Raw genomic sequence first — 144,179 nt, 5'->3', positions numbered from 1 at the left:
AAATCCAGTGACGAAGTCCATTTCAACATGGTCCCATTTCCATTCAGGAATAGAGATAGGTTGCAGAGTTCCAGCAGGCCTTTGATGCTCTGCTTTGATTCGGCGACAAATGTCACACTCAGCAACATAACGAGCAATGTCCTGCTTCATATTAGACCACCAGAATCTTTGACGAATATCCTGGTACATCTTTGTACTACCAGGATGGATGGACAGAGGCGTATCATGGGCTTCTTGCATAACCCTTTTAGTCTTATCCAGGTTTTTCTTCGAACATGGTACCACTAAGCGGCCTTTGAAATACAAGGCACCATCGTCGGCGATCGTGAAGAATGAGGGCTTCCCCCTTTTGAGGTCGCGCTTAATCTTGAGGACTTCATCGTCACACTTCTGTATCCATTTGATGGTGTCCACAAGATCTGGTTTCGCAACCAGGGTATTGAGAGAACCCTTGGAAACAACATGGAGGTTCTGTTTGGGGAAACCTTCGGGAGGGGGAGCGAGTGATCCCGGGGGAACAATATGGAGGTTCAGCCCTCTAAATTCTTCGACAAGCGAGGGCTGAACTTTGTGGACCTGGAGGTGGTTGCAGTAAGACTTGCGGCTCAGGGCATCAGCCATTACATTAGCCTTGCCGGGGGTATATGATATATCCACGTCAAAGTCTGCAACAGTTTCCATCCATCTTTGCTGGCGTAGGTTCAAATCTGGCTGAGTAAACAGATACTTCAGACTTTGATGGTCGGTGAAGATCTCGCAACGATTACCGAGAAGGTAATGTCGCCACTGCTTCAGTGCATGAATGACAGCAGCAAGCTCGAGGTCGTGAACTGGGTAGTTTTCTTCGTGAGGGCGCAGTTGACGAGAGGCATAAGCAATCACTCTGCGCTCCTGCATTAGGACACAGCCTAATCCTTGACGGGAAGCGTCGCAGTAAATGACGAAGTCCTTCTTAGTATCAGGTGGAGCAAGTACGGGGGCAGAAGTCAACTTGTCTTTGAGCGCCTGGAAACTTTCCTGACACTTGTCTGTCCAGTCAAACTTGACACCCTTATGCAACAGATTAGTCAGGGGCCTGGCAATCTTGGAGAAGTTCTCGACGAATCGACGGCAATAGCTGGCGAGACCGAGGAAACTTCGGACTTGCTTCACATTCTTCGGAGGAGTCCAATCGAGAATAGCCTGAACTCGTTCAGGGTTGACGGCAATACCATTCTTGGAGATGACATGCCCAAGATAGGTTACTTCGGGGAGCCAGAATTCACACTTGGAATACTTAGCATACAGCTGATGTTCTCGAAGCTTCTCTAGCACAAGACGCAGATGTCCAGTATGTTCTTCCTCATTCTTGGAAAATACAAGGATATCGTCCAGATAAACCACGACGAACTTGTCGAGGTAATCCATGAATATATAATTCATCAGACGAGAGAAGGTGGCGGGAGCATTCGTTAAGCCGAATGACATGACTGTGTACTCATATGATCCATACCGAGTCACGAAGGCGGTTTTTGGGATGTCCTCTTCACGAACACGGATCTGGTGGTAACCCAACCTCAAGTCGAGTTTGGAGAACACTGATGAACCAGCCAGTTGATCATAAAGATCATTGATCCGAGGAAGAGGGTATTTATTCTGAATGGTAGCTTGGTTTATAGGACGGTAGTCTTGGACCAATCGGTTTGTTCCATCCTTCTTCCTAACAAAGAGAGAAGGTGCTCCCCAAGGAGAGCAACTTGGGCGAATGAAACCTTTGACAAGAGATTTGTCGATTTCCTCCTTAAGCTCAAGGAGTTCATGCGGCGGCATCTTATAGGGTCGTTTGGCTATAGGGGTGGTGCCGGGTTTCAAGTCGATGATGAATTCGACAGCTCTAGCAGGGGGAATCCCTGGAAGTTCTTCTGGGAATACATCTTGGAATTCACGAACGACGAGAACGTTTTCAATGCCCTCGAGTGGTGCAGCGTTCAACGCATTCAAGGCATAAAGTCGTGCCTCGGCGTTCTGAACTAGACGAGCTTGATAAGCTATTATTTCATCAGAAGGGTGTAGCAAATGGACGACCTTAGTGGCGCAAACTATAGAAGCAGTATGCGCTTTTAACCAATTCATTCCCAGAATGAGATCAATGCTACAGGACTTCAGTACGATGGGAGAGACAAGGAATTCCAGTCCTTCGATTTCTACAGGGACGTCGTTGCAAATCATGGAGGTTCGACATTGGCCCGCAGGGGTGTGTACTAATAGTGAAGCATCCATGTTCTCACATTTAATGTCGTGCAAGCATGCAAAACCTTCTGACATGAATGAATGCGATGCACCTGTATCAAATAAAACGGATGCTGGTACTGAATTTACGAGGAGGGTACCCATCACAGTAGCAGGCTGGTCTTGAGCTTCGCTCAGATCAACGTGGTTGGCATGAACACGACCATAAGACTTGGCATTGTTGCTGCGGAGCTGGTTGCTTCCACGGCCAGTTGCTGGAAGGGCCAGTTGATTCGGGTTCTGGTTGCATTCCCTAGCACGATGCCCTGGTTGTCCACACCTGAAGCACAATCCATTATTGGGAGTGGGAACAGGAGCTTGTGGTGGTGGAGCTGGGAGTCTTGGCCGCCTAGTCGGAGGAGTAGGCAGACGAGGTGCAGCGTAGGTCTGCCTTGGGGTAGGTGCATCCGGCTGGTACAAGCTATTGGGAATCCATATCTTGCGCTTCTGCGAGGACGGGCCCGAAGATGAGCCCGTGTCACGGTTGCGCCTGTGAGAGCTCTGGTATTCCTGCAGACCAGTTTCGACATTGATGGCTTTGTTCACCAGAGTGGCGAAATCAGCAAAATCATGCACTAGAAGTGCGAGTTTGATGTCAGCTTGAAGGCCATCCCGGAACTTCTCCTGTCTGCGTGCATCAGTTGCAATGTCCTCTTCAGCATAGCGGGACAAGTCCAGAAACTCCCGCTGATAAGCTTCCACAGTCTTGTTGCCTTGGGTGAGGTTGCGGAACTCACGCTTCTTCCGGTCCATAACTCCCTGAGGAATGAAGCGAGCACGGAAGGCAGCTTGGAAGTCTGGCCAGGTGATGATTGTTCCAGCTGGCAGTGTACGCCTGTGGCTGTCCCACCATTGAGCTGCGGGTCCCTTCAGGAAGAAGGAAGCAAAGGTGACATAGCTGGCAGGGGCTACATCAGCAGACTCCATCTCATAGTTGATGTCACGGAGCCAGTCATCAGCATCCAGAGGCTGAGTTGAGCTGCGGTACACAGTTGGGTTCAGGCGCATGAAATCCTGCAGAGTTACTGGGGTTGGCTGCTGGTTCATATTGGGGCGAGGAAACTGAGCCATCATATTCTCCATGAACTGGCGATTCATCTCAAGCTGTTGGATCATACCAGCCATGTACTCAGGCGGTGGTGGGGCGTTGCCACCACGACCACGACCACCTGGTCTAACCATCCTGCTAATATTTAACAGGGGTAGTTCAGCATTGAGGAATTGTAAAAACAAGAATCATTCATGATGAAACATGCACAACGAAAGCAGCACGATAGATACCACATAGTAGTCGGCATATCTTACAAAAGAGATCATGCATAGAGTTCGTTACACAGTGTTCAGTACATAGACTAAGACATCATAGGCGGCACGCAGGCTCGCGGCGAATGCATCTAACACTAATAAGCAAGTCTACGTCAGTCCCATGCGGTACTGCGGAGGTAGGTGTAGCCCGACAGCTGGTAGTGACGCGAAGGGAAGACCTCCACGCGAGTAGCCTGGGGTCCACGGATACTCTGGTGCGGAACCCGTTGCGCAGGTGGCAGGAGAGGGCCCAATGCAGGAGAGCAGCCTCCCACATCTGGCCAGCCGACGCCCTGGGGCATCACGGTCCTGGCTGGGTAGATAGCAGAACGCGACAGCTCCCCAGATCCGACGAAGGGGTGCAACATCGTCAGAGCACGGTAGAGGTGCTGACGGGTGGTGTACAACTCGTGGCGAAGAGCTCGGTTAGCCCGATCCAGCCCATCAGCATGCAGAACCAGGTTCTGATGGTAGAATGGCTCTCGGGTGACAGTGGAGTAGGCAGCAGTGTAGTAACCCTCCGCACCAACATCGGATGCGATAGCAATGTGCCTGAAGGGGGAGGTGTCCAACTCCTGATACTCTCCACGAAGACGTGTCAGAGCAGCATAAGCAGCATCGTGGACCGCCATATCGATAGTCACTCCAACACCATGAGCAGTGTGCAGCACGGTAGTGGAGTCATACTCCCGAGAGTAGAGGTGGACGATGGCACGGTACTACTCCTGGTTGAAGTCCTGATACTCCTCATAGACGGTGTACTCAGGGTGCCAGCGATAACCCAGATAGGTCATCATCTCAGCCAACACAGCAGGTGATCCTGGGGCACCAATGGCCGTCGTGTGGCGCACGACCTGCCTCGTGGGTTCCATCTGAAAACACAGATGTTTTCACTGGAGTCAAATGACAATGTGGATAATGTTCAAATACATTCTTAAAGAATAACTAGGGCTTATCCAACTTTGGGGTGAATGTCGTAACGGGATCCTAGTGTCAGAGTTAGTAAATTCGTTTAACCCAAGTAGAAGAGAGTTCAGAGTCCCAGAGTAAAGGTCGAGGAGTAAAAGATACTAGTACCACCCGATGGCGACGTGTGCCCGTAAGGCACACAGCCAAGTTAGTAAAAGTTTATACAATGTCTAGACTCGACTTCGGCCAAGGAGTGTGGAAGGGGGATTCCTACAGGCAGTCGGCTCTGATACCAACTTGTGACGAACCCGATTTGACCGTACACTATTCATGCACGCAAATGTGTACGATCAAGATCAAGGACTCACGGGAAGATATCACAACACAACTCTACAATTAAAATAAGTCATACAAGCATCATATTACAAGCCAGGGGCCTCGAGGGCTCGAATACAAGAGCTCGATCATAGACGAGTCAGCGGAAGCAACAATATCTGAGTACAGACATAAGTTAAACAAGGTTGCCTTAAGAAGGCTAGCACAAACTGGGATACAGATCGAAAGAGGTGCAGGCCTCCTGCCTGGGATCCTCCTAACTACTCCTGGTCGTCGTCAGCGGGCACCACGTAGTAGTAGGCACCTCCGGTGTAGTAGGAGTCGTCGTCGACGGTGGCGTCTGGCTCCTGGGCTCCAACATCTGGTTGCGACAACCAGGAAGAAAGGAAAGGGGGAAAAAGGGGGAGAAAGCAACCGTGAGTACTCATCCAAAGTACTCGCAAGCAAGGAGCTACACTACATATGTATGCATTGGTATCAACTGGAATAAGGCTATTATATGTGGGCTGGACTGCAGAAAGCCGGAATAAGAGGGGGATAGCTAGTCCTTTCGAAGACTACGCTTCTGGCAGCCTCCGTCTTGCAGCATGTAGAAGAGAGTAGACTGAAGTCCTCCAAGCAGCATCGTATAGCATAAACCTAACCGATGATCCTCCCCTCGTCGCCCTGTGAGAGAGCGACCACCGGTTGTATCTGGCACTTGGAAGGGTGTGTTTTATTAAGTATCCGGTTCTAGTTGTCATAAGGTCAAGGTACAACTCCAAGTCGTCCTGTTACCGAAGATCACGGCTATTCGAATAGATTAACTTCCCTGCAGGGGTGCACCACATACCCCAACACGCTCGATCCCATTTGGCCGGACACACTTTCCTGGGTCATGCCCGGCCTCGGAAGATCAACACGTCGCAGCCCCACCTAGACCAACAGAGAGGTCAGCACGCCGGTCTAAACCTAAGCGCCCAGGGGTCTGGGCCCATCGCCCTTAGCACACCTGCTCGTTGCGTGGGCGGCCGGAAGCAGACCTAGCCTAGTGGCGTTCCAGTCCAATCCAGCGCGCGCCGCTCCGTCGCTGACGTCAAGAAGGCTTCGGCTGATACCACGACGCCGGGATACCCATAACTACTCCCGCGTAGATGGTTAGTGCGTATAGACCAAATGGCCAGACTCAGATCAAATACCCAGATCTCGTTAAGCGTGTTAAGTATCCGCGAACGCCGACCAGGGCCAGGCCCACCTCTCTCCTAGGTGGTCGGAACCTGCCCTGTCGCTCCGCCTCAAAGATCCACACAGAGGGCCGTTGGGACAAAGGTCCTTTCAGCCCCCAATCCGTGAATCACTCGCGGGTGCTCCACAAGCCGACCCGTCTTTAGTCACCACATGTATCATGTATAAAGCATATAGTATATACCCGTGATCAACTCCCGAGTGATCACGGCCCGATAGTATAGCATGGCAGACGGACAAGGATGTAGGGCCACTGATGAAAATACTAGCATCCTATGCTAAGCATTAGGATTGCAGGTAAAGGTAACAACAGTAGTAGCAAGGACAGGCTATGCATCAGTATAGGATTAACGGGAAGCAGTAACATGCTACACTACTCTAATGCAAGCAGTATAGAGAAGAGTAGGCGATATCTGGTGATCAAAGGGGGGGGGCTTGCCTGGTTGCTCTGGCAAGAGAGAGGGGTCGTCAACTCCGTAGTCGTACGGGGTAGCAGCGGCGTCGGTCTCGGTGTCTAGAGAGAGAAGAGGGGGAAGAAACAATAAATACAATGCAAGCATATGCATAGTGATGCATGACAAGACAAGTTACGGCGTTAGAGGTGCCCTAACGCGGTAGTAGGTGATACCGGTGAAGGGGGATAACATCCGGGAAAATATCCCCGGTGTTTCGCGTTTTCGGACAGAGGAGCCGGAGGGGGAAAGTTGCGAGTTCGATAGGTTAGAGGGGTGTGGCGGACGAACGGGTTGCGTATCCGGATTCGTCTCGTCGTTCTGAGCAACTTTCATGTTGAAAATATTTTAATCCGAGTTACGGATTAAAAGATATGATTTTCTAAAGATTTTATTAATTTCTGGAAATTTAATTAATTAATTATTTAATTCGAAAAATGAATTTATGACGTCAGCATGATGTCATGCTGACGTCAGCAGTCCACAGGGTTGACTTGGTCAACCTGACAGGTGGGTCCAGTGGGACCCACCTGTCATTCTCTGTTTAGTTTAATTACAGATTAGTTAATCTAATTAGTAATTAGGTTAATCTAATCAGAATTAATTAACTTAATTAATCACTTAATTAATTAATTAATTAACACTTTAATTATTATCTATTTATTTTTAATTTAATTTAATTTTTTTATTATTATTATCATTTTTTTAAATCATTTTGGGCGTGGGCCCCGTTCGTCATTGGCCCAGGGGGCTTATCGGGCGCGGGTTAACGGGGATGGAGCGGAGCAGAGCCACAGGGCTCGCGGGCGGACCCGGCGAAACGGGGCGGAGCCCCGCTGTGCGGGCATAACCCGCCCAGACAACGCGCCAGAGCTGGCCGCGGGCGCCGGCGGCCAAGGGCACACGAGCGCCGGCCGGAACAGGGCAGCGGGACGGAGGGGACCGGAGCCATGGGCGCGCGTGTGTCGGCGAGCGACAGCGCGGCGTAGGCGGACGGGCGAGGCGCGGTGGCCGCACGCGCAGGCGGCGACGGACGTAGCGGAACGGCGGGGCAGGGCGAGGTGCGTCGGTGCGGGGCGACGGGCGCGGCCAGGGAGCGGCCCGACCGCGGTGAGCGGGGCGACGCGGTGCGCGGTGACTGGGCCAGGAGAAGGGGAGCTCACAGGGGGGGCGTAGGGATCTGGCAGTGGCTCGGGGAGGAGTTGAGGTCGCGTCGGAGAGGACGGCGGGGCAGCTCCGGCGAGGTGTCGAGGAGGTGGCCGTGGCGGTGGTGGGCAGCAGTGTCGAGGGTGCCGGCGTCGGGTGGTGGCGGCGTCCAGGCGGCAGGGCGCGGATCGATCCGGCGGCCTCGGGGTTGGTGGCGGGGCGAGGCGACGGCGGCGATGCGAGGCGGCGCCGAGGACGCGCGCCAGCGTCGAGGAGTGGGGGGGGGCGCGGTCGCCGGGGAGAGGCGGCGGGGTCGGCGATGGTGGTCGACGCGGGCGTCGGGGTCGAGGGGTGAGCGCCCCCGATCCAGGACGTGGGGAGGGAGTGGGAAACGGGGGAAGTGGGGGTGGGATCGGGCTAGGGTTCCGGTGAGGGGGATAAGGGGAGTGGGGTGGGCCGGCGTCGGTGGGCCGGCTGGGCCGGCGTGGTCGGCTGAGCCAACTGGGCCAAGGGGCCCAGTGGTGGGGGGGGGCTTGTGGCCTGCTGGGCCGAAGCCCAGGGGGCAAGGGGGGGGTTCTCCTTTTCCCTTTATTTTTTGTCTTGTTTTCTGTTTTCCTTTTATTTATTTTCTTTTCTGTTTTTATTTATTTATAAACACTTAGGCATTTTATAAAATTGTGAACCTTACACCATAATTATCTTTGTAATATTTGGCAACCACCGAACATTTTTGTTTTAAATTTTTTTTTCTTTTTTTTTTGAAAACTTTTATTGTTTTCTTTTATTTAAATTTTGAATTTGTTTCGGTTCTGATCTATCGAGAGTTTATCACAGTAACTGTGGTGACGTGGCATCATTAGCGGGGAATCACTGTAGCTTAATTATCCGGGCGTCACACATAAGATTGGCGAGACGACAACGATGCTACGATGGTGATCAAGGTGTCGCGCCGGTGACGATGGTGATCACGACGGTGCTTCGAAGATGGAGATCACAAGCACAAGATGATGATGGCCATATCATATCACTTATATTGATTGCATGTGATGTTTATCTTTTATGCATCTTATCTTGCTTTAATTGACGGTAGCATTTTAAGATGATCTCTCACTAATTATCAAGAAGTGTTCTCCCTGAGTATGCACCGTTGCGAAAGTTCTTCGTGCTGAGACACCACGTGATGATCGGGTGTGATAGGCTCTACGTTCAAATACAACGGGTGCAAAACAGTTCCACACGCAGAATACTCAGGTTATACTTGACGAGCCAAGCATATACAGATATGGCCTCGGAACACGTAGACCGAAAGGTCGAGTGTGAATCATATAGTAGATATGATCAACATAGTGATGTTCACCAATCAAGCTACTCCATCTCACGTGATGATCGGACATGGTTTAGTTGATTTGGATCACGTGATCACTTAGATGACTAGAGAGATGTCTGTCTAAGTGGGAGTTCTTAAGTAATATGATTAATTGAACTTAAATTTATCATGTACTTAGTCCTGGTAGTATTTCGAAAATCATGTTGTAGATCAATAGCTCGCGTTGTTGCTTCCCTGTGTTTATTTTGATATGTTCCTAGAGAAAATTGTGTTGAAAGATGTTAGTAGAAATGATGCGGATTGGATCCATGATCTGCGGTTTATCCTCATTGCTGCACAGAAGAATTATGTCCTTGATGCACCGCTAGGTGACAGACGTATTGCAGGAGCAGATGCAAACGTTATGAACGTTTGGCTAGCTAAATATGATGACTACTTGATAGTTTAGTGCACCATGCTTAACGGCTTAGAATCGGGACTTCAAAGACGTTTTGAACGTCATGGACCATATGAGATGTTCCAGGAGTTGAAGTTAATATTTCAAGCAAATACCCGAGTTGAGAGATATGAAGTCTCCCACAAGTTCTATAGCGAAAAGATGGAGGAGAATCGCTCAACTAGTGAGCATGTGCTCAGATTGTCTAGGTACTACAATCGCTTGAATCAAGTGGGAGTTAATCTTCCAGATAAGATAGTGATTGACAGAATTCTCTAGTCACCATCACCAAGTTAGTAGAACTTCGTGATGAACTATAGTATGCAAGGGATGACGAAAACGACTCCCGAGCTTTTCATGATGATGAAATCGATGAAGGTAGAAATGAAGAAAGAGCATCAAGTGTTGATGGTTGACAAGATCACTAGTTTCAAGAAAAGGGCAAAGGGAAAGAGGGCAACTTCAAGAAAAACAACAAGCAAGTTGCTGCTCAAGTGTAGAAGCCCAAGTCTGGTCCTAAGCCTGAGACTAAGTGCTTCTACTACAAAGGGACTGGTCACTGGAAGCGGAACTACCCCAAGTGATTGGCGGATAAGAAGGATGGTAAAGTGAACATAAGTATATTTGATATACATGTTATTGATGTGTACTTTACTAGTGTTTATAGCAACCCCTCAGTATTAGATACTAGTTCAGTTGCTAAGATAGTAACTCGAAACGGGAGTTGCAGAATAAACAGAGACTAGTTAAGGGTGAAGTGACGATGTGTGTTGGAAGTGGTTCCAAGATTTATATGATCATCATCGCACACTCCCTATACTTTCGGGATTAGTGTTGAACCTAAATAAGTGTTATTTGGTGTTTGCGTTGAGCATGAATATGATTTGATCATGTTTATTGTAATACGATTATTCATTTAAGTAAGAGAATAAATTGTTGTTCTGTTTACATGAATAAAACCTTATATGGTTACACACCCAATGAAAATGGTTCATTGGATCTCGATCGTAGTGATACACATATTATAATATTGAAACCAAAAGATGCAAAGTTAATAATGATAGTGCAACTTATTTGTGGCACTGTCGTTTAGGTCATATTGGTGTAAAGCGCATGAAGAAACTCCATGCTGATGGGCTTTTGGAATCACTTGATTATGAATCAGTTGATGCTTGCGAACCATGCCTCATGGGCAAGATGACTAAGACTCCGTTCTCCGGAACAATGGAGCGAGCAACAGATTTATTGGAAATCATACATACTGATGTATGTGGTCCGATGAATATTGAGGCTCGTGGCAGGTATCATTATTTTCTAATCTTCACAGATGATTTGAGCAGATATGAGTATATCTACTTGATGAAACAAAAGTCTGAAACATTTGAAAAGTTCAAAGAATTTCAGAGTGAAGTGGAGAATCATCGTAACAAAAATAAAAGTTTCTACGATATGATCGCAGAAGTAAAATATTTGAATTACGAGTTTGGCCTTCAGTTAAAAACAATGTGAAATAGTTTCACTAATCACGCCACCTGGAACACCACAGCATAATGGTGTGTCTGAATGTCATAACCGTACTTTATTAGATATGGTGCGATCTATGATGTCTCTTACCGATCTACCACTATCGTTTTGGGGTTATGCATTAGAGACAGCTAAATTCACGTTAAATAGGGCACCATCTAAATCCGTTGAGATGACACCATATGAACTATGGTTTAGCAAGAAACCTAAGCTGTCATTTCTTAAAGTTTGAGGTTGCAATGCTTATGTGAAAAAGTTTCAACTTGATAAGCTCAAACCTAAATCGGAGAAGTACGTCTTCATAGGATATCCAAAGGAATCTATTGGATACACCTTCTATCACAGATCCAAAGGCAACACTTTTGTTGCTAAATTCGGAAACTTTCTAGAGAAGGAGTTTCTCTCGAAAGAAGTGAGTGGGAGGAAAGTAGAACTTGATGAGGTAACTGTACCTGCTCCCTTATTGAAAAGTAGTTCATCACAGAAATCTGTTCCTCTGACTACTACACCAATTAGTGAGGAAGCTAATGATGATGATCATGTAACTTCATATCAAGTTACTACCGAACCTCGTAGGTAAACCAGAGTGAGATCCGCACCAGAGTGGTACGGTAATCCTGTTCTGGAGGTCATGTTACTTGACCATGACGAACCTACGAACTATGAGGAAGCGATGATGAGCCCAGATTCCGCAAAATGGCTTGAGGCCATGAAATCTGAGATGGCATCCATGTATGAGAACAAAGTATGGACTTTGGTTGACTTGCCCGATGATCGGCAAGCCATTGAGATTAAATGGATCTTCAAGAGGAAGACGGATGCTGATAGTAGTGTTACTATCTACAAAGCTAGACTTGTCGAAAAAGGTTTTTGACAAAGTTCAAGGTGTTGACTATGATGAGATTTTCTCACTCGTATCGATGCTTAAAGTCTGTCCGAATCATGTTAGCAATTGCCGCATTTTATGAAATCTGGCAAATGGATAACAAAACTGCAATCCTTAATGGATTTCTTAAAGAAGAGTTGTATATGATGCAACCAGAAGGTTTTGTCAATCCTAAAGGTGTTAACAAAAATATGCAAGCTCTAGCGATCCATCTATGGACTAGTACAAGCATCTCGGAGTTGGAATATACGCTTTGATGAGTTTATCAAAGCATATAGTTTTATACAGACTTGCGGTGAAGCATGTATTTACAGGAAAGTGAGTAGGAGCACTACAACATTTCTGATAAATATATGTGAGTGACATATTGTTGATCGGAAATAATGTATAATTATTCTGCAAAGCATAAATGAGTTTTTGAAAGGAGTTTTTTTTAAAGAACTACCTCGGTGAAGCTGCTTACATATTGAGCATCAAGATCTATAGAGATAGATCAAGACGCTTGATAAGTTTGTTTTCAATGAGTACATACCTTGACAAGATTTTGAAGTAGTTCAAAATGGAACAGTCAAAGAAAGAGTTCTTGCCTGTGTTGCAAGGTGTGAAATTGGGTAAGACTCAAAGCCCGACCACGTCAGAAGATAGAAAGAGAATGAAAGTCATTCCCTATGCCTCAGCCATAGATTCTATAAAGTATGCCATGCTGTGTACCAGATCTGTTGTATACCCTACACTGTGTTAAGCGAGGGAATACAATAGTGATCTAGGAAGTAGATCACTGGACAACGGTCAAAATTATCCTTAGTGAAATAAGGATATGTTTCTCAATTATGGACATAACAAAAAGGTTCATCGTAAAGGGTTACGTCGATACACATTTTTTGACACCGATCTGGATGACTCTAAGTCTCGATCTAGATACATATTGAAAGTGGGAGCAATTAGCTAGAGTAGCTCCGTGCAGAGCATTGTTGACATAGATATTTGCAAAATACTTACGGATCTGAATATAACAGACCCGTTGGCTAAAATTGTCTCACAAGCAAAACATGATCACACCTTAGTACTCTTTGGGTGTTAATCACATAGCGATGTGAACTAGATTACTGACTCTAGTAAACCCTTTGGGTGTTAGTCACATATCGATGTGAACTATGGGTGTTAACACATAAAGATGTGAACTATTGATGTTAGATCACATGGCGATGTGAACTAGATTATTGACTCTAGTGCAAGTGGGAGACTAAAGGAAATATGCCCTAGAGGCAATAATAATGTTATTATTTTATTTCCTTATATCATGATAAATGTTTATTATTCATGCTAGAATTGTATTATCCCGAAACATAATACTTGTGTGAATACATAGACAAACCAAACGTCACTAGTATGCCTCTACTTGACTAGCCCATTAATCAAAGATGGTTATGTTTCCTAACCATAGACATGTGTTGTCATTTGATTAACGGGATCACATTATTAGGAGAATGATGTGATTGACATGACCCATTCCATTAGCTTAGCACCCGATCGTTTAGTATGTTGCTATTGCTTTCTTCATGACTTATGTATGTTCCTATGACTATGAGATTATGCAACTCCCGTTTGCCGGAGGAACACTTTGTGTGCTATCAAACGTCACAAGTAACCGGGTGATTATAAAGGAGCTCTATAGGTGTCTCCAAAGGTACATGTTGGGTTGGCGTATTTCGAGATTAGGATTTGTCACTCCGATTGTCGGAGATGTATCTCTGGGCCCTCTCAGTAATGCACATCACATAAGCCTTGCAAGCATTTCAACTAATGATTTAGTTCGAGATGATGTATTACGAAACGAGTAAAGAGACTTGCCGGTAACGAGATTGAACTAGGTATTGAGATACCGACGATCGAATTTCGGGAAAGTAAAATACCGATGATAAAGGGAAAAACGTATGTTGTTATGCGGTCTGACCGACAAAGATCATCGTAGAATATGTAGGAGCCAATATGAGCATCCAGGTTCCGCTATTGGTTATTGACCGGAGATGTGTCTCGGTCATGTCTACATTGTTCTCGAGCCCGTAGGGTCCGCACGCTTAAGGTTTCGATGACAGTTATATTATGAGCTTATGAGTTTTGATGTACCGAAGTTAGTTCGGAGTCCCGGATGTGATCACGGACATAACGAGGAGTCTCGAAATGGTCGAGACATAAAGATTGATATATTAGACGGCTATATTCGGACACCGGAAGTGTTCCAGGTGCTTTCGGAGTAAACCGGAGAGCCGGAGGGTTACCGGAACCCTACCGGGAGAAGTAATGGGCCATATGGGCCTTAGTGGAGAGAGAGAGAGGGGCAGCCAGGGTGGGCCGCGCGCCTCCTCCCCCCTGGTCCGAATTGGACTAGGAGAGGGGGGGCGGCGCCCCCCCCCCCTTCCTTTTCCCTCCCCACTTCCTTCCCCCTCCTAGTAGGAGTCCTACTCCTACTAGGAGGAGGACTCCTCCTGGCGCGCCAATAGGGGCCGGCCGGCCTCCTCCCCTTGCTCCTTTATATACGGGGGCAGGGGCACCCCTAGACACAAGTTGATCCACGTGATCATATTCTTAGCCGTGTGCGGTGCCCCCTTCCACCATAATCCTCGATAATATTGTAGCGGTGCTTAGGCGAAGCCCTGCGACGGTAGTACATCAAGATCGTCACCACGCCGTCGTGCTGACGGAACTCTACCCCGACACTTTGCTGGATCGGAGTCCGGGGATCGTCATCGAGCTGAACGTGTGCTAAAACTCGGAGGTGCCGTAGTTTCGGTGCTTGATCGGTCCGGCCGTGAAGACGTACGACTACATCAACCGCGTTGTGCTAACGCTTCCACTGTCGGTCTACAAGGGTACGTAGATCACACTCTCCCCTCTCGTTGCTATGCATCACCATGATCTTGCGTGTGCGTAGGAAAGTTTTGAAATTACTACGTTCCCCAACAACAACAGCGTCGAGCCTGGCGTGGGATGAGGAAGACGGTGGTGGGGGTTGGCGGACTTTCTCTCCGGTGGCAAAAAATGCATATATGGGAGGGATGTTGTTGAGAGATGGATTGATGGTTCCAATTTGGATGCACTTCCACCTATATAAGGTGTTTCTATCCCCACTTTCTGACAACAACTCCTATTTTGAGTAAGATGAATATACGAAGTGAGATTCTTCTTGTCATATATACATATGGTGATGAAACACTATAGATTCGCTCCAATTTAATTATTCCAAAGAGAGGGGGAGGCCGACTATGAGGAATTTCAAGGATTAGGAGAAGCAGCAAATGATGTCTTTGTTGGAAAAGGATGTTGTCCAGTTAGAGACATATCTTGTGGTGGAGAATCACAGAGCAACAATAGTGCATCCAACACTTTGAGAAGCTCAGGGAAGAGAGCACGGGGTGGTGGCTAGGTATGTCCACCATCGAGTCTGATTGTACTAAGACTGGAAGGTTAGACCATTCGATAGCCATAGACATTTCAATCTTAATAGCTTGAATTTCCGCCTCGAGAGCATTGTTACAGTAGAATAATAGTTGACATCATGAAAAAGTCCAGAGCCCGGGTTGTCCATTGTCGGGCCTTCCCTTCTCAAATGTCCATTCCACATGAAAATTCTTACCCTGCCAGCTTTTGAGAATTTCATACTGCTGCGACCCATGAATATTTTCTGAAGACTGGCTACTTGTGCATTGTTTCTCCTCTCTCGGCCGATTTGAGTTGGAAAGTTCAGGTCCTCATGCAGTATCTATCTTCTTCATTTTGGAATTGACATATAATTAAAATATAGAATATGATTTAACCAATTTCCACATATATCTCGAGGACTAATGACTGGACTTGGGACAATTTTTTTGTTATGTATCTTTAATTAATGATTAATACATTAGTATGTGCACCAAATAATGGGATACACTAATTCTTGTTCTTCCTTTTCGCGCAATTCCATTTTATCAATCTTTATCAATACTTTTTGTGAAAATCATACATATTTGAATCGATCGCTGAAACTATTGGTGATGTTAATGATGCTCTTAACGGTTGAATATTTTCTTTTCAATCTTTATATTTGTTTTCAAGTCCGCTCATATTATGTTTCGACTGGAAGCTTATTTTTGTCAAAACGAAAATGAACATATAAACATCGGCTCATGATGATCGATGTTTTCACGAGTATGAGAATTCTTTTTCGTGATGCATTTAGATCAGTCATACATATCAATAGATGTACATGTGTCCCTAAAAATGTAAGTGTTGGCCTCCCATATCATCTCATATGTATATGGGTCTGTTTTATATACGCGAGGATCTAGGGGGTCCTTCTTTATGTACGTGAATATTTCAATATGCATCTTCTTTTGGAAATATGTCCATGTCCTAGACACCTTGGTCTGTACCTTCTTCTTTTACCAGGTCACACACTTTTTTTTGAGATAGCTCACCATCCATGCTGAATGGTCCCACACATATTATTTGACCTGATTTCTTGCTTTCTTTTCCCATCCATATTCATGGCGCCTCAATTTAGGTAACACGTTCACGCATATTATTTGACATGATTTGTTGCTTGCTTTTCTCCTTCCATATTTAATTCATGGCGCCTCGATTCTTTCCTTTTAGTTTCAGCCAGTCTCAACTAATTTGGCCCCTCTCTTTCCCCTCAATTCTCAAGATCTCATTTAATATAAGTCAATCCGCCCGTCACTCCTTGCCATATTTTCCTTTGAGATATGGAGACCCCCACTTTAGATCTCTTTTACAACTCTCGAGTTGGCTTGGTGTAGGTAACCTACATAAATATATAAATTGGGGGTATTTCATGTAAAAGTCCAATGTGGTACTATTTAATTAGCTGAAAAAGTTAGCCAATATTTTTAGGTGTTGTGCGGACTGGCCCAGCCGGTCCACGTAAGGGACATAGAAAAGACACTATTTAACAAAAAAGAATTTCATTCTAATGCAACATAGGCTGATCTAGCTCAATTGGTAATCTTGTAAGTAATTGCATATTGGAGGTTGCGGGTTCAAATCATCACACAAGCGATCATTTATGTCTCCTCTTGTTGGGCTTCAGCCGCATAAATGCAGACAGGGCCCACACGGGCTACAAACAATAAATAAAATCAAAACATGCACGCGGCCCATGAGGGTGACGGCCCATGCACATGGAATTTTTTATTGTATATAACACACCATGAGCCCAATAAAATTAACGTGGCCCAATACTAGCACCAAATGTTTATTCGTAGCCCAATACCACAAAACAAAAATTAGTACCACCTCGGATAGTCAAAAAATCTCAGAAAATGGAAATAATAATGTGGGTGAACCGATGAAAAAAGTGGAGAAACGCACCATGCATTATTAATAGTATATATAGATGCAATATATTGTCACCTTTGGATAAATAATTTACCATCTCACATTTCAAGGCGTGTGTATTCCACTTTTATACCACATGTAAATTATTACTTTACTTACTAATTCTAAAGAGTGTGTTTTCTTGACCTTGAAATTTTGTTGTCAGACAAGAACATGTAGTTAAGTAATTTCATTGTTGGAAGTTTGCACGTGTGTTTTTCAGTGATTGTATATAAGTGTCCTCATCCGACAACCTATGTTTAGCAAATAATTACAACCTTCTATGCTACTTAGCATATTTTTAGCCAACACATGCTTACGGATTAGCTTTGCTTTATATATATTTGGAGTATTTGCATGCGCTTTAGTAACACATGACATTTCATATTGTTACATAATATTCCATGTCTATGTTAAACAAAACCCTCAGTTATTACCGTGAAGTATTGTATTACATTGACCAAACATTTCTCACTAAAATTGCTCTTACACATGTTCTTGACTGTGCCCATGGAATGAAGGATGGCCTATGAATGACATCACCAAAAAATATGATTATTCTTTAGAAGACATGATAGATGGTTCCTCTTTAATCCCACGTACATCTAAAGGAAGCGCGTACCCTCCTTCGAACCACAACTCATATCTCTACTCCTAATGTCTCAGTTGGTAGGTCGCATTCCGGGTTTTATTTTCGTCCCACCTCACCCAGCCTTTTTTGGTACTTTTTGGTACTACTTCCCACCTCCCTCTCAACCGCGGAAAACCAAAAAAACCCGCCATGGAGTGCCGCACCCGCACAAACTCCCGTACTTATTATCTCAGATCAACGAAAAAACCCAGACCATAGACCGGCGAAAATTAACCAGCGAAAAAAAAACGGCTCAATTTGCGGACTCGAACGAGTTCTCGTGCCCTCGAGCGAGGTCTCGTGTGGATCTTGCGTGTACCATACGCAGGCAATGCCCTCCTTCGCCCGCCGCCGCCCATCGGTCCTTCGAGGATCTGGCGCGGATCAAAACCGCCGGTCTCCATTGCGCCGGCGCGGATCCCCTTCTGGACCTGACGCTAGACAGGTCCAGGACATGGCGCCAGCGCCGACGGCGGCGTACAAGACCCGCCGCCAGATACACGCCCTCCAGGTATCACAGATCTGAAATTTACATACAGAACTGAAATTTACATCCAGATCTGAAATTTACATCCATACACAAAGATAATGATATGAACCTACATCACAGATCTGAAATTTACATCCATCGCATACACAACACATAAACACACGGCCATCACATACACACTGCCAGCACATACACACAGCCAACGCATACACACATCCATCCAAAATACACACAACCATCGCATACACAATGCAGGTCACGAATCGGAGAGAATAGCTATTGTGTCACCCTACAGATGAGAAGGTGCACAAACCATCAAACTGTTACAATGAGAAAGCACCACAGAACAGCTGCGTTACTACAACAACCAAGATTAAGGTTTGTGCACAACTATAGCTGTTGCCTAGCTGTTGCCTATGTAAACTAATTTGCATCAAAGAGTATGAATAAGTGTTACAGGAATGATCATCACATATTTCTTGAATCACTTATTTGTGAGTGATAGGGTACAGAATCAGAAACATTGTTGGTGCATTTATCTGCTTGATTAAGGTTCACATAAGGATCATCAATTAAAGCAGTTTACATATATAGCATGGATCATTTAATTTGAATTATAGAGGTACATGAATTATAGCTTTTGATTTTCATGATAAGCGTTGGTCTTGGGGACGCAATGTAAGGAAATACCTCAGTTTGTCTTGAATACTTTGTCGTAGCCGGAATCGATATCGTGGCCTGGGTGCAGTGTGAGCACCATGATCCTTACAAGAAAGGTGGAGGGCTGGCCTGACCAAGATGCACTACTAAGAAAATTAAGAAAGGACCAATAAGTAAGAAAACCAGCACCAAACGGTATTGCAAGTAATGAAAATACTGGTCATCATTTTATAACCCTTACACTTCATCCATTAGCTCCCTGACCATGGTGATATCGTACATCTCGAGGCCCTCGAGGAGGGTGATGGCGAATCCACCGGATCCCATCATGCCTCTGCCTACCATCCCTCCGATGAACAGGCAAGTGTACAGATCGTCATGCACGCTTATCTGACATGACCGTTTGTTTATCCCATCATTTCGGGTTATTTTATGTAGGTACCTGAATTTTCAAAGTGTACAGATGGAACATATCTATCAAAGATGTTGGATCATTCGAGCTAAGGTGATGTGGAAGTCCCATATCAGGGTGCATGCAATGGGAAACCCATACTTTCGTTGCATACTTCTGGACCAGGAAGTATGAGATTAGTGATCACTAAATATAGCAACCTTTTTTAATGTATATACACATGTGTTCTAAAGTCTTGTTATCTGAATTTGTAAAAATTTCTAGGGAACAAAGATTGAAGCAATTGCCTTCAGCAACCAAGCTTATCGATTCAACGCCATTCTGCAGACCGGGCTAACATATGACTTCAGTAGCGTCGGGATAAACCCCATGGAAATGCTAGATGGTCACTTCTGGTATCTATGCATGGAGTTTGTCATTGAACTAAATGCTATAACCATGGTTAGGACATCAGTGCATAGTATTGCATCGACAATCTGTCCACCTTTTTTCCCACAACTTGGTGCCATATCCTTGCTACGGGACAAAACCATTACCGGTGCAACATCTTTTAGTTTGTTTTTGCATATTTATCGATTTAACATTTTGTCTCACCCAGACTTAATTTTTTCCAGATGTTCTTGGTATTCTTGTATATGCTGGTAGGATACAACATAGGTGGGATTCAGTATATAGACGGCAGGTCCATTTCATTGAGATAGGCATCATGAATTTTCGGTAAACTCCAAATAGTACTTGGTTTTATATGATTATTAATATTTGATAATTGCCTACCATCAACATATCTTTATCATTGCAGACGGGAGATACTTTTTATACGCCTAAGTCAAGAGCATGCTGGTCGTCACTTGTACCACTTGCAGCGCACTGAAAATTTGTTCGAGAAAATTGCAGTTACGTACATATAGGTAAACCGGAGGGATAAGTGCATGGAGACTATGAGGGAGAGCACATTCTTGTTCTCCCCCGATATTAATGATGATGTTCATCATCTTCAAGGTAAGTTCTATAAACTATTTCGATTTTTATGGCTTTTTGTTCTTTTCTGTATTACGATGTTATTAGTACTAAAAAATTGCTTTTTCGTAGATATCCACGAAGCCTGCTTAATGACACTTGACGAAACACTATCATACGTCAATGCTGCAGTTGTAGCCAGGAAAAAAGGACAGTAGATGACTTTGTTTTTCAACACGGCTCAATAAAAAGCTCGTTTCCCTTGGTCCTTTTATCTACATTTGGAATTATAATGTACACAGAACAATCATTTCCCTTAAAGTGTGTTTTCTTTTTGCTTGTGAACTCTAAGTGTAGCCATTATGGCAGATTGTATTTTTTTACGCGTACTTAATTCGGGATATCTGGTTTTATACAAAGGTTGATTTTTTCCGATTCGTTGAGATTGAACTGTAAATATGGCATGCATTAGGAACAAAATATTCAACTATACAAAAGGAGAAAGATCTGATACGCCCCCGTCACGTTTTTTTATAATTAGAAAGAACGATGTACGTCTTAAAAACGACTTGATATATTTGGCAGGGAATAAAAAGCATTAATAATATATCCGTTTATATATATGCTGGATCGACATCCTAATTGCCAACACACCTCGGTGAATATATATCAGGGCGCAAGATATCATCCGTCCGCAGCTGAAAATATTATATAGTAGGAAATGAATAATATAGACATGCACGGATGGAATGATATGGGCACCTTCCATCTGCCTTAGGTACAATCTGATGCTGAAAATCAGGCGTAATTAAAAGTTTGCTTATTATTTGGCTTTCAACAATGGAAGTTGCCGTATTATTTGGAACGCACATAAGTCTATATGATGCAGCCGCCAAACAGGAACTGATCCCTTCATATAACGTCCGATGATCTCCTGTTTCAACACCCACCCCAGTCTTCACCAATTCTCGATCACTCGCAACTCTCATCAATGGAGGCTGTGCACGAGCCAGTTGATATTCAGCTCGCACCACAAGAGGCTTTGCCCGCCCCTCAGGAGGTTGCGGGCAACGTTAATGCCGTAGAAGATGTCGTTGAATACATTTTTCAATTTATCACTGTTGTCTAGGACGATGAGGCACTAAAGTAAGTTGTATTGCTCTTCATATTACTCTCGTACACATCAGGCTAGATATCAGTTGGGCAACACAGCAGGCTAGACATAATTATCCATGATAGTCCACTATATTATGTTTGGTTGTCTAGGTGTTATATATTTTAGTGTATATATTATTTGCACTGTTACACCGTTGTTAAAAATTTTATGTGTGCCTCTGTATCACACCTTTTTACCTATGGTACATGTGCCCATGTTATTTTTATACATCTATAACATTATTAAAGACAAAATAGCTACCAGGTTATAACATTATTAAGTAACTTTTTTTACTGCTTTATATTATACAAAAGAGTTAGTCTAAATGTGATACAGATATGGATGGATGTTACTTGGTAAAGATTGGTCTGCATTTTTTGGGTAGCACAATTTGGATTAGAAGCGAACGACCATATCAGATTGAAATCAGCCTACGGATGTTCCAGGAAACAATTAGACTTTTTGGAATAATTCATCCTGAGTGCTTCAATCTTGCAGTTTGTAAGCTAGCGAGCGCTGAAGTAGAGAGCACTGCAGGTACAAGAATGCTTGGAAACAAACATTTTTTCGACTTGCAGTTTTATTCTCTGGCACGGGCCCTCAGACACTCTTCGATGGAGCAAGAAACACGCACCGCAGTGCTGATTGACAATGCCATTGTTCGGCCGTTTCCTAAATATGATGTGTTCAACTCTAACATTGTAAGAGACTCATTATTATAATTTAATTTGCTTATTCTATTTTGTACTAACATGTGTCTATTTACGACAGTATCTACTACCATTTGTTTCTGTGGATTCTTCGTACGGACTACTTGTAGTCGGCAAGGAAACTAGGAGGGTTCTCCCAATTGATCCATCAATCGACGTCTATGATGGACCATACAACTTTCATAGCAGTGAAACGAGGAAGGAAATCACAATGTTGAAACAAGAGTTCAACAATGTGTTGCAGATGATGATCCCTGGTTGGAATACCAATCTCATGGACTGGTCAACGCACGACATCTCTTCAAACGGCAGGCGGTAATATAGTAAATCGATCACATGTGTAATAAGCCGACCGTTATAGTTTTAATATAGTTAATTTTGTTTGTAACAGGGAAGACTCCGCTTTCCTTGTCCTACAGGAGATGGCCCACCAGAATGGTACTACTAATTCTGGTAGGAAGACCACTCACGTAAGTACACAATAACGAGGTTTATCATGCGATTTATTTTGCATCAATTTATAAATTACTATTTTTCCATCTTCTCTAGGATTCAATACAACTCAGAAAGAACCTGCTGGTCAAGATGCTGACGATAAAAAACAATGAAGCAGCTGGAAACATATCAGATGAAATTAAAGCGACATTGAGAGTTTTGAACGAATGAATATGGTCCATTGCATTTTCGTATGTCGCAAATAAATGGCTACTACATCTTTGTTAGGGATCGTATTGAGAATTATCTATTTGGCAATACGGATATCTATAAAATGCATTGGATGGTATATATAGGTTTAAATACTTTTTTTGGATATATTAAACATTTGTTTTGCGACGCACCCTATAACTCCCGTGCGTTAACGTCAATTATAACAGTAAAGTCATGAACTACATATTTGGCAATACGAACTATATATAACTAACACGTCAATGCCTACTTATCAACATCAGCGCTAAAATAAAAGCACTTGTCGTAAATCACGACGCTCGGCTCATTTCACTTTAGTAATAAGAGTAATGAGAACATAGTTAAGGCGATAAATGTCAATTGTCCCCACACAGAAACCTTGAATGATTTGACACACCAGCCGATGCAGCTAAGGCCAAAACTTCATGAAGAAGGGAATAGAATACCCATCAGGGCCAAGAGGCTGCCTTCGGGTTGGCAGAGTTAATGACCTCCCAGATCTTCATCAGACAAAGGATTCATTAAGGCCTCATTCTTGGTGTTTGAGATCATGTTACAATTGTCCCATAGAAAGGGATAGATAGAGAGACCACCCTACTGCTTAGTCCTCTGGTCCATGAACCTAACACGATGGTGGGCCCATGGCGCGCATGGAAGGATATTGTTCCAATTGGAAAATATAGCAAACAATACGTGCATTATTTTTCACTTACTAATCTTAGTTTTCGCAATAATAAGAGCATGATAAACTCTTACTTGATCTTTGCATATTTGCGGGAATAAAATGCCAATGTTAGGTGTTTCATGCACTAATATTTTATGACAATACTCGGTAGTGATGTATTTTATTGATAAATCTTGATATTTCTTTCAAGAAGGCGTGAAATGTGTATGTTAGGGGCATAACTAGATGTGTCTTAGTTATTGCACATTTATATGAACCACTCAAACATAAAAATAAAGAAAAAAGCTACCCACATCAATCTTGATGCACAAACAATGACATGTGATTTATATGTGCAATACTACTTAAAGCACAACTATATGTTCGTTACCAAAAACGTATATTATAACTCAAAGTCAAGCTATAGATTATTCCACATGTTAGCAAAAACGTATTTTATAGCTCAAATTCAGGGAGATATACCAACGACCAAAATATGGAACATTACATGTAAAAGCAGTTGGCATTATTTGCATAATTGAAGCTATAGATTATTCCACATGTTATAGGTTATATTATGCGATATAGGTGTTGAACAGCTAAATATATATACCCCGTTGCAACGCACGGGCAGTTGCCTATGGGTTATATATACGTAGGGAATAATCCTTTTGATGGCTGAATATTATGGGATTGGGAAGTTATTATCTAATACTGGGAGAAAGATCTGATCCTAACACGATTGGAAATAATTTGTGCAAGGAAATGAATAACGTATTTAATTATATGACATTCATCATTTGGAAGGCAATATTAACTCTCCAAACAATTAGATGTCACGGTAACAATTTGATAAATTCCACCAGCGTCCTATTTCACCACCCACCCAACTTCACAGATATCCCATCATCAATTTCCGATCAATAACGAATTTTCTAGACCATGGAGGCGATAATTGGGAACGCTGCGCCCGCACCCCAAGAGGGTGCGCCCGCGCACCGGGAGGATGTTCCTGTGCCCCAGGAGGATGTGCCTGCGCCCATGGATATTCTCCCCCCACCAATGCATGTCGTGGAAGATGCACTCCAATACATATTTCACTTTATTATGGGCGTTCGAGACCAAGATACATTAAAGTAAGTTGTCTTATTATACATTCTTTTTCTATATACAAATCATGTAGGAACACTCTGGTACACAGCAAACTAAGATAGGTACATTTATATGTTTTTTAGTTGAATCCTTATACATGAACAATGTCATGCAAATGCCATGAATTAAGGTTCTAGATTTGATACATGTAGATACATCTAGGTGGGGACAATCTGACCTCGTGCAATGTCATGCAATCTAACCATGAATTCGGTTTATAGGTTAGTATAGACTATGAAACGACGATTTTGGTATATGAAGAGACATGGATTTGCTTTCGACCGTGGCGAGATAGGATAGAATTGGGATTATTTCTTGGCCCTTGATTGCCAACACTCTGGGGCTGAATTCTTTAATGAAACTAATGGGAAGGATTGGGATGATGAACTGGATCATTTATTTCTTTCGCTTACTGACCAAGGTAATTAATTCCTTCCAATGGCCAGGCGGGTAAGCAAGGAGACGAGGTTCTCATTAAAAAAAATCCATATATGCCATGGCGAATAAAGTTAAACTAGAAGAGGACAATTGATGTCCTTTGCTAAATGTTGTTGTGCATTTCTTTTGCAGCGCAATATGGATAAGAAGCGCCCGGCCGTACCAGATCGAAATCAGCCTCCGAATGATCCAGGACACCCTTTTTTTCATAAAAAACTTCATCCTGAATGCTTCAACCTTGTTGTTCGTAAGCTTGCTAGCGCTGAAGTAGAGAGGACCGCAGGCACCAACTGGGTTGGAAGCAAACATTATTTCGACTTGCAGTTTCATGCTCAGTCACAGGCCCTAAGGTACTCCTGGATGACGCAAGGAGAGCGCATCATGACGCTGATTAACTACGTTGTGGTCCAGCCTCTTCCTAAATATGATGTGTTCAACTCTATAATTGTAAGAGACGCTTGTTCTTATAGTTAGTTCTACTTATTATAATAGCAATTGACATGTCACGACCTGCCACAGTATCTACTACCATTGAAACTTTCGGATTCCTCGTACGGGTTACTTGTAGTCAACCGGCTGAGGAGGAGGGTTGTCATGATGGATCCATCCTTCAACACGTTTGATCCTGAAGATAGCACTCATAACATATTGATGAGGAAGGAAATCACATTGCTGAAGGAAGATTTCAACAATGTGTTGCAGACTAGGATCCCTGGTTGGAATACCCAAATCATGAATTGGGAACAATAGACAATGTCCTCTGCTGGTCGTGGGTAATCTACTAAATTGATCGCATACATAAGATGCATACTGTTATAATGTTTAATATTTCATTTGTTGTGTCGTAGCAAACACTCTGGCTTATTTGTCCTACAGGAGATGGCCCATCAGATTGGTCGTATGCGTAACATGGGTTGGATGAACACTAGGGTAAGTTCATATATGATTAGTTGATGTGTGCTAAATATTATCCAACCAATTTATTAAATGATTGAGTTTTTGCACCTTTCCTAGGATCTAATACAGCTCAGACACCAAGTTACAGTCCAGATGCTAATGGTGAAAGACAATGAAGCAAGTCCAAACATCCCGGCAGGGATTAGATCGGCCTTGAGGGTTTTGAGCAACTGAAGATGGACTGATGCATGCAGCTATGCCGAAAATATTTTCCTATACTTCAGCTTTGTTAGGGATCGCTTTGATAATAATTTATTTTTGATATGAATAATTTGATAAACACGTATGTTTTAAAAATTTATGATGTTTTGGTATTATCAAACTATCCAAACTTTATGGTGTTTTGGTATTATTGAAGTTTGGTTTTTCTACCATATTTTTGGATTATTAATTGAATTTGTTGGAATGTCACGAACGAATCATTCGTTTGTCTGCCATGAATGAGCAGTGAGCCCCATTTGGGAAGCTGTACATGGCTAATAGGGTTTGACGCAAGATGAGATGAGTCGCCAGGGTTTTAATGTTTTTCCTATACTAGGCAAATGCATGTGCGTGCATAGGATATTTACATCCTTCGGCAGCAGCATTGTTCCACTACCTGTTTCTGTAGCTACTGTCTTTACCTCGAATATGTACAAAGCGGAACATTCATATAAATCCCCTGTCACTTCCTCTACCATTGAATTTTACACACGCTATCATCGTGTATAACATTCATACTTCCTAGCATGGGCCGACACTTGTGTAAGTCCAACCAGGATATGTGAATTTAACCGTGAAGTCATGAATTATATTTGGCAATGCCTACTGATCAATGTCAGCTCTAAAAAAAGCAGATGTGGTAAATACGTCATAGGCTGATGGAAAGTAAATACCTCATGTTCAAGGCTTATGTGTTGCATGCTTGCATGCAAATTAAAGTGGAGCTGGCCCCTATTGCCATCACGTAGTGGACTCAGTAATCAAAATTGAGTGGATTGTGAGAAGGCTTCAATGCAATTGGTCCAAGCTATCAAAAATTCCAAGTGGAGTGCTCTTTAGGGAGATTCATACTTTTTTATTTGTATTTTAGTTCCTTCTAAATTGAACATTGCCCTCTGGCATGTAATAATGTTGCAGCCGCTCTAGCGCTGTTCGGGTCCAATATGGGGCAGGTACCCCATACCTATGGCCGGGTGCTGTCCCTACCTTTGCCCAGGGTTTTGTTGCCCACGGAGCCCAACGCTTGAATCCAGATGGGGAAAGATTTATTAGAGGAAAGCCACCGGGCCACACCGTTGAAAACTAATATTAAAGTCATCAGGACCCACCGGTTAAATTATGGGGGTGTAGCGATCGCTTTCCATGTGGGCATCGAGCGTTGCAGCTAACGCTCGCGAAATACTAAATCCTGTTTCTTTCTATTTTTCGATTGGGAAAGTTCTGGGGAAAGGGAGGCATATATTAGGAAACATTTAATATGTCTCTGATTTATCTGCATAGTGCAATCAAAATAAAGATCTTGCCTTAATTTATGATATTTTTTCTTACGGAAACATGCAAATATGGAACGTTAAGGGGCACGTTCCCTACGGCCATCATCTCTACTCAATATATAATCCTACGGGTCCTAACATAATCGTCGTCCACTGATCCCTCCTCGCTTTTCCGGTGCTACGACCGACGTTTTGCCCCAGTAATGGAAGCAATGCCGATTTTTGGGGGAGTGCGACACATAGTCAACTTCGTATACGATTTCATCACGCTTTCCTCAGACGAAGAACAACTAGAGTAAGTTCTCACAGCCCTAAATATCTAATCTTGTTTGCACTTCATCGTCTAGGTCCACTGCCCTATACATGTATAATTTTTATACAAGTTCTCATATAAATCCATCCCAGTCACTCCCAACAATATTGAACAAGTGATAAGCTACTATGAAATCACTGCAATCTGTTTAATTTATTGCTCGTGCATAATATAAAAATACTAAACTTACGTAGAGATTGCAATTTTTTTAGGTGATTTGATGTGATATGTATTATCGTTAAATTAGTCATATGTTATAGACACCAACACAGTTCGTTTGTTTGAGTTTACGTTTATTTAAACTTATGACTGTTATGAACCTTGTTCTTCCTTTTGACAGCACAATCTGGATTAATAGCCTCCACCCATTCCCTATCGAGATTAGCCTACGGATCATTCGAGACACCATCAGAGGAGATGGAGTTGTCCATCCGTTGTGCTTCAATCTTGCCGTGCGTAAGATTACTACCGACGCAGCGGAGAGGACCGCAGGCACCAGCTCTGTTGGAAAGACACATTTTTTCAATTTGGGATTCCATGAGCAAGCACGGGCTCTAAGGCAGACTTAGTTAAGCCAAGAACAGCGCACCAATGCGCTCATTAACAATGTCGTGCTTGAACCTTTTCCAAGATACGACGTGTTTCACACCCCTACAATTGCAAGTTTTCTCATTGTTGGAAATTATTTTGGTTATTTTGTTTGGCATTTACCTTAGTCTACCAAATGCAGTATATTCTCCCACTGGCACACGTGGATTCGGCATACGGTCTTTTAGCAGTGAAAATGGAAATGGAGAGGACTATCGTTATTGATTATTCAAACCAGGCTTTATTTCATTTTGAGGAGGACTTCCATGACACTGAACTTTAGAGGGAAGCCCTTTTAGTGAAGCAAGAATTGAGCTTTATCTTGCAACAGGAGGCCCCTGATAGGAACAACCAACTTCTGGAATGGCCCAAACAAGAGAATATTCATGTTTCACCTCGGCGGTACTGTTTTAAATTTGTCTTAGATATTAGTGTGTGTTATAATATAGCTATTACAATATTGTTTTTTTTGTGACAGCATGGACTCTGGATTCAAAGTTTTACAGGAGATGGCCCTACTGTATGAAACTATCAGGAATGACATGGTTCATAACATGCCTAGGACTGATGTAAGTGCATTTGTAATGAGGTTACAGCTTTCATATATTTGCTAAATATATCTTCTGACTTTTATATGCTTAATTTGAAGGATCCACAAAGTCTCAGGAAGCGACTAATGGTCCAGATCTTGATGGTCAGGGAGAATGAAGCAAAGGATAACATTCCAGATCAAGTTAGAGCATCGTTGAGATTTATTGGTGGCTAAGGAGGACTGCTGCATCGATAAATACCTAAAAATATTATCATGTTTAGTTGCTTGCTAGGTAATAATATGTTTGAATGCCCGTGCTGATAAGATTATCAGATGACATTTTCTGAAATATTTTTAAAGTTTAAAGAGTGTTTGATGGTGGCATCCACTAGCTATTTTGGTTGTTTATTTATCTTTAATTCTAGACCAGTTTGGACCAGGTTTGGTGCTCCAGGTGAACCGTAGTACTTTTGTGTTGTACCATGGCAGGTTCACAACATACCTAAAGTAGACCAGGTGATGTTTTCAAACATTCCGTGCCTCACATCATATACTACCTCATATAGTATAACTCCATCCATACACGCACTATTACACTATACGAGGTTTTCTTCGTCAGTAATAATCACATTCTAGCTAGAGAGTAGCCAATAAACTAATGACAGTCATACAACATGTACCTTGCATATATTATTTTATTTTGAAGTTGTCCTTGATCTTCCTCTCTCGCTGTTGCCTTCAATTCCAGCTAGCGAATAAGCGCTGATTATATTTTGTGTGTTCCTGAATATAGTAACAAAAATGAGAGAGGAATGGTTTTTCTTATTGATCAGTACGTACAGTAAAAACCAAAACCACTTTAATAGTAGATATGTTACTGTGCACGTCGTGAATTCTCTATTGCGATACAACAAAGCAGCTAGCAGAGCAACCGGCAAAGCAGGAAGCATTGAACAACTGATAACAGCAAGCAATGAACAACTTAACATGAGCATCATCAAGAGCAGAGGATGGTGGGGTAGAAGGGGGGCTGTTTCCCGCCTAAAACTACTTCCCTGCCTGTCTGGCAAGCTCAAAGCGTCCAATCTGGATCAAGGCGCCAACCTGAACGCCTTAGCAACGCTTCTGACGACTTAAAGATTAAGTCGGACGCCTTACTCGGGTACCTAAGGCAAGCTGGACGCCTTGAGCTTGCAGGTCCTTACGGACGCCTTAAAAACAATACGATCCCTAACTATATATTTGCCAATAAGAACTACATATAAGTATCACGTCAATGCCTACTTATCAACATTAGCAATCAAAGAAAAGCAGTTGTCGTAAATCATAGTGTGATGGAACGTATTTACCTCATGTTCAATTATTACTGAAATCCAATGATCATGTTTGCATGCTTTGCCTACAAATTAAAGTGTAACTTAATCCTATTAGAATGATGTAATGGACTCACTTATCAAAATCGAGTTGATTATACTCTTACATGAGAAGGCTTCAAGGCTCCCCCAGATTGTACTTTCACCAAGTTTAGTTGATCAAGGAACACATTTGCACTGAAAACATACATTTGTACAGGGAAATCAAAGAGCCACCACAACACCGAAGTATATTCATAATAATTTTGATTAAAAAAAGACTGATATTCAACAGCCCGTGTGTTTGAACTTATAAATGTGCTTAACGCCATTGGTTTTTTAAAACAATGCGATCATACCATGATTGAGCTTAGCAATATTAATATTTCAAGTGAGGAAACCATCAAGCAATTTAGGGCAAACACTATAATTAGAGAATATAACTTATAAATTTTGGTTGGTTAATTTGATCCTAGCCAACCAAGACGACGATGCATTTTGCTTTGCGCGTCAAAGAGAAATTAACAAATCAAACAGTTAGTTTGTCTTACACAGTTTGTGCAAATATCATCAAGCTAAACATATGTCAGACCACTCACAATATCACAGACCCCCACACATATATAATCCCAGGCTTGCATGTCCGGTGCAGTGATTGTTCGACATAAATAAGAGTGCAGTAACCTACTACTACTAAGCTACCATACTAATCAAGTCAAATTTTGTTCAAGTTGCGTTCGTTTAGTCGTGTAGAGGATGTACCTGGCTGGTCAAAATCGCTGGAGTCTGCTTTGTCTGAGATTGGCTGCGGCAGTTCCACGCCCCCTAGTGACCTACGGCCGCTTGTACCCAGTCGATTTTGATTGTGCATACAACAAAATCAGAAGGCTGTTAATTGCCAACTTTCAGAAACAAAACATTTAAGATTATTTGTTTGTTAACTGAACTTTTATAGTACACATTGAACTAATTAAATACACATAAATTATATAGAAAGTTCATGTTTACCTTTTCAAACTGAACAATAATAAAAATAGAAACATTATTTAAATATACAAATAAGATATTTCATTGTTATATGGCATGCAATCAGTAACTTCTATGCCATGATCAGTTGTTTAGGAAATTAATACAACATTTTAGTATTTTAGTAAGTTCTGATTTCTGACATCTTTTCTAATTTATTATGAGGTGTGTGTCTGGTGAAAAAAGGAAAGATATCTGCACCATACATTAATATATATGGTAGAACTGGAAAGATATCTGCTACCCAGCCTTCCCCTTAATTGCCAACCTATATATGTTAACCTCCTATGCCATCCCTCATCCCCCTCCTTACTCTCCCTTCGCCCATCACATATACCAAAGGATCAAAATACCCAGACTTGGAGGACATATTCCGGAGGAGTACCTTCTGTAATCAAGGAGCACCAAGCAGGCGAGGTCCTCTAGGTATGAAAATTTCTGGATCTTTCTATTCTGTAAAAGGGTAACAGTTATTAGATTAGGATCATGCTTGGTCAGGCATACCATCAAATTCCAAAGAAATAACACCATTGGAGATAGTATCAGCCAATACAATTGATTTTAGATCTAATCAAGCAGTCCTATTGGGTGGGCTGGAACTGAATACAAACAGTTATTGCAGATATTATAGGCTAACAGTCTATTGTGGACATCGCATGTGTGGCATACACCTAACTTTTTAAGTTATGACCATAGTTGACTGCCTAATTTTTTAATGAATTCTCATTAATATATTTGAGCCAGAAAAACAAACAATTAACTTCTTAAGTGTTTCAACATGCCAGATAACAAACAAATATAACCATCTTCTGAAGATATATATCATCAGAGTCATAATTGTAAGTCATTACATTTAATAGAAATTGCATGATGACAAAATGTTTCGATGGAATAGTCTAAAACTATTCACAATGGATATGTAATACTTCAATACCAACTACATTCTCAAGATAGAGCAAGTAATACAATGAATATAACAAAAATATTCTAAACCACCTTCTGCCTGCCAAATGTAACAAATATTTAAACTTTCTATCGGCTCAGAAATCATAGCCTGCAGACCATCATGAATTAGAAACATGTCACCAAGTTTTGCTTGAATTATGAACATGTTCTAAGACACTACTGCTCGTAAGGTAAACAACATAGCTATAAGTCCATGTATAAAATAGTAATAAATAGTTAAATTATATGAACAATATAGTAAAGAAAATCAAAAACTCACTTGCACATGATCTCTTGAACTGGCACCCTTCATAATCCTCCATCAAATCAAACAAGATAGGTATGATTGGCTCTCTAGAAGGCAGGAGCTTGTACTATTCTGTGAGACAATATTGTATGCCACTGGTTTTAAGTTTCTGAAAACAAGAAACTGATATTGCATAAGTATTTACTCGAGATCCAACAATATGGGAGATAGCCTTCGTGTATGGCATGTCATTATTCATTCGCTTATCTGAATGATGAGGAGAAGCACCAGATAGGATGTCAACGAAATGCAAGCTAGCTACAGGATACAAGTCTAAAGTTCAAACCAACATCCTTCATCTAATTCCCGTGTATCGGAAAACAACACAATGGACATGGTAGGAAAGAATAACACAACCTGAATTAGAAGGCATAAAGGATATTGCTGATAGCATACTCCCGATCTAGTGGTTAATTTAGCATAACAAAGCAACACAATGGATGTGGTAGGAAAGAATACAACAACCTAAATTATAAGGCATAAAGGATCTCGCTGGCAGCGTCAAGTGGGCACAATGAAAACTGAATCTTCATAATTAGTGATTAAGGCCAAATCCTTAGAATACATTTGGCAGTGCTACTTACGCAAATAGTGGCAATTTTAATCTACCTGGCCCTGATGCCTACCTGAACTTCAACAAAGTATAATCAAGATTCCTGTTAAACTTAATTACGAACTATACCATATGAAAAGTGTAAGAGGAAGGAGACTAAGATTAATTGCCCATCTTGTAAATCCATGTAAATTTTGTTCAGTGTGTGTGTTCATATTATTTGGAAAAACCAATCAAGTAGATACAAGACAAGTTTAATGTTACAGGTTAATCAAAAGGTTACACATCCATTTTTCGACAAAATGAAGAGAAATTCCAATTGGCCAGCATGAAAACAGATTAAAGCATGCAGTGTTTGACAGCAAAGTACTGCAGAAACTATAGTATTGGAAACTGCGGTATTTTTGTCGATAAGTACTAGAAACCATAATTTTGACATATCAAAGTATTTTGTAGTATCGGGAATACTGTGAGAGTGTTTGGCTGGTGCATGTTTGCAACGATGTAAATTAGCTAGCTAGCCGTTTCATAGCAAAGGTGCAAACATGGACGATCTTAGCTGACCAGTTGTTGCAAACTGAACGGCCATGCATAAACAGACTCGGCCGCATGCTATGCATCAATGATAGAGGGCGCACAACGGCGCCACACAAAAGTGCGCGGTGTCGCTCTGGCTTGGCTGTGACTTGAACGACAGCGGCGAGCACGGTGCGCTGAGGCATGGGACGACGCTCTGGAGCAAGGCATGCACATCAAGCAGCAGCGAGCAAGGTGCGCTGAGGCATTGGACGACGCTCTGGAGCAAGGCATGTACAGCAAGCAGCGGCGAGCAAGGTGCGCTGAGGCATGGGGCGACGCTCTGGAGCAAGGCATGCACAGCAAGCAGCGGCGAGCAAGGCCGTGACATGGCAGCATGGCACACATACGATGTGGCTATGATCCCACACAACGGCTTGCGCAAACACATCCAGCAGTGCGTTGTGAGTTAGTGTTGCAGCCAACAGTGTGCGCGGTCATGTTATGAGCAATCTGGGCATGAGGTGGCCATGGGCCAACATGACGCACGGCGCGTGCGAGGAGAGGAGAACCGCAAGTGCCAGTAGGAAGTACACCATTATTCTTTCCATTGCCTTATCTTGGCTTGTCCCATGGCTGGCAATCTTCAGGGCGGCAGTGACGGCTTGGGAGCGAGGAAGGCGATAACGAACATGCTCGTTTTATTCGCGTGCTCTGTTTTTAAAAAAGAGGTCTGGGGTTCTTTTTTAATGCAGAGAAAATACCACGGTTTTGACAATACCACAGTATAAATACTTTAGTTTTTTGTGGTTGCCAAACAGCTCACGGTAAATTAAACCATGGTATTTTAAAAAATTGCAATATTCTTACAATACTAAGAAAAAACCGTGCTATCAAACGGGGATTAGTTATACCGATGTGGTGGATGATTGCATATGACCAAGACATGTAATAGAAGGGGAAGCGTTCTGTATAGAACACACATAACATTTTTAGTACTCCTATTCTATTACCATGACTTCCATCTAAATGTGCTCTTACATCCCAAATTGCACAATCAATTTGCATTGCACTAATAATAAAAATGTGCTTCAATTGTTTGACATAATATCCCTATTATTTAACCCATAAAAAATTATGACGCTACGGATCAATAGTGTTTCTGCCGTAGCAAGATTGTGATCAATAGTGTCATTTAATGGCAAAAATAGAGTAGCATCTCACAGGGATCCTTGCTCTCCTTACATGAACATGCACATAACCAGGTAAACTACAACACATGTCATGATTCAGAAGCAAATGCATCAGACCAAAAAATGTTTATAACCACTTAGCAAATGAATGGCATCACCTGGATGAATATAGTTTATTTCTTCTGACTTGGTGTTAAATGGACTACTTGCACTGTAAGTTAGACCTAGAGAGCACCATCTGATCATGCAAGGAGAAACCTTGTTGTTATCTGAAAACACGGGATTCACCGATACTTTTGGCAATGAACATGATGATAGTTTGAAGTATAGAGTATACAAGCATAGAACTCGCATGATGTTGTTGGGATTCATGTGAACGGGGGAGCGGGGAGGGGCCGTTTGTCTCACCTTTCCGCCGAAGTGGTGGGGGTTGCGGAAGACGACGGAGTAGTAGGCGATGTAGACCACAGGCTGCACCACCGTGACCCGACCTCTTGGTGGTGATTCTTGCCTGTGATGTAGACCACAGGCTGCACCACCTTGGCCGTGTCTTGGTCGTCGGGGAGCCGTCTTCGCCCTAGCCCTGCCTGTGATTTCATCTCATGGCGCCTCGATACATCAGCGAGCAGGAGATCAGTTCAGGGATGCAACAAAAGGAAAATTAGAGGAGGAAAGGGGTCGGATCTGCGTACCGGAGCTACTGGCGTTGTAGATCGATGCGCCCCGCTTCGGATCCACCGTCGAACTCCCCGGAGACCAACACCGCCGCGGATCCCAACGGAACGCGACCGGATCCAGCACCCGCGCCTGGGCGACGAAGCTCGATGCGTGCGTCCCCATCAGTCGCGCACGGCTCGCCGGAGACTGGTGCGGTGGTCGCGGCAATATGGCGTGGTGGTTGCGGGCTCGGCGACGCGCGCCGTGATGCGGCGGGGGGAGGTGACAGGGCGAGAGGTGGCGAGTGAGAATCATCGTGTGTGGTGAGTCGAGAGGAGAGGAGAGGGACTGATGTGGCGGGCGGAGTCGCGCGGCCGCCAGCTCGTGGACACACGCGGCGATGCGGCGGCGGAGGGGAAAGTGGGAAGATGAAGTGAGTGGAGGGGAGAGGAGCGAGTGGAATGGATAAGGTAAGTGGCGGGGTAGGTGGAAAGGCGACCGCAGGGGGGAGGCGGGTGATGTTTTTTTGATAGTTTTTCATAGTCTACAAAAAAATCTAAATGATTATCAAATGACTACTTACTTATATATATATGAACATTGAGGTTTGTTGTTTTTCCCGGGTTTTCATGGGTAGGACACTTATTTAAACAACATATATTTCTAATAAAAACAAATAGGTTTTCTTTTTTGCATAGCAAAAAGTTGTGTTAGTTTCACTTTTCTTTTTATTATATATTATATATAATAATATGATGCAGTAGGAAATATCATATATATTTCATCATGGTATATTTGTTATTAGCGAACGTCTCAACTTTGTTTTGTAATTATTTTTTTAAATCACAAAACAACATAAATATTTAATTATACATACCTCACAAATTATTCAAATTTGTATAGATATATATATATTAATCATGGTCCATAAAAATAAATATTTGTATGCTTATGACATATACTAAGGGTATCACAAAATAAATCATAGAAAAAACAAATATAATTGGTTAATGTTGGTTTGTTTGTTTTAGTTTTTGTATGGCAATTTTCCATAGCCTATACAATTAATTTAAAATAATTTAAGCAATCTCAGACGCCTACTTACTTATAAATGAACATTATAGTTTGTTGTTTTCCCCGAATTGTTGTGTTAGTAAAATGATTAAAGTGTCTTCTTTTCTAATATAACCAAATGCTTTTTTATTAGCATATTATTATATATCAAATATAATTTTATGATGTAGTAAAAAGTATTAATTATTTTTCAGCATATATATAAATTGATGGGTTCCGACATACTCACTGATGCAACGATGACAAACCACAGTGAAACACCACGAGAAGAGGTGCATATAGCTAACATTCCGCAATTTGTATCTTATATATGATAATACGGAAGGGCTATTTTTATATTTTTGTTTTTCTAGAATAGAGGAGACATGGATATGGACTTTGGAGATGCACGGAAAGAATCCATTGAGGGTTCAGATGCGATGTCGTCGAAAGTGGAAGAAAATTCACAACATAAAAATGTCGAAGAGGTTATATCTCATAACAAACCAAAAAAGAATGCTAATTTACATATTGTCCCACAAGGTATTTTTTAATATTATTATGAATCTTATTTTTGTGATATTGTCTTTTGTATTGAACTAATTTTGCTCATTGTGATTGTTAAGTTGGCTCATATTTTTATGTATTCGACAGACTATGTTTGTACCCCTAGGGATATTACAGTCATCGAATCAATCAAGTCTGCCCCGAAGAATACCCAGTTCATGGACATTGGAGATGCCTTGTTGTCAACCGACGAATTGGAATGCCTTATGAAAGATGATATGTTCTTACATGACGGTGTAAGACCAATTGCACAAACTTTGTAATTAAAACTATGAACAATATATAATATCATAAAATATAAATATAATCTAAATGCTCATTACAGGTGATAAATGCTTACATATATTGCATGCTTGCTCACGACCATCTACAAGACAGGGCGGGTGAGAAGGTACACATTGTTAGCACGTTTGTATCAGGCCAGATAAAAGAAGACGGGGAAAGAGACATAGACCCATCAAAATATCACTGCATCGTGCATCATGTTAATACTTATCTACAACAAGATATGGTTAGTTTTTGTCTCGTTATCCATGCATATAATTATGGTATGTTTTTATTTAATTCATATGTATGATTATTTATTAATATTTATATCTAATTGCTACCGTGACTTGTATGATATTTACATCAGTTATTCATTCCGATTAACATGCCGGGCTACCATTGGTATCTAGCAGTCGCCAATGCACAAAAACGTGAGATTCAAGTATTGGACTCACTTGGTTCTCGGGTCAAACGCAATGACCTTTCTACTACGGTAACTATCTATTTTTTTACTCATCTTAACATATGTTTTCTTTGCCTCGATCGGTAATATTATATGGTGTGATTAATAGTTGCTAGGACTCAAGAAGCGTCTGAAACTTGTAGAGCATAGCCCGGATTTTATCAGAGGTCATAAGTGGCCCGATCTCAATGTTACAAAATGGACGGTTGTAGAGCAGTTTCATAAGGCAATACAAACCGATGGGTAAGCACTTGTTACAATGGTTTGTCTTTTTGATTCATATGTGTGATAATCTAAAGCATTATTTTATAATATTATAGCGTATCATGTGGATTGTTTATGCTAAATTATATGGAATACTGGTCATCACATGGACTGTCAGACCAGTTCACCCAGGTATTTCATTTTTTTACATTATTTCGTTATTTTATTAAGAAATATTATATAAATATATATCTTGTAGGAGGATATGAAACATTTTTGACAAAAAATAGCTGTCATTTTGCTCGATTCAGAGCTGAATAAGCTAAAAGGAGTTCCCATATACCATCAACCTGACGATGAAGAAACTTTATATAATTCTGACGATGAGGGAAATTTAGCTAATTCTGATCTCGAGATCCTGGAGAATCCATCTGACGTTGTCAAAGAGAAACGTCCTACCCCAATCACTACCATACCCACGGAGAAACGTGAATTACTTGCCGGCCTTTGCAGCTACATCATGTCGATCGATGATGCCGGATGTCTGGAGTAAGTATCATGTGTCAATATTTAATGTGCGGATGTATATTATTGTTCTTCTTACCATCCAAATTTGTAGGAAGTTATGGGTCCGGAGCTCGACACCCGATCCAGTGGGCTTAAGTCTTAAGAAACTTCAGTGCATACTAAACATGGAGCAGCCCATGGACAATGAATGCTTCAACACCGCCGTGCGTATGCTGGCATGTGACGAGGGAGTATTGTTCACAGACCCTCCCGTACACTACATGGATCTACGATTTTGTGTAAGTTACCGTAACTATTCAATTTATGTGTCATTATTAACAACATGTTGAACCAATATTTCTTTTTTTGCTTAGTCCATGTTGCTAGAGTCAACACGAGGTCAGAAGTTTTGCGAGAAGGACACTATCCAGACGTTGGCAACATTATTTGATAGTTGGCCTGGGATGGACAACGATATCTCATCATGCAACAAGGTAAGTAAAATTATTTGTCCATTGTTATCATGGTTTATTGTTGTTTCTAATAACTCCACTTGTAAATTTATCTTCCCTATTCATCAATCGGCCGATACATCTTGTACATCATCGATAAAGAGGCACATCGCCTATATATTATGGATCCTATTCAAACATCACAATCGTTAGAGGAAAAAAAGATAAGGCATGCACTGAAATTAAAAAGTTTTGCAAGGGATTTCAAAGAAGCACTCGAAATAAAGCTGCCTAGTTGGAATTATGATATATCTAAATAGCAACGTTTATTTCCATTTGGTGTTCCAACGAGTATAGATGGGTAATGAATCCATACGAAAAACATTTACTTTTATTATCACTATATTCTTTATATTATTAATTTAAAGTTTTGCAGGAATGTGTCTGGATATTTTGTTTTCCATTTTATGCTCTGGTGGAATGGTAAAGAATTGGTCAAGCCGATTTGCTCAGTGAGTATTGTCCGTTACATGTGTTAAGACCTTCGGCATGAAATTTTAATACTAACTACATGTATTGTTTGTGCAGGATGGGTGTGAATTGAGGAAGCAGTTTTTATTATACTTGCTAAAACATCGTGGGAATGAAGCTAAAGAAAGCTTTCCGGATATTGTGAAAGAATTTCTTAAGCGCATCATCTAGATATTAATAGTTTTGTAATAGATATTTAGTTGGAACATCACTCAGTTTGTTACATGGACATGTCGTTACTTTTTCTTTCTGTTATCAATTTACATTGCAAAAATGGACTTCAATTATTAAATAAATTTTTTTGTGTTATATTGTTTGCAAAAAATGGAATTTAACATGTTACATTGTAAACTATTTCAAGAGCGTGTGGCAACGCACGGGCACTCTACTAGTCTTAATAAAGATCAACATATTAGGACTGATACTTCTAGTTGTATGATTTATTTCTAGGGCTCGGGTAGATGGGAGTGAGGTATATATGTACATGTTAGTATATAAAACTTAAATCTATCATTAGTATGCTATTTATTTTTATATTTTTTGAAAGTGATTGTTACATTTTCTGATTTTAATTATTAACTTGTGAACAAGCCAAACCCTTCTAAGTAGAAAAGAATTATTGGTTCACTTATTGTATACTTTAAGTTTGGTTTCACAAACCAGGGTATATGTTGGTTTTTATTATCGACAATCAGTAACACGTGATGTCCCGATCTTTGCAAATAGCAAATACACAAATTTACATGCATATATAGATCACTTCAGCAACAACAAGTGTTACTTTCTATTTCTGAGGAAAAAATTAGTTTTAATTAAACATGTGCCGCGTTTAATATATGAAATTCTTAGAGCATGTATTCAGTAGCATGTAGCATCAAAGTTTTTCTGAATTCAAATTTTGCACGTACCAAATCTTTCAATTCATCCCACATGTTGTCATCAATATCCTTACTATAAAAAAGGCATGCCCATATATTCACACTTGGGAATAGAGAGATGTGTGATATGTGGTAGGAAATGCAACCTCCTGGGTGTGTCTAATGTCACCGGAGGGGAGTTGCACCGAGACAACAGCGTCAAGCCTGGCATGGGATGAGGAAGATGGTGGTGGGGGTTGCCGAACATTGTCTCCGGTGGCAGAAAATGTATATACGGGAATGATGCCATTGAGAGATGGATTGGTGGTTCCAATTTGGATGCACTTCCACCTATATAAGGTATTTCTATCCCCACTTTCTGACATCAACTCCTATTTTGAGAAAGATGAATATATGGAGTAAGATTCTTCTTGTCATATATACATATAGTGATAAAACACTATAGATCCACTACAATTTAAGTATGCCAAAGAGAGGAAGGAAATATACGGGAATGATGCCATTGAGAGATGGATTGGTGGTTCCAATTTGGATGCACTTCCACCTATATAAGGTATTTCTATCCCCACTTTCTGACATCAACTCCTATTTTGAGAAAGATGAATATATGGAGTAAGATTCTTCTTGTCATATATACATATAGTGATAAAACACTATAGATCCACTACAATTTAAGTATGCCAAAGAGAGGAAGGAAGCCGACTGTGTGGAATGTTAAGGATGAGGAGAAGGAGCAAATGATTTCTTTGTTGGAAAATGATGTTGTCTTGTTAGAGAGATATCTTGTGATGGAGAATTACAGAGCAACAATAGTGCATCCAATGCTTTGAGAAGCTCCAGGAAGAGAGCACATGGCAGTGGCTAGGTATGTCTTCATGAAAGAAGATGATCTTAACCATGAGGAGTGTAAGGAGTATTACCAAGAGGTAATTCTGACCAGGCAAGTAATTGCACACTAGTTGCCTTTAGATTTTATGGGACCAAGCTTGAAAATGACACAATCATAATTGTAATTTTCATATCTTGAGCTCTAAGGCTAGGAAGGAATCGGATTATACAATATTCTTACAGAATATAGTGATATTCTTTATGAGTAGGAAGTCTGCTTTTGCTTGTCATTGTCCTTAGATGCTATATATTGTCACCTTTGAATAAATAATTTCCCACCAGACATTTCAAGGTCGTGTGTATTCCACTTTTATACCGCGCGTAAATTATTACTTTACTTACTAATTCTAAAGAGTGTGTTGTCTTGACCTTGTAATTTTGTTGTCAAACAAGAACATGTAGTTTTGCAATTTCAGTGCTCGAAGTTTGCACATATCTTTTTAGTGATTGTATTTAAGTGTCCTTATCTGACAACCTATGTTCAGAAAATAATTACAACCCTTAATGTTGATTAGCATATTTTTAGCCAACACTTGCTTACGTATTAGCTTTGCTTTTTGTATAATCGATGTCTATGTTAAACAAAACCCTCAATTATTACCGTCAAGTATTGTATAACATTCACCAAACATTTTTCACTAAAATTGCTCTGACACATGTTCTTGACTGTGCCCGTGGAATGAAGGATGGCTTATGAATGACATTACCAAAAAATATGATTATTCTTTAGAGGACATGATAGATGGTTCCGTTTTAATCCCATGTGCATCTAAAGGAGTTCTCGTACCCTCGTTCGAACCACAAATCATATATTGATCAAGATCAATATATTAGGACATATACTTCTAGTTGTATGATTCATTTGTAGGGCTCGGGTAGATGGGAGTGAGGTATGTCCATGTTAGTATATAAAACTGAAATCTATTATCAGGATGTTATTTAGTTTTATATTTTTGGAAAGTGATTGTTACATTTTCTGATTTAAATTATTAAGTTGTGAACAAGCCAAACCCTTCTAAGTAGAAAACACTTATTGGCTCACTTATCGTGTACTTTAAGTTTGGTTTTACAAAGAAGGGTATATGTTCGTTTTTATTGTCAACAATCAGCAACACATGATGTCCCGATCTTTGCAATTAGCAAGTACACAAATTTACATGCATATATAGATCACTTCAGCAACAAAAGGTGTTACTTTCTATTTCTAAGGGGAAAAAGGTTTGAATTATAGATGTGCCGCTTTTAATATGTGAAATTATTAGAGCATGTATTTTTGCAAATAAAAAATCTTTTTAATTCATCCCATAAGTTGTCATCAATAACCATGCAATAAAAAAAGCATGGCCATATATTCACACTTGGGAATAGAGAGAGGTGTGAGATGTCGTAGGAAATGCAACCTCCTGGGTGCGTCTAATGTCACCAGAGGCGTGTTGCACCGAGACAACAGCGTCAAGCCTCGCACGGGATGAGGAAGATGGTGGTGGGGGTTGGCGGACGTTGTCTCCGCTAGCACAAAATGTATATACGAGAATGATGTCATTGAGAGATGGATTGGTGGTTCTAATTTGGATGCACTTCCACCTATATAAGGTATTTCTATCCCCACTTTCTGACATCAACTTCTATTTTGAGCCAGATGAATATATGAAGTAAGATTATTCTTGTCCTATATACATATGGTGATGAAACACTATAGATCCACTCCAATTTAAGTATGCCAAAGAGAGGGAGGAGGCCGACTATGAGGAATGTCAAGGATGAGGACAAGCAACGAATGGTTTCTTTGTTGGAAAAGGATGTTGTCTTGTTAGAGAGATATCTTGTAATGGAGAATTACAGAGAAATAATAGTGCATACAATGATTCGAGAATCTCAAGGAAGAGAGAACATGGCGTTGGCTAGGTATGTCTTCATGAAAGAAGATGATCTTAACCATGAGGAGTGTAAGGAGTATTACCAAGAGGTAATTCTGACCAGGCAAGAAATTGCACAATAGTTGCCTTTAGATTTTATGGACCAAGCATGAATAAGACACAATCACATTTGTAATTTTCATATCTTGAGCTCTAAGGCTAGCAAGGAATCGGATTATACAATATGCTTGCAGAATGTAGTGATATTCTTTGTAAGTTGGAAGTCTGCTTTTGCTTGTCATTGTCCTTAGATGCTATATATTGTCACCTTTGCATAATTTATTTCCCATCTGACATTTCAAGGTCGTGTGTATTCCACTTTATGCCGCGTGTAAATTATTACTTTACTTACTAACTAGCAAAGTGGCCCGCCCGATGTGCGGGCAAGAATTTTATATACTTTTATCATGAGAATGTGTTTTTGTCTAAATAGAATTGCAACTAAATATGATCATATTTCACAAGTATGAGCCTTTTGCAAACATAATTTTGTCTTAGATGTGTTTGGTTGTCCCGTTGATATCTAAATATATATGTTATGCAGGAATTATGTTCATGCTTGTTTTGCATCTTTAAATTTGTACTATTATTGTGAGAAGACTATGTCACAAAAATTATAATATACTTCCCTCTATTTTGAACATCATTTCTCTGTTTAAGAAAATATAGAAGAAAACAACATTAAATGATGAACAATATGGAAGGGATCCAAATCAAAACGTGAAAACACATGTAATTCGTTCTGACATAATGCTATGGTAGTCTGGAATCAGTCATAGATCGTTTATTTACAATCCAAATCATTTGTGTTTACCTCTCCTGAGACTAAATACATCTCGGTAGCATCAACACACCACTAAGCATACCATCATGTGTACAGTGAATATCTATGATGAAATTACCTTGCTATAGTGCATGAATTTTTTCTATTTAATTTTTCCATATCCAATTCTCTTTCCATCTACTACATAAGATGAGAGAGACAATGTTAAATAAAATAAAATACCGCTTTAGATATGCAGCATGAAGAACCGGCTACTTGATCTATGAGTATTTTACGATTGTTCTATTAACTTATTAGTAGTCACTTTTGCTTTCTTATATACGCTTGGTTGGACCACTCCATAGGTTCAGTCCTTTTTTTTTTGTAACACATATGTTTAGGAGGTTTAACTTACACGTAGCTGCTACGAACGATACATCATAACCAAACTTGTACTGTTGTATATTGTTAGATTGTATATCTAACCATTTTCATATATGCACACGTGTTGATAGTTATTTGAAATCTCAGCCATATGGCTCACCGTATCTCTTTGTTTAATCTTCATGCGATGTGATAATATTGAGTATCGAGTATAATTCAGCTGCTTTCAAAGATGGATTGTTCAAGTATATGAAGCTTTTACACAATGGAAGTTGCTTGTGATGAATCATTGATGTTTTCTCATATTGAAAATGTGTTGACCTAGTTATACATGATTGAGAGGAACGTACGGGTTGTCGTACACCCGAACCTTATATGGTTTATGATCTGCCGGTCAAGTGGTGCTAGAAGTTCTCCCACTCTCAGAGCCTGTCAAGGCGCTCCTGGTGGCTGCCAAAGATCTCTAATTAATGGATCTGGCAGAGTTTGCCAGCTTGCTCATCATTGCAGATGACCATCGCATCTTCATCTTCTCTCCGAGTAGGTGGTTGAACTATGTCTATGTACAACATGTAATTGATTAAATCTCTATTGAAGAATATAAATTGGCCTAACACACAGGTATATATGCTCATTTTTAGAGAAAAGACATGCAATTGGCAGTGACAAGTTGTGTGGTTGCCTAGGACAATGCTAAGGCTATGAGGAGGTTTACACTGGCTGGTATGTGGGCCTCAATGCTCTTTTCTGGGATTGTGGCAGACGTTTTTAGTTTGGTTACGCCACTTCATGCTTTTACTTCTCTGCCTGGCATGTGGGTCTGCTGGATGTGCTGTGCAGCAACCGCAGCGGAGAGACGATGGAGTACTGAGTGTGCTATCATTTTTGTTGGTCGCTTTGTTGTTTCTGTGGTGGCCCTGCTTTGCTTAAGCGGCGTACCCATGTATCTCAGACTGATGGACACTACTCAGAACAAAAGGCGAATACTATGCATTCCCAACGCCACTCACACACCCACGTGAAACCAACGACACAGCTAACATCCCTTGGAAATACCTGTACACAGTTAACATGTCCTCCAGGAAAAAAAAAAGACAGGACAAACAAATATGCACGACCTAGCCCTACTAAAATCACTTCTGATGGCAGATAAAAAAAATCACATCTAATGGCACGCTATTAGAGGGCGCAGCGGAGCGCGCCATACCATCTAGTACTCCCTCCGTTTTTATTAATTAGTCCGCGTATTAGGTTTGGTCAAAGTCAAGTTTTGTAAACTTTGACCAAGTTTATAAACACAAATATTAACATACATAATAACAAATAAATACATTTAGATTTATTATTGAATGTACTTTCACATCATATAGATTTGTTATGATAAATATTTATATTTTTTTCTATAAACTTGATCAAACTTTACGAAGTTTGACTTCAGTCAACTCTAATATGCAGAGTAAATAAAAACGGAGGGAGTACCTTTTATTCACGACGACCTTGCTCTCAGTGCGGGCGATCTTCTATGCCTTAGAGGTCCCTCGTGGGCTCATAGTCTGCATAGTGCACCAACGGTTTGTTGACGCACACTATAAATCGGTGCACACATTGTGGTCGTTCTTCTTGATGTCTGGATGCAAATCACACAATTCAAGTGATCTATTCCTAGTACGTGTGTGTAACTCTAACTCGGGATCTGAGGCATATGATTCTCCTGCATATGTGATAAGTGCTTTGTTCTGTTAGTAAATCTTGTTGTAGCTTTGCAGGTAGAGATGTTTCTAGAAAATCATCAATCATCACATGCATATACAAGAAATCTTCAGAGAAGAGCAGCCAACTAAGTTTTCATTCATATGTACCGCAGTTAGAGTTACCATTGACCAAGTTATGTTGAGTAGCATACTCAAGAAATTATATTCACTATGCTTCGAACCCTGAACTAAAAGGAGAACTTATTCAATCATATTTACACTCATGCTAATTTTGGGGGCTTAAAAACTCCACGACTCCATTAACAGTCTTAACACTTATAAAAAGAACATGTAGGATATATATGTATATCTAGAAGGTGATTGAAGCCTTTCTTTTGTATTGTTCAGATCTATGTTCATGATCCAAAGGAGGAAGAACATGAATAATTATTTTCTTGATATCGTACTTTTATCCTAGAGAATAATTAGACAGCCTTGGCCTTTTCTCCTTTGCACCTCCACGCCTCCATACAAGTTCTGGCAGAATTTCTCTTCCAATGGCAGTACCTTCTCATTATGTTTGCTGCCCACCAATAGCAAGAATTGTGCTAATCCGTCGAGATTAATTTCTTGAAGTACGTTTTGATGAACACTCGATGCACAATATGGATCTTAGGATGGAGCTGTCCTCAACATGCATGCACGTACATAGCAGGCAATAAAACTAACTTATTCCTCGTGTGAAAAACCTGGCTACGATATCTAATTGATTCACGATCAGCCCCTAACCCACGCCCATATAAAACTTGGCACTCTCGAAATCTTACAGCTTAGACTACATACGTACCCAGCTGCCCATTACTTCTGTCTTCCGGCCAGACGTGCATGCAACAGATGAACCTAGTCATGAATATGTACGCCATTAATCTCAACGGGGCTAATAATTTCAAGGAGCGAGGAAGTAAACAAAAAAATATAGTATGTATAGGTATAAAACTAATCAAGAGCAAGAGCTCGCTGGTCATTCTTTGAGATTAACAGCCAATTAAGCGGCCGTGGGATCTACGATGGCGAGGCACTATTTTTTCCTAGTCAGTTCTAGTAGGTCCTGAAGGAAATTGTGGATGAATGGCGGAGGGTCGGATGATCAGCTGAGGGTTGCCAGATAAACTCAGCGGAGACGGGGCGGAAAAACCGTGGTCACTGAAGTGCAGATGATCAGCTGAGGGCAGCGAGGCAAACTCGGCGGCGGCGGTGTGCACACAAGCTAGGTCATCCGATTTTTTCCTTTTGTTTTCTCTTGACTGTGGAGGCTAACAGACTTTTGTGATGTATAATCTCTTTCTAGCTATACAAATTGAATGGGTAGGGTAAAATTTTGTGTAGGGCATCGGCAGGAGTATGTAGTCCTATTCATTTGCCCCTTTATATTTTCAATTCTAAACTTTGATGAGAGATGTGTAAGCTCCTGATGGATACGTGAGGGAGATTGGTCTTTTTTTACTTGGATGATTGACATGTGAGGGATATTGCCTTCTTTTTTATCTTTCCTGGGTGGATACGTGAGAGGTAGGTTTTCTTTCTTGGGACACGTGAGACGGTGAGAGTTGATGGACTCAAGTAAGGGAAATACTAATCTACGATATGGACCTGTTTTTTTTTTTGTTCTTTGTTTTTACGATGGCATAGATGAATCCTGGAGACGTGTCAAGACATTTTCTACGTAATGGCAATGATGGGTAATTTAGAGATGATTACCTTTAAAGTAAATCCAACGGCTGTGATTCTCATTTACATAATTAAAGGCCGGATATTTCTAATTATTGTGGAATTTTCTAGCCTATATATCTTTTATTTGGTTAGCCTGTAAAGCACTTTTTATATATAATAGATAGATTCTAAAGAGTGTGTTGTCTTGACCTTGTAATTTTGTTGTCAAACAAGAACATGTAGTTTTGCAATTTCACTGTTGGAAGTTTGCACATATGTTTCTCGGTGATTGTATTTATGTGTCCTTATCCGACAACCTATGTTTAGCAAATAATTACAACCTTCAATGCTGCTTAGCATATTTTTAGCCATTAGCTTTGTTTTTTATATGTTTGGAGTATTTGCATGTGCTTTAGTAACACATAACCTTTCATATTGTTGCATAATAATTGATGTCTATCTTAAACAGAACCCTTCGTTAATTATTACCCTGGAGTATTGTATTGTGTTCACCACACATTTACACATGTTCTCAACTGTGCCCGTGGAATGAAGGATGGCCTACGAATGACATTACCAAAAAATATGATTATTCTTTAGAGGACATGATAGATGGTTCCGCTTTGATCCCACGGGCATCTATATAAGGAGTTCTCGTACCATCCTTCGAACCACAACTCATATCTTGATCAAGATCAATATATTAGGACAGATACTTCTAGTTGTATGATTCATTTGTAGGGCTCGGTTAGCTAGGAGTGAGGTGTGTCCATTTATTATTTCAAACTTAATCATATTATTAGGATGTCATTTAGTTTCAGATTTTCGGACAGTGGTTGTTGCATTTTCTGATTTAAATTATTAACTTGTGAAGAAGCCAAACCCTTCTAAGTAGAGAAGACTTATCATAAACTTTGAGTTTGGTTTCATAAATCGCAGGCTATATGTTGGTTTTTATTGTAGAAAAGCAGTAAAACATGATGTCCCGATCTTTGCAATTGGCAAATTCAAAAATTTACACACATATATAGATCACTACAGCAATAACAAGTGCCACTTTCTGTTTCTGAGGAAAGAAATTGGTTCCAATTAAACATGTGTCGCTTTTAATTTAGGAAATTCTTAGAGCATGTATTCAGTGGCATGTAGCCTAAAAGTTTTTTTGAATTTAATTTTTACATCCACCGAATCTTTTAGTTCATCCCACAAGTTGTCAACAATATCCTTCCTATAAAAAAAATGCATGCCTATATATTCACACTTATAATAGAGAGAGGAGTGGGATGCGGTAGGAAATGCAACCTCTTGGGTGCGGCTAATGTCACCGGAGGCGAGTTGCACCGAGACAACAGCATCGAGCCTGACATGGGATGAGGAAGATGGTGGTGGGGTTGGCTGACGTTGTCTCCAATGGCACAAAATGCATATATTGGAGGGATTGCCGTTGAGAGTTGGATTGATGGTTCCAAATTGGATGCACTTCAACCCATATAAGGTGTTTCTATCCCCACTTTCTGATAACAACTCCTATTTTGCGCAAGATGAATAAATAAAGTGAGATTCTTCTTGTCATATATACAAATAGTGATGAAACACTACAGATTTGCTCCAATTTAAGTATTCCAAAGTGAGGGAGGAGGCCGACTGTAAGGAATTTCAAGGATTAGGATAAGCAGCAAATGTTGTCTTTGTTGGAAAAGGATGTTGTCCAGTTAGAGAGATACTGCTCATTAACCTGTGCATCTGCACGGTCTAGCTACATCGTAGACTACTATTTAATTAGTATGTGCAAAATTCATGTATTTAGAACTATAGAAAAACATGATCATTTCGCTTTAAAAAGTTGGAAGGATAATATTGATCTTACACTTTAGAAACATTCATATTAAAACTAAGTAAATGTTGATGTATAGTTGGCTACAACCATGATATCCATCAACAACGCAATGATTTAGATGCATTGAGAAATTGACCATGATGAATCCACGAAATTTGCACATTTTATCAATTTCTAAGGATTCATGTGGATCATGGTATGTTCAAATATTTTAAAACATAGTTAGACGTTTTAACAATATCCAAAACTGTTTGGTAAAAAAAGATCTCTTTAGTCTGCATGTCACTTTGCTTTTCTAAGTACATTAACCATAAGTATTCAGTGCATTTTATTGGTGCTTATAAGATCAATACATACCATATACTATTGCCAACTTTCAGACTTGATGATCATGTCTACCTATGTTGACTGCCCACCGTTCTTTGCCACAAACAAATTCATCATGAAACGTGCATGAGGCATGTGCACATATTTTCCCCCAACTTTAACTTGCATCTCTGGTAGTAAAGAAATTGTTTGCTCCGGTAGGGATTTTATCATGCACCTAGCGAACAAATCAGCAAATATATAGCCTGAGAAACATAGTCTATTAGTTTACATATGCTTCTCAAAAATACTGTATAGGGAAATATTATCTAAGTAAAATTGGACTCTGCAAGATGGAAACGTGGATCACAAATCTAGCAATAGACATATCCGTGACATAGAGATTAAGATACCACAGCGACATGATGTACAAGCAATATGCTTATTAGCTAATCTAAGATCCAGGTGGTACAAAAATATTAATGCGGCCACTCTAAAAGAATCAGCTGAGGAGGTGGGATTTCACCTTGGACTGGTGACTACATGGATCACCACCATGCGATCTTGTCCTGGAGCTTATTAGCCCAGGATCAAGTTGTGTTGCATATTGTTGGATCCAGGAGGAAAAGATAGGCCAGTATATAAGATGATGGCAAGTTGGCAACATAGTTAGGTCAAGGCTTGACTTGACAATGGCGTGGTTGAGGCATAGAGATTGGTGCGAGATGAAGCGAGGATAGGGGGTTGAGGCATGCATGTAACATTGGTCCCAATTTTTATCCATAGCCCACTACAAAGACTATTTCTCACATCCAAACTAAGGAGTAGTTACGTGAGATAGGCGGAGATAGATGAGATATTGACGACCACATCTGTGGACCAAGAAGATACCATCGCCAGAAAACACAATGCTGGTGTTCCTACCGTTTCTCCAGCAAGAGGGCATCGGTGCAGGGCTGCTAGCAACCATATGTGCTTCCATCTATCTTCTCTCCCTTAATTAGATTAACTCCAGCAGTTGATGGCGTCCGATTCCATGCCAGGAAAAGCTGGAGAAGGAGGTCGGATGGGAGTCCTAGTCCCATAGAGATTGGTGCATCAGCCTATGACAGTGACCTGATGTGCCTTGCACATGGCGGTCCTGGCAGAGGCTCGATCAAGTGGTTTATCAATGGAACGCAGCGAAGATCAGAAGACGAAGATCGATCGTGATGTTGTGGAGAGATTGAGAGGATTCCAACTTTTGAGGGAGCTCGTGGACTTCTGGAGAAGTTCAGAGGATTCCCACTTTTGAGGGAGATTGATTACGTTGAAAGGAGCTATCTCAATTGTTCATTTTTTATCCAACGGATGCTTACAGCTTAAACCCGGGGATTAACATGGTAACTCGTATGGTGCCTCCAATTAGTAAATATAAGATCTTGTGGTGGAGAATCACATAGCAACAATAGTGCATCCAATGCTTTGAGAAGCTCAAGGAAGAGAGCACGGGTGGTGGCTAGGTATGTCTTTATGAAAGAAGATGATCTTAACCATGAGGAGTGTAAGGAGTATTACCAAGAGGTAATTCTGGCCAAGCAAGAAATTGCACACTAGTTTCCTCTCGATTCTATGGGACCAAGCATGAAAGAGACATAATCACAATTGTGATTTTCATATCTTGAGCTCTAAGGCTAGCAAGAAATCGGATTATAAAATATCCTTGCCGAATAGTGATATTCTTTATGAGTTGGAAGTCTCCTTTTGCTTGCCATTGTACTTAGATGTGCAAATTTCGTGTGTATTCCACTTTTATACCACATGTAAATTATTACTTTACTTACTAATTCTAAAGAGTGTGTTTTCTTGACCTTATAATTTTGTTGTCAAACAAGAACATGTAGTTAAGCAATTACATTGTTGGAAGTTTGCACATATGTTTTTCAGTGATTGTATATAGGTGTCTGCATCCGACAACCTATGTGTAGCAAATAATTACAACCTTCAATGCTGCTTAGCATATTTTTAGCCAATACATGCTTATGCATTAGCTTTGCTTTATATATGTTTGGAGTATTTGCATGCACTTTAGCAACACAAGACCTTTCATGTTGTTGCATAATAATTGATGTCTATGTTAAATAGAACCATTAGTTAATTATTACCATGAAGTATTGTATTGCATTCACCAAATTTCTCACTAAAATTGCACTGACACATGTTCTTGACTATGCCCGTGGAATGAAGGATGGCCTAATAATGACATTACCAAAAAATATGATTATTCTTTAGAGGACATGATAGATGGTTACGCTTTGATCCCACGTGCATCTATATATGGAGTTGTCGTACCCTCCTTCGAACCACAACTCATATCCTGATCAAGATCAATATATTAGGCAGATAATTCAAGTTGTATGATTCATTTGTAGGGCTCAGGTAGCTGGGAGTGAGGTATGTCCATTTAATATTTCAAACTTAATCCTATTATTAGAATTTTATTTAGTTTCAGATTTTTGGAAAGTGGTTGTTACATTTTCTGATTTAAATTATTAACTTGTGAACAAGCCAAACCCTTCTAAGTAGAGAAGACTTATTGGTTTACTTATTATAAGCCTTGAGTTTGGTTTCATAAATCGCAGGCTATGTGTTGGTTTTTATTGTTGACAAGCAGTAACAATGATGTCCCGATCTTTGCAATTGGCAAATACACAAATTTACACCAATATATAGATCACTTTAGGAACAACAGGTGCCAGTTTCTGTTTCTAAGGAAAGAAATTGGTTCAAATTAAAGATGTGACACTTTTATTTTATGAAATTCTTAGAGCATCTATTCGGTAGCATGTAGCCTCGAAGTTTTTTTGAATTTAATTTTTACAACTACCGAATCTTTTAGTTCATCCCACAAGTTGTCATCAATGTCCTTACTATAAAAAATCCATGCCCATGAATTCACATTTGGCAATACAGAGAGGTGTGAGATGCGGTAGGAAATGCAACCTCTTGGGTGCGGATAATGTCGCCGGAGGAGTGTTGCACCGAGACAACGGCGTCAAGCCTGGCATGGGATGAGGAAGGCGGTGGTGGGGGTTGGCGGACGTTGTCTCTGGTGGTACAAAATGCATATATGGGAGGGATGCCCTTGAGAGATGGATTGATGGTTACAATTTGGATGCACTTACACCTATATAAGGTGTTTCTATCCCCACTTTCTGATAGCAACTCCTATTTTGAGCAAGATGAATATACGAAGTGAGATTCTTCTTGTCATATATACATATAGTGATGAAACACTCTAGATTCGCTCCAATTTAAGTATGCCAAAGAGAGGGAGGAGGCCGACTGTGAGGAATTTCAAGGATTAGGAGAAGCAGCAAATGATATCTTTGTTGGAAAAGGATGTTGTCCAGTTAGAGAGATATCTTGCGGTGGAGAATTGTGACGCCCCCGATTTGACCGTACACTAATCATGCACGCAAATGTGTACGATCAAGATCAAGGACTCACGGGAAGATATCACAACACAACTCTACAAATAAAATAAGTCATACAAGCATCATATTACAAGCCAGGGGCCTCGAGGGCTCGAATACAAGAGCTCGATCATAGACGAGTCAGCGGAAGCAACAATATCTGAGTACAGACATAAGTTAAACAAGTTTGCCTTAAGAAGGCTAGCACAAACTGGGATACAGATCGAAAGAGGCGCAGGCCTCCTGCCTGGGATCCTCCTAACTACTCCTGGTCGTCGTCAGCGGGCATCACGTAGTAGTAGGCACCTCCGGTGTAGTAGGGGTCGTCGTCGACGGTGGCGTCTGGCTCCTGGGCTCCAACATCTGGTTGCGACAACCAGGTAGAAGGGATAGAGGGAAAGAAGGAGAAAGCAACCGTGAGTACTCATCCAAAGTACTCGCAAGCAAGAAGCTACACTACATATGCATGGGTAAATGTGTAAAGGGCCATATCGGTGGACTGAACTGCAGAAAGCCAGAATAAGAGGGGGGATAGCTAATCCTTTCGAAGGCTACGCTTCTGGCAGCCTCCGTATTGCAGCATGTAGAAGGGAGTAGACTGAAGTCCTCCAAGTATCATCGCATAACATAATCCTAACCGATGATCCTCCCCTCGTCGCCCTGTGAGAGAGCGATCACCGGTTGTATATGGCACTTGGAAGGGTGTGTTTTATTAAGTATCCGGTTCTAGTTGTCATAAGGTCAAGATACAACTCCAAGTCGTCCTGTTACCGAAGATCACGGCTATTCGAATAGATTAACTTCCCTGCAGGGGTGCACCACATACCCCAACACGCTCGATCCCATTTGGCCGGACACACTTTCCTGGGTCATGCCCGGCCTCGGAAGATCAACACGTCGCAGCCCCACCTAGACCAACAGAGAGGTCAGCACGCCGGTCTAAACCTAAGCGCACAGGGGTCTGGGCCCATCGCCCTTAGCACACCTGCACGTTGCGTACGCGGCCGGAAGCAGAACTAGCCCCCTTAATACAAGAGCAGGCTTACGTTCCAATCCGGCGCGCGCCACTCAGTCGCTGACGTCACGAAGGCTTCGGCTGATACCACGACGCCGGGATACCCATAACTACTCCCGCGTAGATGGTTAGTGCGTATAGACCAAATGGCCAAACTCAGATCAAATACCCAGCTCTCGTTAAGCGTGTTAAGTATCCGCGAACGTCGACCAGGGCTAGGCCCACCTCTCTCCTAGGTGGTCAGAACCTGCCCTGTCGCTCCGCCTCAAAGATCCACTCGCGGGTGCTCCTCAAGCCGACCCGTCTTTAGTCACCACATGTATCATGTATAAAGTATATAGTATATACCCGTGATCAACTCCCGAGTGATCACGGCCCGATAGTATAGCATGGCAGACGGACAAGGATGTAGGGCCACTGATGATAAACTAGCATCCTATACTAAGCATTAGGATTGCAGGTAAAGGTAACAACAGTAGTAGCAAGGACAGGCTATGCATCAGTATAGGATTAACGGGAAGCAGTAACATGCTACACTACTCTAATGCAAGCAGTATAGAGAAGAGTAGGTGATATCTGGTGATCAAAGGGGGGGCTTGCCTGGTTGCTCCGGCAAGAGAGAGGGGTCGTCAACTCCGCAGTCGTACTGGGTAGCAGCGGCGTCGGTCTCGGTGTCTATCGAGAGAAGAGGGGGAAGAAACAATAAATATATAAGAAAGCATATGCATAGTGATGCATGACATGACAAGTAACGACGTTAGAGGTGCCCTAACGCGGTATTAGGTGATACCGATGAAGGGGGATAACATCCGGGAAAGTATCCCCGGTGTTTCACGTTTTCGGACAGATGAAATAGAGGGGGAAAGTTGCGTGTTCGCTATGCTAGGGATGCGTGGCGGATAAACGGGCTGCGTATCCGAATTCGTCTCGTCGTTCTGAGCAACTTTCATGTACAAAGTTTTTCCATCCGAGCTACGGTTTATTTTATATTAATTTTAAAAGATTTAAATCATTTTCAGGATTTATTTAATTATTTTAATACAACATTATCCAGAACAGTGCTTGCTGACGTCAGCATGACGTCAGCAGTCAACAGAGGTGTTGACTGGTCAACTGACGTGTGGGACCCACTGGTCATTGACTGTTTAGCCTAATAAGTGTTTAACTAAACTAACTACTGTTTAATTAAACTAATTAGTTAGTTAGGTTAATCTAATTACGATTAATTAACTTAATTAATTCCTTAATTAATTAATTAATTAAATTATTATTATCTATTTATTTATTTTATTTATTTTACATATTATTTTTAATCTTAATCTTTTTTTATTAAACGTTCTGTGGGGGGGCCCCTGTGTCTGTGACCAGGGGAGTCCATAGCGGGTTCTGGGCAGTGGATACGGGGCGGGCGCCGGGTGCCCGCACACCCGAGCCAACAGGGGGTTGCAGGCGAGGCTGCAGAGGCGGGGTGGTCGCCGGAGCGCGGCCACGGCGAGTACGGCGGCCGCGCGGGAGGGCAGGGGCGCATGCAGGGTCGCGCTGGGCGCGGAGAGAGGGCGGTGCGAGGGGAGCAAGCGGGCACGGCAAGGGGTCAGTGCGGTGGCGCAGCGCAGGCCGGTGGTCACCAGTGGGGCGGCGGCCGCGGCGCGAAGCAGACGGCACGGCGCAGGCAGCGAAGAGTCAGGCGGGGGGGGCGCGAGCGGTGAGCCACAGTGCAGAGCGGGCGCGGTGGCACGGCCGGGCGAGGACGGCGCCGGAGTAGGGGCGGCCCCAGACGACGGCGGCCCTGGTGGGCGCGGCCAGGCGTTGCGGGACGGAGGCGATGGTGGTCGGGCGCAGTCATGGACGGAGATAGAGAGAGGGAGAGGCCGGAGCCTCACCGGCGTTCGTGGGGGAAATGGCAGCGGGCTCGAGCTCGAGGAGGACGGGGACGACGGGCGGAGTGGGAGGCAGTCCGGTGGAGGAGGGCGAAGCAGGCCGGCGAGGAAGAGGCGCTCCGGGCGGCGGAGGCCAACAGCGACGGCGAGGCGCGTCGGTGGCCTCCTCTCGATCCCGATCCAGATCGGGAGAGAGGAGGGGAGGGGATATTTTGCGGGAGAGGAGTGGGGGGTGTCGGTGGAGCGGGGGGGTGAGGATAAGGCGTGGCCGGCTGGGCCAGTTGGGCCGGCCATTTCGGACGGCGAAGGCCAGCTGGGCCACTTGGCCCAGCGGGGGGGGGGGGCTTACTGTTTGTTTTTTTTTGTTTTTCTTGTTAGTTTAGTTTTTCTTTTTTGTATTTTCTTTTCCTTTTATTTATTCTTTCCTGCTTTATTGTAGTTGCATTTTATTTTAGTAAAACATACACTTAGTATCTAAATTAGTATACAACCTAGTCCATAGTCACAAAAAGTTTAGACCCCAAATAACATACTTTGACATTTTCTTAAATATAAAAGTTATTCAAATAATCTTTTTACTACTGTTTTATTCATCTCATAGTATTTAAACATTTTATAAATGTGTGGTTTTTCCCCCATAATTATCTATGCAATATTTGGTTCACTCCGAACATTTTGGTTTTAATATTTGAAAACTTTTATTGTTTGCCAAATTTTGAATTTGAATTTGAATCGGTTTCGAACTAACTGGAGATTAGCAACTATAAACGAGGTGACGTGGCATCATTAGCAGAGGATCTCTGTAGCTTAATTACCCGGGCGTCACAATTCTCCTCCACTACAAGAAATCTCATCCCGAGATTTAAGAGGGGGGTAAGGGGGAAAGTTCTGGTTACGATATTCTAACGGATCTTCTCGGTCTTGGTTGCTCTTCTCTAAAAGGTCGATCCACTACGTTGATGTCTTCATTCCTCTGCTCCGGGTCATCATGATGAAGCCGGCATCCTTTTCTTCAAGATCTCCATCGTACATACGAAAGGGTAAGAAGGGAAAACTCGATATGGATGGATTCTAACAAGATCGAGCATCAGACGGTTAACTCAGGGAAGAAGCATAAGTATCTCTCGATTTGAAACTTAAGAAGATATTGAGAGTGAAGTAAGAAGGTACCATGAGAAGCTTCAAACGGATAGGCAATCGTTCGATGCCTAACCAGAAGGTGAAAGGGTTTCAGGGCAACGAGAATAGGTATTGCGCCTCATACCAGAATAGATCACTAGACAGGTGGTCCGTGAATTACATACGAAGTCAAGCGCGAGGAACAACCTTGGAAACAGGGTGTATAGGAGAGTCAGGTTTCGATCCTGGGAACTGTGGGTTATGGGCCCACCATGTGGGTTAAAACTAGGAAGGGCGTTGACATCTTGCACGATCATGTGAGCAAGGCATGTCAGAGGATAGTCCGTCGGTTAAGTCGGCAACAACATCGGTACCAAAGGGACGAAGAGATCCATTCTCCTGCTCGTTGAAACGAGGCGGACCAATAGGCAAGTTCTCGTCCATCGGTGGTTACCGAATATCATCAACAATCGCAACAGGGTCTTGCGGACAGAGTGGTACAACGAGGTGTTTACACAAGCAGGGAAATATTACTGGTTATATATTATAGATCACAAGGAGGTTTAAACAAACCAATGGAAGGAAAATGTGATCATCAGATCAAACCGAACAGTGTAAAGGATAACGTGTTTGACACATATACCAGGGGTATACCCTTCCCAAGGACAAGCAGAGTATGATATCCATGACAGGATATAATGTAGAAAACCTTTTAGGTAGGGGAGAGAAATTTCATGACATTATCCATACAACGATGTTTGGATAATTTGATTAAGAAAATTTAGCTTTGTGCTTCAAGTGTTCTTATCGATGATAGGAGTACCACATACATGCTTCGAGATAGCACTGACATGGTCTTCAAACAAAGGTCGGGCTTTGGATATACAAAGGATTCATCAGGAACAATTTATAAAGAAAGTCATTCCATTTCCTCATGGAAGAATGGTTAACCTTGCTAAAAAGGAAACTAAAACATTAGGTCCTCCGGTCAGGTGGGCTAGGCATGACATCACCTTACCGGGTCATATAAGGACCAATGATATGTCTCTTGAAGAATGTTCCAACCATCATACCTGACCAAGATTTAGATCTGATTGGTGTCAGGATACCTCAGACTCAGGATGCCTGAGAAGAAAAGGTGCAACACAATTGACGAGACGAGATTGTAAGATTCTCGGGAAATGTACTATGGTAGCGAGTTCCGAAACAAGAGTTCATCATTAATCCATGGAGAGGATGAGGAGGTGGCTGATGGACTCAGCGACAATTCAACGGGGTATCGAAAAAAATGGATCCCCACAATTATGTGGATAAGGAGATAACATTTGTCAGATCAAATGATATAATGAAATATGCTCGAGGAAAACATACACAATTAAACCTTGGTTGAAAGGTGCACCCGAAATATGGGTTGGGCTGCACGACCAATGTCAGAATGGTGATTCAATAATCAATAGTCCAAGAATGAACGACCGACCATTAACTTCAAAGCAATAGGGTTGCTAGAAGGGCAGAATCCAAACAGCACCGTTCACTTGTTGGTACCCCGGTTGGAATCAACACGAGGACCAAGGAATGAACGGAGATGGCAGGAAGTATCACTTGTACAAAGAATTCATAAGGGTGGTGATATTCTCATGACATTCTTGGCAACAAAGGTGGTAATACTCCAAGGTAAAGGAGAACAATTGCTGGATAGCAAGGATCTTAAGGTATAACACCAAACACGGACAAGCTTGTGTTGAACAGAAGGCAATAAAGTGGTCGATGTTAACACAAGTCATCCAGAGAAAAGGGTGGTATTTCTCCTCAAGAATTCAATAGATATTTTGGAAGAGCTCAGGATGTTGATGATGTTCACGACACATTTGTCGCGGGATTTCATGAAGATGTAATCGATCAGCGACAACATCAGTTCAAAGGAATGATGAAGCGAAAGGTTATTGGAACCACGGGTACATCACAAGCTCGGAATCAAGCTTGTTGAATAAGGCGAAATGATAAGACGAGGAAGGTCGACGTAAGTTTAGCTCATCGTCGAAAAGTTGTGCTCCGGGAAGAAGGACCAGGTAGCACAGTTAAAAGTTGCACGATAATGATATAGCCGATCAGGCTAGGAATGACTTGAAGGGTTAATAAACTCATAAGCAATGAGGATTACTTAGAGTTATTGAATGGAATTGATTCACTTATCGGCATTCTCGATTGACAACAACACAGAACCCGTGGAGTGAATATGACGGGGAAAGGTACTACTTCATCATAAATTCATAAGATGAAGTGCAATGGGTTGATATTGTCGAGATACCAGAGGGTAATACTCGAAGGTAGAACAAAATAGAGGCTAGGAAGGCGTACTGATCTGCAGAAGGCAAGTACTTTAATTTGTCCGAGAAATAGAATCAAATGAGAACAACCATGGTCGGAACCACAGTTGCAAAGGATCAATTCACAGATACCAGATGATATATATCAAGGAAATGGTTATTATTACAAGAATTTTCCATGATAGGATCTACATCATGTCCATGGGCATGAACACAAAGTTCAAGGTCGACTCCCACTTATTTAATGCATAACCTTTCATTCACTTCTCGTCTTCGAAGAAGTTGCAGTGTTGAAATTTTATCTGGCGAAGCACCAGAAGAGTATGTCTCGTGAAAACTTTCGGGTTCACACGGTTTTAGAGAAGGTATAGGTTCAACCCGTCAGGGTATCGGGGAAACATATACCACAAGCTTCAATAGTAAATACGACCAGCTCGAAAGCAGAGCATGGTTGGCCAAGCAGATGATACCATTTACCAAATGCATTATGTATTTGAGGGAAGGCCCACAAGGTTATTGAGTATGAAGGACGCTGTTGGATAAAACCCAACAAAGGATCTGCCGGTCCATAATGGAGCTGATGTGAGTATCGTCACACGATCAGAGGACAAAACAAAGCAAGGGTTTGAATTATCGAAACAACTGACTAATCCAGAGCTCAAATGCAAAGGGTTAATGATTTTTAAATCAAAGGATCATAAGCAAACGCTCTGATTAAGGATGGATAAGTTGAGTAAGCTTAGGGGTAAAATCGACAACAATTTGATGGGTCGAGATCCAGCTCATGTTTAAAATGACGTTTGAGCCGAAAGGATGAATTCTAGGATCCAATTGAGGATTGCGAGCATTCGCAATATTTTTGAATCAATGGACTCAAAATGATAGAGACAAAGGCTGCCAATAAGATTACTATACTTATGGGCTTAACCATAATGCAAGCAAGCAAGAATTTCAAGAGCAATAAGCTGCTAAGGATTTTCGGAAGATCGAATATTATTTCGAAGACCTTAGTGAAACACATAAACAACGGGGAAAGAACGGATATCTGGTAAGTGTGAGGAATTATCCGTAGGGGGTATTCATGTGGCAAGAACTGCAAGGCAGTGGGCACAAAGTATACTCGAAACATTATAGAGAATTTCGGGTTATCTTGTAATAACAAGATCAACTGGGAATAAAAGTAAGAACGACAGGTGTAAGTATTTATCCATAGGGATATTTCGGTGCAAGGGAATTGCAAAAGCAACGGGCACAAGGTCTTGAGAGAATATCAAAGAGTATCTTCGAAATCTTCTAGTGCAGCCAGTGATCATCTGGACTGAAGGGGCTCTCTGGGAGAAATTATTTTCGAGAACCTAAAGTTAGATTTTAGTAAAAATCGTTTAACCCGAATAGAAGAGAGTTAGAAATCCCAGAGTAAAGATCGAGAAGTAAAAGATCCTAATACCACCCGATGGCGACGTGGGCCCGTAAGGCACACAGCCAAGTTAGTAAAAGCTTTTGCAATGTCTAGACTCGACTTCGGCCAAGGAGTGTGGAAGGGGGGTTCCTACAGGCAGTTGGCTCTGATACCAACTTGTGACGCCCCCGATTTGACCGTACACTAATCATGCACGCAAATGTGTACGATCAAGATCAAGGACTCACGGGAAGATATCACAACACAACTCTACAAATAAAATAAGTCATACAAGCATCATATTACAAGCCAGGGGCCTCGAGGGCTCGAATACAAGAGCTCGATCATAGACGAGTCAGCGGAAGCAACAATATCTGAGTACAGACATAAGTTAAACAAGTTTGCCTTAAGAAGGCTAGCACAAACTGGGATACAGATCGAAAGAGGCGCAGGCCTCCTGCCTGGGATCCTCCTAACTACTCCTGGTCGTCGTCAGCGGGCATCACGTAGTAGTAGGCACCTCCGGTGTAGTAGGGGTCGTCGTCGACGGTGGCGTCTGGCTCCTGGGCTCCAACATCTGGTTGCGACAACCAGGTAGAAGGGATAGAGGGAAAGAAGGAGAAAGCAACCGTGAGTACTCATCCAAAGTACTCGCAAGCAAGAAGCTACACTACATATGCATGGGTAAATGTGTAAAGGGCCATATCGGTGGACTGAACTGCAGAAAGCCAGAATAAGAGGGGGGATAGCTAATCCTTTCGAAGGCTACGCTTCTGGCAGCCTCCGTATTGCAGCATGTAGAAGGGAGTAGACTGAAGTCCTCCAAGTATCATCGCATAACATAATCCTAACCGATGATCCTCCCCTCGTCGCCCTGTGAGAGAGCGATCACCGGTTGTATATGGCACTTGGAAGGGTGTGTTTTATTAAGTATCCGGTTCTAGTTGTCATAAGGTCAAGATACAACTCCAAGTCGTCCTGTTACCGAAGATCACGGCTATTCGAATAGATTAACTTCCCTGCAGGGGTGCACCACATACCCCAACACGCTCGATCCCATTTGGCCGGACACACTTTCCTGGGTCATGCCCGGCCTCGGAAGATCAACACGTCGCAGCCCCACCTAGACCAACAGAGAGGTCAGCACGCCGGTCTAAACCTAAGCGCACAGGGGTCTGGGCCCATTGCCCTTAGCACACCTGCACGTTGCGTACGCGGCCGGAAGCAGAACTAGCCCCCTTAATACAAGAGCAGGCTTACGTTCCAATCCGGCGCGCGCCACTCAGTCGCTGACGTCACGAAGGCTTCGGCTGATACCACGACGCCGGGATACCCATAACTACTCCCGCGTAGATGGTTAGTGCGTATAGACCAAATGGCCAAACTCAGATCAAATACCTAGCTCTCGTTAAGCGTGTTAAGTATCCGCGAACGTCGACCAGGGCTAGGCCCACCTCTCTCCTAGGTGGTCGGAACCTGCCCTGTCGCTCCGCCTCAAAGATCCACTCGCGGGTGCTCCTCAAGCCGACCCGTCTTTAGTCACCACATGTATCATGTATAAAGTATATAGTATATACCCGTGATCAACTCCCGAGTGATCACGGCCCGATAGTATAGCATGGCAGACGGACAAGGATGTAGGGCCACTGATGATAAACTAGCATCCTATACTAAGCATTAGGATTGCAGGTAAAGGTAACAACAGTAGTAGCAAGGACAGGCTATGCATCAGTATAGGATTAACGGGAAGCAGTAACATGCTACACTACTCTAATGCAAGCAGTATAGAGAAGAGTAGGTGATATCTGGTGATCAAAGGGGGGGCTTGCCTGGTTGCTCCGGCAAGAGAGAGGGGTCGTCAACTCCGCAGTCGTACTGGGTAGCAGCGGCGTCGGTCTCGGTGTCTATCGAGAGAAGAGGGGGAAGAAACAATAAATATATAAGAAAGCATATGCATAGTGATGCATGACATGACAAGTAACGACGTTAGAGGTGCCCTAACGCGGTATTAGGTGATACCGATGAAGGGGGATAACATCCGGGAAAGTATCCCCGGTGTTTCACGTTTTCGGACAGATGAAATAGAGGGGGAAAGTTGCGTGTTCGCTATGCTAGGGATGCGTGGCGGATAAACGGGCTGCGTATCCGAATTCGTCTCGTCGTTCTGAGCAACTTTCATGTACAAAGTTTTTCCATCCGAGCTACGGTTTATTTTATATTAATTTTAAAAGATTTAAATCATTTTCAGGATTTATTTAATTATTTTAATACAACATTATCCAGAACAGTGCTTGCTGACGTCAGCATGACGTCAGCAGTCAACAGAGGTGTTGACTGGTCAACTGACGTGTGGGACCCACTGGTCATTGACTGTTTAGCCTAATAAGTGTTTAACTAAACTAACTACTGTTTAATTAAACTAATTAGTTAGTTAGGTTAATCTAATTACGATTAATTAACTTAATTAATTCCTTAATTAATTAATTAATTAAATTATTATTATCTATTTATTTATTTTATTTATTTTACATATTATTTTTAATCTTAATCTTTTTTTATTAAACGTTCTGTGGGGGGGCCCCTGTGTCTGTGACCAGGGGAGTCCATAGCGGGTTCTGGGCAGTGGATACGGGGCGGGCGCCGGGTGCCCGCACACCCGAGCCAACAGGGGGTTGCAGGCGAGGCTGCAGAGGCGGGGTGGTCGCCGGAGCGCGGCCACGGCGAGTACGGCGGCCGCGCGGGAGGGCAGGGGCGCATGCAGGGTCGCGCTGGGCGCGGAGAGAGGGCGGTGCGAGGGGAGCAAGCGGGCACGGCAAGGGGTCAGTGCGGTGGCGCAGCGCAGGCCGGTGGTCACCAGTGGGGCGGCGGCCGCGGCGCGAAGCAGACGGCACGGCGCAGGCAGCGAAGAGTCAGGCGGGGGGGGCGCGAGCGGTGAGCCACAGTGCAGAGCGGGCGCGGTGGCACGGCCGGGCGAGGACGGCGCCGGAGTAGGGGCGGCCCCAGACGACGGCGGCCCTGGTGGGCGCGGCCAGGCGTTGCGGGACGGAGGCGATGGTGGTCGGGCGCAGTCATGGACGGAGATAGAGAGAGGGAGAGGCCGGAGCCTCACCGGCGTTCGTGGGGGAAATGGCAGCGGGCTCGAGCTCGAGGAGGACGGGGACGACGGGCGGAGTGGGAGGCAGTCCGGTGGAGGAGGGCGAAGCAGGCCGGCGAGGAAGAGGCGCTCCGGGCGGCGGAGGCCAACAGCGACGGCGAGGCGCGTCGGTGGCCTCCTCTCGATCCCGATCCAGATCGGGAGAGAGGAGGGGAGGGGATATTTTGCGGGAGAGGAGTGGGGGGTGTCGGTGGAGCGGGGGGGTGAGGATAAGGCGTGGCCGGCTGGGCCAGTTGGGCCGGCCATTTCGGACGGCGAAGGCCAGCTGGGCCACTTGGCCCAGCGGGGGGGGGGGGGCTTACTGTTTGTTTTTTTTGTTTTTCTTGTTAGTTTAGTTTTTCTTTTTTGTATTTTCTTTTCCTTTTATTTATTCTTTCCTGCTTTATTGTAGTTGCATTTTATTTTAGTAAAACATACACTTAGTATCTAAATTAGTATACAACCTAGTCCATAGTCACAAAAAGTTTAGACCCCAAATAACTTACTTTGACATTTTCTTAAATATAAAAGTTATTCAAATAATCTTTTTACTACTGTTTTATTCATCTCATAGTATTTAAACATTTTATAAATGTGTGGTTTTTCCCCCATAATTATCTATGCAATATTTGGTTCACTCCGAACATTTTGGTTTTAATATTTGAAAACTTTTATTGTTTGCCAAATTTTGAATTTGAATTTGAATCGGTTTCGAACTAACTGGAGATTAGCAACTATAAACGAGGTGACGTGGCATCATTAGCAGAGGATCTCTATAGCTTAATTACCCGGGCGTCACAAGAATCACAAAGTAACAATAGTGCATCCAACGCTTTGAGAAGCTCGAGGAAGAGAGCACGGGGTGGTGGCTAGGTATGTCTTTATGAAAGAAGATGATCTTAACAATGAAGAGTGTAAGGAGAATTACCAAGAGGTAATTCTGACCAAGCAAGAAATTGCACACTAGATGCCTTTAGATTCTATGGGACCAAGCATGAAAATGACACAATCACAATTGTAATTTTCATATCTTGAGCTCTAAGGCTAGCAAGAAATCGGAGTATACAATATTCTTGCAGAATATAGTGATATTCTTTATGAGTTCGAAGTCTCGTTTTGCTTATCATTGTCCTTAGATGCTATATATTGTCACCTCTAAATAAATAATTTACCATTTCACATTTCAAGGTCGTGTGTATTCCACTTTTATACCACATGTAAATTATTGCTTTACTTACTAATTGGAAGGAGTGTGTTTTCTTGACCTTGTAATTTTGTTGTCAAACAAGAACATGTGGTTAAGCAATTTCAGTGTTGGAAGTTTGCACATATGTTTTTCCGTGATTGTATATGAGTGTCCTTATCTGACAACCTATGTTTAACAAATAATTACGACCTTCAATGCTACTTCGCATATTTTTAGCCAACACATGCTTACGGATTAGCTTTACTTTATATATTTTTGCAGTATTTGCATGCGCTTTAGTAACACATGACGGTTCATATTGTTGCATAATAATCGATGTCTATGTTAAACCAAACCCTTAGTTAATTATTACCGTGAAGTATTGTATTGCACTCACCAAATATTTCTAACTAAAATTACACTAACACTTGTTCTCGAATGTGCCCGTGGAATGAAGGATGGCCTACAAATGACATTACCAAAATATATGATTATTCTTTAGAGGACATGATAGATGGTTCCGCTTTGATCCCATGTGCATCCATATAAGGAGTTCTCATACGCTCATTCAAACCGCAACACATATCTTGATCAAGATCAATATATTAGGATAGATACTTCTAGTTGTATGATTCATTTGTACGGATCGGGTAGGTGGGAGTGGGGTATGTCCATTTTAGTATTTCGAACTTAATCCTATTATCACGATGTTATTTAGTCTCAAATGTTTGGAAAGTGGTTGTTACATTTTATGATTTAAATTATTAACTTGTGAATAAGCCAAACCCTTCTAAGTAGAAAAGACTTATTGGTTTACTTAATATAAACTTTGAGTTTGGTTTCATAAATCGCAGGCTATATGTTGGTTTTATTGTTGACAAGCAATAACACATGATGTCCCGGTCTTTGCAATTGGCAAATACACAAATTTACACGCATATATAGATCACTTCAGCAACAACAAGTATCACTTATTATTTATAAGGAAAGAAATTGGTGCCAATTAAACATGTGCCGCTTTAAATTTATGAAATTCTTAGAGCATGTATTCGGTAGCATATAGCCTCAAAGTTTAATTGAATTTAATTTTTAAAACTACCAAATCTTTTAGTTCATCCCACAAGTTGGCATCAATATCCTTATTATCAAAAAAGGCATGCACATATATTCACACATGGGAATAGAGAGAGGTGTGAGATGCGGTAGGAAATGCAACCTCTTGGCTACAGCTAATGTCACCGGAGGCGAGTTGCACCGAGACAACAGCGTCGAGCCTTGCATGGGATGAGGAAGACGGTGGTGGGGGTTGGCGGACGTTATCTCCAGTGGCACAAAACGCATATATGGGAGGGATGCCGATGAGAGATGGATTGATGGTTCCAATTTGGATGCACTTCCACCTATATAAGGTGTTTCTATCCCCACTTTCTAACACCAACTCTTATTTAGAGCAAGATGAATATACGAAGTGAGATTCTTCTTGTCATATATACATATAGTGATGAAACACCATAGATTCGCTCCAATTTAGGTATACCAAAGAGAGGGAAGAGGCCGACTATGAGGAATTTCAAGGATTAGGAGAAGCAGCAAATGATGTCTTTGTTGGAAAAGGATGTTATCCAGTTAGAGAGATATCTTGTGGTGGTGAATCAGAGAGCAACAATAGTGCATCCAACGCTTTGAGAAGTTCAAGGAAGAGAGCAAGGAGTGGTGGCTAGGTATGTCTTTATGAAAGATGATGATCTTAACCATGAGGAGTGTAAGGAGTATTACCAATAGGTAATTCTGACCAAGCAAGAAATTGCACACTAGTTGCCTTTAGATTCTATGGGAACAAGCATGAAAACGACACAATCACAATTGTAATTTTCATATCTTGAGCTCTAAGGCTAGCAAGAAATCGGATTATACAATATGCTCGCGGAATATAGTGATATTCTTTATGAGTTGGAAGTCTCTTTTTGCTTGTCATTGTCCTTAGATGCTATATATTTTCACCTTTGAATAAATAATTTACCATCTGATATTTCAAGGTCATGTGTATTCCACTTTTATATCACATGTAAATTATTACTATACTTAATAATTATAAAGAGTGTGTTTTCTTGACCTTGTACTTTTGTTGTCAAACAAGAACATGAAGTTAAGTAATTTCATTGTTGGAAGTTTGCAATTTTTTCAGTGATTGTATATAAGTGTCCTCAGCCGAGAACCTATGTTTAGCAAATAATTACAACCTTCAATGCTGCTTAGCATATTTTTACCCAGCACTTGCTTACGGATTAGCTTTGCTTTATATATATTTGGAGTATTTGCATGTCCTTTAGTAACACATGATCTTTCATCTTGTTGCATAATAATCGATGTCTATGTTAAGAAAGACCTCAGTTTTAACCGTGAAGTATTGTATTACATTCACCAAACATTTCTCACTAAAATTTCTTTGGCACTTGTTCTTGACTGTGCCCGTGGAATGAAGGATGGCCTACGAATGACATTACCCAAAAAATATGATTATTCTTTAGAGGACATGATAGATGTTTCCGCTTTAATCCCACGTGCATCTAAAGGAGTTCTCGTACCCTGCATCGAACCACAACTCATATCTTGATCAAGATCAATATATTAGGACGTATACTTCTAGTTGTATGATTTATTTGTAGGGCTCGAGTGGTTGGTAGTGAGTTATGTCCATGTTAGTATATAAAACTTAAATATATCATCAAGATGCTATTTAGTTTTATATTTTTGGAAAGTTATTCTTACATTTTTCTGATTTAAATTATTAACTTGTGAACAAGCCAAACCCTTCTAAGTAGAAAAGACTTATTGGTTCACTTATTGTATACTTTAAGTTTGCTTTCACAAAGCAGGGTATATGTTGGTTTTTATTGTCAACAATGACTAGCACATGATGTCCCGATCTTTGGAATTATCAAATACACAAATTTACATGCATATATAGATCACTTCAGCAACAACAGGTGTTACTTTCTTTTTTTGAGGAAAAAATTGGTTTGAATTAAACATGTGTCGCTTTTAATATATGAAATTCTTAGAGCATGTATTCGGTAGCATGTAGCTGATACGTCTCAATCGTATCTACTTTTCCTGACACTTTTCCTCTTGTTTTGTACTCTAATTTGCATGATTTTAATGAAACTAACTCGGACTGATGATGTTTTCAGCAGAACTACCATGGTGTTGTTTTTGTGGCAAAATAGAAGTTCTTGGATTGGAACGAAACTTTTTGGAGAATTTTTATACAATAAAGAAAAGGGTCTATTTTACTACCCTGAACAAAGTTGGTGGTTCACATGACCCCCTGATCTATTTTTTGGTTCCTTTACCCTCCCCCCTAAACATTCTCATACCGGACAAAAACACCCTAAGTGGTTTACCCAAACCGGATGGTGATGTGGACATGGTCAAAGGTGGTATTTGACCTATGGGTGGGACCCACTCATTAATTTTTTAAAAAAAATCAAAGAAATAGAAGAAAAAAGGGGCGCCCCCCTACTGCAGTAGCAGCCGACCACAGTGGCGGCAGCCGGTGCGCGTGGAGCCGGCGGGTGGACGGACCGACGTCGGGGCAGGCGGAGACAACACGCGCCGAGGAGGGGAGGCCGGGCGCGGCCAGGCACAGCGACACGGGACGCGGACGGGTTCGCATGCGTGAGGGCAAAGTGGGGGCGGGCGGCCGGGGACGACAGTGCGAGCAACGTGCGGGGGCGGCCGGGGACGATGGCGCAAGCTCGGGGAGGAGGAGGGACGGCGCAGGCATGCAGCCGGAGCGGCGACGGGGCGGATGGCAGTGGAGCCAACGCCACGGAGGAGCGAGGCGAGACCGAGCGGGGTGCCGCGACCGGGGCGAGCTCCTTCATGCGACGGCAGATCTGACCCGGAGAGAGAGAGAGAGAGAGAGAGAGGTCAGAGAAACCTGACAAGGGGGCCCCACCAAGGTCAAACCCACCGTTGACTAGTGCCACATCAGCAACGTGTGGAGACAAATCAGCCAGGGGGTGTTCTGTCAGGTTTTGGTTTGTTTATGGGGTAGAATAAGCCAAAAAATAGATCAAGGAGTAAAGTGAACCAGCCACTTTATTCAGGGTAGTAGAATGGACTTTTTTATACAATAAAATAAAAATACTAGAGCCAAGAACCACCGAAGGGGGTCCTTGGGGGAGCACAACCCACCAGGGCGCACCCTCCTCCCTCCTGGCGCGTTCGGGTGGGTTGTGCCCACTTGGTGGCCCCGCAGACCCTATCTCCAACGCTATAAAATCACATTTTTCCAAAAAAAATCAGGAAGGAAGAATTATCTCGTTTCACGATACGGAGCCGCCGCCACCTCATGTTCTTCATCGGGAGGCCAGATCTGGAGTCCGTTTGGGGCTCTGGAGAGGGGGGTCTTCGATCTTCGTCATCACCAACCCTTCCTCATCGCCAATTCCATGATGCTCCCCACCAGGATTGAGTAATTCCTTCGTAGGCTCACTGGTCGGTGAGGAATTGGATGAGATTCATCATGTAATAGAGTTAGTTTTGTTAGGGCTTGATCCCTAGTATCCATTATGTTCTGAGATTGATGTTGATATGACTTTGACATGCTTAATGCTTGTCACTTTGGGCCCGGGTGCCATGATTTCATATCTGAACCATTTATGTTATCACCATTATATCTATGTTTGAGATCCAATCTTGCAAGTCATATTCACCTATTACGTGTTATGATCTGTAAACCCCGGAGTGACAGTATTTCGGATACTTTCTGGTGATAACCATAGTTTGAGGAGTTCATGTATTCACTATGTGCTAATGCTTTGTTCCAGTTCTCTTTTACAAGGAGGCCTTAATATCCCTTAGTTTCCAAATGGACCCTGCTGCCACGGGAGGGTAGGACAAAAGATGGCATGCAAGTACTTTCTGTAAGCACGTATGACTATTTGCGGAATACATGCCTACATTATATTTAACTGGAGCTAGTTTTGTATCGCCCTAGGTTATGATTGTTATATGATGAATATCATCCAACGAATCCACCGATCCAATGCCTACGATTTTCCTATATATTGATCTTGCTAAGTTACTATTGCTACTATTACTGTTACACTTGCTACAAAATCATTGCTACCACTGTTACCGTTACTATTGTTGTTACAACTATTATCAAAACTATCATACTACTGTGCTACTGATCACTTTGATGCAGATAATTAATCCCCAGGTGTGATTGAATTGACAACTCAGCTGCTAATACTTGTGAATATTCTTTGGTTGCCCTTGTGTAGAATCAATAAATTTGGGTTGAATACTCTACCCTCGAAAACTTTTGTGATCCCCTATACTTGTGGGTTATTAGTAGCCTCAAAGTTTTTCTGAATTTAATTTTTGCAAGTACCAAATATTTTCAATCATCCACAAGTTGTCATCAATATCCTTACTATAAAAAAGGCATGCACATATATTCACACTTGGGAATAGAGAGAGGTGTGATATGTGGTAGGAAATGCAACCTCCTTGGTGCATCTAATGTCGTCGGAGGAGAGTTGCACCGAGACAACAACATCAAGCCTGGCATGGGATGAGGAAGATGGTGGCGGGGGTTGGCGGACGTTGTCTCCGGTGGCACAAAATGCATATACGGGAGGGATGCCATTGAGAGATGGATTGGTGGTTCCAATTTGAATAAATAATTTCCTGTCTGACATTTCAAGGTCGTGTGTATTCCACTTTTATATCGCGTGTAAATTATAACTTTACTTACTAATTCTAAAGAGTGTGTACTCTTGACCTTGTAATTCTGTTGTCAAACAAGAACATGTAGTTTTGAAATTTCAGTGTTGGAAGTTGGCACATATGTTTCTCAGTGATTGTATCTAAGTGTCCTTATCCGACAACCTATGTTTAGCAAATAATTACAACCTTCAATGCTGCTTAGCATATTTTTAGCCAACACTTGCTTATGTATTAGCTTTGCTTTTTATATGTTTGGAGTATTTGCATGCGCTTTAGTAACACATGAACTTTCATATTGTTGCATAATAATCGATGTCTATGTTAAACAGAACCCTTAGCTAATTATTACCGTGAAGTATTGTATTACATTCATCAAACATTTCTCACTAAAGTTATACTGACACGAGTTCTTGACTGTGCCCGTGGAATGAAGTATGGCCTAAGAATGACATTACCAAAACATATGATTATTCTTTGGAGAACATGATAGACGGTTCCGCTTTGATCCCATGTGCATCTATATAAGGAGTTCTCGTACGCTCCTTCGAACCACAACTCATATCTTGGTCAAGATCAATATACTAGGAAAAATCCTCTAGTTGTATGATTCATATGTAGGGCTCGGGCAGTTGGGAATGAGGTATCTCCATTTTAGTATTCAAAACTTAATTCTATTATCAGGATGTTATATACTTTTAGATTTTTGGAAACTGGTTGTTACATTTTCTGATTTAAATTATTAACGTGTGAACAAGCCAAACACTTCTAATTAGAGAAGACTTATTGGTTCACTTATTGTAGACTTTGAGTTTGGTTTCATAAATCGCAGGGTATATGTTGGTTTTTATTGTCGATGATCAGTAACACATGTTGTCTTGATCTTTGCAATTAGCAAATACACAAATCTACATGCATATATAGATCACTTCAGCAACAACAGGTGTCAATTTCTCTTTCCGAGGAAAAAATTGGTTCGAATTAAACATGTGCCACTTTTAGAATATGAAATCTTAGAGCATGTAATTGGTAGCATGTAGTCTCAAAGTTTTTTGGAATTTAATTTTACAAGTACCGAATCTTTTAATTCATCCCACAAGTTTTCATCAATATCCTTACTATAAAAAATTCATGCCCATGTATTGACAGTTGGGAATAGAGAGAGGTGTGACATGTGGTTGGAAATGCAACCTCCTAGGTGCGTCTAATGTCACTAGAGGCGAGTTGCACTGAGACAACAGCGTCAAGCCTGGCATGTGATGAGGAAGATGGTGGTGGGGGTTGGTGGACATTGTCTCCGGTGGCACAAAATGTATATACGGGAGGGATGCCATTGAGAGATGGATTGGTGGTTCCAATTTTGATGCACTTCCACCTATATAAGGTATTTCTATCCCCACTTTATGACTGCAACTCCTATTTTGAGCAAGATGAATATATGAAGTGAGATTCTTCTTGTCATATATATACATATAGTGATGAAACACTATAGATTCGCTCCAGTTTATGTATGCCAAAGAGAGGGAGGAGGCCGACTGTGAGGAATTTCAAGGGTTAGGAGAAGCAGTGAATGATGTCTTTGTTTGAAATGGATGTTGTCCAATTAGAGAAATATCTTGTGGTGGAGAATCACAGAGCAACAATAGTGCATCCAACGCTTCAAGAAGCTCAAGGAAGAGAGCACGGGGTGGTGGCTAGGTATGTCTTTATGAAAGAAGATGATCTTAACCATGAGCAGTGTAAGGAGTATTACCAAGAGGTAATTCTGACCAAGCGATAAACAACACACTAGTTTCCTTTAGATTCTATGCGGCCAAGCATGAAAATGACACAATAACAATTGTAATTTTCATATCTTGAGCTCTAAGGCTAGCAAGAAATTGGATTATACAATATTCTCATAATATAGTGATATTCTTTATGAGTTGGAAGTCTCCTTTTGCTTGTCATTATCCTTGGATGTTATATATTGTCACCTTTGAATAAATAATTTCCCATCTGACATTTCAAGGTCGTGTGTATTCCACTTTTATGCCACATGTAAATTATTGCTTTACTTACTAATTCTAAAGAAAGTGTTTCCTTGACCTTGTAATTTTGTTGTCAAACAAGAACATGTAGTTAAAAAAATCATTGTTGGAAGTTTGCACATGTGTTTTTCCGTGATTGTATATGAGTGTCCTTATCCGACAACCTATATTTAACAAATAATTACAATCTTCAATGCTGCTTAGCATATTTTTAGCCAACACATGCTTACGGGTTAGATTTGCTTTATATATGTTTGGAGTATTTGCATGCGCTTTAGTTACACATGGCCTTCATATTGTTACATAATATTCGATGTCTATGTTAAACAAAATCCTCAGTTATTACCGTGAAGTATTGTATTACATTCACCAAACATTTCTCACTGAAATTGCTCTGACACATGTTCTTGACTATGCCCGTGGAATGAAGGATGGCCTACGAATGACATTACCAAAAAAATATGATTATTCTTTAGAGGACATGACAGATGGTTCCGCTTTAATCCCACATGCATCTAAAGGAGTTCTCGTACCCTCCTTTGAACCACAACTCATATCTTGATCAAGATCAATATATTATGACAGATACTTCTAATTGTATGATTCATTTGTAGGGCTAGGGTAGATGGGAGTGAGGTATGTCCATGTTAGTATGTAAAACTTAAATCTATTATCAGGATGTTATTTAGTTTTATATTTTTGGAAAGTGATTGTTACATTTTTCTAATTTAAATTATTAACTTGTGAACAAGCCAAACCCTTCTATGAAGAAAAGACTTATTGGTTCACTTATTGTATACTTTAAGTTTGGTTTCACAAAGCAAAGTATATGTTCGTTTTTATTGTCGACAATCAGTAACACATGATGTCCCAATCTTTGCAATTAGCAAATACACAAATTTACATGCATATATAGATGACTGCAGCAACAACAGGTGGTACTTTCTGTTTTTGAGGAAAAAATTGGTTTGAATTAAACATGTGTCGGTTTTAATATATGAAATTCTTAGAGCATGTATTCGGTGGCATGTAGCCTCAAAGTTTTTCTGAATATAATTTTTTCAAGTACCATATCTTTTAATTCATTCCAGAAGTTGTCATCAATATCATTACTATAAAAAATGCATGCCTGATACGTCTCCAACGTATCTATAATTCTTGATTGCTCCATGCTATTATATTATCTATTTTGGATGTTAATGGGCTTTATTTTACACTTTTATATCATTTTTGGGACTATTCTATTAACCGGACGCCCAACCCAAATTGTTGTTTTTTTGCCTATTTCAGTGTTTCGTAGAAAAGGAATATCAAATGAAGTCCAAACGGAATGAAACCTTCGGGAACGTGATTTTCTCAACAAACATGATCCAGGAGACTTGGAGTGGGCGTCAAGAAACAATCGAGGAGGCCACGAGGCAGGAGGCGCGCCTACCCCACTGGACGTGCCCTCCACCCTCGTGGGCCCCTCGTTGCTCCACCGACCTACTTCTTCCTCCTATATAAGTCCACGTACCCCGCAAACATCCAGGAGCACCACGAAAACCTAATTCCACCGCCGCAACCTTCTGTACCCAAGAGATCCCATCTTGGGGCCTTTTCCGGAGCTCCGCCGGAGGGGGCATTGATCACGGAGGGCCTCTACATGAACTCCATGGCCTCTCCGATGATGTATGAGTAGTTTACTTCCGACCTTCGGGTCCATAGATAGTAGCTAGATGGCTTCTTCTCTCTCTTTGGATCTCAATAAAAGAGTCTCCTCGATTCTCTTGGAGATCTATTTGATGTAGTCTTCTTTTGCGGTGTGTTTGTCGAGATCCGATGAATTGTGGGTTTATGATCCAGATTATCTATGAACAATATTTGATTCTTCTCTGAATTCTTTTATGTATGATTGGTTTATCTTTGCAAGTCTCTTCGAATAATCAGTTTGGTTTGGCCTACTAGATTGATCTTTCTTGCAATGGGAGAAGTGCTTAGCTTTGGGTTCAATCTTGCGGTGCTCGATCCCAGTGACAGTAGGGGAAACGACACGTATTGTATTGTTGCCATCGAGGATAAAAAGATGGGGTTTATATCATATTGCATGAGTTTATCCCTCTACATCATGTCATCTTGCTTAAGGCGTTACTTTGTTCTTATGAACTTAATACTCTAGATGCATGCTGGATAGCGGTCGATGTGTGGAGTAATAGTAGTAGATGCAGAATCATTTCGGTCTACTTGTTGCGGACGTGATGCCTATATACATGATCATGCCTAGATATTCTCATAATTATTCGCTTTTCTATCAATTGCTCGACAGTAATTTGTTTACCCACCGTAATACTTATGCTATCTTGAGAGAAGCCACTAGTGAAACCTATGGCCCCGGGTCTATTTTCCATCATACAAGTTTCCAATCTATTTTATTTTGCAATCTTTACTTTCAATCTATATCATAAAAATACCAAAAATATTTATCTTATTATTATTATCTCTATCAGATCTCACTCTTGCAAGTGGCTGTGAAGGGATTGACAACCCCTTTATCGCGTTGGTTGCGAGGTTCTTATTTGTTTGTGTAGGTACGAGGTGACTCGCGCGTGGTCTCCTACTGGATTGATACCTTGGTTCTCAAAAACTGAGGGAAATACTTACGCTGCTTTACTGCATCACCCTTTCCTCTTCAAGGGAAAACCAACGCAGTGCTCAAGAGGTAGCAAGAAGGATTTCTGGCGCCGTTGCCGGGGAGATCTACGCCAAGTCAAGACATACCAAGTACCCATCACAACTCTTATCCTCCGCATCACATTATTTGCCATTTGCCTCTCGTTCTCCTCTCCCCCACTTCACCCTTGCTGTTTTATTCGCCCTTCTTTTGTTCGTCTTTCCATTTGCTTTGATGTCTTACTTGGCTCGTTTGGTTGGAATAGTTGTTTATTTATTGCTAAACAGAGAACCTAAGATCTATGGATCCTCATCCGCTTGCTAATCTTTCTAAGAGATCCAATTATGATGAACCGCTAGTGAGTTTTGTGCACTAGATTATCTTTATGAAGTTTTGCTTGAAATTCGTGAATCTGAAAATTGTGATGAAGTACTTTATGGAGTGATTCACGAGGGATCTTTGAATAGAAAGCATGATTGCAATGACGATAGTATAAATTCTATTAATGTCAATTGTGCTTATAATATGCAAAACCCTAAGCTTGGGGATGCTAGTTTTGCTATGACTACTATTTGTTGCAATGATCATGATTGGGGTGATTCTTCTTATGATCTTGAAAATTTATTTAAGCCCCATGATGAATATGAGATTGATAATAATGTTTGCAATAATATTGAAAGTGGGTTTGGAAGAGTGTCAACTTTAGATCCCACATATTTGGAGAATGTTCAATCTTATGGAGTTTTTGATAAAGGTGGGTTTGGAGAGGTCATGACTTTAGTTAATGTTAATCCCACTATTTCGGAAGAGTGTCAACTTTGCATGCATGTGGATCATGTTGAGAATATTTTATGTGATAGCTATATTTTTGAATTTGCTTATGATCCTACATGTAATTATTACGAGAGAGGAAAATATGGTTGTAGAAATTTTCATGTTACTAAATTACCTCTTGTTATGTTGAGATTGCTATTGTTTCTTTCCGCTTCCTTGCATGTGCTAGTTTTTGCTTGCCTTGATAATTTGTTTGCCTATAAGATGCCTATGCATAGGAATTATGTTAGACTTAGATGTGTTTGTCATGTGTTTTATGATGCTCTCTCTGTGCTTCAATTCTTGTATTTCATGTGAGCATCATTGAAATCTTCTGCCTAGCTAAAAGGCTTTAAAGAAAAGCGCTTGTTGGGAGACAACCCAATATTTTTCCTTTCTGTTATTCAATAAATAATTTATCTAGCCTCTGTTTTGGTTGTGTTTTTTGTGTTTAATTAGTGTTTGTGCCAAGTAGAACCGTTGGGAAGACTCGGGGAAAGTCTTTTTGATCTTGCTATAAAAAACAGAAACTTTAGCGCTCACGAGAATTGCTGCCATTTTTATTTGGAAAGTGCTATTTAGTTAATTCTTTTTTAAGATGATTAATAGATAAATTACTCACGTCCAGCAATTTATTTTAGAATTTTTGGGGTTCCAGAAGTTTGCGTTAGCTACAGATTACTACAGACTGTTCTGTTTTTGACAGATTCTGTTTTTCGTGTGTTGTTTGCTTATTTTGATGAATCTATGGCTAGTATAAGAGTTTATAAACCAGAGAGAAGTTGGAATAAAGTAGGTTTAACACAAATATAAATCAAGAATGAGTTCATTACAGTACCTTGAAGTGGTGTTTTGTTTTCTTTCGCTAACGGAGCTCACGAGATTTTCTATTTTGAGTTTTGTGTTGTGAAGTTTTCAAGTGTTGGGTAAAGATTTGATGGACTATGGCAAGGAGTGGCAAGAGCCTAAGCTTGGGGATGCCCATGGCACCCCAAGGTAAAATTCAAGGACACCAAAAAGCCTAAGCTTGGGGATGCACCGGAAGGCATCCCCTCTTTCGTCTTCGTCTATCGGTAACTTTACTTGGAGCTATATTTTTATTCACCACATGATATGTGTTTTGCTTGGAGCATCTTGTATTATTTGAGTCTTTGCTTTTTAGTTTACCACAATCATCCGTGCTGTACACACCTTTTGAGAGAGACTCACATGATTTGAAATTCATTAGAATACTCTATGTGCTTCACTTATATCTTTTGAGCTATATAGTTTTTGCTCTAGTGCTTCACTTATATCTTTTAGAGCACTGCGGTGGTTTTAATTTATAGAAATAGTAGATCTCTCATGCTTCACTTATATTATTTTGAGAGTCCTTTAGAACAACATGGAAATTTTCTTTTAGGAATAATATAAAAACTTTCATAGAAGTGCATTGAATACTATGAGAAGTTTGATACTTGGTAATTGTTTTGAGATATGGAGATGGTGATATTAGAGTCATGCTAGTTGAGTAGTTGTGAATTTGAGAAATACTCATGGTGAAGTTTGTGATTCCCGTAGCATGCACGTATGGTTAACCGTTATGTGATGAAGTCGTAGCATGATTTATTTATTGATTGTCTTCCTTATGAGTGGCGGTCGGGGACGAACGATGGTCTTTTCCTAACAACCTATCCCCCTAGGAGCATGCGCATAATACTTTGTTTCGATAACTAATAGATATTTGCAATAAGTATGTGAGTTATTTATGACTAATGTTGAGTCCATGGATTATACGCACTCTCACCCTTCCACCATTGCTAGCCTCTCTAGCATCGCGCAACTTTCGCCGGTACCATAAACCCACCATATACCTTCCTCAAAACAGCCGCCATACCTACCTATTATGGCACTCCCATAGCCATTCCGAGATATATTGCCATGCAACTTTCCACCGTTCCGTTATTATGACACGCTTCATCATTGTCATATTGCTTGCATGATCATGTAGTTGATATCGTATTTGTGGCAAAGCCACCGTTCATAATTCTTCATACATGTCAATCATGCATCATTGCACATCCCGGTACACCGCCGGTGGCATTCACATAGAGTCATATTTTGTTCTAAGTATTGAGTTCTAATTCTTGAGTTGTAAGTAAATTAAAGTGTGATGATCATCATTATTAGAGCATTGTCCCAGTGAGGAATGGATGATGGAGACTATGATTTCCCCACAAGTCGGGATGAGACTCCGGACGAAAATGAAAAAAAAGAGGCCAAAAAGAAAAAAGAAAGAAGGCCCAAATAAAAAATGAGAGAAAAAGAGAGAAGGGACAATGTTACTATCCTTTTTCCACACTTGTGCTTCAAAGTAGCACCATGATCTTAATGATAGAGAGTCTCCTATGGTATCACTTTTATATACTAGTGGGAATTTACATTATAGAACTTGGCTTGTATATTCCAATGATGGGCTTCCTCAAAATTGCCCTAGGTCTTCATGAGCAAGCAAGTTGGATGCACACCCACTTAGTTCTTTTGTTGAGCTTTCGTACACTTATAGCTCTAGTGCATCCGTTGCATGGCAATCCCTACTCACTCACGTTGATATCTATTGATGGGCATCTCCATAGCCCATTGATACGCCTAGTTGATGTGAGACTGTTTTCTCCTTTTTGTCTTCTCCACAACCACCATTCTATTTCACATATAGTGCTATATCCATGGCTCACGCTCATATATTGCGTGAAGATTGAAAAAGTTTGAGAACATCAAAAGTATGAAACAATTGCTTGGCTCGTCATCGGGGTTGTGCATGATTTAAATATTTTGTGTGGTGAAGATAGAGCATAGCCAGACTATATGATTTTGTAGGGATAACTTTCTTTGGCCATGTTATTATAAGAAGACATGATTGCTTAGTTAGTATACTTGAAGTATTGTTATTTTTATGTCAATATTAAACTTTTATCTTGAATCTTTCGGATCTGAACATTCATGCCACAATAAAGAAAAATTACATTGAGAAATATGTTAGAAAGCACTCCACATCAAAAATTCTTTTTATCATTTACCTACTCGAGGACGAACAGGAATTAAGCTTGGGGATGCTTCATACGTATCCAATGTATCTATAATTTTTGATTGCTCCATGCTATTATATTATCTGTTTTGGATGTTAATGGGCTTTATTTTACACTTTTATATAATTTTTGGGACTAACCTATTAACCGGAGGCCCAGCCCAAATTGATGTTTTTTTGCCTATTTTAGTGTTTCTGTGACGTCCGGATAATTAAGCTATAGTAAACCCCTGCTAATGATGCCACATCATCACATTACTATTGCTAATCCTCACTTGATCCAAATCACTGTTCATGTTCAACTTCAAAATCAAAGTAAAAAATCCAAACTTGTCAAACATCAAAACTAAAATGTTCGAATAATCCTATAAATTCCCCTCATCATTTTCATGCTCAAACCAACTTATTTTGACTCAGAAATAAATTCCAAGAAAATTAATAAGTGGTCCGTCGGCAAATAAAATGGCCTTTCCAAAATAAATGATTATCATTTAATTCCAATTGCCTCCAAACTTTGTGGGTAAGCTCAAAATAGTGCCTAGTATTTATGTGACAAATTTCATCTGACTTGCAAAATTCATTTGGTTCGAAATTAAAATAGAGATAGGAGAAAATTGCAAAACAGTAAAAGAATAAGAATATAAGAAATGTTTCGATCTGTGCACTTTACCCCATTAAGAATAGAGTACAACCCAGCCCACCTCCCTTGTGCGGCTGTACAGGCCCCCCAAATTAGTGGGGCCCCAGATTTGTATATACTTAGTACTAGTATTCTTAGTAATTAGCACAAAACAGGTTGTAGCATGCCTGCGGGGCCCCACAATGAATTAACTGAGCTAACTCCCAACTTGTGTTCCCAAGAGTAGTAAATTACAACGCCACCGCTGTTGGCCGTTCCCCTTGGGCCCTCTTCTCACGCACGCCTCTCTCTCTATTACCATTCTCTCTTCGTCTTCTTCACAACGTCGCCGCCGTTCCTCTTTCCTTGCTAGATTAAATCAATCTCCAGTCCTTCACTAGCCAACGTTCCGCTCCAAATCCCTCAGCTATTAATTTTTCACGATTTCCCCAAATTATCCGTTGCAATGAGCTGTGGAATAGGTAACGTATCACTTCCAATCCCCATCTATTTATTTGGTTGGTGTTCTATTCATCTCGAATCATCAGACCTGCAAATCAGTCTTTCACTCGACCTCCTTCGTTTCCAGTTGCCACCTTGCTGGCCCTGCGACCTGTGTGTGTTAGAATCAAGTGGAGCCTGGATCCCTAGATGCCCTGCTCGTCACAGAGATCCAAGCGCTCAGCGGGCCGGATGAGGCTGCGAGTTCTTGATCGCCAAAGCAACACGCATCTCCTCCCCTTGATCTTCTTCTCACATCGATCGAAGACAGGTTCTTTTGTTTCATTCTTTTTTGACCGCAGGTTCATTTTTTAGTTCCTGTGTGTCGCTTATTTTACTTTCTGCAATGTCCTCTAGAATTAGGAAGTGCCAGTCAGGATATGAAAAACGTTAGAAAAAAAGATACTCACTGAATCTCTAAAAGGTGGTCTTGATAGGTTTGTTGTTAAAGAACCAAACCTTTTTTCTGAAAATCTCTAGATGTTATACAGAAGATTGTACTCTGTACCAACGTGATATATAATCCTAATAATAATAACAATTAGATCTTGTTTTCCTCATCGTCACTTGCTATGCCGAGGGCCCATTTTCTGACTTCGCACCGGGCCTCCATTTTTCCCGGTACGGCCCTGGCGACGATCCCATGGCCGTGGCCACGTGCCAGCCATCCGGCCGCCCCAACCCCCCTACAAAACGTCCAGGCGCCCCTTCCCCAAACCCTAGCCCCGTTTCTTCCCCTCCCATGCTCGTTCCCTTATTTTTTTTCATGCCCGAAATGCCCCTGGCCGCGCCGTCGTTGCTCACGCGACCACCAGCTGCCCTGCGCCGCACCACCGTGTCCCGGAGGATCGACATCGTCGCCTACGCCATCTACAACACAGACTCGACGCCGGGGAGCCCAACAATGACGGGATCGAGGTCGTCTTCAACCTCGGTGCCGCCGCCGTCCGTCGTTCGATCCGCGCCATCCCGAGTCTTCCCGAGCTCCGATGTGAGCACCACTGTGTTTCCCCCATCTCCCTGCTACCGCACATGCCTTGTAGCGAGCTGCCCCCGTAGCCACGCTCCGTCGGCCGCTCGGCTTCGTGGCCGCTGCGCTGTATGTGCTTGTGCTGCTTCCACCTTCAGACCCGGCGCGCCGCACTCGTCCCATAGGACCAAACCCCAGGCCAAATGGCCACCGGAGCACCGATCCCACACTCGCCTCACCCATGGCCGCGCCTCCGCGCGCGCCAACGCCCACGCAGCGCCCAGCTGCTGTCGCTTCTTCTGCAGCTGCTCGTCGTTGCCTGCTCATCTAATTGCTGTGTTGCTTGGCCGCTGCTTGATGCTTCACTTTGCTGCTGCTGCGCTTATCGCTGCCACTAGCTGCTGCAGCCGGCTGCTGCTGATGCCTGGGCGTGGCTGATGCTTGGGCATGGCCGTGCATGCGTGCACAACTTGCACATCCGGCTGTGTCTCTGGCCGGCTTGATTAATTAGAGATAGGTTAGTTTTAGGATTAGACTAGTGGCTAAATAGCGTATTGTGTAGATGACATATGGGTCCCTTTCAATTAGATTAATTTTACTTATTTGTTTAGGTACAACCTATGACATGTGGGTCACACCCTGCCCTTTTGACTAGTCAAAGTTGACTTTGTCAACTCGGATTAAAACAATTAAAATAAATCCAGAAATTTTAGAAATTGTTTAAACCTTTGAAAATTAATAGAAAATAATCTGTAAGTCAGATGAAAAAATATTATGCATGAAAGTTGCTCAGAACGACGAGACGTATCCGAATACACGGTTCGTTCGTCCGCCACACATCCCTAGCATAGCGAACATCGAATTTTCCCCTCCGGCTCATCTGTGCGAAAACGCGAAACACCGGGGATACTTTCCCGGATGTTTTCCCACCTTCGCCGGTATCACCTAGTACTGTGTTAGGTCACTCCTAGCACCGCGTATTGCCATGTTATGTTTTGTGATGTTTTGATTGCTCTGTTATTTATTGGTTCCTCCTCCGTTACTTTTTTTCCGGTAGACCCCGAGACCGTGGTTGAACCAGTGACCGACTACTTCACCTTCGAGGGTCCATTTCTGTCTGCAGAGCAACCAGGCAAGCCCCCCCCCCTTAATCACCAGATATCACCTACTCTTCTCTCTATTGCTTGCATTAGAGTAGTATAGCATGTTACTGCTTTCCGTAAATCCTACCCTGATGCATAGCCTGTCATTGTTGCTACAGTAATTGATACCTTACCTGCAATCCTAAATGCTTAGTATAGGATGCTAGTTTATCATCAGTGGCCCTACATTCTTGTCTGTCTACCATGCTATACTATCGGGCCGTGATCACGTCGGGTGTTGATCACGGGTATATACTATACATATTACACATGATATATGTTGTGAATAAAGTCGGGTCGACTCGTTGAGTACCCACGGTTGATTCACGAATTGGGGGCTGGAAGGACATACTTTCCCAACGGCCCTCTGTGTGGATCTTTGTAGCGAAACGACACAGCAGGTTGAGACCACCTAGGAGAGAGGTGGGCCTGGCCCTGGTCGGCGTTCGCGGTTACTTCAAGAAAACACGTTTAACGAGATCTTGGTATTTGATCTGAGTCTGGCCACTGGCTTATACGCACTAACCAAAAACGCGGGGACAGTTATGGGCACTCGACGTCGTGGTATCAGCCGAAGCCTTCGTGACGTCAGCGACTGAGCGGCGCGCGCCGGGTTGGACTGGAACGCCTGCTCTTGTATAAGGAAGGCTAGGTCTGCTCACCGGCCGCGTACGCAACATGCATGTGTGCAATGGGCGATGGGCCTAGACCCCTGCGCCATAGGATTTAGACCGGCGTGCTGACCTCTCTATTGTGCCTAGGTAGGGCTGCGACATGTTGATCTTTCGAGGCCAGGCATGACCCCGAAAAGTGTGTCCGGACAAAGGGGATCGAGCGTGTTGGGAAATGTGGTGCACCCCTGCAGGGAAGTTGATCTATTCGAATAGCCGTGTCCCTCGGTAAAAGGACGCCCCAGAGTTGTACCTTGACCTTATGACAACTAGAACCGGATACTTAATAAAACACACCCTTCCAAGTGCCAGATATAACCGGTGATCACTCTCTCACAGGGCGACGAGGGGAGGATCACCGGGTAGGATTATGCTACACGATGCTACTTGGTGAACTTACCTTCTGATCTCTTCTACATGCTGCAAGATGGAGGTGGCCAGAAGCGTAGTCTTCAATAGGACTAGCTATCCCCCTCTTATTCCGGCATTCTACAGTTCAGTGCACATATGTTAGCCTTATTCCATTTGATACCAATGTATACATATGTAGTGTAGCTCCTTGCTTGTGAGTACTTTGGATGAGTATTCACGGTTGCTTTGCTCCCCCCTTTCCCCCTTCCTATACCCGATTGCTGCGACCATACGATGGAGCCCAGGAGCTAGACGCCACTGTCGATGACGACTGCTACTACTCGGGAGGCGCCTACTACTACGTGCAGCCCGCTGCCGATGACCAGGAGTAGTTTAGGAGGATCCCAGGCAGGAGGCATGCGCCTCTTTCGATCTGTATCCCAGTTTGTGCTAGCCTTCTTAAGGCAAACATGTTTAACTTATGTCTGTACTCAGATATTGTTGCTTCCGCTGACTCGTCTATGATCGAGCTCTTGTATTCGAGCCCTCGAGGCCCCTAACTTGTAATATGATGCTTGTATGACTTATTTTATTTGTAGAGTTGTGTTGTGATATCTTCCCGTGAGTCCCTGATCTTGATCATACACGTTTGTGTGTATGATTAGTGTACGATTGAATCGGGGGCGTCACAAGTTGGTATCAAAGCCGACTGCCTATAGGAATCCCCCTTTCCAACTCCTTGGCCGAAGTCGAGTCTAGTCATTGAAAAACTTTTACTAACATGGCTGTGTGGGTTACGGGCCCACGTCGTCATTGGGTGGTATTAGGATCTTTTACTCCTTGTCTATACTCTGGGACTATGATCTCTCTCCTATTCGGGTTAAATGATATGCTAACTCTAACTCTAGGTTCTCGTAAATACTTTCTCCCGGAGAGCCCCTCGGTCCGAATGATCGACTGCTTCAATAGAAGATTCTGACAATACTCTTAGATGTACTCCCGAGAACTTGTGTTGATTTCTTTTGCAATCCCTTAACACCGTCGCATCCTTATGGATAATTGTGTACCCTCGCCGTTCATACTTTCATCCCTAGTTGTTCTTGTTATTACAAGATACGCGAAAGTATTCTCCGACTTTCAAGAATCCTTTTTCGACTGCCATGCAACTCTTTTCCGCCTGAATAACCCTACAAATAATTCCTCAAACTTATCAGGGGTTCGTTCATTCCCAGTTGATCATATGTCTCACATTCGAATGCAATTGGATCTCCTGAAGATCCTCTGCAGCCTAGTGCTCCCGAAAGTCCTGTCTACCCGCATTATGGTTAAATCCATATGTCCAACAATATTCACTAACATCCTTTGTCATTGTCTTCCTAACCCTATTGATTCATTATGTTGCGATTGCTCGCAATCATCGGCCGAACCCTGAAATTTGACCATCCTGCTCGACAAACGTGATCCAGGAGACTTGGAGTGGGCGTCAAGAAACAATCGAGGAGGCCACGAGGCAGGGGGGCACGCCTACCCCCTGGGCGCGCCCTCCACCCTCGTGGGCCCCTTGTTGCTCCACCGACCTACTTATTCCTCCTATATAAGTCCACGTACCATGCAAACATCCAGGAGCACCACGAAAACCTAATTCCACCGCCGCAACCTTCTGTACCCGAGAGATCCCATCTTGGGGCATTTTCCGGAGCTCCGTCGGAGGGGGCATTGATCACGGAGGGCCTCTACATCAACTCCATGGTCTCTCCGGTGATGTGTGAGTAGTTTACTTCAGACCTTCGGGTCCATAGCTAGTAGCTATATGGCTTCTCTCTCTCTCTCTCTCTCTCTCTCTCTCTCTTTGGATCTCAATACAAAGTTCTCCTCGATTTTCTTGGAGATCTATTCGATGTAATCTTCTTTTGTGGTGTGTTTGTAGAGATCCGATGAATTGTGGGTTTATGATCCAGATTATCTATGAATAATATTTGATTCTTCTCTGAATTCATTTATGTATGATTGGTTTAGTTTGGCCTACTAGATTGATCTTTCTTGCAATGGGAGAAGTGCTTATCTTTGGGTTCAATCTTGCGGTGCTCGATCCCAGTGACAGTAGGGGAAACGACACGTATTGTATTGTTGCCATCGAGGATAAAAAGATGGGGTTTATATCATATTGCATGAGTTTATCCCTCTACATCATGTCATCTTGCTTAAGGCGTTACTCTGTTCTTATGAACTTAATACTCTAGATGCATGCTGGATAGCGGTCGATGTGTGGAGTAATAGTAGTAGATGCAGAATTGTTTCGGTCTACTTGTCGCGGACATGATGCCTATATACATGATCATGCCTAGATATTCTCATAATTATTCACTTTTCTATCAATTGCTCGACAGTAATTTGTTTACCCACCATAATACTTATGCTATCTTGAGAGAAGCCACTAGTGAAGCCTATGGCCCCCGGGTCTATTTTCCATCATACAAGTTTCCAATCTATTTTATTTTGCAATATTTACTTTCAATCTATATCATAAAAATACCAAAAATATTTATCTTATTATTATCTCTATCAGATCTCACTCTTGCAAGTGGCCGTGAAGGGATTGACAACCCCTTTATCGCGTTGGTTGCGAGGTTCTTATTTGTTTGTGTAGGAACGAGGTGACTCGCGCGTAGTCTCCTACTGGATTGATACCTTGGTTCTCAAAAACTGAGGGAAATACTTATGCTGCTTTACTGCATCACCCTTTCCTCTTTAAGGGAAAACCAACGCAGTGCTCAAGAGGTAGCAATGCCCATATATTCAAACTTGGGAATAGAGAGAGGTGTGATATGTGGTAGGAAATTCAACCTCCTGGGTGCGACTAATGTCACCGGAGACAAGTTCCACCGAGACAACAGCGTCAAGCCTTGCATGGGATGAGGAAGATGGTGGGGGGTTGGCGGGCGTTGGCTCCGGTGCCGCAAAATGTATATATAGGAATGCTGCCATTCACAGGTGGATTGGTGGTTCCAATTTGGATGCACTTCCACCTATATAAGGTATTTATATCCCCACTTTCTGACATCAACTCCTATTTTGAGCAAGATGAATAGTTGATGTAAGATTCTTCTGGTCATATATACATAGAGTGATGAAACACTATAGATACACTCCAATTTAAGTATGCCAAAGAGAGGGAGGAGGCCGACTATGTGGAATGTCAAGGATGAGGAGAAGTAGTGAATGATTTCTTTGTTCGAAAAGGATGCCGTCTTGTTAGAGAGATATCTTGTGGTGGAGAATTACAGAGCAACAATAGTGCATCCAATGCTTTGAGAAGCTCAAGGAAGAGAGGTCATGGCGGTGGCTAGGTATGTCTTCATGAAAGAAGATGATCTTAACCATGAGGAGTGTAAGGAGTATTACCAAGAGGTAATTCTAACAAGGCAAGAAATTGCACACTAGTTGCCTTTATGTTTTATGGGACCAAGCATGAAAACGACACAATCACAATTGTAATTTTCATATCTTGAGCTCTAATGCTATGAAGGAATTGGATTCTACAATATGCTTGCAGAATATAGTGATATTCTTTAGGAGTTGGAAGTCTTCTTTTGCTTGTCATTGTCCTTAGATGCTATATATTATCACCTTTAAATAAATAATTTCCCATCTAACATTTGAAGGTAGTGTGTATTCCACTTTTATACCGCGTGTAAATTATTACCTTGTAATTTTGTTGTCAAAGAAGAAGATGTAGTTCTGCAATTTTAGTGTTGGAAGTTTGCACATATGTTTCTCAGTGATTGTATTTAAGTGTTCTTATCTGAGAACCTACTTTTATCAAATATTTACAACCTTCAATGCTGCTTAGCATATTTTTGGCCAACAATTGCTTATATATTAGCTTTGCTTTTTATACGTTTTGAATATTTGCATGTGCTTTAGTAAAACAAGACCTTTCATATTGTTGCGTAATAATCGATGTCTACATTGAACACAACACTTAGTTATTACCATGAAGTATTGTATTACATTCACCATATATTTCTCATTAAAATTGCACTGACACAAGTTCTTGATTGTGCCCATGTAATGAAGGATGGTTTACGGATGGCATTACAAAAAAATATGATTATTCTTTAGAGGACATGATAGATGGTTCCGCATTGATCGCATGTGCATCTATATAAGGAGTTCTCGTACCCTCCTTCGAACCACAACTCATATCTTTATCAAGATCAATATATTAGGACATATACTTCTAGTTGGGTGATTCATACCTAGGGCTCGGGTAGCTGGGAATGAGGTATGTCCATTTTAGTATTTAAAACTTAATCCTATTATCAAGATGGAATTTAATTTTAGATTTTTGAAATGTGATTTTTACATTTTGTAATTTAAATTATTAACTTGTGAACAAGCCAAACCCTTCTAAGTTGAGAAGACTTATTGGTTCACTTATTGTATACTTTGAGTTTGGTTTCATAAATCGCAGGGTATATGTTGGTTTTATTGTCGACAATCAGTAACACATGATGTCCTGATCTTTGCAATTGGCAAATACACACATTTAAATGCATATGTAAATCACTTCATCAACAACAAGTGCCACTTTCTATTTCTGAGGAAATAAATTGGTTCGAATTAAACATGTGCCACTTTTAATATATGAAATCTTAGAGCATGTATTTGGTAGCATGTAGCCTCAAAGTTTTTCTGAATTTAATTTTTACAAGTACCAAATCGTGTCATACATCCCACAAGTTGTCATCAATATCCTTACCATACGATAATGCATGCCCATATATTCACACTTGGGAATAGAGAGACGTGCGAGATGTGGTAGGAAATACAACCTCATGGGTGCGTCTAATGTCACTGGAGGCGAGTTGCACCAAGACAACGGTGTCGAGCCTGGCCTAGGATGAGGAAGGTGGTGGTGGCGCTTGGCGGACGTTGTCTCCGGTTGCACAAAATTCATATACGGGAGGGATGTCATTGAGAGATCGATTGATGATTCCAATTTTGATGCACTTTCTGACAGCAACTCCTATTTGGATGCACTTCCACCTATATAAGGTATTTCTATCCCCACTTTCTGACAGCAACTCCTATTTTAAGCAAGATGAATATATGAAGTAAGATTCTTATTGTCATATATACATATAGTGATGAAACACTATATATCCACTCCAATTTACGTATGCAAAAGAGAGGGAGGAAGCCAACTATGAGTAATGTTAAGGATGAGGAAAAGCAGTGAATGATGTCTTTGTAGGAAAAGGATGTTGTCTTGTTAGAGAGATATCTTGTGGTGGAGAACTACGAAGCAACAATACTACATCCAATGCTTTGAGAAGCTCAAGGAAGATATCACAGGGTGGTGGCAAGGTATGTCTTCATGAAAGAAGATGATCTTAGCCATGAGGAGTGTAAGGAGTATTACCCGGAGGTAATTATAACCAAGAAAGAAATTGCACACTAGTTTCCTTTAGATTCTATGGGAGCAAGCATGAAAATGACACAATCACAATTGTACTTTTCATATGTTGAGCTCTAAGGCTAGAAAGGAATTGGATTCTACAATACTCGTGCAGAATATAGTGATATTCTTTATGAGTTGGAAGTCTTCTTTTGCACAATTGTATTCTCTTGATCTTGGATTTTTTTTGTCAAACAAGAACATGTAGTTAAGCAATTTCATTGTCGGAAGTTTGCACATATGTGTTTTAGTGATTGTCAATAAGTGTCCTTATCCGACAACCTATGTTTAGCAAATAATTACAACCTTCAATGTTGCTTCGCATATTTTTAGCCAACACATGCTTACGGATTAGCTTTGCTTTATATATTTTTTTGGAGTATTTGCATGCACTTTAGTAACACATGACCTTTCATATTGTTGCATAATAATCGATGTCTATGTTAAAAAAACCTCAATTATAACCGTGAATTATTGTATTACATTCACCAAACATTTCTCACTAAAATTTCTCTGACATATGTTCTTGACTGTGCCCGTTGAATGAAGGATGGCCTACGAATGACATTACCAAAAAAATATGATTATTCTTTACAGGACATGATATATGGTTCCGCTTTAATCCCACGCGCATCTAAAGGAGTTCCCGTACCCTCCTTTGAACCACAACTCATATCTTGATCAAGATCAATATATTAGGACAGATACTTCTAGTTGTATGATTCATTTGTAGGGCTCGAGTAGAAGGGAATGAGGTATGTCCATGTTAGTATATATAACTTAATTCTATTATCAGGATGCTATTATTTTCATATTTTTGGAAAGTGGTTGTTACAATTTCTAATTTAAATTGTTAACGTGTGAACAAGACAAACCCTTCTAAGTAGAGAACACTCATTGGTTCGGTTATTGTATACTTTGAGTTTGGTTTCATAAATCACAGGGAATATGCTTGTTTTTATTGTCGAAAATTGGTAACACATGATGTCTTGGTCTTTGTTATTAGCAAATAGACAAATTCACGTGCATATGTAGGTCACTTCAGCAGCAATAGGTGTCACTTTCTATTTCTGTGGAAAAAGTTTGGTTCCAATTAAACATGTGCCGCTTTTAATATATGAAATTCTTAGAGCATGTATTCGGCATCATGTAGCCTCAAAGTTTTTCTGAATTTAATTTTTACAAGTACCGAATCTTTTAATTCATCCCACAAGTTGACAACAATATCCTTACTGCAAAAATATCATGGCCATATATTCACATTTGGGAATAGAGAGAGGTGTGAGATGTGGTATCAAATGCAACCTCCTGGGTGCGTCTAATGAACCAGAGGTGAATTGCATCAAGACAACAGCGTCGAGCCTGGCATGGGATGAGGAAGATGGTGGCGGGGGTTGGTGGACATTGTCTCCAGTGGCACAAAATGCATATACGGGAGGGATGCCATTGAGAGATGGGTTTGTGGTTCCAATTTGGATGTACTTCCACATATATAAGGTATTTCTATCCCCACTTTCTGACATCAACTCCTATTTTGAGCAAGATGAATATATGAAGTAAGATTCTTCTTGTCATATATACATATAGTGATAAAACATTATATATCCACTCCAATTTAAGTAGTCCAAAGAGAGGGAGGAGGCCGACTATGAGGAATGCCAAGGATGAGCAGAAGCAATGAATGATGTCTTTGTTGGAAACGGATGTTGTCCTGTTAGAGAGATATCTTGTGGTGGAGAATTATAGAGCAACAATAGTGCATCCAACACTTTGAGAAGATCAAGGAAGAGAGCACAGGGTGGTGGCTAGGTATGTCTTCATGAAACAAGATGTTCTTAACCATGGGGAGTATAAGGAGTATTACCAAGAGCTAATTCTGACCAAGCAAGAAATTGCACTCTAGTTGGCTTTAGAATCTACGCGACCAAGCATGGAAACGACACAATCACAATTGTGATTTTCATATATTTAGCTCTAAGGCTAGCAAGGAATCGGATTATACAATATTCTTGCAAAATATAGTGATACTCTTTATGAGTTGGAAGTCTTGTTTTGCTTGAAGTCTTCTTTTGCTGGTCATTGTCCTTAGATCTTATATATTGTCACCTTTGAATAAATAATTTCCCATCTCAAAATTCAAGGTCATGTGTATTCCACTTTTATACCGCATGGATATTATTACTTTACTTACTAATTCTAAAGAGTGTGTTATGTTGAGCTTAATTGTAATTTTGTTGTCAAACAAGAACATGTAGTTATGCTATTTCATTGTTGGAAGTTTGCACATATGTTTTTCAGTGATTGGATTTAAGTGTCATAATCCGACAACCTATGTTTAGCAAGTAATTACAACCTTTAATACTGCTTAGCATATTTTTAGCCAACACTTGCTTACGTGTTAGCTTTGCTTTTTATATGTTCGGAGTATTTGCATGTGCTTTAGTAACACATGACCTTTCATATTGTTGGATAATAATCGATGTCTATGTTAAACACAACCCTTAGTTATTACTGTGAAGTATTGTATTACATTCACCAAACATTTCTCACTAAATTGCACTAACACATGTTCTTGACAGTGCCCATGGAATGAAGGATGGCCTACGAATGACATTACCAAAAAATATGATTATTCTTTAGAGGACATGACAGATGGTTCCACTTTGATCCCACGTGCATCTATATAAGGAGTTCTCGTACCCTCCTCCGAACCACAACTCATATCTTGATCAAGATCAATATATTAGGACAGATACTTCTTGTTGTATGATTCATTTGTAGGGCTCTGGTAGCTATTCACATAAATTATTCTCGGCTTCCTGCCTCAAGCACTTTGCATGCCCAAGAAGCCTAGCAGGTTCATGCAAAGATTCTTCGTCACGTGCATCACATCGATTGTAGAGTGGATCTTTAGGACTTTCAATATATAGGGTAGGTCCAAAATATAGATTTCTTCTTCCACATGGGTGTGTGTCTGTCAGCGTCATTCGGAACAGGTTATCCACCAGGACCCTTTCCAAAGATTGCTTTTAAATCCTTGACCATATCAACTATATCATCACCAGTACAGGGGACGGGCTTTTTCCGGTGATCTGCCTCACCTTTGAAATGCTTGCCTTTCTTTCTTAAGGGATGCCTGCTCGAAAGAAATCGACGATGTTCCAGGTACGCATTATTCTTATATTTGTCCAAATATAGATTTTCAGTATCATCTAAACAGTGCGTGCATGCATTGTATCCCTTATTTGTCTGTCCTATAAGGTTACTAGGAGCTGGCCAATCATTGATGGTTACAAACAGCAACGCTCATAGGTCAAATTCATGTTGTTTGTGCTCATCCCACACATGTACACCTTTGATATCCCATAGTTGTAAAAGTTCTTCAACTAATGGCCTTAGGTACACATCAATGTCGTTGTCGGGTTGCATAGGGCCTTGGATGAGCACTGACATCATAATGAACTTCCGCTTCATGCACAACCAAGGAGGAAGGTTATACATACATAGAGTCACAGGCCAGGTGCTATGATTGTTGCTCTGCTCTCCAAAAGGATTAATGCTATCTGCACTTATACCAAACCATAAGTTCCTTGCATCATCTGCAAACTCCAGCTACTTTCTCTCGATTTTTCTCCACTGCAACCCATCAGCGGGTACTCTCAACATCCCGCCTTTTTACGGTCTTCTTTGTGCCATCGCAACAACTTGGCATGCTCTTTGTTTCTGAATAGACGTTTCAATCGTGGTATTATAGGAGCATATCACATCACCTTGGCAGGAACCCTCTTCCTGGGGCGCTCGCCCCCAACATCACCAGGGTCATCTCGTATGATCTTATACCGCAATGCACCGCATACCGGGCATGCATTCAAATTCTCGTACTCCTCACTGTGGTAGAGGATGTAGTCATTTGGGCATGTGTGTATCTTCTGCATCTCTAATCCTAGAGGGCAGAGAACCTTCTTTGCTTCGTATGTACTGTCAGGCAATTCATTATCCTTTGGAAGATTCTTCTTCATTATTTTCAGTAACTTTTCAAATCCCTTGTCAAATAAACCATTCTCTGCCTTCCATTGCAGAAAATCCAGTGTGGTACCGTGCTTTATATTGGCATCTTCGCAATTTGGGTACAACCATTTTTTTATCCTCTAATATGCGGTCGAAGTTCAACTTATCATTTTCCCTTTCGCATTCTCTCTGTGCATCAACAATGACCAGGCGAATATCATCAGCGGACACATCTGGTGCCTCTTGATCTTCAGCTTCTCCCATTGCAGTATCACCGTATTCAGGGAACATAGGATAGCTGTCATCATCCTCTTCTTCTTCATTGTCTTCCGTCATAACCCATCTTTCTCTGTGCTTGGTCCAACAATTATAGTGGGGCATGAAACCGGACTTAAGTAGGTGGAACTGAAGGGTTTTTGAGGAAATGTAATTCTTCGTATTCTCACAGACAGTACATGGACAATACATAAAACCATTCTGCCTATTCGCCTCAGCCACATCGATAAAAGTATGCAGGCCCGTAATGTACACGGAAGTGCATCGGTCACTGTACATCCATTGCCGGTTCATCTGCATTATATAATTAAGTATATCAAAAACCATTACAGAACATCATGAATAGAGAAATGACCAAGTTAATACAAGTTCATCATATTAAAACCAAAGTAGTAGTGATCAAATGTTATTACTGCAAAAATAAATACATAAAGTTCATACATAGTTCTCATAAAACAACATACAATTATCTGGAGCATCTAAAACATACATTGAAACTAATACAACTATGTAAAACATTTAAATGCAACAACAAATGCGATCAAAATCGCAACTAAGGTAACAATTGATCCAATAGCATAATGATACTAGGCCTCTTGATCAATGGCGTATTTTCTAATCTTTCTAATCTTCAAGCGCATTGCATCCATCCGAATCTTGTGTAGATCGACGACATAGGAAACATCCAACTCCAATTTCATCTTCTCTTCTTCAATTCTTTCCAGTTTTTATTTCAAATATTTTTTTCTTTTTCAACTAAATTTAACCTCTCGACAAGAGGGTCGGTTGGAATTTCCGGTTCACATACCTCCTAGATAAAAATATCTATGTCAAGTTGGTCAGCATAATTGTCATAAACACTAAATGAAACAAATAGCTATAAAAGATAGTATACCACATCTGAATCATAGACCGGACGAGAGCCGGCAGGGCGGATATCAAAACCATGGCACTATATAATAACAAACAATAATGCAAGTAAGAAAATTATACAAGTAGCTATCAAAATCATACAAGTAAGAATTTTTTTCTTCTAAAAAAAGATAAGAACAAGAGGGTCACCACGGTGGTGCCGGCGACGAGATCGACGCGGGTGATCGACGGGGACGGGGATGGGACGGAACCCTACACATGTGCAAACTAAGAAGTTAATTTGAGCTCACATTGCATCTAAATCAAATAAACTCCCACATATATACACTCCTCAACTAAAACCCACAAATCACTCTACTTCTAGAGCATGAAATTAATTAGCTAAACTAGCAATGAGAGATGAAAGGATGAAGTTGCTAACCTTTAAGAACACTTGGATAGTTGGTGCACTGCCAAATCTAGACAAATCTTTGGGAAAATGGAGCTTGGAGGAAGAACAAGGGAGAAGAAAGAGGAGAAAGCTTAAGTATGGCATGGGCATTTCATCGAACACCTCATGTGCATAGGAAGGGAGAACAAAATAGCACACATATATCCCACCTTCTACGACAAAAAAACAAAGGAGAGGGCGGGCAAGGGCTAGGATATATATAGGCAAAACTTTAGTCCTGGTTGGTTTCTAATACCAGGAATAAAGGCCTGCCCTTTAGTCCCGGTTCTAGACACCAACCGGGACTAAAGGGGTTGCGTCATGCGCGGCACCCTTTACTCCCGGTTGATGTCTGGAATCGGGACTAAAGGTCCCATTCGAACCGGGACTGATGTCTGTCGAGCCCCGGCCGGTGTCCTAGCCGCTCGAATCGGACTCACTATAACACAACAGACATTACGAGGCATTCTAAAATGCCTCTAAATGACACAGAAATGCCTTTACATGTTTTTAGGGGCGTTCCTCCAAAACGCTAGAAATAACACCGAAGGGAAAGGTTAATGATGGTGTATTCCAGTAACGCCTCCAAAGAGCCGACGATGCACAGCGTTCTTAAAAGTGCCTCGAAAGCTCCCACGTTTCAGAGTCGTTTTCGGTGCAAACCCTCATTCAAACCCAGTCTAGTCATGGTCGGGATTGCCCCGTCACATCAGGTACTTTTGAAGCCACTCTCTGGTCTACATATATGGTATAGAGTCTGGCCACTTAGCGTTCTTCGTGATAAGAGTTGGGCCAACGGCCCATCAAGTCAAATTGAACTTTAATTCAATCAGCCTGCGCGAAAGGTCGCCTAGCTACCATCCTTACAATGGCGCCTTACATGTTTTTATGGTGAGGCAAATCGGAGCTTGAGGTACAAAACATGGGATACCATGAAAAGGTTGAGGGGAGAAAGCACGCTACCGTGGCTCTGCATGGGCGATTTCAACGAGATACTTCGCCAGGAGGAGCAAATGGGCCCTAATCCAAGGGATAGCACTCAAATGGAGGGGTTTAGGGAGGCGGTGGATGTATGTGAGCTGGCGGACTTGGGCTATACCGGCTTAGACTGGACTTTTGAGAAGCGTGTTACAGGTGGCCAATTTTGTAGGGTCCGTTTGGACCGGGCGCTAGCTTCGGCAAGCTGGTCCAACATGTTCCCATTTGCAAGAGTGGAGCATTTAACAGCAGTTAAGAGTGATCATAGCCCTATTCTGCTGATGAATGAGATGGAAGCGGGGAATCAGCGCATCGCGGTGAAGAAGCCTTTTCGATATGAATGTGTCTGGGAAAGAGATGGTCGTTTCAAGGATGTGGTGGAAGCAGCATGGAATGGTGATGGCCCGGCCTCGTCGGTGTCGGATTTGGCCAACAAATTACAGTCAGTGGCCACTTCTTTTTCCAGTTGGGGACGTACTACTTTTGGATCGGTTCGGCAAGAGCAACGATCGCTTCGACAGAAACCTGCTATGCTGCGTGCGGATCCTTTGAGACTCGGACCTAGTGAGGAGGAACGCAAGGTCGAGGAGCGCATGGTGGAACTCGCGTACAGGGAGGAAATAATGGCGAGACAGCAGTCTCGTATCACATGGCTGTCCGAGGGTGATAGCAATACTAAGTTCTTTCAGAGGAAGGCAAGTGCTAGACGGGCCAAAAACAGCATCACCCAACTTGATCGTGCGGATGGAACCACTTGTACGGATCCGGCGGAACTGGTAAATATGGCTACAGAGTTTTACTCAAACCTCTATACGTCGGAAGGAACGATAGGTATGGAAGACGTGTTATCGCACATACCGATGAGGGTGGATGGTAATATGAATGCCCGCCTAAATGCCACTTATAGCAATAATGAGGTTAAAGAAGCTCTCTTTCAAATGTTTCCAACGAAGGCGCCAGGGCCGGACGGTTTCCCTGCACATTTTTTCAGAAGCATTGGGACTTATGTGGTGATGAAGTTACAAGGATAATCATTAGAGTGCTTGATGGTGTGGACTCACCGGAGGAGATAAATAACACGTTCATCATTTTAATTCCAAAGATAGCAAGTCCAAAAGTTCTAGGACAGTTTCGGCTGATAAGCCTTTGTAATGTGATCTACAAGATCGCTTCAAAGGTCTTAGCCAACAGGCTGAAGGTAATCCTCCCTAAGATCATTTCCGAAGAGCAGTCGGCTTTTGTCCCTGGTCGTCTCATCACAGATAACTTCATTACAGCCTATGAATGCCTACATTACATGAAGACTAGGAGGGTGAAGGGCAATAGGTTTCGTGCTCTAAAATTGGATATGATGAAAGCGTATGATCGCTTGGAGTGGTCGTATTTGAGAGCTGTAATGCTAAGGATGGGTTTTAGCCTCCGCTTCACTGAGACAGTAATGAGATGTGTGACGTCGTTTCTTTTTCGGTTATGTTTAATGGCAGGAGTCTGGATGGTTTCAAGCCTTCTCAGGGATTGTGCCAGGGCGATCCGAGCTCACCATATTTGTTCTTGTTGGCAGCTGAAGGACTTTCATGTTTACTAAAATCTGGTGCAGGAGTACGGGGGATCACAGTCGCACCAAATGCACCATCTGTTAATCATCTACTTTTTGCTGACGATAGCCTACTTTTCTTTGAAGCAAATGATGATACGGCCACACGTATTGATGAGCTACTGCGGATCTATTGTAACGCCTCCGGACAAAGGGTTAATATGGAGAAGTCATCTATCTTTTTCAGTAAAGGAGTACCCAACTCTGCTCGTGACTCCATCAAGAACATCCTCACTGTCCACAATGAATCTTTAACAGAGAAGTACCTGGGCCTGCCCTCGGATGTGGGGAGGGCCAAAGAGGGATCCTTTAAGTACTTGAAAGATAGAATTTGGAAGAAGGTGCAAGGGTGGATGGAGAAGTGTTTATCTGCCAGAGGGAAAGAGGTGCTAATAAAATCTGTAGCTCAATCTATTCCAACGTATTCTATGTCATGTTTCAAGCTGCCAAGGGGTTTGTGTGAGCATATCAACGGCTTGATCCGTAAGTTTTGGTGGGGAAGCAAGGATGGCCAACGGAAAATAGCGTGGGTTTCATGGAAAACAATGTCGAAACCAAAGTTCATGGGGGGATTGGGCTTTAGGGATGTGGAGCTGTTCAACCTAGCATTACTCGTGCGCCAAGCATGGAGACTACTACAGGATCCGGACTCGCTCAGCGCTCGAATTCTAAAAGCCAGGTACTATCCAGATTGCCACCTCTTGGATGCCACGTTGGGTGCAGGTCCGTCCCAGGTCTGGCGCTCCATACTAGAGAGAAGAGATTTGCTAGCGCAAGGACTCATCAAACGCATCGGCTCTGGATCACATACGTACATATGGCACGACAATTGGCTGCCAAGGGATTACAAGCTCAGGCCAATATGCTCACGGTCGGCCAACCCTCTAGTTCTGGTCTCGGAGCTGATTGATCCCACCACCAGGTCGTGGAACAAGCAGGTGCTAACGGAACACTTTATCGCTCCCGATGTTGAAGTTATTCAGAATATACCACTAAGTATTAGGGTGCAGGATGATTTTTGGGCCTGGCACTATGACAAGAAGGGTGTTTTTTCGGTTCGGTCGGCCTACAGTATGATTTCTACAGTCAAGGCTCAGAGGGAGGATTGGCTTGATCATCGGCCGGGACATTCAAACATTACAGCTGATAGGAAATCTTGGTCGCAGCTGTGGAATGTACGGGTTCCCTCCAAGATCAAAATTTTTGTATGGAGATTAGCGCATACCTCGATCCTGATGGGGCACGTGCGTCATGAGAGAAATATGGCAAATTCACCAGCATGCTTGATTTGCGGGGCAGATGAGGACACTTGGCGTCATTCTCTGTTAAGCTGCTGCATGGCGCGATGCGTTTGGGCTTTGGGTGATGAAGAGCTCCTAGAGCATGTGATATCAAACCAGACCACTGATGCCCGTCTTTGGCTGTTTTGGTTGTTCGAATCAACAAGCCAACGTGATGTAACTCGGGTTGTAGTGACAATGTGGGCAATTTGGTGGGCGCGCCGAAAAGCAATCCATGAGAATGAGTTCCAGAGCCCGTTGTCAACCATGAGTTTTATTAGGCGCTTCTTGGAGGACCTGGACATTGTTGAGTCCCAAAAGGAGCGACCGATGCATGTGCCTCCTGCTCCGAGAGCACGGGCATGGCTGCCGCCCGAGGGTGAAGCGGTGAAGTTCAACTGCGATGGAGCATTGTCAACCCTGGGCGAGAAGGGAGCAGCGGCTGTGGTTTGTCGAGACAAGTCGGGGAAATTTCTTGGAGCTTCAGCACTGGTCTTTGAAGGCTTGATCGACCCGGCAAGTTTGGAGGCGCACGCGTGTAGTGAAGCACTTGCCCTGGCCCGCGATCTGAATTTGCAGGATTTGGTGATTGCGTATGACTGTCTAGAGCTGGTTTCAAACATCAGCACACAATCTCTACCAGTGTATGCGCCTATTCTGCATGATATACACATTACCATGAACCTTTTCTCTTCAGTTGTCTTTCATTTTGAGCGTAGAGAAAATAATTTTGAGGCCCACTCGGTTGCAAAAGGAGCTGTGTCTCTGCCGGTGGGCCGCCATGTGTGGTTAGGGATCCTTCCAGATGTTGCTTGTATTCCGGATGTGATGAACTTTAAATAAATTCCCTAGTTACCTTCAAAAAAAGCTACCATCCTTGAGCCTATGCACATTTTCCTCCCTTTTAAGTAGGTTTGACTATTAGTCGGTAAGCGGTTGGGGATTAATTGATTGTAGCGTTAGCTCGCGCGCGAGAAAAAAGAACAAGTCGACTGCGGCATCAACTGGAAGACGTATACGTACTTAGCAAACAAAGTGTGTATTATTTTTAACCATCTGAACATGCATGCATGCCCCTCGACCGAAAGCATGCATCACCGGCCGCCCAAAGCTGGGATAAACGACGATGCGAACTGTCAATTCCCCACCAACAAAGAAAGGAAAATTCCCTCGCAATAGGAAAACGCCGCAGCCTCCCTCCGCTAGCCGATGCGCCTCGCTCTCGCGACCGCACGCCGCCGCCCCCGCATCTGATCCCCACCCTCGCCGCCACCTTTGCCGCTTCGCCCACCCATAGCCACCCCAGAGCTCCGCCGCTCGCTCGCCCCCATGCCCCACACCCTCAGATCTACGAGAATTCCGCTCAGGGAGGGGAGAGGATACTGGATGCCACTGTCGTTTGCCTACCAGGCATTCCTAGAGATGTTGCAGCCCCTCGATGCAGTCTCGCCGGAGGTCCTGAGGGAAACAAATGGGAGGAGATGGACGGAGCGGGCGGAGTAGATCCACGACGATGCCCTCTCCTGGACACTGTGTGTTCGGGAGTAGAGGGAAATGGAGGAGGAGGTGGAAGCGGGCTCAGATCCATTCTCAATTTCTCGTCGGCGGGCGCTGACGTACAAAGCGCACATGGACCAGGAGCTACTGAATCTGGCTCGGAGGATCTACTTCGAAGGCAATTTGGAGGAGAAACGCAGGAAGTTACACCCGTCAGAGCCGCCGATTGTGTTCGTCGACTAGGAGAAGCAAGAGGGGAAATCAGAGGATCCAGATCATGTTGCTCAATGTGAGTGCTTGACAGACCTGATGCCTACCAGGGTTCCACCGGAATCAGAACATGTGGATCCCCTGATGTACCTGTCGCCAACCGCAGCTACGGGTTGATAGCGATGCCGCTCGCCGGAGTCATGGGTGCGGTACCTGGGTCAACGGATTTCAGGCGCAGAAGCTTGAGGGGTGCATAGGGCTCTGCTGAAGAGGAGCATTTCGACCACCTAGCTGAAAACATTTGGAAGCAAACTTGCCCGGAGGAAATCCGGCCTCGCCAATGCAGCATCTCTTCTTACCACAAACACCATTCATGTGTTCATCGGGGTGAATGGAGTCTCAATGATTAGCATCTGAGGCGGCCATTGCATAGCTTGATCTCCACTGTGCTTGCTGCGCATGGAGAGCAGTTGGTTACTGTTGCAGTGGCTGCGCTTGGGCATGTTTATGGACCTGCCTTGTTGGTGATGCAGAGAGAAGGCGGGTTGAGCTTCGTGCAGAAATAGAGACGTGCCAAAAAAATCTTGCCCAAAAAGTAATGATGAAGGCGCCAACATGGAGGAGCTCCTGCCTTACTGCCATGGTGACTGGGCAAAGGAATTCCACAGGCAGCTCTGGGCCCTATATATAGAGACGGGTCGGCCAACCCTAATCTCACCTCCCCCTCCTTCCTCCTCCTCAAGTCCACCACCACCGCCACACAATCCACCATGGGAGATACCAGACGAGGGCACGGGAGAGGCAAGAACAAAGGAGGGCGTCGGGAGAGCATGGGGGTTTGACAGCAGAAGTGGTCCCCCCCCCTTCCTGGTCCACCACAAGGACAAGGCCCTGGAAGGTCTGCAGATGCCAACCCTGCCACGTCTGGGAGTCAGGTCAGTAATAGGTCTCAAAACAAGAACTCTCAAAAGAAGAAATAGGACCAGGCTGCTAAGGTTCCTCTAGTCTCAAACTCTGGCCTAATGTCTTACCTAGATGTAGTATGCTACAATTGTGGTGATCCTGGTCATCATGTGGACAAATGTGGGAAGCCAAAAAATTGTTTCATCTGTAAAATGGTCACTCACAAGGTTGACAACTGCCCTGTTAGGAAGAAACCCCATACCTCTGCTAGATATGTTGGCAGTGCTACCCCTGGTCTTGGGTTTTACCATGTAGATAAACCAGATGTCAATGCTCAACACCTAGGGGCTCTAAAGAATGTTGGTATTGTGTTTGTGGAATCTGGTGAAGTCACTAAACAAGAACTAGCTAGTGAATTTGCAGACATCTACAAGACAAACTGGCCATGGCCGATCAATGCTTAGATGAGTGGTCTTTCCTAGTAAAACTCCCCCCTAAGATTGATGTGGTTCAAGTAGCTGGTTACCCTTGTTTTGGTCTCAAAAAAAGATAATGTCATTGTCAATGTGGAAGTCTGGAAAGGCAATGTTGAGGCTGAAGATGAGCTCCAGGAGGTTTGGATCAAAATCAAGAAGATGAATCCTATGGTATGAATGGTCTATGTTGGACCAGATTACCTCCACCCTAGGGGTCCTAACTGATGTGGATTGGCAACACAACTTCAGGTCCTTTTATGAGATTGTTAGGGTGAAAATTGTCTGTAAAGACCCATCTAAAATTCCAGAAGAGATGATGTTTCGGATTCATGGCAAGATCTACAGGTTGCTTATTGAGGTTGAACCCCTCATATATACCTCCCACGGATCCAGTCACCTCCACCAACCCTTCTTCTGGCATCCAACCTTCCATGGAGGCAGAACATAGAGACTACACTTCTAAAGATGTTGGATCCAACAGAGGCTCTAGGACTGGGTCTGATCATGGTTCTGGGACTGGCTCTGGAATTACCAATCCCAGATCTCAGTCCATTGGCCACAATCACATGATTGGAGAAATTACCCCAACATCACTTTTGAAGTCACGGCTGCCAGATTCTCAATAATCGCGCAGGACCGGTAACTTGGAGAAAATACTTAATTTAGTCCAAGGAGATGCTATGGGATTCAACTTAATCAGAGAGATGGAGCTTGTGGATTATGATGATACAATTTCTGAAATGTAACCTGAAGAAATGCAGGAGGATCGGGTGTCCTCTGACATTGGGATAGTTACCAATGCTACCACCCCAGAAGAGCAATATGACACTGAATTCCCCAAGCTCCATCAACCCAAAAGCCAGAGTAAATGGGGCCCTATTCAAGCTTCCAGAATGAGCTCTAGTCTGGCTGGTGAGAAAAGAACTATTATTGAGAAAGCTCAACAATTCAAAGTGGTTCAAAACATGGAAGTCCCTAAAGATAACAGTAAGAAAGCCCCCTCAAAGGGCTCTGTCGGTGGCATCACGTCCCATCAAAGGGCTCTGCCGGTGGCATCCTGATGGGAGTGGACCTAGAAGTTTTTGAGTCATTTACTGGTCCCACCTAGGCTCTTATGTTAGTTGTCTAGTCAAGATCAAATCAGATGGCCTAATCTTTAGATTGATTACTGTTTATGGCTCTTCCTATGATGAAGGCAAGGAGGCCTTTATTTCTAAGCTCCACACTATCTTTGTGGATATAGATACCCCTACTCTTATTGGTGGGGAATTTAATCTGGTCAGGAGCTCTAATGACAAAAGTAATGGTGTGATCAATCATAAGTAGAGTGATAACTTCAATGCTTGGATTGAGATCTGGAGCCTTTTAGAAATTAAATTGTCTAGTAGGAAATTCACTTGGGCTAACAACCAGGTGGACCTAATTATGTCTACTATTGATAGAATTTTCTCTGACACTAGCTTAGATAGAATGTTTCCTCTGTCCCCTTACAAAGCCTTACCTAGATGTGGTAGTGATCACACACCTATCCTCTGGACTCTGGTGTGAACCAAACACCTAGGAAAAGTAGTTTTAAATTTGAGAAGTGGTGTCTCCCGAGGAAGGATTTCTCTGACCTGGTCAAGAAGATCTGGGCAGAACCCATAGGGGTTGCATCTCTCTTAGAAAACTGGCAGAGAAAAATTAGAAGATTCAGGAAAGCCACAAAAAAGGGTGGAGCTCTAATGAAGAAGCTAATCTTAGGAGATACAAAAGAATTCTTCTGCAAGATTGTGATGCTCTAGACATTTAATCAGAGACTTCTGATCTTTCTGGACCTGAGCTAACCAAAATGAATTTCATTCATGGTGAACTCAAGAAGATTTGGCTCAAAGAGGAGACCAAAGCTAAACAAAGGTCTAGAGATAGGGACATTAAAGAGGGAGATAGAAATATTGCATATTTCCTTGAAGTAGCTAATCAAAGGAGAAGGAAAACTCGTATCCACTCCTTAGATGGCCCCCATGGTCATGTTACTGATATAAAAGACATGCTGGGAATTGCTAGTGATTTCTATAAAAAACCTCTTCAAAAAGAAGGAATGTTCTAGGTTTAAGCTGAGTCCTGATTTTTTTTCTCTGAGGCAGAAAGAGATTCTGTAGAGGAGAATTCCTTGCTAGAAGCCCCTTTCTCTGAGGAAGAGATCAAATTAGGTGTCTTTGCATCTGCCCCAGATGGGGCACCAGGCCTTGATGGGATCCCTTCCCTGTTTTATCAGCACTTTTGGGAGCTCATTAAAGTAGACTTTGTGCCCTTGTTCCAGCTCTTCCATAAAGGAGAATTGGACATATATAGACTTAATTTTGCCATGCTCTCTCTCATTCCTAAAAAGCCGAGGCTACTTCTATGAAGAAGTTTAGGCCTATCAGCCTCATTAATTGTAGTTTTAAAATTTTCTCCAAGGTCCTCACCAATAGACTTTCTGTAGTGCTGCAAAGATTGATTGCTAGTAATCAATCTGATTGATTGCTAGTAATCAATCTGCTTCTCTCATAGGGAGATTCATCTTAGAAAGTGTGGTCACTACCCATGAAGTGTTGCACTCAGTTCATTCTGGTAAAGAGGAGGGCCTTGTCCTCAAATTAGATTATGAGAAAGCTTTTGATAAGGTGGATCTGAGCTTCTTGGTCAAATTACTTAAGCTTAGAGGGTTTAGGGATAGATGGACTCAATGGATTTATTAGCTTACTCATGGGGGATCAGTGGTGTTAAGCTGAATAATGTAGAAAGTGACTTCTTCCTTACTTGTAAAGGTCTGAGGCAGAGAGACCCCATCTCTCCTCTCCTATTCAACTTAGTAGTACATGTTCTTACCAATATGTTAGCCAAAGCTGCTACCCAGGGGCTAATTGAGGGGCTCTGCCCTGGAGTCTGCCTTGGGGGTATTATCTGCCTTCAGTATGCAGATGACACCATTCTGTTCCTTGATAAGAATCCTACACATGCTATGAACCTCAATATTGTCTTGACCTGCTTTGAACAGGTCTCTGGCATGAGGATTAACAACTCTAAAAGTGAACTCATCCCCATTAACATTGAGAGGCCTGAGTTTGAAGAGTATCTCTCCATACTTGATTGTAGTGGAGGGACATTTCCCATTAAATGCCTAGGGATCCCTCTACACCATGACAAATTAAGAAGAGGGGATATCCAACCTCTGCTGGATAAAATTCTTAAAATAATTGCTGGATGGGGAGGAAAGCTCGTATCCTATAAAGGCAGATTGGGCAGATTGGTTCTGATTCAGGCCTGCCTTGCCAGCATTCCTGTCTATCTTCTCTCCTTCTTCAAATTCCCTAAGTGGGCTATTCATATGGTCAACTCCCAAATGGCTAATTGTTTGTGGAATGACTTTGTATGACATAGAAAACTACATTTAGCTAACTGAGGGATGGTCTCTATGAAAAAAGATTTTGGGGGCCTTGGCATTCCCAACCTTCATGAAATCAATATCTTGCCGTGCGTAAGATTACTACCGACGCAGCGGAGAGGACCGCAGGCACCAGCTCTGTTGGAAAGACACATTTTTTCAATTTGGGATTCCATGAGCAAGCACGGGCTCTAAGGCAGACTTGGTTAAGCCAAGAACAGCGCACCAATGCGCTCATTAACAATGTCGTGCTTGAACCTTTTCCAAGATACGACGTGTTTCACACCCCTACAATTGCAAGTTTTCTCATTGTTGGAAATTATTTTGGTTATTTTGTTTGGCATTTACCTTTGTCTACCAAATGCAGTATATTCTCCCACTGGCACACGTGGATTCGGCATACGGTCTTTTAGCAGTGAAAATGGAAATGGAGAGGACTATCGTTATTGATTATTCAAACCAGGCTTTATTTCATTTTGAGGAGGACTTCCATGACACTGAACTTTAGAGGGAAGCCCTTTTAGTGAAGCAAGAATTGAGCTTTATCTTGCAACAGGAGGCCCCTGATAGGAACAACCAACTTCTGGAATGGCCCAAACAAGAGAATATTCATGTTTCACCTCGGCGGTACTGTTTTAAATTTGTCTTAGATATTAGTGTGTGTTATAATATAGCTATTACAATATTGTTTTTTTTGTGACAGCATGGACTCTGGATTCAAAGTTTTACAGGAGATGGCCCTACTGTATGAAACTATCGGGAATGACATGGTTCATAACATGCCTAGGACTGATGTAAGTGCATTTGTAATGAGGTTACAGCTTTCATATATTTGCTAAATATATCTTCTGACTTTTATATGCTTAATTTGAAGGATCCACAAAGTCTCAGGAAGCGACTAATGGTCCAGATCTTGATGGTCAGGGAGAATGAAGCAAAGGATAACATTCCAGATCAAGTTAGAGCATCGTTGAGATTTATTGGTGGCTAAGGAGGACTGCTGCATCGATAAATACCTAAAAATATTATCATGTTTAGTTGCTTGCTAGGTAATAATATGTTTGAATGCCCGTGCTGATAAGATTATCAGATGACATTTTCTGAAATATTTTTAAAGTTTAAAGAGTGTTTGATGGTGGCATCCACTAGCTATTTTGGTTGTTTATTTATCTTTAATTCTAGACCAGTTTGGACCAGGTTTGGTGCTCCAGGTGAACCGTAGTACTTTTGTGTTGTACCATGGCAGGTTCACAACATACCTAAAGTAGACCAGGTGATGTTTTCAAACATTCCGTGCCTCACATCATATACTACCTCGTATAGTATAACTCCATCCATACACGCACTATTACACTATACGAGGTTTTCTTCGTCAGTAATAATCACATTCCAGCTAGAGAGTAGCCAATAAACTAATGACAGTCATACAACATGTACCTTGCATATATTATTTTATTTTGAAGTTGTCCTTGATCTTCCTCTCTCGCTGTTGCCTTCAATTCCAGCTAGCGAATAAGCGCTGATTATATTTTGTGTGTTCCTGAATATAGTAACAAAAATGAGAGAGGAATGGTTTTTCTTATTGATCAGTACGTACAGTAAAAACCAAAACCACTTTAATAGTAGATATGTTACTGTGCACGTCGTGAATTCTCTATTGCGATACAACAAAGCAGCTAGCAGAGCAACCGGCAAAGCAGGAAGCATTGAACAACTGATAACAGCAAGCAATGAACAACTTAACATGAGCATCATCAAGAGCAGAGGATGGTGGGGTAGAAGGGGGGCTGTTTCCCGCCTAAAACTACTTCCCTGCCTGTCTGGCAAGCTCAAAGCGTCCAATCTGGATCAAGGCGCCAACCTGAACGCCTTAGCAACGCTTCTGACGACTTAAAGATTAAGTCGGACGCCTTACTCGGGTACCTAAGGCAAGCTGGACGCCTTGAGCTTGCAGGTCCTTACGGACGCCTTAAAAACAATACGATCCCTAACTATATATTTGCCAATAAGAACTACATATAAGTATCACGTCAATGCCTACTTATCAACATTAGCAATCAAAGAAAAGCAGTTGTCGTAAATCATAGTGTGATGGAACGTATTTACCTCATGTTCAATTATTACTGAAATCCAATGATCATGTTTGCATGCTTTGCCTACAAATTAAAGTGTAACTTAATCCTATTAGAATGATGTAATGGACTCACTTATCAAAATCGAGTTGATTATACTCTTACATGAGAAGGCTTCAAGGCTCCCCCAGATTGTACTTTCACCAAGTTTAGTTGATCAAGGAACACATTTGCACTGAAAACATACATTTGTACAGGGAAATCAAAGAGCCACCACAACACCGAAGTATATTCATAATAATTTTGATTAAAAAAAGACTGATATTCAACAGCCCGTGTGTTTGAACTTATAAATGTGCTTAACGCCATTGGTTTTTTAAAACAATGCGATCATACCATGATTGAGCTTAGCAATATTAATATTTCAAGTGAGGAAACCATCAAGCAATTTAGGGCAAACACTATAATTAGAGAATATAACTTATAAATTTTGGTTGGTTAATTTGATCCTAGCCAACCAAGACGACGATGCATTTTGCTTTGCGCGTCAAAGAGAAATTAACAAATCAAACAGTTAGTTTGTCTTACACAGTTTGTGCAAATATCATCAAGCTAAACATATGTCAGACCACTCACAATATCACAGACCCCCACACATATATAATCCCAGGCTTGCATGTCCGGTGCAGTGATTGTTCGACATAAATAAGAGTGCAGTAACCTACTACTACTAAGCTACCATACTAATCAAGTCAAATTTTGTTCAAGTTGCGTTCGTTTAGTCGTGTAGAGGATGTACCTGGCTGGTCAAAATCGCTGGAGTCTGCTTTGTCTGAGATTGGCTGCGGCAGTTCCACGCCCCCTAGTGACCTACGGCCGCTTGTACCCAGTCGATTTTGATTGTGCATACAACAAAATCAGAAGGCTGTTAATTGCCAACTTTCAGAAACAAAACATTTAAGATTATTTGTTTGTTAACTGAACTTTTATAGTACACATTGAACTAATTAAATACACATAAATTATATAGAAAGTTCATGTTTACCTTTTCAAACTGAACAATAATAAAAATAGAAACATTATTTAAATATACAAATAAGATATTTCATTGTTATATGGCATGCAATCAGTAACTTCTATGCCATGATCAGTTGTTTAGGAAATTAATACAACATTTTAGTATTTTAGTAAGTTCTGATTTCTGACATCTTTTCTAATTTATTATGAGGTGTGTGTCTGGTGAAAAAAGGAAAGATATCTGCACCATACATTAATATATATGGTAGAACTGGAAAGATATCTGCTACCCAGCCTTCCCCTTAATTGCCAACCTATATATGTTAACCTCCTATGCCATCCCTCATCCCCCTCCTTACTCTCCCTTCGCCCATCACATATACCAAAGGATCAAAATACCCAGACTTGGAGGACATATTCCGGAGGAGTACCTTCTGTAATCAAGGAGCACCAAGCAGGCGAGGTCCTCTAGGTATGAAAATTTCTGGATCTTTCTATTCTGTAAAAGGGTAACAGTTATTAGATTAGGATCATGCTTGGTCAGGCATACCATCAAATTCCAAAGAAATAACACCATTGGAGATAGTATCAGCCAATACAATTGATTTTAGATCTAATCAAGCAGTCCTATTGGGTGGGCTGGAACTGAATACAAACAGTTATTGCAGATATTATAGGCTAACAGTCTATTGTGGACATCGCATGTGTGGCATACACCTAACTTTTTAAGTTATGACCATAGTTGACTGCCTAATTTTTTAATGAATTCTCATTAATATATTTGAGCCAGAAAAACAAACAATTAACTTCTTAAGTGTTTCAACATGCCAGATAACAAACAAATATAACCATCTTCTGAAGATATATATCATCAGAGTCATAATTGTAAGTCATTACATTTAATAGAAATTGCATGATGACAAAATGTTTCGATGGAATAGTCTAAAACTATTCACAATGGATATGTAATACTTCAATACCAACTACATTCTCAAGATAGAGCAAGTAATACAATGAATATAACAAAAATATTCTAAACCACCTTCTGCCTGCCAAATGTAACAAATATTTAAACTTTCTATCGGCTCAGAAATCATAGCTTGCAGACCATCATGAATTAGAAACATGTCACCAAGTTTTGCTTGAATTATGAACATGTTCTAAGACACTACTGCTCGTAAGGTAAACAACATAGCTATAAGTCCATGTATAAAATAATAATAAATAGTTAAATTATATGAACAATATAGTAAAGAAAATCAAAAACTCACTTGCACATGATCTCTTGAACTGGCACCCTTCATAATCCTCCATCAAATCAAACCAGATAGGTATGATTGGCTCTCTAGAAGGCAGGAGCTTGTACTATTCTGTGAGACAATATTGTATGCCACTGTTTTTAAGTTTCTGAAAACAAGAAACTGATATTGCATAAGTATTTACTCGAGATCCAACAATATGGGAGATAGCCTTCGTGTATGGCATGTCATTATTCATTCGCTTATCTGAATGATGAGGAGAAGCACCAGATAGGATGTCAACGAAATGCAAGCTAGCTACAGGATACAAGTCTAAAGTTCAAACCAACATCCTTCCTCTAATTCCCGTGTATCGGAAAACAACACAATGGACATGGTAGGAAAGAATAACACAACCTGAATTAGAAGGCATAAAGGATATTGCTGATAGCATACTCCCGATCTAGTGGTTAATTTAGCATAACAAAGCAACACAATGGATGTGGTAGGAAAGAATACAACAACCTAAATTATAAGGCATAAAGGATCTCGCTGGCAGCGTCAAGTGGGCACAATGAAAACTGAATCTTCATAATTAGTGATTAAGGCCAAATCCTTAGAATACATTTGGCAGTGCTACTTACGCAAATAGTGGCAATTTTAATCTACCTGGCCCTGATGCCTACCTGAACTTCAACAAAGTATAATCAAGATTCCTGTTAAACTTAATTACGAACTATACCATATGAAAAGTGTAAGAGGAAGGAGACTAAGATTAATTGCCCATCTTGTAAATCCATGTAAATTTTGTTCAGTGTGTGTGTTCATATTATTTGGAAAAACCAATCAAGTAGATACAAGACAAGTTTAATGTTACAGGTTAATCAAAAGGTTACACATCCATTTTTCGACAAAATGAAGAGAAATTCCAATTGGCCAGCATGAAAACAGATTAAAGCATGCAGTGTTTGACAGCAAAGTACTGCAGAAACTATAGTATTGGAAACTGCGGTATTTTTGTCGATAAGTACTAGAAACCATAATTTTGACATATCAAAGTATTTTGTAGTATCGGGAATACTGTGAGAGTGTTTGGCTGGTGCATGTTTGCAACGATGTAAATTAGCTAGCTAGCCGTTTCATAGCAAAGGTGCAAACATGGACGATCTTAGCTGACCAGTTGTTGCAAACTGAACGGCCATGCATAAACAGACTCGGCCGCATGCTATGCATCAATGATAGAGGGCGCACAACGGCGCCACACAAAAGTGCGCGGTGTCGCTCTGGCTTGGCTGTGACTTGAACGACAGCGGCGAGCACGGTGCGCTGAGGCATGGGACGACGCTCTGGAGCAAGGCATGCACATCAAGCAGCAGCGAGCAAGGTGCGCTGAGGCATTGGACGACGCTCTGGAGCAAGGCATGTACAGCAAGCAGCGGCGAGCAAGGTGCGCTGAGGCATGGGGCGACGCTCTGGAGCAAGGCATGCACAGCAAGCAGCGGCGAGCAAGGCCGTGACATGGCAGCATGGCACACATACGATGTGGCTATGATCCCACACAACGGCTTGCGCAAACACATCCAGCAGTGCGTTGTGAGTTAGTGTTGCAGCCAACAGTGTGCGCGGTCATGTTATGAGCAATCTGGGCATGAGGTGGCCATGGGCCAACATGACGCACGGCGCGTGCGAGGAGAGGAGAACCGCAAGTGCCAGTAGGAAGTACACCATTATTCTTTCCATTGCCTTATCTTGGCTTGTCCCATGGCTGGCAATCTTCAGGGCGGCAGTGACGGCTTGGGAGCGAGGAAGGCGATAACGAACATGCTCGTTTTATTCGCGTGCTCTGTTTTTAAAAAAGAGGTCTGGGGTTCTTTTTTAATGCAGAGAAAATACCACGGTTTTGACAATACCACAGTATAAATACTTTAGTTTTTTGTGGTTGCCAAACAGCTCACGGTAAATTAAACCATGGTATTTTAAAAAATTGCAATATTCTTACAATACTAAGAAAAAACCGTGCTATCAAACGGGGATTAGTTATACCGATGTGGTGGATGATTGCATATGACCAAGACATGTAATAGAAGGGGAAGCGTTCTGTATAGAACACACATAACATTTTTAGTACTCCTATTCTATTACCATGACTTCCATCTAAATGTGCTCTTACATCCCAAATTGCACAATCAATTTGCATTGCACTAATAATAAAAATGTGCTTCAATTGTTTGACATAATATCCCTATTATTTAACCCATAAAAAATTATGACGCTACGGATCAATAGTGTTTCTGCCGTAGCAAGATTGTGATCAATAGTGTCATTTAATGGCAAAAATAGAGTAGCATCTCACAGGGATCCTTGCTCTCCTTACATGAACATGCACATAACCAGGTAAACTACAACACATGTCATGATTCAGAAGCAAATGCATCAGACCAAAAAATGTTTATAACCACTTAGCAAATGAATGGCATCACCTGGATGAATATAGTTTATTTCTTCTGACTTGGTGTTAAATGGACTACTTGCACTGTAAGTTAGACCTAGAGAGCACCATCTGATCATGCAAGGAGAAACCTTGTTGTTATCTGAAAACACGGGATTCACCGATACTTTTGGCAATGAACATGATGATAGTTTGAAGTATAGAGTATACAAGCATAGAACTCGCATGATGTTGTTGGGATTCATGTGAACGGGGGAGCGGGGAGGGGCCGTTTGTCTCACCTTTCCGCCGAAGTGGTGGGGGTTGCGGAAGACGACGGAGTAGTAGGCGATGTAGACCACAGGCTGCACCACCGTGACCCGACCTCTTGGTGGTGATTCTTGCCTGTGATGTAGACCACAGGCTGCACCACCTTGGCCGTGTCTTGGTCGTCGGGGAGCCGTCTTCGCCCTAGCCCTGCCTGTGATTTCATCTCATGGCGCCTCGATACATCAGCGAGCAGGAGATCAGTTCAGGGATGCAACAAAAGGAAAATTAGAGGAGGAAAGGGGTCGGATCTGCGTACCGGAGCTACTGGCGTTGTAGATCGATGCGCCCCGCTTCGGATCCACCGTCGAACTCCCCGGAGACCAACACCGCCGCGGATCCCAACGGAACGCGACCGGATCCAGCACCCGCGCCTGGGCGACGAAGCTCGATGCGTGCGTCCCCATCAGTCGCGCACGGCTCGCCGGAGACTGGTGCGGTGGTCGCGGCAATATGGCGTGGTGGTTGCGGGCTCGGCGACGCGCGCCGTGATGCGGCGGGGGGAGGTGACAGGGCGAGAGGTGGCGAGTGAGAATCATCGTGTGTGGTGAGTCGAGAGGAGAGGAGAGGGACTGATGTGGCGGGCGGAGTCGCGCGGCCGCCAGCTCGTGGACACACGCGGCGATGCGGCGGCGGAGGGGAAAGTGGGAAGATGAAGTGAGTGGAGGGGAGAGGAGCGAGTGGAATGGATAAGGTAAGTGGCGGGGTAGGTGGAAAGGCGACCGCAGGGGGGAGGCGGGTGATGTTTTTTTGATAGTTTTTCATAGTCTACAAAAAAATCTAAATGATTATCAAATGACTACTTACTTATATATATATGAACATTGAGGTTTGTTGTTTTTCCCGGGTTTTCATGGGTAGGACACTTATTTAAACAACATATATTTCTAATAAAAACAAATAGGTTTTTTTTTTGCATAGCAAAAAGTTGTGTTAGTTTCACTTTTCTTTTTATTATATATTATATATAATAATATGATGCAGTAGGAAATATCATATATATTTCATCATGGTATATTTGTTATTAGCGAACGTCTCAACTTTGTTTTGTAATTATTTTTTTAAATCACAAAACAACATAAATATTTAATTATACATACCTCACAAATTATTCAAATTTGTATAGATATATATATATTAATCATGGTCCATAAAAATAAATATTTGTATGCTTATGACATATACTAAGGGTATCACAAAATAAATCATAGAAAAAACAAATATAATTGGTTAATGTTGGTTTGTTTGTTTTAGTTTTTGTATGGCAATTTTCCATAGCCTATACAATTAATTTAAAATAATTTAAGCAATCTCAGACGCCTACTTACTTATAAATGAACATTATAGTTTGTTGTTTTCCCCGAATTGTTGTGTTAGTAAAATGATTAAAGTGTCTTCTTTTCTAATATAACCAAATGCTTTTTTATTAGCATATTATTATATATCAAATATAATTTTATGATGTAGTAAAAAGTATTAATTATTTTTCAGCATATATATAAATTGATGGGTTCCGACATACTCACTGATGCAACGATGACAAACCACAGTGAAACACCACGAGAAGAGGTGCATATAGCTAACATTCCGCAATTTGTATCTTATATATGATAATACGGAAGGGCTATTTTTATATTTTTGTTTTTCTAGAATAGAGGAGACATGGATATGGACTTTGGAGATGCACGGAAAGAATCCATTGAGGGTTCAGATGCGATGTCGTCGAAAGTGGAAGAAAATTCACAACATAAAAATGTCGAAGAGGTTATATCTCATAACAAACCAAAAAAGAATGCTAATTTACATATTGTCCCACAAGGTATTTTTTAATATTATTATGAATCTTATTTTTGTGATATTGTCTTTTGTATTGAACTAATTTTGCTCATTGTGATTGTTAAGTTGGCTCATATTTTTATGTATTCGACAGACTATGTTTGTACCCCTAGGGATATTACAGTCATCGAATCAATCAAGTCTGCCCCGAAGAATACCCAATTCATGGACATTGGAGATGCCTTGTTGTCAACCGACGAATTGGAATGCCTTATGAAAGATGATATGTTCTTACATGACGGTGTAAGACCAATTGCACAAACTTTGTAATTAAAACTATGAACAATATATAATATCATAAAATATAAATATAATCTAAATGCTCATTACAGGTGATAAATGCTTACATATATTGCATGCTTGCTCACGACCATCTACAAGACAGGGCGGGTGAGAAGGTACACATTGTTAGCACGTTTGTATCAGGCCAGATAAAAGAAGACGGGGAAAGAGACATAGACCCATCAAAATATCACTGCATCGTGCATCATGTTAATACTTATCTACAACAAGATATGGTTAGTTTTTGTCTCGTTATCCATGCATATAATTATGGTATGTTTTTATTTAATTCATATGTATGATTATTTATTAATATTTATATCTAATTGCTACCGTGACTTGTATGATATTTACATCAGTTATTCATTCCGATTAACATGCCGGGCTACCATTGGTATCTAGCAGTCGCCAATGCACAAAAACGTGAGATTCAAGTATTGGACTCACTTGGTTCTCGGGTCAAACGCAATGACCTTTCTACTACGGTAACTATCTATTTTTTTACTCATCTTAACATATGTTTTCTTTGCCTCGATCGGTAATATTATATGGTGTGATTAATAGTTGCTAGGACTCAAGAAGCGTCTGAAACTTGTAGAGCATAGCCCGGATTTTATCAGAGGTCATAAGTGGCCCGATCTCAATGTTACAAAATGGACGGTTGTAGAGCAGTTTCATAAGGCAATACAAACCGATGGGTAAGCACTTGTTACAATGGTTTGTCTTTTTGATTCATATGTGTGATAATCTAAAGCATTATTTTATAATATTATAGCGTATCATGTGGATTGTTTATGCTAAATTATATGGAATACTGGTCATCACATGGACTATCAGACCAGTTCACCCAGGTATTTCATTTTTTTACATTATTTCGTTATTTTATTAAGAAATATTATATAAATATATATCTTGTAGGAGGATATGAAACATTTTCGACAAAAAATAGCTGTCATTTTGCTCGATTCAGAGCTGAATAAGCTAAAAGGAGTTCCCATATACCATCAACCTGACGATGAAGAAACTTTATATAATTCTGACGATGAGGGAAATTTAGCTAATTCTGATCTCGAGATCCTGGAGAATCCATCTGACGTTGTCAAAGAGAAACGTCCTACCCCAATCACTACCATACCCACGGAGAAACGTGAATTACTTGCCGGCCTTTGCAGCTACATCATGTCGATCGATGATGCCGGATGTCTGGAGTAAGTATCATGTGTCAATATTTAATGTGCGGATGTATATTATTGTTCTTCTTACCATCCAAATTTGTAGGAAGTTATGGGTCCGGAGCTCGACACCCGATCCAGTGGGCTTAAGTCTTAAGAAACTTCAGTGCATACTAAACATGGAGCAGCCCATGGACAATGAATGCTTCAACACCGCCGTGCGTATGCTGGCATGTGACGAGGGAGTATTGTTCACAGACCCTCCCGTACACTACATGGATCTACGATTTTGTGTAAGTTACCGTAACTATTCAATTTATGTGTCATTATTAACAACATGTTGAACCAATATTTCTTTTTTTGCTTAGTCCATGTTGCTAGAGTCAACACGAGGTCAGAAGTTTTGCGAGAAGGACACTATCCAGACGTTGGCAACATTATTTGATAGTTGGCCTGGGATGGACAACGATATCTCATCATGCAACAAGGTAAGTAAAATTATTTGTCCATTGTTATCATGGTTTATTGTTGTTTCTAATAACTCCACTTGTAAATTTATCTTCCCTATTCATCAATCGGCCGATACATCTTGTACATCATCGATAAAGAGGCACATCGCCTATATATTATGGATCCTATTCAAACATCACAATCGTTAGAGGAAAAAAAGATAAGGCATGCACTGAAATTAAAAAGTTTTGCAAGGGATTTCAAAGAAGCACTCGAAATAAAGCTGCCTGGTTGGAATTATGATATATCTAAATAGCAACGTTTATTTCCATTTGGTGTTCCAACGAGTATAGATGGGTAATGAATCCATACGAAAAACATTTACTTTTATTATCACTATATTCTTTATATTATTAATTTAAAGTTTTGCAGGAATGTGTCTGGATATTTTGTTTTCCATTTTATGCTCTGGTGGAATGGTAAAGAATTGGTCAAGCCGATTTGCTCAGTGAGTATTGTCCGTTACATGTGTTAAGACCTTCGGCATGAAATTTTAATACTAACTACATGTATTGTTTGTGCAGGATGGGTGTGAATTGAGGAAGCAGTTTTTATTATACTTGCTAAAACATCGTGGGAATGAAGCTAAAGAAAGCTTTCCGGATATTGTGAAAGAATTTCTTAAGCGCATCATCTAGATATTAATAGTTTTGTAATAGATATTTAGTTGGAACATCACTCAGTTTGTTACATGGACATGTCGTTACTTTTTCTTTCTGTTATCAATTTACATTGCAAAAATGGACTTCAATTATTAAATAAATTTTTTTGTGTTATATTGTTTGCAAAAAATGGAATTTAACATGTTACATTGTAAACTATTTCAAGAGCCTGTGGCAACGCACGGGCACTCTACTAGTCTTAATAAAGATCAACATATTAGGACTGATACTTCTAGTTGTATGATTTATTTCTAGGGCTCGGGTAGATGGGAGTGAGGTATATATGTACATGTTAGTATATAAAACTTAAATCTATCATTAGTATGCTATTTATTTTTATATTTTTTGAAAGTGATTGTTACATTTTCTGATTTTAATTATTAACTTGTGAACAAGCCAAACCCTTCTAAGTAGAAAAGAATTATTGGTTCACTTATTGTATACTTTAAGTTTGGTTTCACAAACCAGGGTATATGTTGGTTTTTATTATCGACAATCAGTAACACGTGATGTCCCGATCTTTGCAAATAGCAAATACACAAATTTACATGCATATATAGATCACTTCAGCAACAACAAGTGTTACTTTCTATTTCTGAGGAAAAAATTAGTTTTAATTAAACATGTGCCGCGTTTAATATATGAAATTCTTAGAGCATGTATTCAGTAGCATGTAGCATCAAAGTTTTTCTGAATTCAAATTTTGCACGTACCAAATCTTTCAATTCATCCCACATGTTGTCATCAATATCCTTACTATAAAAAAGGCATGCCCATATATTCACACTTGGGAATAGAGAGATGTGTGAGATGTGGTAGGAAATGCAACCTCCTGGGTGTGTCTAATGTCACCGGAGGGGAGTTGCACCGAGACAACAGCGTCAAGCCTGGCATGGGATGAGGAAGATGGTGGTGGGGGTTGCCGAACATTGTCTCCGGTGGCAGAAAATGTATATACGGGAATGATGCCATTGAGAGATGGATTGGTGGTTCCAATTTGGATGCACTTCCACCTATATAAGGTATTTCTATCCCCACTTTCTGACATCAACTCCTATTTTGAGAAAGATGAATATATGGAGTAAGATTCTTCTTGTCATATATACATATAGTGATAAAACACTATAGATCCACTACAATTTAAGTATGCCAAAGAGAGGAAGGAAATATACGGGAATGATGCCATTGAGAGATGGATTGGTGGTTCCAATTTGGATTCACTTCCACCTATATAAGGTATTTCTATCCCCACTTTCTGACATCAACTCCTATTTTGAGAAAGATGAATATATGGAGTAAGATTCTTCTTGTCATATATACATATAGTGATAAAACACTATAGATCCACTACAATTTAAGTATGCCAAAGAGAGGAAGGAAGCCGACTGTGTGGAATGTTAAGGATGAGGAGAAGGAGCAAATGATTTCTTTGTTGGAAAATGATGTTGTCTTGTTAGAGAGATATCTTGTGATGGAGAATTACAGAGCAACAATAGTGCATCCAATGCTTTGAGAAGCTCCAGGAAGAGAGCACATGGCAGTGGCTAGGTATGTCTTCATGAAAGAAGATGATCTTAACCATGAGGAGTGTAAGGAGTATTACCAAGAGGTAATTCTGACCAGGCAAGTAATTGCACACTAGTTGCCTTTAGATTTTATGGGACCAAGCTTGAAAATGACACAATCATAATTGTAATTTTCATATCTTGAGCTCTAAGGCTAGGAAGGAATCGGATTATACAATATTCTTACAGAATATAGTGATATTCTTTATGAGTAGGAAGTCTGCTTTTGCTTGTCATTGTCCTTAGATGCTATATATTGTCACCTTTGAATAAATAATTTCCCACCAGACATTTCAAGGTCGTGTGTATTCCACTTTTATACCGCGCGTAAATTATTACTTTACTTACTAATTCTAAAGAGTGTGTTGTCTTGACCTTGTAATTTTGTTGTCAAACAAGAACATGTAGTTTTGCAATTTCAGTGCTCGAAGTTTGCACATATCTTTTTAGTGATTGTATTTAAGTGTCCTTATCTGACAACCTATGTTCAGAAAATAATTACAACCCTTAATGTTGATTAGCATATTTTTAGCCAACACTTGCTTACGTATTAGCTTTGCTTTTTGTATAATCGATGTCTATGTTAAACAAAACCCTCAATTATTACCGTCAAGTATTGTATAACATTCACCAAACATTTTTCACTAAAATTGCTCTGACACATGTTCTTGACTGTGCCCGTGGAATGAAGGATGGCTTATGAATGACATTACCAAAAAATATGATTATTCTTTAGAGGACATGATAGATGGTTCCGTTTTAATCCCATGTGCATCTAAAGGAGTTCTCGTACCCTCGTTCGAACCACAAATCATATATTGATCAAGATCAATATATTAGGACATATACTTCTAGTTGTATGATTCATTTGTAGGGCTCGGGTAGATGGGAGTGAGGTATGTCCATGTTAGTATATAAAACTGAAATCTATTATCAGGATGTTATTTAGTTTTATATTTTTGGAAAGTGATTGTTACATTTTCTGATTTAAATTATTAAGTTGTGAACAAGCCAAACCCTTCTAAGTAGAAAACACTTATTGGCTCACTTATCGTGTACTTTAAGTTTGGTTTTACAAAGAAGGGTATATGTTCGTTTTTATTGTCAACAATCAGCAACACATGATGTCCCGATCTTTGCAATTAGCAAGTACACAAATTTACATGCATATATAGATCACTTCAGCAACAAAAGGTGTTACTTTCTATTTCTAAGGGGAAAAAGGTTTGAATTATAGATGTGCCGCTTTTAATATGTGAAATTATTAGAGCATGTATTTTTGCAAATAACAAATCTTTTTAATTCATCCCATAAGTTGTCATCAATAACCATGCAATAAAAAAAGCATGGCCATATATTCACACTTGGGAATAGAGAGAGGTGTGAGATGTCGTAGGAAATGCAACCTCCTGGGTGCGTCTAATGTCACCAGAGGCGTGTTGCACCGAGACAACAGCGTCAAGCCTCGCACGGGATGAGGAAGATGGTGGTGGGGGTTGGCGGACGTTGTCTCCGCTAGCACAAAATGTATATACGAGAATGATGTCATTGAGAGATGGATTGGTGGTTCTAATTTGGATGCACTTCCACCTATATAAGGTATTTCTATCCCCACTTTCTGACATCAACTTCTATTTTGAGCCAGATGAATATATGAAGTAAGATTATTCTTGTCCTATATACATATGGTGATGAAACACTATAGATCCACTCCAATTTAAGTATGCCAAAGAGAGGGAGGAGGCCGACTATGAGGAATGTCAAGGATGAGGACAAGCAACGAATGGTTTCTTTGTTGGAAAAGGATGTTGTCTTGTTAGAGAGATATCTTGTAATGGAGAATTACAGAGAAATAATAGTGCATACAATGATTCGAGAATCTCAAGGAAGAGAGAACATGGCGTTGGCTAGGTATGTCTTCATGAAAGAAGATGATCTTAACCATGAGGAGTGTAAGGAGTATTACCAAGAGGTAATTCTGACCAGGCAAGAAATTGCACAATGGTTGCCTTTAGATTTTATGGACCAAGCATGAATAAGACACAATCACATTTGTAATTTTCATATCTTGAGCTCTAAGGCTAGCAAGGAATCGGATTATACAATATGCTTGCAGAATGTAGTGATATTCTTTGTAAGTTGGAAGTCTGCTTTTGCTTGTCATTGTCCTTAGATGCTATATATTGTCACCTTTGCATAATTTATTTCCCATCTGACATTTCAAGGTCGTGTGTATTCCACTTTATGCCGCGTGTAAATTATTACTTTACTTACTAACTAGCAAAGTGGCCCGCCCGATGTGCGGGCAAGAATTTTATATACTTTTATCATGAGAATGTGTTTTTGTCTAAATAGAATTGCAACTAAATATGATCATATTTCACAAGTATGAGCCTTTTGCAAACATAATTTTGTCTTAGATGTGTTTGGTTGTCCCGTTGATATCTAAATATATATGTTATGCAGGAATTATGTTCATGCTTGTTTTGCATCTTTAAATTTGTACTATTATTGTGAGAAGACTATGTCACAAAAATTATAATATACTTCCCTCTATTTTGAACATCATTTCTCTGTTTAAGAAAATATAGAAGAAAACAACATTAAATGATGAACAATATGGAAGGGATCCAAATCAAAACGTGAAAACACATGTAATTCGTTCTGACATAATGCTATGGTAGTCTGGAATCAGTCATAGATCGTTTATTTACAATCCAAATCATTTGTGTTTACCTCTCCTGAGACTAAATACATCTCGGTAGCATCAACACACCACTAAGCATACCATCATGTGTACAGTGAATATCTATGATGAAATTACCTTGCTATAGTGCATGAATTTTTTCTATTTAATTTTTCCATATCCAATTCTCTTTCCATCTACTACATAAGATGAGAGAGACAATGTTAAATAAAATAAAATACCGCTTTAGATATGCAGCATGAAGAACCGGCTACTTGATCTATGAGTATTTTACGATTGTTCTATTAACTTATTAGTAGTCACTTTTGCTTTCTTATATACGCTTGGTTGGACCACTCCATAGGTTCAGTCCTTTTTTTTTTGTAACACATATGTTTAGGAGGTTTAACTTACACGTAGCTGCTACGAACGATACATCATAACCAAACTTGTACTGTTGTATATTGTTAGATTGTATATCTAACCATTTTCATATATGCACACGTGTTGATAGTTATTTGAAATCTCAGCCATATGGCTCACCGTATCTCTTTGTTTAATCTTCATGCGATGTGATAATATTGAGTATCGAGTATAATTCAGCTGCTTTCAAAGATGGATTGTTCAAGTATATGAAGCTTTTACACAATGGAAGTTGCTTGTGATGAATCATTGATGTTTTCTCATATTGAAAATGTGTTGACCTAGTTATACATGATTGAGAGGAACGTACGGGTTGTCGTACACCCGAACCTTATATGGTTTATGATCTGCCGGTCAAGTGGTGCTAGAAGTTCTCCCACTCTCAGAGCCTGTCAAGGCGCTCCTGGTGGCTGCCAAAGATCTCTAATTAATGGATCTGGCAGAGTTTGCCAGCTTGCTCATCATTGCAGATGACCATCGCATCTTCATCTTCTCTCCGAGTAGGTGGTTGAACTATGTCTATGTACAACATGTAATTGATTAAATCTCTATTGAAGAATATAAATTGGCCTAACACACAGGTATATATGCTCATTTTTAGAGAAAAGACATGCAATTGGCAGTGACAAGTTGTGTGGTTGCCTAGGACAATGCTAAGGCTATGAGGAGGTTTACACTGGCTGGTATGTGGGCCTCAATGCTCTTTTCTGGGATTGTGGCAGACGTTTTTAGTTTGGTTACGCCACTTCATGCTTTTACTTCTCTGCCTGGCATGTGGGTCTGCTGGATGTGCTGTGCAGCAACCGCAGCGGAGAGACGATGGAGTACTGAGTGTGCTATCATTTTTGTTGGTCGCTTTGTTGTTTCTGTGGTGGCCCTGCTTTGCTTAAGCGGCGTACCCATGTATCTCAGACTGATGGACACTACTCAGAACAAAAGGCGAATACTATGCATTCCCAACGCCACTCACACACCCACGTGAAACCAACGACACAGCTAACATCCCTTGGAAATACCTGTACACAGTTAACATGTCCTCCAGGAAAAAAAAAAGACAGGACAAACAAATATGCACGACCTAGCCCTACTAAAATCACTTCTGATGGCAGATAAAAAAAATCACATCTAATGGCACGCTATTAGAGGGCGCAGCGGAGCGCGCCATACCATCTAGTACTCCCTCCGTTTTTATTAATTAGTCCGCGTATTAGGTTTGGTATGATAAATATTAACATACATATTAACATACATAATAACAAATAAATACATTTAGATTTATTATTGAATGTACTTTCACATCATATAGATTTGTTATGATAAATATTTATATTTTTTTCTATAAACTTGATCAAACTTTACGAAGTTTGACTTCAGTCAACTCTAATATGCAGAGTAAATAAAAACGGAGGGAGTACCTTTTATTCACGACGACCTTGCTCTCAGTGCGGGCGATCTTCTATGCCTTAGAGGTCCCTCGTGGGCTCATAGTCTGCATAGTGCACCAACGGTTTGTTGACGCACACTATAAATCGGTGCACACATTGTGGTCGTTCTTCTTGATGTCTGGATGCAAATCACACAATTCAAGTGATCTATTCCTAGTACGTGTGTGTAACTCTAACTCGGGATCTGAGGCATATGATTCTCCTGCATATGTGATAAGTGCTTTGTTCTGTTAGTAAATCTTGTTGTAGCTTTGCAGGTAGAGATGTTTCTAGAAAATCATCAATCATCACATGCATATACAAGAAATCTTCAGAGAAGAGCAGCCAACTAAGTTTTCATTCATATGTACCGCAGTTAGAGTTACCATTGACCAAGTTATGTTGAGTAGCATACTCAAGAAATTATATTCACTATGCTTCGAACCCTGAACTAAAAGGAGAACTTATTCAATCATATTTACACTCATGCTAATTTTGGGGGCTTAAAAACTCCACGACTCCATTAACAGTCTTAACACTTATAAAAAGAACATGTAGGATATATATGTATATCTAGAAGGTGATTGAAGCCTTTCTTTTGTATTGTTCAGATCTATGTTCATGATCCAAAGGAGGAAGAACATGAATAATTATTTTCTTGATATCGTACTTTTATCCTAGAGAATAATTAGACAGCCTTGGCCTTTTCTCCTTTGCACCTCCACGCCTCCATACAAGTTCTGGCAGAATTTCTCTTCCAATGGCAGTACCTTCTCATTATGTTTGCTGCCCACCAATAGCAAGAATTGTGCTAATCTGTCGAGATTAATTTCTTGAAGTACGTTTTGATGAACACTCGATGCACAATATGGATCTTAGGATGGAGCTGTCCTCAACATGCATGCACGTACATAGCAGGCAATAAAACTAACTTATTCCTCGTGTGAAAAACCTGGCTACGATATCTAATTGATTCACGATCAGCCCCTAACCCACGCCCATATAAAACTTGGCACTCTCGAAATCTTACAGCTTAGACTACATACGTACCCAGCTGCCCATTACTTCTGTCTTCCGGCCAGACGTGCATGCAACAGATGAACCTAGTCATGAATATGTACGCCATTAATCTCAACGGGGCTAATAATTTCAAGGAGCGAGGAAGTAAACAAAAAAATATAGTATGTATAGGTATAAAACTAATCAAGAGCAAGAGCTCGCTGGTCATTCTTTGAGATTAACAGCCAATTAAGCGGCCGTGGGATCTACGATGGCGAGGCACTATTTTTTCCTAGTCAGTTCTAGTAGGTCCTGAAGGAAATTGTGGATGAATGGCGGAGGGTCGGATGATCAGCTGAGGGTTGCCAGATAAACTCAGCGGAGACGGGGCGGAAAAACCGTGGTCACTGAAGTGCAGATGATCAGCTGAGGGCAGCGAGGCAAACTCGGCGGCGGCGGTGTGCACACAAGCTAGGTCATCCGATTTTTTCCTTTTGTTTTCTCTTGACTGTGGAGGCTAACAGACTTTTGTGATGTATAATCTCTTTCTAGCTATACAAATTGAATGGGTAGGGTAAAATTTTGTGTAGGGCATCGGCAGGAGTATGTAGTCCTATTCATTTGCCCCTTTATATTTTCAATTCTAAACTTTGATGAGAGATGTGTAAGCTCCTGATGGATACGTGAGGGAGATTGGTCTTTTTTTACTTGGATGATTGACATGTGAGGGATATTGCCTTCTTTTTTATCTTTCCTGGGTGGATACGTGAGAGGTAGGTTTTCTTTCTTGGGACACGTGAGACGGTGAGAGTTGATGGACTCAAGTAAGGGAAATACTAATCTACGATATGGACCTGTTTTTTTTTTGTTCTTTGTTTTTACGATGGCATAGATGAATCCTGGAGACGTGTCAAGACATTTTCTACGTAATGGCAATGATGGGTAATTTAGAGATGATTACCTTTAAAGTAAATCCAACGGCTGTGATTCTCATTTACATAATTAAAGGCCGGATATTTCTAATTATTGTGGAATTTTCTAGCCTATATATCTTTTATTTGGTTAGCCTGTAAAGCACTTTTTATATATAATAGATAGATTCTAAAGAGTGTGTTGTCTTGACCTTGTAATTTTGTTGTCAAACAAGAACATGTAGTTTTGCAATTTCACTGTTGGAAGTTTGCACATATGTTTCTCGGTGATTGTATTTATGTGTCCTTATCCGACAACCTATGTTTAGCAAATAATTACAACCTTCAATGCTGCTTAGCATATTTTTAGCCATTAGCTTTGTTTTTTATATGTTTGGAGTATTTGCATGTGCTTTAGTAACACATAACCTTTCATATTGTTGCATAATAATTGATGTCTATCTTAAACAGAACCCTTCGTTAATTATTACCCTGGAGTATTGTATTGTGTTCACCACACATTTACACATGTTCTCAACTGTGCCCGTGGAATGAAGGATGGCCTACGAATGACATTACCAAAAAATATGATTATTCTTTAGAGGACATGATAGATGGTTCCGCTTTGATCCCACGGGCATCTATATAAGGAGTTCTCGTACCATCCTTCGAACCACAACTCATATCTTGATCAAGATCAATATATTAGGACAGATACTTCTAGTTGTATGATTCATTTGTAGGGCTCGGTTAGCTAGGAGTGAGGTGTGTCCATTTATTATTTCAAACTTAATCATATTATTAGGATGTCATTTAGTTTCAGATTTTCGGACAGTGGTTGTTGCATTTTCTGATTTAAATTATTAACTTGTGAAGAAGCCAAACCCTTCTAAGTAGAGAAGACTTATCATAAACTTTGAGTTTGGTTTCATAAATCGCAGGCTATATGTTGGTTTTTATTGTAGAAAAGCAGTAAAACATGATGTCCCGATCTTTGCAATTGGCAAATTCAAAAATTTACACACATATATAGATCACTACAGCAATAACAAGTGCCACTTTCTGTTTCTGAGGAAAGAAATTGGTTCCAATTAAACATGTGTCGCTTTTAATTTAGGAAATTCTTAGAGCATGTATTCAGTGGCATGTAGCCTAAAAGTTTTTTTGAATTTAATTTTTACATCCACCGAATCTTTTAGTTCATCCCACAAGTTGTCAACAATATCCTTCCTATAAAAAAAATGCATGCCTATATATTCACACTTATAATAGAGAGAGGAGTGGGATGCGGTAGGAAATGCAACCTCTTGGGTGCGGCTAATGTCACCGGAGGCGAGTTGCACCGAGACAACAGCATCGAGCCTGACATGGGATGAGGAAGATGGTGGTGGGGTTGGCTGACGTTGTCTCCAATGGCACAAAATGCATATATTGGAGGGATTGCCGTTGAGAGTTGGATTGATGGTTCCAAATTGGATGCACTTCAACCCATATAAGGTGTTTCTATCCCCACTTTCTGATAACAACTCCTATTTTGCGCAAGATGAATAAATAAAGTGAGATTCTTCTTGTCATATATACAAATAGTGATGAAACACTACAGATTTGCTCCAATTTAAGTATTCCAAAGTGAGGGAGGAGGCCGACTGTAAGGAATTTCAAGGATTAGGATAAGCAGCAAATGTTGTCTTTGTTGGAAAAGGATGTTGTCCAGTTAGAGAGATACTGCTCATTAACCTGTGCATCTGCACGGTCTAGCTACATCGTAGACTACTATTTAATTAGTATGTGCAAAATTCATGTATTTAGAACTATAGAAAAACATGATCATTTCGCTTTAAAAAGTTGGAAGGATAATATTGATCTTACACTTTAGAAACATTCATATTAAAACTAAGTAAATGTTGATGTATAGTTGGCTACAACCATGATATCCATCAACAACGCAATGATTTAGATGCATTGAGAAATTGACCATGATGAATCCACGAAATTTGCACATTTTATCAATTTCTAAGGATTCATGTGGATCATGGTATGTTCAAATATTTTAAAACATAGTTAGACGTTTTAACAATATCCAAAACTGTTTGGTAAAAAAAGATCTCTTTAGTCTGCATGTCACTTTGCTTTTCTAAGTACATTAACCATAAGTATTCAGTGCATTTTATTGGTGCTTATAAGATCAATACATACCATATACTATTGCCAACTTTCAGACTTGATGATCATGTCTACCTATGTTGACTGCCCACCGTTCTTTGCCACAAACAAATTCATCATGAAACGTGCATGAGGCATGTGCACATATTTTCCCCCAACTTTAACTTGCATCTCTGGTAGTAAAGAAATTGTTTGCTCCGGTAGGGATTTTATCATGCACCTAGCGAACAAATCAGCAAATATATAGCCTGAGAAACATAGTCTATTAGTTTACATATGCTTCTCAAAAATACTGTATAGGGAAATATTATCTAAGTAAAATTGGACTCTGCAAGATGGAAACGTGGATCACAAATCTAGCAATAGACATATCCGTGACATAGAGATTAAGATACCACAGCGACATGATGTACAAGCAATATGCTTATTAGCTAATCTAAGATCCAGGTGGTACAAAAATATTAATGCGGCCACTCTAAAAGAATCAGCTGAGGAGGTGGGATTTCACCTTGGACTGGTGACTACATGGATCACCACCATGCGATCTTGTCCTGGAGCTTATTAGCCCAGGATCAAGTTGTGTTGCATATTGTTGGATCCAGGAGGAAAAGATAGGCCAGTATATAAGATGATGGCAAGTTGGCAACATAGTTAGGTCAAGGCTTGACTTGACAATGGCGTGGTTGAGGCATAGAGATTGGTGCGAGATGAAGCGAGGATAGGGGGTTGAGGCATGCATGTAACATTGGTCCCAATTTTTATCCATAGCCCACTACAAAGACTATTTCTCACATCCAAACTAAGGAGTAGTTACGTGAGATAGGCGGAGATAGATGAGATATTGACGACCACATCTGTGGACCAAGAAGATACCATCGCCACAAAACACAATGCTGGTGTTCCTACCGTTTCTCCAGCAAGAGGGCATCGGTGCAGGGCTGCTAGCAACCATATGTGCTTCCATCTATCTTCTCTCCCTTAATTAGATTAACTCCAGCAGTTGATGGCGTCCGATTCCATGCCAGGAAAAGCTGGAGAAGGAGGTCGGATGGGAGTCCTAGTCCCATAGAGATTGGTGCATCAGCCTATGACAGTGACCTGATGTGCCTTGCACATGGCGGTCCTGGCAGAGGCTCGATCAAGTGGTTTATCAATGGAACGCAGCGAAGATCAGAAGACGAAGATCGATCGTGATGTTGTGGAGAGATTGAGAGGATTCCAACTTTTGAGGGAGCTCGTGGACTTCTGGAGAAGTTCAGAGGATTCCCACTTTTGAGGGAGATTGATTACGTTGAAAGGAGCTATCTCAATTGTTCATTTTTTATCCAACGGATGCTTACAGCTTAAACCCGGGGATTAACATGGTAACTCGTATGGTGCCTCCAATTAGTAAATATAAGATCTTGTGGTGGAGAATCACATAGCAACAATAGTGCATCCAATGCTTTGAGAAGCTCAAGGAAGAGAGCACGGGTGGTGGCTAGGTATGTCTTTATGAAAGAAGATGATCTTAACCATGAGGAGTGTAAGGAGTATTACCAAGAGGTAATTCTGGCCAAGCAAGAAATTGCACACTAGTTTCCTCTCGATTCTATGGGACCAAGCATGAAAGAGACATAATCACAATTGTGATTTTCATATCTTGAGCTCTAAGGCTAGCAAGAAATCGGATTATAAAATATCCTTGCCGAATAGTGATATTCTTTATGAGTTGGAAGTCTCCTTTTGCTTGCCATTGTACTTAGATGTGCAAATTTCGTGTGTATTCCACTTTTATACCACATGTAAATTATTACTTTACTTACTAATTCTAAAGAGTGTGTTTTCTTGACCTTATAATTTTGTTGTCAAACAAGAACATGTAGTTAAGCAATTACATTGTTGGAAGTTTGCACATATGTTTTTCAGTGATTGTATATAGGTGTCTGCATCCGACAACCTATGTGTAGCAAATAATTACAACCTTCAATGCTGCTTAGCATATTTTTAGCCAATACATGCTTATGCATTAGCTTTGCTTTATATATGTTTGGAGTATTTGCATGCACTTTAGCAACACAAGACCTTTCATGTTGTTGCATAATAATTGATGTCTATGTTAAATAGAACCATTAGTTAATTATTACCATGAAGTATTGTATTGCATTCACCAAATTTCTCACTAAAATTGCACTGACACATGTTCTTGACTATGCCCGTGGAATGAAGGATGGCCTAATAATGACATTACCAAAAAATATGATTATTCTTTAGAGGACATGATAGATGGTTACGCTTTGATCCCACGTGCATCTATATATGGAGTTGTCGTACCCTCCTTCGAACCACAACTCATATCCTGATCAAGATCAATATATTAGGCAGATAATTCAAGTTGTATGATTCATTTGTAGGGCTCAGGTAGCTGGGAGTGAGGTATGTCCATTTAATATTTCAAACTTAATCCTATTATTAGAATTTTATTTAGTTTCAGATTTTTGGAAAGTGGTTGTTACATTTTCTGATTTAAATTATTAACTTGTGAACAAGCCAAACCCTTCTAAGTAGAGAAGACTTATTGGTTTACTTATTATAAGCCTTGAGTTTGGTTTCATAAATCGCAGGCTATGTGTTGGTTTTTATTGTTGACAAGCAGTAACAATGATGTCCCGATCTTTGCAATTGGCAAATACACAAATTTACACCAATATATAGATCACTTTAGGAACAACAGGTGCCAGTTTCTGTTTCTAAGGAAAGAAATTGGTTCAAATTAAAGATGTGACACTTTTATTTTATGAAATTCTTAGAGCATCTATTCGGTAGCATGTAGCCTCGAAGTTTTTTTGAATTTAATTTTTACAACTACCGAATCTTTTAGTTCATCCCACAAGTTGTCATCAATGTCCTTACTATAAAAAATCCATGCCCATGAATTCACATTTGGCAATACAGAGAGGTGTGAGATGCGGTAGGAAATGCAACCTCTTGGGTGCGGATAATGTCGCCGGAGGAGTGTTGCACCGAGACAACGGCGTCAAGCCTGGCATGGGATGAGGAAGGCGGTGGTGGGGGTTGGCGGACGTTGTCTCTGGTGGTACAAAATGCATATATGGGAGGGATGCCCTTGAGAGATGGATTGATGGTTACAATTTGGATGCACTTACACCTATATAAGGTGTTTCTATCCCCACTTTCTGATAGCAACTCCTATTTTGAGCAAGATGAATATACGAAGTGAGATTCTTCTTGTCATATATACATATAGTGATGAAACACTCTAGATTCGCTCCAATTTAAGTATGCCAAAGAGAGGGAGGAGGCCGACTGTGAGGAATTTCAAGGATTAGGAGAAGCAGCAAATGATATCTTTGTTGGAAAAGGATGTTGTCCAGTTAGAGAGATATCTTGCGGTGGAGAATTGTGACGCCCCCGATTTGACCGTACACTAATCATGCACGCAAATGTGTACGATCAAGATCAAGGACTCACGGGAAGATATCACAACACAACTCTACAAATAAAATAAGTCATACAAGCATCATATTACAAGCCAGGGGCCTCGAGGGCTCGAATACAAGAGCTCGATCATAGACGAGTCAGCGGAAGCAACAATATCTGAGTACAGACATAAGTTAAACAAGTTTGCCTTAAGAAGGCTAGCACAAACTGGGATACAGATCGAAAGAGGCGCAGGCCTCCTGCCTGGGATCCTCCTAACTACTCCTGGTCGTCGTCAGCGGGCATCACGTAGTAGTAGGCACCTCCGGTGTAGTAGGGGTCGTCGTCGACGGTGGCGTCTGGCTCCTGGGCTCCAACATCTGGTTGCGACAACCAGGTAGAAGGGATAGAGGGAAAGAAGGAGAAAGCAACCGTGAGTACTCATCCAAAGTACTCGCAAGCAAGAAGCTACACTACATATGCATGGGTAAATGTGTAAAGGGCCATATCGGTGGACTGAACTGCAGAAAGCCAGAATAAGAGGGGGGATAGCTAATCCTTTCGAAGGCTACGCTTCTGGCAGCCTCCGTATTGCAGCATGTAGAAGGGAGTAGACTGAAGTCCTCCAAGTATCATCGCATAACATAATCCTAACCGATGATCCTCCCCTCGTCGCCCTGTGAGAGAGCGATCACCGGTTGTATATGGCACTTGGAAGGGTGTGTTTTATTAAGTATCCGGTTCTAGTTGTCATAAGGTCAAGATACAACTCCAAGTCGTCCTGTTACCGAAGATCACGGCTATTCGAATAGATTAACTTCCCTGCAGGGGTGCACCACATACCCCAACACGCTCGATCCCATTTGGCCGGACACACTTTCCTGGGTCATGCCCGGCCTCGGAAGATCAACACGTCGCAGCCCCACCTAGACCAACAGAGAGGTCAGCACGCCGGTCTAAACCTAAGCGCACAGGGGTCTGGGCCCATCGCCCTTAGCACACCTGCACGTTGCGTACGCGGCCGGAAGCAGAACTAGCCCCCTTAATACAAGAGCAGGCTTACGTTCCAATCCGGCGCGCGCCACTCAGTCGCTGACGTCACGAAGGCTTCGGCTGATACCACGACGCCGGGATACCCATAACTACTCCCGCGTAGATGGTTAGTGCGTATAGACCAAATGGCCAAACTCAGATCAAATACCCAGCTCTCGTTAAGCGTGTTAAGTATCCGCGAACGTCGACCAGGGCTAGGCCCACCTCTCTCCTAGGTGGTCGGAACCTGCCCTGTCGCTCCGCCTCAAAGATCCACTCGCGGGTGCTCCTCAAGCCGACCCGTCTTTAGTCACCACATGTATCATGTATAAAGTATATAGTATATACCCGTGATCAACTCCCGAGTGATCACGGCCCGATAGTATAGCATGGCAGACGGACAAGGATGTAGGGCCACTGATGATAAACTAGCATCCTATACTAAGCATTAGGATTGCAGGTAAAGGTAACAACAGTAGTAGCAAGGACAGGCTATGCATCAGTATAGGATTAACGGGAAGCAGTAACATGCTACACTACTCTAATGCAAGCAGTATAGAGAAGAGTAGGTGATATCTGGTGATCAAAGGGGGGGCTTGCCTGGTTGCTCCGGCAAGAGAGAGGGGTCGTCAACTCCGCAGTCGTACTGGGTAGCAGCGGCGTCGGTCTCGGTGTCTATCGAGAGAAGAGGGGGAAGAAACAATAAATATATAAGAAAGCATATGCATAGTGATGCATGACATGACAAGTAACGACGTTAGAGGTGCCCTAACGCGGTATTAGGTGATACCGATGAAGGGGGATAACATCCGGGAAAGTATCCCCGGTGTTTCACGTTTTCGGACAGATGAAATAGAGGGGGAAAGTTGCGTGTTCGCTATGCTAGGGATGCGTGGCGGATAAACGGGCTGCGTATCCGAATTCGTCTCGTCGTTCTGAGCAACTTTCATGTACAAAGTTTTTCCATCCGAGCTACGGTTTATTTTATATTAATTTTAAAAGATTTAAATCATTTTCAGGATTTATTTAATTATTTTAATACAACATTATCCAGAACAGTGCTTGCTGACGTCATCATGACGTCAGCATGACGTCAGCAGTCAACAGAGGTGTTGACTGGTCAACTGACGTGTGGGACCCACTGGTCATTGACTGTTTAGCCTAATAAGTGTTTAACTAAACTAACTACTGTTTAATTAAACTAATTAGTTAGTTAGGTTAATCTAATTACGATTAATTAACTTAATTAATTCCTTAATTAATTAATTAATTAAATTATTATTATCTATTTATTTATTTTATTTATTTTACATATTATTTTTAATCTTAATCCTTTTTTTATTAAACGTTCTGTGGGGGGGGGCCCTGTGTCTGTGACCAGGGGAGTCCATAGCGGGTTCTGGGCAGTGGATACGGGGCGGGCGCCGGGTGCCCGCACACCCGAGCCAACAGGGGGTTGCAGGCGAGGCTGCAGAGGCGGGGTGGTCGCCGGAGCGCGGCCACGGCGAGTACGGCGGCCGCGCGGGAGGGCAGGGGCGCATGCAGGGTCGCGCTGGGCGCGGAGAGAGGGCGGTGCGAGGGGAGCAAGCGGGCACGGCAAGGGGTCAGTGCGGTGGCGCAGCGCAGGCCGGTGGTCACCAGTGGGGCGGCGGCCGCGGCGCGAAGCAGACGGCACGGCGCAGGCAGCGAAGAGTCAGGCGGGGGGGGCGCGAGCGGTGAGCCACAGTGCAGAGCGGGCGCGGTGGCACGGCCGGGCGAGGACGGCGCCGGAGTAGGGGCGGCCCCAGACGACGGCGGCCCTGGTGGGCGCGGCCAGGCGTTGCGGGACGGAGGCGATGGTGGTCGGGCGCAGTCATGGACGGAGATAGAGAGAGGGAGAGGCCGGAGCCTCACCGGCGTTCGTGGGGGAAATGGCAGCGGGCTCGAGCTCGAGGAGGACGGGGACGACGGGCGGAGTGGGAGGCAGTCCGGTGGAGGAGGGCGAAGCAGGCCGGCGAGGAAGAGGCGCTCCGGGCGGCGGAGGCCAACAGCGACGGCGAGGCGCGTCGGTGGCCTCCTCTCGATCCCGATCCAGATCGGGAGAGAGGAGGGGAGGGGATATTTTGCGGGAGAGGAGTGGGGGGTGTCGGTGGAGCGGGGGGGTGAGGATAAGGCGTGGCCGGCTGGGCCAGTTGGGCCGGCCATTTCGGACGGCGAAGGCCAGCTGGGCCACTTGGCCCAGCGGGAGGGGGGGGCTTACTGTTTGTTTTTTTTTGTTTTTCTTGTTAGTTTAGTTTTTCTTTTTTGTATTTTCTTTTCCTTTTATTTATTCTTTCCTGCTTTATTGTAGTTGCATTTTATTTTAGTAAAACATACACTTAGTATCTAAATTAGTATACAACCTAGTCCATAGTCACAAAAAGTTTAGACCCCAAATAACTTACTTTGACATTTTCTTAAATATAAAAGTTATTCAAATAATCTTTTTACTACTGTTTTATTCATCTCATAGTATTTAAACATTTTATAAATGTGTGGTTTTTCCCCCATAATTATCTATGCAATATTTGGTTCACTCCGAACATTTTGGTTTTAATATTTGAAAACTTTTATTGTTTGCCAAATTTTGAATTTGAATTTGAATCGGTTTCGAACTAACTGGAGATTAGCAACTATAAACGAGGTGACGTGGCATCATTAGCAGAGGATCTCTGTAGCTTAATTACCCGGGCGTCACAATTCTCCTCCACTACAAGAAATCTCGTCCCGAGATTTAAGAGGGGGGTAAGGGGGAAAGTTCTGGTTACGATATTCTAACGGATCTTCTCGGTCTTGGTTGCTCTTCTCTAAAAGGTCGATCCACTACGTTGATGTCTTCATTCCTCTGCTCCGGGTCATCATGATGAAGCCGGCATCCTTTTCTTCAAGATCTCCATCGTACATACGAAAGGGTAAGAAGGGAAAACTCGATATGGATGGATTCTAACAAGATCGAGCATCAGACGGTTAACTCAGGGAAGAAGCATAAGTATCTCTCGATTTGAAACTTAAGAAGATATTGAGAGTGAAGTAAGAAGGTACCATGAGAAGCTTCAAACGGATAGGAAATCGTTCGATGCCTAACCAGAAGGTGAAAGGGTTTCAGGGCAACGAGAATAGGTATTGCGCCTCATACCAGAATAGATCACTAGACAGGTGGTCCGTGAATTACATACGAAGTCAAGCGCGAGGAACAACCTTGGAAACAGGGTGTATAGGAGAGTCAGGTTTCGATCCTGGGAACTGTGGGTTATGGGCCCACCATGTGGGTTAAAACTAGGAAGGGCGTTGACATCTTGCACGATCATGTGAGCAAGGCATGTCAGAGGATAGTCCGTCGGTTAAGTCGGCAACAACATCGGTACCAAAGGGACGAAGAGATCCATTCTCCTGCTCGTTGAAACGAGGCGGACCAATAGGCAAGTTCTCGTCCATCGGTGGTTACCGAATATCATCAACAATCGCAACAGGGTCTTGCGGACAGAGTGGTACAACGAGGTGTTTACACAAGCAGGGAAATATTACTGGTTATATATTATAGATCACAAGGAGGTTTAAACAAACCAATGGAAGGAAAATGTGATCATCAGATCAAACCGAACAGTGTAAAGGATAACGTGTTTGACACATATACCAGGGGTATACCCTTCCCAAGGACAAGCAGAGTATGATATCCATGACAGGATATAATGTAGAAAACCTTTTAGGTAGGGGAGAGAAATTTCATGACATTATCCATACAACGATGTTTGGATAATTTGATTAAGAAAATTTAGCTTTGTGCTTCAAGTGTTCTTATCGATGATAGGAGTACCACATACATGCTTCGAGATAGCACTGACATGGTCTTCAAACAAAGGTCGGGCTTTGGATATACAAAGGATTCATCAGGAACAATTTATAAAGAAAGTCATTCCATTTCCTCATGGAAGAATGGTTAACCTTGCTAAAAAGGAAACTAAAACATTAGGTCCTCCGGTCAGGTGGGCTAGGCATGACATCACCTTACCGGGTCATATAAGGACCAATGATATGTCTCTTGAAGAATGTTCCAACCATCATACCTGACCAAGATTTAGATCTGATTGGTGTCAGGATACCTCAGACTCAGGATGCCTGAGAAGAAAAGGTGCAACACAATTGACGAGACGAGATTGTAAGATTCTCGGGAAATGTACTATGGTAGCGAGTTCCGAAACAAGAGTTCATCATTAATCCATGGAGAGGATGAGGAGGTGGCTGATGGACTCAGCGACAATTCAACGGGGTATCGAAAAAAATGGATCCCCACAATTATGTGGATAAGGAGATAACATTTGTCAGATCAAATGATATAATGAAATATGCTCGAGGAAAACATACACAATTAAACCTTGGTTGAAAGGTGCACCCGAAATATGGGTTGGGCTGCACGACCAATGTCAGAATGGTGATTCAATAATCAATAGTCCAAGAATGAACGGCCGACCATTAACTTCAAAGCAATAGGGTTGCTAGAAGGGCAGAATCCAAACAGCACCGTTCACTTGTTGGTACCCCGGTTGGAATCAACACGAGGACCAAGGAATGAACGGAGATGGCAGGAAGTATCACTTGTACAAAGAATTCATAAGGGTGGTGATATTCTCATGACATTCTTGGCAACAAAGGTGGTAATACTCCAAGGTAAAGGAGAACAATTGCTGGATAGCAAGGATCTTAAGGTATAACACCAAACACGGACAAGCTTGTGTTGAACAGAAGGCAATAAAGTGGTCGATGTTAACACAAGTCATCCAGAGAAAAGGGTGGTATTTCTCCTCAAGAATTCAATAGATATTTTGGAAGAGCTCAGGATGTTGATGATGTTCACGACACATTTGTCGCGGGATTTCATGAAGATGTAATCGATCAGCGACAACATCAGTTCAAAGGAATGATGAAGCGAAAGGTTATTGGAACCACGGGTACATCACAAGCTCGGAATCAAGCTTGTTGAATAAGGCGAAATGATAAGACGAGGAAGGTCGACGTAAGTTTAGCTCATCGTCGAAAAGTTGTGCTCCGGGAAGAAGGACCAGGTAGCACAGTTAAAAGTTGCACGATAATGATATAGCCGATCAGGCTAGGAATGACTTGAAGGGTTAATAAACTCATAAGCAATGAGGATTACTTAGAGTTATTGAATGGAATTGATTCACTTATCGGCATTCTCGATTGACAACAACACAGAACCCGTGGAGTGAATATGACGGGGAAAGGTACTACTTCATCATAAATTCATAAGATGAAGTGCAATGGGTTGATATTCTCGAGATACCAGAGGGTAATACTCGAAGGTAGAACAAAATAGAGGCTAGGAAGGCGTACTGATCTGCAGAAGGCAAGTACTTTAATTTGTCCGAGAAATAGAATCAAATGAGAACAACCATGGTCGGAACCACAGTTGCAAAGGATCAATTCACAGATACCAGATGATATATATCAAGGAAATGGTTATTATTACAAGAATTTTCCATGATAGGATCTACATCATGTCCATGGGCATGAACACAAAGTTCAAGGTCGACTCCCACTTATTTAATGCATAACCTTTCATTCACTTCTCGTCTTCGAAGAAGTTGCAGTGTTGAAATTTTATCTGGCGAAGCACCAGAAGAGTATGTCTCGTGAAAACTTTCGGGTTCACACGGTTTTAGAGAAGGTATAGGTTCAACCCGTCAGGGTATCGGGGAAACATATACCACAAGCTTCAATAGTAAATACGACCAGCTCGAAAGCAGAGCATGGTTGGCCAAGCAGATGATACCATTTACCAAATGCATTATGTATTTGAGGGAAGGCCCACAAGGTTATTGAGTATGAAGGACGCTGTTGGATAAAACCCAACAAAGGATCTGCCGGTCCATAATGGAGCTGATGTGAGTATCGTCACACGATCAGAGGACAAAACAAAGCAAGGGTTTGAATTATCGAAACAACTGACTAATCCAGAGCTCAAATGCAAAGGGTTAATGATTTTTAAATCAAAGGATCATAAGCAAACGCTCTGATTAAGGATGGATAAGTTGAGTAAGCTTAGGGGTAAAATCGACAACAATTTGATGGGTCGAGATCCAGCTCATGTTTAAAATGACGTTTGAGCCGAAAGGATGAATTCTAGGATCCAATTGAGGATTGCGAGCATTCGCAATATTTTTGAATCAATGGACTCAAAATGATAGAGACAAAGGCTGCCAATAAGATTACTATACTTATGGGCTTAACCATAATGCAAGCAAGCAAGAATTTCAAGAGCAATAAGCTGCTAAGGATTTTCGGAAGATCGAATATTATTTCGAAGACCTTAGTGAAACACATAAACAACGGGGAAAGAACGGATATCTGGTAAGTGTGAGGAATTATCCGTAGGGGGTATTCATGTGGCAAGAACTGCAAGGCAGTGGGCACAAAGTATACTCGAAACATTATAGAGAATTTCGGGTTATCTTGTAATAACAAGATCAACTGGGAATAAAAGTAAGAACGACAGGTGTAAGTATTTATCCATAGGGATATTTCGGTGCAAGGGAATTGCAAAAGCAACGGGCACAAGGTCTTGAGAGAATATCAAAGAGTATCTTCGAAATCTTCTAGTGCAGCCAGTGATCATCTGGACTGAAGCGGCTCTCTGGGAGAAATTATTTTCGAGAACCTAAAGTTAGATTTTAGTAAAAATCGTTTAACCCGAATAGAAGAGAGTTAGAAATCCCAGAGTAAAGATCGAGAAGTAAAAGATCCTAATACCACCCGATGGCGACGTGGGCCCGTAAGGCACACAGCCAAGTTAGTAAAAGCTTTTGCAATGTCTAGACTCGACTTCGGCCAAGGAGTGTGGAAGGGGGGTTCCTACAGGCAGTTGGCTCTGATACCAACTTGTGACGCCCCCGATTTGACCGTACACTAATCATGCACGCAAATGTGTACGATCAAGATCAAGGACTCACGGGAAGATATCACAACACAACTCTACAAATAAAATAAGTCATACAAGCATCATATTACAAGCCAGGGGCCTCGAGGGCTCGAATACAAGAGCTCGATCATAGACGAGTCAGCGGAAGCAACAATATCTGAGTACAGACATAAGTTAAACAAGTTTGCCTTAAGAAGGCTAGCACAAACTGGGATACAGATCGAAAGAGGTGCAGGCCTCCTGCCTGGGATCCTCCTAACTACTCCTGGTCGTCGTCAGCGGGCATCACGTAGTAGTAGGCACCTCCGGTGTAGTAGGGGTCGTCGTCGACGGTGGCGTCTGGCTCCTGGGCTCCAACATCTGGTTGCGACAACCAGGTAGAAGGGATAGAGGGAAAGAAGGAGAAAGCAACCGTGAGTACTCATCCAAAGTACTCGCAAGCAAGAAGCTACACTACATATGCATGGGTAAATGTGTAAAGGGCCATATCGGTGGACTGAACTGCAGAAAGCCAGAATAAGAGGGGGGATAGCTAATCCTTTCGAAGGCTACGCTTCTGGCAGCCTCCGTATTGCAGCATGTAGAAGGGAGTAGACTGAAGTCCTCCAAGTATCATCGCATAACATAATCCTAACCGATGATCCTCCCCTCGTCGCCCTGTGAGAGAGCGATCACCGGTTGTATATGGCACTTGGAAGGGTGTGTTTTATTAAGTATCCGGTTCTAGTTGTCATAAGGTCAAGATACAACTCCAAGTCGTCCTGTTACCGAAGATCACGGCTATTCGAATAGATTAACTTCCCTGCAGGGGTGCACCACATACCCCAACACGCTCGATCCCATTTGGCCGGACACACTTTCCTGGGTCATGCCCGGCCTCGGAAGATCAACACGTCGCAGCCCCACCTAGACCAACAGAGAGGTCAGCACGCCGGTCTAAACCTAAGCGCACAGGGGTCTGGGCCCATCGCCCTTAGCACACCTGCACGTTGCGTACGCGGCCGGAAGCAGAACTAGCCCCCTTAATACAAGAGCAGGCTTACGTTCCAATCCGGCGCGCGCCACTCAGTCGCTGACGTCACGAAGGCTTCGGCTGATACCACGACGCCGGGATACCCATAACTACTCCCGCGTAGATGGTTAGTGCGTATAGACCAAATGGCCAAACTCAGATCAAATACCCAGCTCTCGTTAAGCGTGTTAAGTATCCGCGAACGTCGACCAGGGCTAGGCCCACCTCTCTCCTAGGTGGTCGGAACCTGCCCTATCGCTCCGCCTCAAAGATCCACTCGCGGGTGCTCCTCAAGCCGACCCGTCTTTAGTCACCACATGTATCATGTATAAAGTATATAGTATATACCCGTGATCAACTCCCGAGTGATCACGGCCTGATAGTATAGCATGGCAGGCGGACAAGGATGTAGGGCCACTGATGATAAACTAGCATCCTATACTAAGCATTAGGATTGCAGGTAAAGGTAACAACAGTAGTAGCAAGGACAGGCTATGCATCAGTATAGGATTAACGGGAAGCAGTAACATGCTACACTACTCTAATGCAAGCAGTATAGAGAAGAGTAGGTGATATCTGGTGATCAAAGGGGGGGCTTGCCTGGTTGCTCCGGCAAGAGAGAGGGGTCGTCAACTCCGCAGTCGTACTGGGTAGCAGCGGCGTCGGTCTCGGTGTCTATCGAGAGAAGAGGGGGAAGAAACAATAAATATATAAGAAAGCATATGCATAGTGATGCATGACATGACAAGTAACGACGTTAGAGGTGCCCTAACGCGGTATTAGGTGATACCGATGAAGGGGGATAACATCCGGGAAAGTATCCCCGGTGTTTCACGTTTTCGGACAGATGAAATAGAGGGGGAAAGTTGCGTGTTCGCTATGCTAGGGATGCGTGGCGGATAAACGGGCTGCGTATCCGAATTCGTCTCGTCGTTCTGAGCAACTTTCATGTACAAAGTTTTTCCATCCGAGCTACGGTTTATTTTATATGACGTCAGCAGTCAACAGAGGTGTTGACTGGTCAACTGACGTGTGGGACCCACTGGTCATTGACTGTTTAGCCTAATAAGTGTTTAACTAAACTAACTACTGTTTAATTAAACTAATTAGTTAGTTAGGTTAATCTAATTACGATTAATTAACTTAATTAATTCCTTAATTAATTAATTAATTAAATTATTATTATCTATTTATTTATTTTATTTATTTTACATATTATTTTTAATCTTAATCCTTTTTTTATTAAACGTTCTGTGGGGGGGCCCCTGTGTCTATGACCAGGGGAGTCCATAGCGGGTTCTGGGCAGTGGATACGGGGCGGGCGCCGGGTGCCCGCACACCCGAGCCAACAGGGGGTTGCAGGCGAGGCTGCAGAGGCGGGGTGGTCGCCGGAGCGCGGCCACGGCGAGTACGGCGGCCGCGCGGGAGGGCAGGGGCGCATGCAGGGTCGCGCTGGGCACGGAGAGAGGGCGGTGCGAGGGGAGCAAGCGGGCACGGCAAGGGGTCAGTGCGGTGGCGCAGCGCAGGCTGGTGGTCACCAGTGGGGCGGCGGCCGCGGCGCGAAGCAGACGGCACGGCGCAGGCAGCGAAGAGTCAGGCGGGGGGGGCGCGAGCGGTGAGCCACAGTGTAGAGCGGGCGCGGTGGCACGGCCGGGCGAGGACGGCGCCGGAGTAGGGGCGGCCCCAGACGACGGCGGCCCTGGTGGGCGCGGCCAGGCGTTGCGGGACGGAGGCGATGGTGGTGGGGCGCAGTCATGGACGGAGATAGAGAGAGGGAGAGGCCGGAGCCTCACCGGCGTTCGTGGGGGAAATGGCAGCGGGCTCGAGCTCGAGGAGGACGGGGACGACGGGCGGAGTGGGAGGCAGTCCGGTGGAGGAGGGCGAAGCAGGCCGGCGAGGAAGAGGCGCTCCGGGCGGCGGAGGCCAACAGCGACGGCGAGGCGCGTCGGTGGCCTCCTCTCGATCCCGATCCAGATCGGGAGAGAGGAGGGGAGGGGATATTTTGCGGGAGAGGAGTGGGGGGTGTCGGTGGAGCGGGGGGGTGAGGATAAGGCGTGGCCGGCTGGGCCAGTTGGGCCGGCCATTTCGGACGGCGAAGGCCAGCTGGGCCACTTGGCCCAGCGGGGGGGGGGGGGGGGGCTTACTGTTTGTTTTTTTTTGTTTTTCTTGTTAGTTTAGTTTTTCTTTTTTGTATTTTCTTTTCCTTTTATTTATTCTTTCCTGCTTTATTGTAGTTGCATTTTATTTTAGTAAAACATACACTTAGTATCTAAATTAGTATACAACCTAGTCCATAGTCACAAAAAGTTTAGACCCCAAATAACTTACTTTGACATTTTCTTAAATATAAAAGTTATTCAAATAATCTTTTTACTACTGTTTTATTCATCTCATAGTATTTAAACATTTTATAAATGTGTGGTTTTTCCCCCATAATTATCTATGCAATATTTGGTTCACTCCGAACATTTTGGTTTTAATATTTGAAAACTTTTATTGTTTGCCAAATTTTGAATTTGAATTTGAATCGGTTTCGAACTAACTGGAGATTAGCAACTATAAACGAGGTGACGTGGCATCATTAGCAGAGGATCTCTGTAGCTTAATTACCCGGGCGTCACAAGAATCACAAAGTAACAATAGTGCATCCAACGCTTTGAGAAGCTCGAGGAAGAGAGCACGGGGTGGTGGCTAGGTATGTCTTTATGAAAGAAGATGATCTTAACAATGAAGAGTGTAAGGAGAATTACCAAGAGGTAATTCTGACCAAGCAAGAAATTGCACACTAGATGCCTTTAGATTCTATGGGACCAAGCATGAAAATGACACAATCACAATTGTAATTTTCATATCTTGAGCTCTAAGGCTAGCAAGAAATCAGAGTATACAATATTCTTGCAGAATATAGTGATATTCTTTATGAGTTCGAAGTCTCGTTTTGCTTATCATTGTCCTTAGATGCTATATATTGTCACCTCTAAATAAATAATTTACCATTTCACATTTCAAGGTCGTGTGTATTCCACTTTTATACCACATGTAAATTATTGCTTTACTTACTAATTGGAAGGAGTGTGTTTTCTTGACCTTGTAATTTTGTTGTCAAACAAGAACATGTGGTTAAGCAATTTCAGTGTTGGAAGTTTGCACATATGTTTTTCCGTGATTGTATATGAGTGTCCTTATCTGACAACCTATGTTTAACAAATAATTACGACCTTCAATGCTACTTCGCATATTTTTAGCCAACACATGCTTACGGATTAGCTTTACTTTATATATTTTTGCAGTATTTGCATGCGCTTTAGTAACACATGACGGTTCATATTGTTGCATAATAATCGATGTCTATGTTAAACCAAACCCTTAGTTAATTATTACCGTGAAGTATTGTATTGCACTCACCAAATATTTCTAACTAAAATTACACTAACACTTGTTCTCGAATGTGCCCGTGGAATGAAGGATGGCCTACAAATGACATTACCAAAATATATGATTATTCTTTAGAGGACATGATAGATGGTTCCGCTTTGATCCCATGTGCATCCATATAAGGAGTTCTCATACGCTCATTCAAACCGCAACACATATCTTGATCAAGATCAATATATTAGGATAGATACTTCTAGTTGTATGATTCATTTGTACGGATCGGGTAGGTGGGAGTGGGGTATGTCCATTTTAGTATTTCGAACTTAATCCTATTATCACGATGTTATTTAGTCTCAAATGTTTGGAAAGTGGTTGTTACATTTTATGATTTAAATTATTAACTTGTGAATAAGCCAAACCCTTCTAAGTAGAAAAGACTTATTGGTTTACTTAATATAAACTTTGAGTTTGGTTTCATAAATCGCAGGCTATATGTTGGTTTTATTGTTGACAAGCAATAACACATGATGTCCCGGTCTTTGCAATTGGCAAATACACAAATTTACACGCATATATAGATCACTTCAGCAACAACAAGTATCACTTATTATTTATAAGGAAAGAAATTGGTGCCAATTAAACATGTGCCGCTTTAAATTTATGAAATTCTTAGAGCATGTATTCGGTAGCATATAGCCTCAAAGTTTAATTGAATTTAATTTTTAAAACTACCAAATCTTTTAGTTCATCCCACAAGTTGGCATCAATATCCTTATTATCAAAAAAGGCATGCACATATATTCACACATGGGAATAGAGAGAGGTGTGAGATGCGGTAGGAAATGCAACCTCTTGGCTACAGCTAATGTCACCGGAGGCGAGTTGCACCGAGACAACAGCGTCGAGCCTTGCATGGGATGAGGAAGACGGTGGTGGGGGTTGGCGGACGTTATCTCCAGTGGCACAAAACGCATATATGGGAGGGATGCCGATGAGAGATGGATTGATGGTTCCAATTTGGATGCACTTCCACCTATATAAGGTGTTTCTATCCCCACTTTCTAACACCAACTCTTATTTAGAGCAAGATGAATATACGAAGTGAGATTCTTCTTGTCATATATACATATAGTGATGAAACACCATAGATTCGCTCCAATTTAGGTATACCAAAGAGAGGGAAGAGGCCGACTATGAGGAATTTCAAGGATTAGGAGAAGCAGCAAATGATGTCTTTGTTGGA

The 144,179-nt window shown here is 41.8% G+C and overlaps 2 long non-coding RNA genes and 3 pseudogenes across 2 annotated transcripts; 3 read left to right on the top strand and 2 right to left on the bottom strand.

Annotated features, from left to right (window-relative positions):
- Positions 1-29,687: 29,687 nt before the first annotated feature.
- Positions 29,688-32,726, bottom strand: LOC147961912 (uncharacterized). Its single transcript, XR_015612165.1, has 5 exons — positions 32,612-32,726; positions 31,123-31,839; positions 30,489-30,558; positions 30,358-30,407; positions 29,688-29,791 (listed from the first exon to the last, which is right to left on the bottom strand). It is a non-coding gene; the product is annotated as an uncharacterized LOC147961912 (long non-coding RNA).
- A 3,909-nt stretch (positions 32,727-36,635) lies between these two features.
- On the top strand, positions 36,636-39,772 carry LOC147961911 (uncharacterized; annotated as a pseudogene).
- Positions 39,773-94,674: 54,902 nt separating this feature from the next.
- LOC147961909 (uncharacterized) lies at positions 94,675-113,178 on the bottom strand. The gene is made up of 8 exons (XR_015611539.1): positions 112,488-113,178; positions 109,791-109,926; positions 108,302-109,018; positions 107,668-107,737; positions 107,537-107,586; positions 106,868-106,970; positions 94,843-94,905; positions 94,675-94,732 (listed from the first exon to the last, which is right to left on the bottom strand). It is a non-coding gene; the product is annotated as an uncharacterized LOC147961909 (long non-coding RNA).
- LOC147961910 (uncharacterized) lies at positions 102,487-103,082 on the top strand (annotated as a pseudogene).
- A 712-nt stretch (positions 113,179-113,890) lies between the features above and the next one.
- On the top strand, positions 113,891-116,684 carry LOC147961908 (uncharacterized; annotated as a pseudogene).
- The last annotated feature ends 27,495 nt before the right edge of the window (positions 116,685-144,179 follow it).

This window comes from Triticum urartu, chromosome 7A (genome assembly GCF_056163025.1).
Source record: "Triticum urartu cultivar PI428250 chromosome 7A, HENAU_Tu73, whole genome shotgun sequence".
In the NCBI taxonomy this organism is placed as follows: Eukaryota; Viridiplantae; Streptophyta; class Magnoliopsida; order Poales; family Poaceae; genus Triticum; species Triticum urartu.
The sequence above is the reverse complement of the archived record's forward strand: the minus strand, read 5'-3'. Positions and strand labels throughout refer to the sequence as shown.